The sequence below is a fragment of the Gouania willdenowi genome, chromosome 2 (genome assembly GCF_900634775.1).
Source record: "Gouania willdenowi chromosome 2, fGouWil2.1, whole genome shotgun sequence".
Lineage (NCBI taxonomy): Eukaryota > Metazoa > Chordata > Actinopteri > Blenniiformes > Gobiesocidae > Gouania > Gouania willdenowi.
Window position 1 is genome coordinate 5,571,718 of NC_041045.1, and position 127,881 is coordinate 5,699,598.

The 127,881-nt window shown below is 37.6% G+C and overlaps 9 protein-coding genes and 1 long non-coding RNA gene across 17 annotated transcripts; 7 read left to right on the forward strand and 3 right to left on the reverse strand.

Moving 5' to 3' along the window:
- The first annotated feature begins 9,683 nt into the window (after window positions 1-9,683).
- Window positions 9,684-32,403, forward strand: aox6 (aldehyde oxidase 6). 4 transcript variants are annotated; one of them, XM_028463968.1, is made up of 35 exons: window positions 9,704-10,111; window positions 10,888-10,945; window positions 11,356-11,452; window positions 13,057-13,165; window positions 14,398-14,524; window positions 15,737-15,798; window positions 15,880-15,957; window positions 16,158-16,238; window positions 16,491-16,635; window positions 17,559-17,651; window positions 17,718-17,869; window positions 18,414-18,507; window positions 18,574-18,686; window positions 19,082-19,266; window positions 20,529-20,691; window positions 20,768-20,845; window positions 21,510-21,679; window positions 22,315-22,441; window positions 23,183-23,305; window positions 23,390-23,486; window positions 23,565-23,689; window positions 23,769-23,902; window positions 24,780-24,867; window positions 24,953-25,039; window positions 25,546-25,737; window positions 25,845-26,072; window positions 27,279-27,374; window positions 27,442-27,570; window positions 27,641-27,715; window positions 28,572-28,624; window positions 28,701-28,815; window positions 29,610-29,675; window positions 29,750-29,938; window positions 30,089-30,256; window positions 31,581-32,403. In XM_028463968.1, exons 1-35 carry the CDS (start codon window positions 10,058-10,060, stop codon window positions 31,629-31,631), a joined length of 4,002 nt encoding a protein of 1,333 aa, XP_028319769.1. In that variant the 5' UTR covers window positions 9,704-10,057; the 3' UTR covers window positions 31,632-32,403. The 4 variants fall into 4 exon arrangements, 3 of the variants coding, with proteins under 3 accessions (XP_028319769.1, XP_028319779.1, XP_028319795.1); XM_028463978.1 differs by having other exon boundaries at window positions 9,705-10,111; window positions 18,577-18,686; XR_003675340.1 differs by lacking the exons at window positions 30,089-30,256; window positions 31,581-32,403 and having other exon boundaries at window positions 9,684-10,111; window positions 28,732-28,815; window positions 29,750-29,821.
- Window positions 32,404-32,950: 547 nt separating this feature from the next.
- bzw1a (basic leucine zipper and W2 domains 1a) lies at window positions 32,951-43,930 on the forward strand. Of its 2 annotated transcripts, XM_028464450.1 has the most exons (12): window positions 32,951-33,079; window positions 36,895-36,967; window positions 37,047-37,223; window positions 38,936-39,030; window positions 39,475-39,540; window positions 39,756-39,891; window positions 40,311-40,420; window positions 40,500-40,670; window positions 42,055-42,201; window positions 42,287-42,425; window positions 42,792-42,914; window positions 43,421-43,930. In XM_028464450.1, the coding sequence occupies exons 2-12, from the start codon at window positions 36,904-36,906 to the stop codon at window positions 43,450-43,452; spliced, it is 1,260 nt and encodes a 419-aa protein (XP_028320251.1). In that variant the 5' UTR covers window positions 32,951-33,079; window positions 36,895-36,903; the 3' UTR covers window positions 43,453-43,930. The 2 variants fall into 2 exon arrangements, with proteins under 2 accessions (XP_028320251.1, XP_028320260.1); XM_028464459.1 differs by lacking the exons at window positions 32,951-33,079; window positions 36,895-36,967 and having other exon boundaries at window positions 37,179-37,223; window positions 38,936-38,941.
- A 1,075-nt stretch (window positions 43,931-45,005) lies between these two features.
- LOC114474373 (transcription factor 15) lies at window positions 45,006-48,289 on the reverse strand. Its single transcript, XM_028464650.1, has 2 exons — window positions 47,739-48,289; window positions 45,006-46,700 (listed from the first exon to the last, which is right to left on the reverse strand). The coding sequence occupies exons 1-2, from the start codon at window positions 48,153-48,155 to the stop codon at window positions 46,665-46,667; spliced, it is 453 nt and encodes a 150-aa protein (XP_028320451.1). The 5' UTR covers window positions 48,156-48,289; the 3' UTR covers window positions 45,006-46,664.
- A 1,196-nt stretch (window positions 48,290-49,485) lies between these two features.
- On the reverse strand, window positions 49,486-76,837 carry si:ch211-246m6.5 (von Willebrand factor D and EGF domain-containing protein). The gene is made up of 33 exons (XM_028472539.1): window positions 76,657-76,837; window positions 72,398-72,582; window positions 71,830-72,058; window positions 71,324-71,389; window positions 70,348-70,580; window positions 67,459-67,548; window positions 67,248-67,389; window positions 66,326-66,543; window positions 65,773-65,846; window positions 65,428-65,704; window positions 64,479-64,681; window positions 62,973-63,790; window positions 62,694-62,830; window positions 62,460-62,618; window positions 61,639-61,743; window positions 60,805-60,919; window positions 58,036-58,313; window positions 57,635-57,854; window positions 57,402-57,539; window positions 57,036-57,314; window positions 56,473-56,625; window positions 55,688-55,878; window positions 54,525-54,831; window positions 53,694-53,789; window positions 53,032-53,127; window positions 52,412-52,507; window positions 52,233-52,328; window positions 52,060-52,155; window positions 51,884-51,979; window positions 51,692-51,787; window positions 50,763-50,858; window positions 49,940-50,037; window positions 49,486-49,654 (listed from the first exon to the last, which is right to left on the reverse strand). The coding sequence occupies exons 1-33, from the start codon at window positions 76,724-76,726 to the stop codon at window positions 49,634-49,636; spliced, it is 5,574 nt and encodes a 1,857-aa protein (XP_028328340.1). The 5' UTR covers window positions 76,727-76,837; the 3' UTR covers window positions 49,486-49,633.
- Window positions 76,838-81,328: 4,491 nt separating this feature from the next.
- Window positions 81,329-91,785, forward strand: kynu (kynureninase). Of its 3 annotated transcripts, none has more exons than XM_028464397.1 (15): window positions 81,329-81,476; window positions 82,783-82,962; window positions 83,053-83,173; window positions 83,396-83,478; window positions 84,082-84,143; window positions 84,230-84,301; window positions 84,754-84,828; window positions 85,512-85,658; window positions 87,973-88,071; window positions 88,137-88,210; window positions 88,398-88,450; window positions 89,045-89,130; window positions 89,218-89,448; window positions 90,549-90,693; window positions 91,005-91,196. In XM_028464397.1, exons 2-14 carry the CDS (start codon window positions 82,800-82,802, stop codon window positions 90,675-90,677), a joined length of 1,395 nt encoding a protein of 464 aa, XP_028320198.1. In that variant the 5' UTR covers window positions 81,329-81,476; window positions 82,783-82,799; the 3' UTR covers window positions 90,678-90,693; window positions 91,005-91,196. The 3 variants fall into 3 exon arrangements, with proteins under 3 accessions (XP_028320198.1, XP_028320189.1, XP_028320181.1); XM_028464388.1 differs by lacking the exon at window positions 91,005-91,196 and adding an exon at window positions 91,475-91,785 and having other exon boundaries at window positions 81,356-81,508; XM_028464380.1 differs by having other exon boundaries at window positions 81,372-81,508.
- A 6,332-nt stretch (window positions 91,786-98,117) lies between these two features.
- On the forward strand, window positions 98,118-102,158 carry LOC114474138 (zinc finger protein 729-like). 2 transcript variants are annotated; one of them, XM_028464198.1, is made up of 3 exons: window positions 98,118-98,516; window positions 99,381-99,447; window positions 100,119-102,158. In XM_028464198.1, the coding sequence occupies exons 2-3, from the start codon at window positions 99,409-99,411 to the stop codon at window positions 101,997-101,999; spliced, it is 1,920 nt and encodes a 639-aa protein (XP_028319999.1). In that variant the 5' UTR covers window positions 98,118-98,516; window positions 99,381-99,408; the 3' UTR covers window positions 102,000-102,158. The 2 variants fall into 2 exon arrangements, with proteins under 2 accessions (XP_028319999.1, XP_028320007.1); XM_028464206.1 differs by having other exon boundaries at window positions 98,118-98,508.
- A 2,857-nt stretch (window positions 102,159-105,015) lies between these two features.
- LOC114474425 (histone H2B 1/2) lies at window positions 105,016-105,514 on the forward strand. Its single transcript, XM_028464739.1, has one exon. The coding sequence runs from the start codon at window positions 105,034-105,036 to the stop codon at window positions 105,409-105,411; it is 378 nt and encodes a 125-aa protein (XP_028320540.1). The 5' UTR covers window positions 105,016-105,033; the 3' UTR covers window positions 105,412-105,514.
- A 469-nt stretch (window positions 105,515-105,983) lies between these two features.
- Window positions 105,984-106,862, forward strand: LOC114474388 (histone H2A). The gene has a single exon (XM_028464675.1). The coding sequence runs from the start codon at window positions 106,372-106,374 to the stop codon at window positions 106,756-106,758; it is 387 nt and encodes a 128-aa protein (XP_028320476.1). The 5' UTR covers window positions 105,984-106,371; the 3' UTR covers window positions 106,759-106,862.
- Window positions 106,863-110,602: 3,740 nt separating this feature from the next.
- Window positions 110,603-111,276, reverse strand: LOC114476471 (histone H1.01-like). Its single transcript, XM_028468027.1, has one exon. It carries the CDS (start codon window positions 111,217-111,219, stop codon window positions 110,620-110,622), a length of 600 nt encoding a protein of 199 aa, XP_028323828.1. The 5' UTR covers window positions 111,220-111,276; the 3' UTR covers window positions 110,603-110,619.
- Window positions 111,277-112,959: 1,683 nt separating this feature from the next.
- Window positions 112,960-117,379, forward strand: LOC114477706 (uncharacterized). The gene is made up of 6 exons (XR_003675750.1): window positions 112,960-113,061; window positions 115,800-115,908; window positions 115,993-116,408; window positions 116,483-116,636; window positions 116,717-116,800; window positions 116,933-117,379. It is a non-coding gene; the product is annotated as an uncharacterized LOC114477706 (long non-coding RNA).
- Window positions 117,380-127,881: the final 10,502 nt, after the last annotated feature.

Consider the following 127,881-nt stretch of genomic DNA (forward strand, 5'->3'; position numbering starts at 1 on the left):
TGAAAGTTTCTTCTGAAACTCCAAGAGAAAAACGTACAAAATACCAGGAGGAAGGTCCTAAATCTAGTTTTCAATTATTTTTTTGCCGTCGAACGGGTGGTTTAATCTCTAGCAGGAGTAGCTAAAGCAATAGTCAAATCTTGTGCTACATAATCGTGTGCAATTTCATACACATGCTTTTGGCATTTGTAACATAATGTAAAATTAATAACAATAGATAATTTATTTAACCACATTAAGCATGCCTGGCATGATTTCAGGAAGTTTATTAGCCAGTAATGACGTCTATTTAGGGAAAGCCAATGTAACGAAACAAAAAAAGGGGTGCAGCACTATCCGGAACATTCACAAAATAACATGATCACTAGCCAAACCAAAACAAAACATTTTTGCTACATTACATCTATTTATGCCACTTCTCCATCAAATTGCAATGCCTTTCCTGCACATTTTTTCTCACTTTCAAGACATTTTTGGCACTTTTCCCACTGAATGTTACATATGTTGACCCTATATTGTCACTTTTAATCTTTTTTCACCAGATTTCATGCTTATTTTTTTCCATTTTAACCACATTTATGATTGTTCATGCCCAATTTTTGCCATTTTAAACTAATTCTTCTTTCTTTTTTAAATTACATTACCCTAACCACCATTCCCCCCATAGTTAGATACTCAATTACCATTGTTAAAGTTTAATAGCCAGTAATAGCAACTCTGACACAGAGAAAGTGGTGCTTCTGTTAATATCTACAGATGGAGACTGTATAACTAGGTGGTTCGTCTCATACACCAATGCTAATTATCTGATTAAAACACAGGAACATACATAAAATAAATAATAAATGATTAACTCATCTAAGAACATCTATTTTGGTTCTCAGGAGAATGTAAATATGACAGAGAAAACAATAATCATTGTGTAAATGACCAAATCATTCAGGTGTAGATGTAGATTTCAGTGAATTTGATCCCAAAATCAAAAATTTTTTAAAGTGCGTATATTGAATGTGTTTTACTACTGTATCAGTTACACATAGAAGTGCAAACTAGGCCATAAAAATGTTGAAATGAATCTGTCACACACAGACGAAGCCCAAGCGTTGTGACATCATGTCTCAGCGCTGTAAAAAGAATGTGTTTCATTTTATTTCATATATAAATGTATTTATAGACGCTGGGCTGAGGATGGAGCTGCTGCTCCCGGGGGACCGTGTTTTCACAGGTTCCGGTGACAGGAGTGTGTGTGTGTGTGTGTGTGCGTTTATAGTCTGCGTCAGCTGTCGGCTGTATGTTTCTCTCTTTTCGTGACAGGGCAGAGTAAATGTTCTTCTATTTTAGCAGCTCTGAAAATAGTCCTGAGAAAAGAACAAACCTGCCGTGTGTTTCCAACACCGTGAGAACTTCACATTGTGTAAATTCTGAAGCAGAACAGAAAAAGCTCTTCACAATGAGTTCACCTTAGTCGACCCTTTACACCTGGGTAGTAGGAGGCCAAACTAGTTCAAACACACAATAAAAACAGATGTTAAGTTCCCAAGAGTCCAAAGATCAGTTAAAACTGTTTTGAATATATCCAAAAATGCAGTATAAAACTGGTTAAAAACCCTTTGGAGACCATTTCATAAAGCACTTTATATATACTGTATATTATACATGCATTCTGGGTAATTATTGCACACTTAGACTGGTTCTAAACCAGTCTAAAAGTTGTTCCAAACATGTTTCTAAATATCTCTCTTTTCTCATTGTCTTTTTGCCATCGAGACTTCCTAAAAGTCCTCCTCGCTCCTCTTAAGAGTTTTTCAATGACGTAGGATCTATCTTCAGGCCTTTGTAAATGACTTTTATCTTACCAAGAGAAAATTCTTTAAAAAATCTTAGAGATTTTTCTCAGAATTACGTCACTAAGAACTATTTTTAGCCTTAGAATGTTTTGTAAATATGAGCATAGTCTAAAAATAGCTCAGTTATCGGTTTGGAACAAGTTCTAAACCAGTCTAAATGTATAAAGTCTAAAACTGGTCTAAAACCAATCGACACTGGGTTTAGGAAACAGCTTTAAGAAGTCCAGAAGTTGTCTGTATATGCCATATGCAGTTTGGAACTGATTGTGGAATCAGTTTGGAACTGGTTCTAAACTAATTTTAAGTAGTCCAGAATCTGCATAAATACAAAATCTAGACCGAGTCTAAAACCAGTTTGAAACCAGTCTAAAAGTAATCCAAAATCTGTCTGATTATGGAGTCTGAAACTAGTCTATTACCAGTTCTTACCATGTTTCAGGGTTGGGTGAATATGAAGGCTAAAACTGGTGTAAAACCAGTTCTATACCTGTATAAAACTTACATCAATCCAGTCTAATAAAGTAAAAGAACCACCGAATAGCCAAACTGTTAGTTTGAAAATAATCTTCCAAAATGAAATAATGAAGTTTCTCTTTTCTTGTTTTGTCTTGTTGCATTTTATCGTATCTTAACATTGTATTTTGTCTTGTTTTGCCATATCTTGTCCTGTTGCGTATTAGCTCATCACTTGACTTGTTTTGCCTTGTCTTGTCTTGTATTATATTATCTTATGAAATCTTATTTTGTCTTGTCTAGTTTTTTTGACTTGTCGTTTCTTGTTCCATTGTGTCTTGTTGCGGATTGTCTTGTCTTGTTATCACATTGTTTTCTTTTTGACTCTCATCTTGTTGAATCTTATTCAATCTTACAATCCCATTAAACAGTCTTTCCTTGTTTTATTGTATCCTGGCTTATGTTATCATAATTTCCAATCTTCGATTTTATTTTGTCTTTTTGCCCATTATTTTGCCTCATCTAATCTGTTTGTGCCTTGTCTTATCCTGACTGATCAGATTTCAGCTTTATTCTTTTTTTTTTTTTTTGTTTAAAAGAGCACCACAAATGAATGAACATAAATATGCAAAGCTAACATTTCTTCTTGTCTTGTTTTATCTTCAATGAAAAACCATTGAAAAATTGGAAGCAGTACAAAAAGCATCTGAAAGTTTGGTTTAACTTCTATTTCTGACCTTTGTAGGAGTTTAAAGCTGGCGTTTCTCCCTCTGCACAAAGCTGGAGGTGTTGTTAAGTAATGAATTAAATTACAAGAAATCTGCTGCAGCTCTGCAGGGATTCCCTTTAATAACTCTGTTGTCTTCAACACTAGAATCAGCGTTTACTGAGAAGAAGTTACGCAAACAGCAGCAGAACTTTCTTATCCTGCTTTCAGCTTTTCTTTCTAGCCTCCAGACATGGAAACCAGGCTCTGTGAAGTTTTAGTCAGAGATATTCCTGCTTTTTCCCAGTGTCTCAGGCCCAACGTTGGAAAATAGGTCAGAATATTTTCTTCCAAAATTCTGCCTCAAAATCCAAATATTTAATTAGGCTCAACATTTTAAGTTTACTTAATCCGGTAACAATGGATTTTATTACTGAATATCTGTTTTATCCATTAAAAAGGTTAATTCTAGAAGTAGTAAGAATGTAAAGAAAGGTAGAAATGGAAGGACAAAATAGATATCGAAAACAATATTTATATAAGGGCTGCAAATAATAGAAAAAAGAATAATCCTAACAAATGAAAACAAATACAAAAAAGTAAATATACAATATTAAAACCAATTTAGAAAAATTAAAATTAAAAAGTAGGCCTACATGAGATTGTGAGAAAGAAAGAATTAGAAGATTTAGAAATGTTAGTTAAAAGAAAGACTAAAAGGGGAAAAGATTAAAAAAAAAAAAAAAAAAAAAGAATGGAATGGAAACAAAAGAGAAAAAAAAAAAACTCAAAATATTTTGAAATAAGAAATAATGGAAAGAAACATGGGGAAAGCCACCAGAAAATAAATAAAACAATGAACAGAGTGTGGACAATTACAAATTTAAATTATTTAGAAAAAAGATGGATTAAAAGAAAAAAAAGGAAATAATGTAAAAAAGAGAAAATAAAAAGAAAACCAGTCAAAACAAGTGCAAGACATAAAATAACAATTGTCAAATAGACAAAATTTTTGACAAAAAATTTCACCTTTTTTTAAGTTATCGGCTTAAAAAGTAGAGAAAAAAAAGATATATCAGTGATATAGGAAAAAATTAATTTCAAACCATCACAAGAACAAACCCACAGTACCTTACCTCTGTGAGAGACCATGAGGAAGCCCAGATCATTGCACTTAAATGCAATGTGTGTGTGTGTGTGTGTGTGTGTGTGTGTGTGTGTGTGTGTGTGTGTGTGTGTGGACCCTTCCAGTAAAGAAGCAGGTGAGTGCTGTCATTGTGTGTCTGCAGACAGATAATGTATCTGCAGCTCTAAGCGAGGAGCCGACAAATGCTCCCACAACCAGAAACCTTCCCCGTTTTTCATCTTATTCTATTATATCATATATCAGGATATAATATAACAGAATGATATCATATAACGATATTACAATATATCTTATTATTAGGTCAGTTATCCTTCTGTAACAAAGCATTGGATTATTACCCTGCCATTGAGTATTGACTAGTTGCTTAAACACCTATAAAGTTGTTGTCCAGTTATTTGAGTCTGACTGTCTTATACGACATGATTTACCAAGTTTTTCCTACTCAATTCATGGGAATACTGCATAGATTAGGAGATATTCTAAAACTCTAAGGCAGGAGGACACATGAGGACACACTTTGAGCTCATTATGGGGGAAAGATTTACATGTTTACCACCGAAAGCAGCAGGACTTCCATGATTTCTCACGCGGGCCTAAAATCAAAAGAGTTGCTGCTAATTGCATTTTTCATTAGGTCTGGTTGCTTAATTTCCTACCAAAGTGCCCTGAAGCACCACACTCAGAACCAGTTTCATCACTCCCTCTGGCTCTAACGTCTCTGCAAGTGCTTTTCTCTCTGTGTTGTCGCATTATAAAGAGTCTTTAACGCATGCCCAAAGTCTTTGTGTGACAAACCACACGCTAAAATCACAGGAAAAAATGAGAACAGTGAAGTTTCGTCCGTCTCCATGGAGATGAGACGTCGGGTGAGGTGTTGTTTCTTCCCGTTTTGATGTGTTGACCTTTTAAAAACTTGTCTTCTTTTAACACCTCCTCCCTATTTATAGTTCTGGGAGTCATTTCATTGGAACTACCGTAAAGATTCCATAGGGATACCATGAAGATACCAAAGATACCAAAAGATACAAAAATCATACCAAGTAGTTACCATAAAGACACCATGAAGACACCAAAATTTACCATAAAGATAACATAACAACACCATAAACATACCAAGAAGATACCATAAGTTACCATAAAGATATCAAAAGCTACCATAGAGATGTCATTAGGATGCCATAAGGATACCATGAAGATACCAAGAGATACAATCAACATGCCATAAACATTACCATGGAGATACCATAAAGATACCATTAATACACCTTGAGTGACCATAAATATACTAAATATACCATTAAGATATCATAAGGAAACATACCATTGATGGACATACCATAAACATACCATGAAGATACCATAAGTTTCCATAAACATACTATGAATTACCATAAAGATATTACGAAGATACCAAAAGACACCATAAGATATCATGTCGATACCATAAGTTACCATAAACATACCATGAAAATTCCAAAATATACCATAAAGATATCACAAAGACACCATTAATTACCATAAACTACCATAGGAATATCATGAAGGTACCAAAAGTTACCATAAAGGTACCTTAATATATCATAAAGATAAACATTTCCATGAGTAAATAGACTGTGTCTGAATAAGTGATATTAGATTTCCTACAGTGCAGTACAATCTTGGTCCTGGCATGAGCGCAAACATTGAAAGATGAAGATAATATATACAGTATGCCTTATTGTACATAAAGGTGGTTCATTTTCCTTGTGGGTGTGGCCTCTGACGTAGCTGCTGGCCATTGTCCTGAGCCGACTCGCTTTAGTATGAAGTTAAAAGCTGTACAGTTCACTTCCAGACCCACTGTCAATCAAACTCGATGGAATCTGGCAAACAAAGTCATCCTGAGGGTTGTCATAGAAACTATGGACCAGGCTAGGCCCGTAGACCTCAAGTTTGACAGCTCTCGTCTAAAGCATGCAAAACTGAAGCCCTCTTCAGAAGTGAGCAATGATGATGTTCTATTTCAGGAAGGTGTTTGTGTTTTTTTTCTTCCTCCTGCTGATTCTTCATGTTTGTACTTGTTTATTCCTTGACAGGTTTCGTATCTCAAGATTCAGATTCCAGTCAACTTCAATTCCTCCCCCGAGGGCAGGAACTCTACTTTAACCACCAATGGACCTCGGCCGGGTTATTCCACAAAGCCTGATAGACAGATTAATGGAGACACAGTGTTTGCCAAAGACGCGCTGACGCCCACTGGTGGGAAGCACTAAGGACGCGCTCACGGTCTCTATTTATACCTCTACTGTGATGTCATCTTCAAAGCCAAGTGTGTAACTCACATCTTTACGTGTACTCTCTACTCTGGAAAGGCACTTTTGCTAGTTTTCCATTCATTGAAAGATTGCTGCCCTGCAATTTAAAAATAAATTAAAAAATAAATGTAGCTTTTGCCGAATATTTATGTATGGAACCGGATTAGGGCCAATTTTGATAAAGAAAATAATTTTGGGCAAACCAAAAATAAAGTCGAAATGTTGAGATTAAAGTGGAATTTGCGAAAATAAACCAAAACTTCAAAGTACAGTTTAACGCAGCGATTCTCAACTGGTGGGTCGGGACCCAAAAGTGGGTCGCGGACCTGTACTGGGTGGGTCGTGGACAACTGGTCAAGAATAAATACTTAAAGTCTCTCATATTGGACTTGTCTTTTATTTTGAAAGAAACTTTTCTTTTGACATGTATGCCGTGAAATGCATGTTGTACAAGAAAATATGTTTGAAAAAGATTACATATGTGTGTTTCCAACAGCTATTTTTGAAAAACTAAATTTAGTTGGTTGAATTCTAAGGAAAAAAAAAAAAAAAAGAGGGTCGCAATTTAATTATAATGGCAAAATGTGGGTCCTAGGGTGAGACAGCATTTTGTAGGTGGCCACAATCTGCTGTTGGTTGTCATGTGGTGAATTGGCCCTTGTCAGCTTCCGTAGATTTGACTTCATTAGCAAACCTTCAACTTTTATCACGATATTATATTTTGAGTTCATTTTCGAAATTTTGACTTGAATCTCGTCTTTTAAATTTTAATCTCGACATTATATTTCAACTTTATTCTCGAAATCTCGACTTCATTCTTGATTTGCCTAAAATAATTTTCTCCATCAAAATTGTCCCTAATCTGCTTCCGTAGTTTATGAGCAGTGAGGGTAGGTACATTGATAGCTTTTTTTTTTTTTTTGACAGTCTGTCCATCAGATTTCATATTCCTTTTGAAAATGTTTACACTTTCGGGACGTTTAGTATGCCAGTAACTACATCAAATTAGGGAAAGATGATAAAACAGAAACAATAAGGAAATGCGCCGTAAACCTTTGGAACAACAAAATATACAAAGAGTTTATTTTGTAGCGTCTTTCCAAAAATGAAGTCTAGTTAAAGTACATTATTTGTCTTTTAAACTTCAGTAAATGTAGGATCATTTTGTAACATTTATTTCCTAACATTGTACATTAGAAAGACACGAAATAATCCAACTGTAGCGACTTATGTGAGATAAAGGAAGTATAGTTTGTTAAATAGTGACATCTTGCGGCCGATATAGGAAATGACGTAGACGAGCAGATTATGTCAAATTTGTAATTTTATTAAATCAAAAAACCTGTTTTTGTTGAATATTTCATGTTTTTGTTTCAAAAATATATATATATTATTAACGCTATTCATATTATTTCATTGTAGAGTATTAGGAAACGTTATTAGTAAAATTCTTCATATTTATTGTAATTAATATTGGCGATATTATCTTCCCTATTATGTTAAATATATTATTATTACTTTATATTACATTATTATTATTATTATTATTATTATTATTATTATTATTATTATTATTATTATTATATTTTTGTTGGAGTTGTTGTAAAAAGTGCAGTATACAAGCTGTAAGAAATATTTTTTTAGTTAATCTTATTTTTAGCAACACACCAAATAATTATGTTTTAACGAGGAGTGCTGTTAATAAAAAGGGAAACAGCATTATTTAATATTAAATTCTTGCTTTTTATATTTAAAAACACACTAAACCATTCTTAAAAACAATAAAATACAAAACAATAATACAATTTAAACACACACTAAGTGTAATACTTAATGACACTACATTTGCATTTACTTTTTTTTTTTTTTTTAACCAAAACATGTAAATTACATAGAAATTAAAAAAAAAAAAAAATTTCCAGGGGTAAAAAAAAAAATCAGGAATCAATATATACATTTTTCAGTAAAATATATGTACGTAGTTAATAGTATTCACAGCTTAGGGGTTCAATGAAGGCCAAATGGATTTTGTGTATTGTTCAAGAAACAAGTTCAATTTTGTTAAAGTTTTTTTGGAACCATATTTACATTTATGGATATGGAATTTGGCTAGGACGATCAACAAGTTAAATGAGTAATAATATTTCTTTTTGGAATTACAAGCATTGTATCATTGATGATGATAATAAGAAATTGCTACAGTAATAGCTCCATTTCTAGTCATGACTTTATTTGTTTCAATGATTGAAAAAAGGCTCCAATATCCTGCTTTGAACTCACATCAGTCAGTGAAATATTAACAATAAGTTACTGTAAGTAGAACAGATTATTCCGAGGACAAAGATAAGACACTTGTGTAACACCTTTATTGTTGTGCATGAAACGTACAAGCCTCTATTGCGGATTTTATATAGTTGAACATGAGACATATTTGGTGGTTTAAATACAGGGTAAAGCAGGTCAATGTTCAGGTTGCCAGGCTGTGACTTATTTACCCCGTTGATGATTGTTGTAGCTGTGTTGCCAGATATAGCTGATGATTTTGCAGAAAATTGGTTAAAAGTCCATCAAAATACCACTAAACTTTTTGATTTCAGAGAAAAAAGGTTGGGATCTCATCAACCTGGTGTAAGGAGTAAAAAGTGCAGATATCTGTGTAAAAATGTTGTCAGGATAATTAAAAAAAAAAAAAAAAATCTCAAGAAAAAATCTGTTATACTGAACTGTTTTAATGGAAGTTTCTGCTTGGGTTGCATGATTTCACTAACTTGTTCATTTGCACCTTTTTCCTTGTTTGTTTGGTGGTTTATGAACATTTGTGCAGTTTTGTAGTTAGTAGAAATGTTTTTTTAAGACTAATCTGCTGGGGGGAACTCTGTGTGAAAGCAGCAGGTCTGAATAACATGACTGAAGTTCAACTCTGTGCATGCATGTTTGTTAAATATTAAGGGTTGTTCAGGAAAATGGCTCCAGGGTGGTACACTTTGTGTGCAAAAACACGTATTCTACACCGGAAACGGGGAGTTTAGTTTTTATTTATTTATTTTTTTATTTATTTATTTATGTATTATTATTATTATTATTATTATTATTATTATTATTATTATTATTATTATTATTATTATTATTATTATTATTATCTATCCATCCATCCATCTTCATACCAGCTTATTCCCATTTATCAGGGTCGCGGGGGTTATAATCTCCTATGATATTTATGGAGTTTTAATTATTTCAATGTTTAAATAATTTTAGTTTTTGAATTCCTTTCTAAGTCTTGCTAGGATTAAACTCTTTACCTTTTTTAAAGTTAGTAGAAATTAAAATTTGTATTATGTCATTGTCAAGATCATAACAAAGTGTGCACAGCCCTACTACAATATTTGCAAAATAAGAGGTCACTCATAAAACAACATTTGTATATTTTGGTGGGTTTTAAACAGGTTTAAATGGGTTTTAATTTAAAAACAAACAAACAAACAAACATTTTTAATTGTATCATTAGTGGGTGTTTTATTTTGAAAGTCTGCACAGGAGGCAGTATGCAGCTCTTAAAGTGCGTTCTCCTCCTTGAGCGTCTCATCTTCGTGTCTGCTGTTGGAACTGAGCGATGTCTGCAGGAATGCCAGGGAACACTTTGTGCTTCTTTATCAACGGGAAAAAGGTAGGAATTAGTAAATAATCCAATTACACAAAATCCACTGTATTTGTCCGTTTTTACTGCCTCTCTTATGACGTAAAGACTTAAAAAAAATGTTGTATGACACAGAATTTTTTATCTCTAATCAAAGACATGTAACTACAAAATGATATCTGAATAGCTGACATGTTCAATTTAACCAAAAGCTGAAGAATTACACTTTTAAAAAATGTGGTTATCAACTTGTGGACGCAGTGCCAAAATTGGGTCGCGGACCTGCTTTCAATTGGGTCGGGCCTCTAAAAAATATCACACATTTCCACGTTATCTTTTCATGTTAAAACGATCAAAAATCTTCCAATATGTACTCTTAAGTGATTTCAGATTGATATTCTCGGCAGTTCCTTTCTATTAAACTGATACATATAAATACGCATTCTAAGTATGTATACGCAGGATTTTTTTCTAATAAAAATAATAAGAATTGTTGAACTGATGTGTAAGCAGAGGTGTAAAGCGTACCGCTACTTAAGTGAAATCGTACTCCAGCACAAGTACAAATAAAATACTCAATAGAAGTGAAAAGTAGCTGAATTAAACAGTACTCAAAGTAAAAGTTTACTTAAGATTACTTTTTTGTATTTTGCACTATATAAATGAAGATGACTTGAATTGATTGTAGTAACGTGAGTAATCTGTTACTGTAAAATACATGTCTACATTGAATTAATTTCACAATTATTTCACAATGAATTATTTAATTAGTGTTTGACTCGCTTTGCGTTTCTGTTCCTTTTTAGGTGACGGAGCATCATGTGGATCCCGAGACGATGCTGCTGTCGTACCTCAGGGAGCGTCGTATCCTTCAGGTGTGTTTCAGGGCAGTGTGAGCTACGGTGGCTGGGAAGTGTCAGGTGAATGCATTTACAGAAACGAACACAAATGCAAACAGGTCACAACGGAAGTGTTTCCGACGGACCCGTTTCTGGCGGATGTTTTTAACCCACCAGAACAGTTAAGAACAAGAAGAAGACATCGAAACGCGTATGAAAGTAAGTGAAAGTTGATTAGGATACTCTTATATTTTTCATATCAGGCCATCACGTCATAATACCCGTCCGACTGTAATACCGGTCCGGCCGGAAACACTTCCGTTGTGGCCGGTTTGCATTAGTGTTCATTTCTGTAAATGCATTCACCTGACACTTCCCAGCCACCGTAGGTGAGCTCCCCCCAGCGTCCGTCCCACCCTTAACTCTGACTTCCAGTCGCATTGACGGGGACAAAGTACGGCTGCGGCGGTGGAGGCTGCGGAGCGTGCACCGTCATGGTGTCGCGCTACCGACCCGAGACCAAATCCATCTTGTATCCTTTCAACCGAATAACATTTTTTCCACTAACAATTTAATTACAACCATTTTTTTATTCTGAGAAAGTCAATTACAATTACGCACTCACTACGTATTATTACGTATAATGTTAGCTTGTCCTTTCCAACGATAGGTGATGACAGATTCTGTTCACTGATTCTATGAGATAAGGTTAAGGTGTCAGAAAGTTAGGGTGCGACCTGAATGCTTGTGTAGAATCAATATTCAGGGAACGAGACATAGTAAATGTGTAAACCCACACACACACACACACACACACACACACACACACACACACACACACACATAGTATTTCATGAAGATAATGATTCTTGGAAACAGGAATCCGGCATCCATAGCAGCCTGCTGCAAAGGAAGCCGAGAACCTCGATTGTAGCTTTACATGTATCAGGTTATTGATTACAACATGTATCAGAGTTATTGATTATATTCAAAATCTATACTAAATCTAGTCATCTGTCTGAGGTGATGAAAGAAAGAAATTGACCGATGTCCAGAGGGGTTTTTCCATAAAGGAGGGTTCACAAACTCTGAGTCTATCCATAAACTCTGGCTATCTGATTCCATTACAGCTGGTATGAAGTGGGTCAATCAACCCTGAGTATGTCAACCTTGGGTTACTTGCGTGCACGCGCGCGATAAAAAGCCATCATCAATGGATCGAAGATGAGTCGAGCTGCCATGGCAACCACCCGGAAAATAGTGATTTATTCACCGTAATGGGTGAAATAAGCCGGTGTTTGAGGAATATGAGCCTGTTCTAAAGGTGCGTTCAGTCTTCAGTGACTATAGTGGCTTAAATCACCAGTAATTAGTCACACTTTTTGGTCACTTCATCACTTTATTGCTTCAGTGACGTGACGAGCGGTGAATAATATGAATAAAATGTGTCTGAGGAGACGTGGCAGCAGCATAGGATGTCTGCATAGAGAGCCCTCCTGTTACACTGGATATTAAAACAGTAAATGCCACGTGATATTGCATCATTTATATTGATTTTTAATGTAATATTGTTGCCAGAGTCATTCAACGTCCTAAAAAATGTCATAAAAAAACACTGAAGCGGGACGCGAACCCGCTACCCACCGCATCACAACTCACTGCGCCATCATATCATATCATATCTTCAAAGAGCCGTGATCTACAGATTTAACTGTATAACAATATAAAACAACAATCGAGCCTTAAAAGTGGATTTATTTAAATGATCATCTCCTCCTTTATATTATCCACAGGTTTGTATTCAGGGAACTTTACTACAGACGTCAGTAGATGTTTTAATGCAGATCAACCTCAACCTACATCCACAATGTTATAAAGAAAACTACCGTTTGAACACACACACACAAAAAAAAAAAACGTAAAGCAACACATTAGTGATGATGTGAGCACGTCTGTGGTGTGTGATGTTACTAATGTGTTTTAGAGAAGAGTTAAGGTTCATTGAAGTGTTGGTGTTCATTTGGTGTCATTTTGCACATTTTTGTTGTTTGTGTATTTTTCGAGATTTTTTTATTTTTTTATTTTTTTCGGAGTTTTAGGTTTTAGTCTATTTTCCTTCACTGCATTGCCTCTCAGCCATCACTCGGCTAACGCCTGCCTCCTGCCGCTCTGTCAGCTGCACGGCGCCGCCATCACCACGGTGGAAGGCATCGGCAGCACCAAAACCAGAATCCACCCGGTGCAGGTCTGTCACACAGCAGTAGATTTCATGCTCAGTGATTTATCATTTAGAATCAGGCGTAGGACGTCAGAGGAAATGCTCGAATGCCGCTTTGGTTGCATGTTTCCATGGTAACTTCAGCGAACCCAACTCCCATTTCCACCTTTGTGTTCTCCAGACACCATCTTTTGGTACAAAATGGTATTGCAAGATATTGTTGATGTGTAAATATCAAGGTTGCAATCATGTTGTTGTATGAAAATATTTATCTTTTCTTTTTTATTTTGTTGTTTTTTGTTTAGTTGCACATGTTAAAATGAAACAGCAACTTTTTGCAACATTTAGCAACAAACCATGCTTATGTTACTTTTGAGCATATTTACAGCAATATTTGAGAAATTTGTGATATTTACTTTTCTCGTAAGAAATATAATGTCATTGTTATATTTAAATATTAAATCTAAATCTGATTGTTATATCTAAATTTAAACGTTTAATATTAAATCTAAATCTAAATGTTAACTCTAAATTTAAATGTTAAATATTAAATCTAAACCTAAATGTTAAATCTAAATGAAATGTTAAACCTAAATGCTAAATGGTAAATCTAAATGCTAAATGTTAAATCTAAATGAAATGTTAAACCTAAATGCTAAATGTTAAATCTAAATGTGCTTTTATTTTGTTACTTCATGTGAATTTGCATATTAGCTAAATAATGAGTTTCACCCATGGACTGTAGATTTAACATTTAGAGTTAACATTTACATTTAGCATTTAGATATTAATATGTATATTTAAACATAACATTTAAATTTAACATTGAAATTATATTTTTACAAAAAAAGGAAATATCACAAATTTCACAGATATTGCTGTAAATCTGGTCAAAAGTAACATAAAAAATGCAAATGGTTTGTTGCTAAATGAGTTATTTTAGCATGCGCAGCTTTACAATTGGCGCCCCACACTGTCACTTTTAATTGAGCTTTATTTAACAGATAGATTAAAAACAGACTCTTAGTAAAGCTTTAAAATTTATAGAAATAGTTTGATATGAATGCATGTATCATAAACCCTATTTAACATAATCTATAAAGGCCTAACAATTACATTTTTTAAAAATCTTTTTAGCCAAAGGGACTGCCTTTGACCCAGTGAAAATAGATGTACGACCATCTTTTGGGTCTGGATCCAGGAGTTGAGAATCTCCGGTTGATGTGATGCTCTGCTGTTGTGTTTTCTCGGTGTTTCAGGAGAGAATCGCTAAAGCTCATGGCTCTCAGTGTGGTTTCTGCACCCCGGGGATGGTGATGTCCATCTATACTCTGCTGAGGAACAAACCACAGCCATCTATGGATGACATCACGCAGGCACTGGCTGGTCTGTTGGATGTTATGCTGGTTTTACTGGGGATTCTTTAATGAATGGGGCAATATCATGTTGCTATCTAATCTTTTAATATTAGCTTTAGATTGTCTGGAATAGTCCAGGAAGAAATAGTGCTCCAGAACTCATTAAAAAGCCTCCTTTTCCACCTTATCTGATCAGTAATCAGTGATCGGAAACACTTTTCATTCAGCAAATGTGTGGATAAAGTTGTTGTTTATCTGAAGTTACTGGAAAAAACTTTATGAGGCCGCTAGATCTATTAATCAGAGGAGTGAAGCCATGATTGGATCTTTTATTGCAGCAAAGGAACAAGGAGTCAGAGTTCTGGATTTTTGATAAGCGTTTATGGCCCTGTTGTGACCTGAGCTGTGTCTACAGGCTGGGGCCAGGATTGCTTTATATTTGTGTCACAATCCTGTGCAGGAATTTTAACCACTCAAAAGACTGGAATTACATTATCCTCCAATTGGTCTGTGGACCATTTATTTTTGGTTCACAAAATATAGAGTAAAGGTGTGAAAAATGTTTTGTATTTTATTTTTTATTTTCTGTTGACTCGACTTCATTTTTTAAAAAATTTTATTTCTACAAATTTGTTCTCGCTATTTTATTTCTTACATATTTGTTTTTTGCAAGTTTGTTATTTTCGAATACAATTTATGAAAATGAGGTTTTTGCAAATTTTCTTGTGCAAAAATTGGATTTGCTCGCGCAAAATTTGTTTTTCTCACACAAAATTTGGATTTACTAACACCAAATTAAAACTTGGATGTACTAACACCAAATTAAAACTTGGATTTACTAACACCAAATTAAAACTTGGATTTACTAACACCAAATTAAAATTTGGCGGTGCAACCTTTGTATTTCCTCATACAACATTTGGCTGCGGAAAATTTATTTTGCTTTCAAAAAATTTGGATGTGCTGGTGCAAAATTTGTCATTGCTGGTGCAAAATTTGTCATTGCTGGTGCAAAAGTTGTCATTGCTGGTGCAAAATTTGTCATTGCTGGTGCAAAATTTGTCATTGCTGGTGCAAAAGTTGTCATTGCAGGTGCAAAATGTGTATTTGCTGCCACAAAAACTATTTGCTCAAGCAAAATTAAGTTTTCCTGACACATAATTGGTATTTACTTGTCCAGAGTTTATTTTGCTATGCTTTGTAAAAATTAATTATTGTAATGCTGCCCCCTACTGTTCAGGTAACCTGTGTCGCTGCACCGGGTATCGGCCTATCCTGGATGGATTCAAGACTTTCTGTGAGGTAGCATAATTAGAAATATCAATAGAAACTCTGGAAAAGCTTTAACTCCAGGAACATTTTTAAACTCTGGGAATCTCTCAGGAATCACGCTGCTGTCAGACAAACGGCGACGCTAACTGTTGCCTCAATGGAGTGAAAAATGGCACAGAAACAGATGCTGTGAGTTGTTTTTCTAAAAAATTAAAAATGATACTAAATGATTAATGATACTTCCTACTACTTATTTACTGGACAAGCTTCATTGCATCCCTTTTTGTTATGCTTTTTTGTGACTGGAGTGTTTTTACTGCTATTTCTATTCATTTAACACTAGTCACTGTTAAACATCTGTGCATCAGCCTGTTCTCGCTGATCTGCAGGTAAAGCCACAGCTGTTCAACAAGGACGAGTTCCTGCCCTTGGATCCCACTCAGGAGCTCATTTTCCCTCCGGAGTTGATCGTAAGTCACGCTTCGATCGATCTGTAACCGGATGTGATGACCGATATATGTAAAAAGATTGTGCTGTGACTTTCCGTATTATCTCGGCTATGAAATGCCTCATATTTGCATTTATTGGTATTCAGGTTAGTTGAGAATCACTGCTGTATTATGGTGTATGGCTAAAATATGCCAAGCTCTGTTTATTACAATTGTTTTTGTGCAAAATTTGTACTAATGCGAGACATAAAAACCCTGATATTTTCATCACAGCTGATGGCCGAGTCCGAGCCGGCCAGGACGCTCTCCTTCGTCGGGGAGGGAACCAGCTGGGTTTGTCCATCCTCGTTGGAGGAGCTGCTCGGGTTAAAGGCCAGAAATCCAGACGCTCCGTTGGTGATTGGAAACACCAACGTTGGTGAGTTCGAGCTTCATCTGACGCCAAACGGACTCCCTAGGTTTACATCAGCAATAAATGAATGATTAGGCTGACTACACAAAAATGTCTGATCCAAGGGTCACATTATCAACACTCATGTGATGTCTGCGTTTAGAATAAGGTGCAATCTGAGCATTAATACAGGAAAGAACAAAGGGTTTGGTCACTTTTTAATATTTTTGTTATTGTAATTTTGTTTATTTGTGTTTTTTTGTTCTTGTTTTGTGCGTTATTGGAGTCATTGTACTTTTCACTTCTTTTTTTCACCTTGTTTTGCACATGCAAATACATTTAATTCATTGCTTAATTGTGACCTTCACCAGCCATTCCAATAAGGAATAGTAAGAAAAACTTATATAGGATATAAAAAGAGAGGGCAGCGTTACTCCTTGGTGAGGGAGAAAGGAACAGGAGAGAGGGAGTTAGGGTGGGACAATGGAAGGAGTGTAATGTGCTGATCACTTATTTTAGTCATGGTCTTGTGTGTTTTTTTGAGTAATTTCATGTATTTTTGTTGTCGTTTTCTCTTTTTTGTATATTTGTTCTGTAGTATATTTTTGCATGCCAATTTGCATATTTTTCAGTTATTTTTGGAGTGTATTTTTGTTTGTTTTCTTTTTTTTTTGCTGTTGATTTGTGTATTTTTTGTCACTTTGTGTGTTTGAAGTTGGGGACTGCACACATTTAGACTGAGGGCCATTTAAGACCCCTGGGCCACAGGTTACCTATGGAAACAGACAAAGCCAGTAATGACCAGCAGATGGCAGTGGAGCTGTCCAACCTATAACACATTTAAATTTGATATATTCAGTGTGTCATCATTTTACTTATTTAAACTGCTTCATATGAGATTGGGCTGTTTGTGGTTTGAAACTTCACAAAGTTAAATAACTGTGCTGAAGGTCCAAACATGAAGTTTAAAGGCGTCCGGCATCCGCTGATCATCTCGCCGACCAGAGTGACGGAGCTGTTCCAGTTTTCCCAAACTCCGAATGGTGAGGACGACTTCTCCTTTCAAGCAAATTCTTGGCTTCGCTATTTACCTTCAGATCTTCCTGCAGGCGTTTGGGTCGGCGCCGGCTGCAGCCTCTCCGAGCTTCGATCGGATTTGGAAAAGCTTTATCTTCAGCTTCCCGAGGAGAAGACAGAGGTGCTCCGAGTGCTTTGTCAGCAGCTGGGGATTGTGGGAAGTCAGCAGATCAGGAACGTTGCAGTGAGTGGAAACCGAGGAAGAAAAGTTGATGTTCATTCATCTCTGAGTATTTAGTAAAACAAATACGTCATTCCGAGTTATTAACACTATCACTTAAGATTGACGTTGCTTTAATAAACAGTATTTTAAATAGACTTTTAGACCAGAGCGACACATCTAATAACAATCCTTAAGCCAGCAGTGCCATCTAGTGAGTAAAAATGTATATTTAATGTCCCTGTAAATGCATATTGACTTCTCACTGGGCTGTGTTTGTGTTTGGCTTGACATGGAAAATAAGGTGAGGAGACGTGTGGAATGCATTTTTTAACAGAACCTATCAAAGTTATTGTCTCGGAAGCGCAGCGCTCTTTAGTGTTGTTTGTGTAAATAGTAATAAATGTTTAACTATTTGTCTGTGGTTCACGTATCCATATTGTTTTGCTATAGAAGAGTAGATAGTTTGACAACAATTCACACCCTGAAGGACAAGGCATTAATAACTAAAATGGGACACAAAATTACAAAAGTTCTTGCTTATATTTCTGACTATCGTTATTTTTAGTCCCTCGGAGGTCACATAATGAGCGCGTTCCCAAACTCCGACCTGAATACTGTCCTCGCAGCCGGAAACTGCCTACTCAGCGTCGTCTCTGAAGGTGAGACCCTTTTGTCCAGATTGAAAACAGGAGAAAAATGGAGAAATTGAGTTTGTTTTAATCCAGCAGGAGGACGACGAGAAATTCCCATCAATCAGGATTTCTTTGTTGGATTGGGCAAAACGGCTTTGAAGCCTGAAGAGATTATTCTCTCTCTTTTTATCCCTTTTTCCAGAAAGGTACGTGAAATATCTGAGAAATGTTTCCGTAAACATCACTCGTAACGTAACAAAGTGATTTTGTTTTTCAACCATTCAAATAAGTTTGAACTTTTATGCATTTATGTTTAGATTTGAGGAATTTTGGCAAGTTTTGTAGAATAAATTGAGGAAAATTTGCCAAATTTTGGTAAAATTTAGAGTTCTTTCAACAATTTGAGATGAAAAGTTATTGCCGTCATGTGATATAAGAACTGGAAGCTCTGCAAATATTTGTTTGTATTTGGAGGGTATACGTTGGTAATTTACAAAATGTTTCATGTTTTTTCAATCATTTCTACTTTAATTGTAATTAAAGTGAAATTATTCAGTTTTTTTTAAAAAACATTGCCTGTTATCCCTCGTTGCTCCCATAGGGGGAGTTTGTGCGCGCTTTCCGCCAGGCTCCGAGGAAGGAGAGCGCCTTTCCCACCCTCACGGCAGGAATGCGTGTGTTTTTCTGCGAAGGCTCTCGGCTGGTTCAGGACGTCAGCGTTTACTACGGAGGTATCGGCCCCACCATCGTTAGCGCCGGCCGAACCTGCGGCGTGATCGTTAACAGGTGGGACTGACTCAGCATTAAAATACTGAAGACAAGGGCTTAATTATTACTATTTGATTAATTGATTATTATGTAAGTGATTTCATTATTAAGTATCAAAACTGTCAACGCCGATATATTTAGGGCCCGAGCGCTGAAGGCATTGCGAAGTCCATATTGTTTCTGTACGGATTCTTCTTCTTCTTCTTCTTTTTCTTCTTCTTCTTCCACTTCTTCTTCTTCTTCTTCCTCTTCCACTTCCTCTTCTTTTTTCTTCTTCTTCTTTCTTCCTTCTTCTTCTCGTCTTCGCTTCCACTCTTTTCTTCTTCTCTTCTTCTTTTTTCCTCTTCCACTTCGTTTTTTTTTCTCTTCTTTCTTCCTCTTCCACTTCTTCTCTTTCTTCCACTTCCTCTTCTTCTTCTTCTTTTTCTTCTTCTTCTTCCACTTCTTCTTCTTCTTCTTCCTCTTCCACTTCCTCTTCTTCTTCTTCTTCTTCTTCCTCTTCCACTTCTTCTTCTTCTTCTTCTTCCTCTTCCACTTCTTCTTCTTCTTCTTCCACTTCTTCTTCTTCTTCCTCTTCCACTTCTTCTTCTTCTTCTTCTTCTTCTTCTTCTTCCACTTCCTCTTCCACTTCCACTTCTTCCTCTTCCACTTCCACTTCCACTTCTTCTTCTTCCTCTTCCTCTTCCACTTCTTCTTCCACTTCCACTTCTTCTTCCTTAAGGTGCGATGTCATGAAATTTGGAAGGAGGGCATATGTTGGTGAAAAATTAAATGTGAATTTTTTTGATGCAATTTCGGGTCTCGTTAGCGGCACCTAGAGTTTGTAACTTTCCACTGGTTTGAACGAGCTGGATGGCATTCGCTAGGTATATCATTTTCTGCAATAAAAGTTGCTCCTTTAGACCAAACTGACATCTTTAAGCCAGCAGTGCCATCTAGTGAGTAAAAAAATTGTACATTTAATGTGTGGTAATAATAAGGTAAGGAGAAGTGAGGTATGCATTTTAGATATAGAAAACAAGTTATTGTCTAGTGTTGTTTGTGTAAATACTAACTTGTTTGATTTATATATGTTTAAATGTAACTATTTGTCTGTGGTTCATGTATCCATGTTGTTTTGCTATAGAAGAGTAGATAGTTTGACAAGAATTCACAGCCTGAACGACAAGGCATTAATAAATCATAAAGTGATCTCGGACACCGAGCTGAATGGCATACAGTTGGTATATTGTATTATTACCATTATAGCTTCTGCGTTGGATAATTGTTGGGTTTTTCAGACGGTGGGATGAGGAGACGCTCAACCGAGCCTACGACGTCCTGCTGGAGGAGGCCGATCTCCCTCCATCTGCTCCGGGAGGGAAGGTGGAGTTTCGTCGCTCCCTGACTCTGAGCTTCCTCTTTAAGTTTCACCTGGAAGTGATGCACAAGCTGAGAGAAATGGTAACACCAGGCTGAACATCCTAAGTTATCTTGCTGATAACTAAAGTGCTTTTTTTTTAACATTTTTTTTATCCAGAATGTGATTCAGGATGAGCCTCAGGAAGAGTTACAGCCACTTCCCAAAAACATCCAGCCCAGTCTGCAGGAGTTTGAGGTACAGATTCACTGCTAATAGGCTAAGGCTGCAACATTATTATTATTCTATCCTATGGGTCATTCCATGTCATTTCAACAAATTTACATGACATCCCATGCACTTTGATCTAAAAAAAATTAAGATTTTTACCAATGTCCTTATTTTTCTTCCATTTTCATCTTCCAATATCTCAGGAACTACACCACATAGGAGATTGAAATTTGGTATAATAATACAGCTCCACCTACTCTCTCAGACTATACAGAAAGATCTGCTTTACATCCTATCTGGTGGACATGCCAGTCCCTCAAATTTGGAGAAAAGGTTTTTGGGCTCGAAAACCACTTTGCATATGCCTCAGCTCCCTGTCATTTGATCAGCTTTGAGCTATCTACCTATCTGATCGTCTCTTTTTTTCTATTTTGATTGTGGTTCCTGACAATGGAAGAAAAATAAGGACGCACAAAAATTGACATACCATCCTCACTAACGTGACCATATCTCAGAAAGTATTCCTACGACCAAGCTAAAAGTTTACAGTGTGCCTATTAAATAATCACAAAAAACAAGTGGTAAACATTTAATCTTATACTGTTATACCTATTTTGATTGAGTTGTTGATTACATTGTTTTCTAAAAATACAAGAAATGGTCAAAGAATAAGATATACTGTTTGTCTTAGGCAGTACCAAAGGGTCAGAGCCAGCAGGACCCGGTGGGTCGTCCCATCATGCACCGCTCTGCCCTCAGCCAGGCCACGGGTGAGGCCGTTTACTGTGACGACCTTCCTCACACACAAGGAGAGCTCTTCATGTCACTGGTCACCAGCTCCAGAGCATATGCTAAGATCACGTGAGTCCAAGGAAACATTTTCAAACCTGTAAATGTTATTTAGAAAATGTTATTATTTGCAGAGAAATGTTCAAACTCAGGATTCTATGACATTTTATAGCTTTTTATTAGATTTTTTTTTTTTGCCAACCCACAACTTTATAGCCTTTGCTTTGAAAACAATATATGTACGGATATATTAGAATGTTGACGAAATGTTTTTTCTTTAAAATTGATTTATTTGTTAAATAGAAAAAAGGTAATTATTATTTCGTTGTTAAATTTGACTTGGGCCGTTACTGTTAGACCTCAGTAGATTTTCTGTGATCAGTTTTTCTCCATTTTTGACTTTGTTACATTTTACGCAACTTTTTTTTTTTTTTTTTTTTAACATAAAATGTGACAAAATGAATTTGTTATAATCTATAAACAAGCAAAGTACATTTTATACTTTATGTCTATTTTCTTTAGAAAACTGTAAAGGAACTCCAACCAGTCCCACGTGTTTAGCTCGCTTAGCATATAGCGACACTGAGCATAAGCCACCTTATTAGTTCAAATGATCTAATTGGGTCTAAAAAATAAGACTTTGTTTTATATGACAAATATCATGAGATGGCTGTGATTTGTCGCCATAAATAAAGTTTGTTTCACAGCGGATTGGACGTCAGTGCCGCCATGCAACTTCCGGGCGTCGTTGACGTGATCACGGCCAAAGATATTCCTGGGAAAAAAGTGCGCACTTTAATGGGATACGACGAGGAACTACTGGCCGAGGATAAGGTGACTAAACCCTTGGTTTATCACGTGATTAAAGACTTGCAGGATACATCCGTGCTTTTATTTTGAAGGGATTACATTTCTGCTACAAGGTACAGTCCATCATGCCAAATGTGCTTAATATGGTTAATTGAGTTAACCATTTTTATTAAATCAATATTTCTATGATGTTGGAATGTGACGAAAGCACTCAAGGTCACGTTACGTAAGATCTGTTTTTGCAACATTGGCTAGACATTGTCCATATGTCCAAAAACCCATAGGTAATGGTTTAGTCTTTGTTGTTTAGCTATTATCATTTCAGGAGGTAAAGTATGTCAATATTGTAGCGAGATTTATTAGTTATTATTTATTATTCATATTGCAATTTCTGTTTAATTTTGTAATAAAAAAAAAACGCTTTTCATGAAGGGAATTCCATCATTTTTATCTGTTTTCTACGATCAGGGAAAATCAGAGTCCCTTGGTGTCCCTCAAGGTTCTGTCCTTGGCCTTCCTTCATTTTCTTTGGATCTGTTCATTTATAAATGTTAACTGTGATAGGATAACTCCTCCTGCAAATATGTAAAGGTTTTAACAAGTAGAGAATCCAGATTTTAGGAAAATCCGAGACCCTTGTTTCGGGGGTTCCTCTGGCCCATAACAACCAGGAGGACAGAAGGTGTGTCCCTGCTTTACCCACAATACTTTTGATGGTTGTGTGTCACTAAAATAAGCTTTTTCTTCCCCTGTGTGTGTCTGCAGGTCTTGTGCATCGGTCAGATGATCTGTGCTGTGGTTGCTGACTCGCGATCACATGCCAAACGAGGAGCCGCAGCGGTGAAGATTAGCTACGAGGACCTACCGGACCCAATCTTCACTATGGAGGTTTTTGAATCACAGCGGTACAAATACAGAAGTCTTCCTGTCTTTGCCGCACCTCATGGCGTCTCTGCTTTCTCTTCGTTTCAGGAAGCCATCGAGAAGTCGTCCTACTTCGAGCCACGCAGAGTTATCGAGCAAGGAGACGTTTCCTCGGCGTTCGCCAGTGTCGATCGGGTTTACGAAGGTGAAAAATGGGCTGTTTTTATCCAACGTCGGTGTTGTGTTTGTGTCTTGTCTCCGTGGTGACGAATGTTCTCCTCAGGTGAGATTCGACTTGGCGGTCAGGAGCATTTCTACATGGAGACTCAGAGCATGCTGGTCGTTCCTGTTGGAGAGGAGAAAGAGTTCAACGTCTACGTCTCCTCCCAGTGGCTGTCGTACACGCAGGTAACGTGCACAATGTCGCCCCTTGTGGTCACAGCATAGTACAGCAGACACTGATGGAGGTCTGTGGACGTTGTTTCAGGCGGCGGTTGCGGAGACGTTGGGAATCCCCTCCAACAGAATCAACTGTATCGTTAAAAGACTGGGCGGCGGCTTCGGAGGGAAAGTGACCAAACCGGCGATCTTGGCGTCTATCACCGCCGTGGCTGCCTGGAAGTAAGTGAACCAAAGTTCTCCTCCAGCAAACCTTTTTTTATTATCAACAGAGAACCTTTGCTTGTTTTTGTTATCTTTTTAATTAATCATAATTTTACTCATAATGTTACTCACTTCAAGATTTGGACTCAAGAGTTACAATTGATTTTTGTGATCTGAATCTACATCCACTCAATTTAAAATAATAACATAAGCAATTGTTTATATTTTTTATAAACTTTTAAAAACTTCTTGTATGATGTATTTATTGTGTTTACTTTTTTTAATGTTCTGTTTTGAACTGTTTACAGGTTTTTTAGATTTATGGTTACATTTTGAAATATCATTTTTAATTTCAATATTGAATGGTTGTATTTCGAAATGTTGTATTTTTTAATTTTCATTTTGAAAGGTCATGTTTTGAAATATTCAAAAGTTTTCTTTTGGAATGTTAGATTTTTAATTGTCATGTACATGTTTTCAAATTTATTGTTATCGTCTTTTATTTTCTATTTTCTATTATAAAAACTTATTTTTCATGTGTTTTATTTTTAAATGTCATGTTTTTAAAATTCGAAAAGGTTATTCTTTGAAATGTTATATTTTTAAGGATATCATTTTATTTTAAATTGTTATATTTTTTAATGTCATATTTTCATTTAGAATTACATTTTTTTTTACATTTGAAAGTTACATTTTAAAATGAAAAATAAAAACATATACATTCAAAAATGTTTATTTTGAATGTTCTATTTTGAAATATTTTTGTTTTCAAATGTTAAAGCTTTATTTTTGAAATATGTTTCCAAATTTGATGCTTTAATTTGAATTATTTTCAAATGCGTGCGATTAATGCAAAAAACAATTCAGATTCTTCTTACATTTTGTAAATCTTTAGGACAAACCGACCCGTCCGATGCATCCTGGAGCGAGGCGACGACATGCTAATAACAGGAGGACGACACCCGACATTGGGAAAATACAAAGTACAATAACCCTCACAGTAAAGAAAACAACCATTTTAAACCTTAAAGTCTGATGAGAGTGAGAGCTGGCCATTCTCTGTTACAGGTTGGCTTCATGAACGACGGGAGGATCGTCGCGGTGGACTTTCAGTTCTTCATCAACGCCGGATGCACCGTGGACGAGTCAGTTGTGGTGGGTCAAACCGCAGAGTTTTGGTTTTTTTTTTTAAGAGCGACTGGAGGCAGACATGTGCAAAAATGGTCCAAAAGTGGCAAGAAAAGAGTGTAAAGTGACTAAAACAGGCTAAAAGCAGTCAATAGTGCCCACATAATGGGCAAATAAAGAAGAACCAGGTGGTATCTAATGGCAAAGGGGTGCTTAAATGGGCAAAATGTGGCAATCAATAGTGAAAAAGGCAAAATGTGGACCAAAAAGAGGCAAAATGTAGGGAAAAAAGCAAACGAGTACTATTTATTGGGCAAAAGTTAGCTTTTTTGGAAGAAAAGTGGCCCAAAAAATGTAAGAAAGGACAAAAATTGGATAAATGTGTCAAAAAGAACTTTTTTTTAAAAAATGTTAGGGTTTTCTGAGAGAATGATAATTAAAATTAAGACATAAGATATGACTGTCATTTTTAACGATATTCATAGATAAAATTAAAAAAAAAAGATGGATCAATAGAATATGTGTGTGTCCAGGTTATAGAGAAGATGGTGCTCCACATGGACAATATCTACAACATTCCTAACCTTCGCGGCCGAGGCTCGGCCTGTAAGACCAACTTGCCCTCTAACACGTCCTTCAGAGGCTTCGGGGTCCCACAGTGTCTCCTTATTGTGGAGAATATGTTGACGGACGTAGCTGCTGTGCTGGGACACCCTGCACACCAGGTATCAGTGCAATATTATGACGTATAATTCAATAAATATATTAAAGATAATGGACCAACACGACTGCGATGGAAAGTACAAACCGCAGTGTAATCAACCTTTTTCAGGTGAGGGAGATCAACATGTACAAAGGTCCGTCCGTGACACACTACAAGTTGACCTTCAGCGCAGAGAACCTGCATCGATGCTGGGACGAGTGCAAGCTGCGCTGCGAGTACGAAACCCGCCGCAGAGCCGTCGAGGAGTTCAACCAGCAGCACCGTTGGAGGAAAAGGGGCATCGCCATCATTCCCGTCAAGTACGGGATGGCCTTCGCAGAGGGTTTCTGCAATGAGGTGTGTGTGGGTGTGTGTGTGTGTGTTTGTGTGTGTGTGTGTGTGTGTGTGTGTGTGTGTGTGTGTGTGTGTGTGTGTGTGTGTGTGTGTGTGTGTGAAAAACAAAAGAAAAATAGAAAAAAGTTAAATGATATAACTGAAAAAAAAGTTACATTTAAGTATTTTTTAGAACATTTTGCAATGACAAAAAAGAAACAAGTCGCAATGACTTAAAATGGAAGTACCTCTCTACCACTAAATGATAAAATAAAATAAAAATCACCACGACAAGTCATAATTATGAGTTAGTAAAGTCATAATTATGAGATACAAACTGAGCATTTGCTGCAGTCTCCCAACATTGTTTCCATTCTTATTGACACTTTGAATAATAATTCATTCAAAACACATATTTTGGCTGTTTATTCAGTTCTTAGAATTCAACACATGGAACATAGTGTAGAAATTAGTGGAAGTACATGAATACGTCTTTATTGCAAAATGATTCTGTTGCATTTTTGTGTTTCTTTGCAACTTTACATACAAAATAATTTTCTCATAATTATGACTTTACTAACTCATAATTATGACTTTCACTGAAACTAAACTAAAACCATACTTACTGTTTTTGTACTAAAGAAAAAAGTAAGAATGATGTATTTTGACCAATGAAATTACAGAAAAAGAAAAATCCTTAACGTGTTTAAGAAAGTGGGAAAAAAAGAAAAGAAAGGTAGAAAAACTTGACAATTACACATTTGTTTAATCTTGTTTTAAAAAATGACATTTTTTTAAAATAAAAAAATATTTTTTTAAATAAGAGAAAAAAGGAAGAAGGTTACATTAACATATTTTAAATTAGACAGTTACAATATGGTGTTTAAAGATATATGTTAAAGTTATAATGTTTTATTTAAAAAAAAGGAGGAAAAGAAAAAGCTACAATGATACATTTAGTTTTTTTTTTGTTTTTTTTAAAATAAAATAAATTAAGAATGAAAAAGGTAATATTTATTTATTTTACAATTACTGAGAAAGATACAGAAGAGAAAAAATTAACAAGTTGTTAATGACGTATCTAACAAAATGGAAAGAAAAAGGTACAATAAAAAAAAATTAAAAAAGGAAAAAACAAAGAAAAAGTTACAAAATCGTATTTTCAAAAAAAAAAAAAAAAAGTTAAAATGACTATTTAAAAAAATGTGTGTGTGTGTGTTTGTGTGTAAGGGTAAAGCTCTGGTTCACATCTACAAAGACGGGTCGGTCCTGGTTTCCCACGCTGGGACGGAGATGGGTCAGGGAATTCACACCAAGATTCAGCAGGTACAGAAACACACTGTCTGACTTTACCTTAATGTCTAGGAATAATCTCTTGATTCTCATTGTTGAGGTGGCGAGCCGTGAGCTCCAGGTTCCATCCTCTAAGATCTACATCAGTGAAACCAGCACCAGCAGCGTAGCCAACACCTGTCCCACGGCCGCCTCATTCGGCAGCGAAGCCAACGGCATGGCCGTCAAGGTGACGCCCTGATACCGTCTCACCCGTCTGTGGGTTTCTCTGCTGATGCTGCGACTTCTGTCTTCATCAGATCGCCTGTGAGATTCTGTACAAGAAGATGGAGCCACTCAGGAAGAAGTACCCCAAAGGATCATGGGAGAGCTGGGTATGTACTGGGATGAATTGAGCTTTTCTACCTGTGGCTCTCGAGCCACTCGTGGCTCTTTCGCTGCGTCTGCTGAGGCTTAATCACTGATGCAACACGGAGCAATTTCTCCAATCACAGCAGGTTTCTTATACTTTCATCCAATCCCTGTCTCCCTTTGAACATCAAATACGACAATGATGAAGACGTAGTAAATACTAGATAGACACTAAATAGATACTATATAAATGGATAAAAGACAAAGACTACATAGATACATAGTAGATAGATACTAGATTGATGGATAAAAGACAAATACTACATACATACTAGATAAATAGTAGATAGATACTACATATATATATATATATATATATATGTATATACTAACTAGATAAAGAGCAGATAGATAGATACTAGATGTTCTAGATGTACTAGATGTATAGATACTACTAGATAAATAAATACGAGAGAAATAGATACTAGATAAATACTACGTAGATACAATGTAGATACTAGATATAATCTAGACAGATAACTTATAGATACTAGATAGATACTGGATAGATAGATATGAGATAGATACTACATAGATGGATAAAAGTCAAATATATATATATATACTAAAAAAATACTAGAACAAATCTATATAGTAGATACAAGATAGATAAGGATACTAGATAGATAGATAGATAGATAGATAGATAGATAGATAGATAGATAGATAGATAGATAGATAGATAGATAGATAGATAGATAGATAGATAGATAGATAGATTTATGCTAAGTAGATAGATACATGCTACATGTTATAGACACTAAATAGGTTTGTGCTAAAAGAAGTTGGTAAAGAGTGACGGTGTTTGTTTGGTCATAGGCTAACGCAGCGTTCTACGAGAAGATCAGTCTGTCAGCGATGGGCCACTACAGGTCAGACACTCAAAGCCCACTAGTGGACTGGTGTTAGTGGTGCACGTGTGTTGAATGTGTTGGTGTGTGGCCGCAGGGGGCCTGACACCCACATGGACTGGGAGAAGATGGAGGGCATGCCTTACTCGTACTTCACCTTCGGCGCCTGCTGCAGCGAAGTGGAGCTAGACTGCCTGACGGGCGACTCCAGGGTCAGTGTGACAGCGTTTATCTCAACGGACAGGACTAATCGGAAAAAACAAATCAAAAGTTCATAACTGTCATTATTGTCTTTGAGTCCACTATTGATTATTCTAATTAAAAATAAACCAAACTCCTTTTTAAATAATGTGAGAAAAAGTCACCGAAATACTGTACGATGTACAGCATAAAGCAGACATAGGCATCTTTGTGCGGCCCCCAAAGCAAATCCCCAAAAATTGTAATTCAAGAAGTTGGAAGGAATATGAAGCCCAACATAATCCACAAAATAACTCTTAAAACACACAAATCGGCACCAAAATTCCCAAAATACACAAAATGACAACAAAGACAGACATAACAACCACCGAAACAAACAAAATGACAAAAAAAAAAACCTCACAAAATAACAACATATTACAGAATAGCTCCTAATACACACAAACTGTCAACAAAATTACACAAAATGACCGGAAAATACAGAAAGTGACCCCAAAAACGCAAAAATCAACAACAAAAATACAGAAAATGACAGAAAAATACACAAAATTAAAACAAAAACACATTTCCCTTCCCCGTGTTAATGCTCTGATTGGGCATTATTCTAAATGCTGACATGAATAATGATTATGTGGCCCTCAGATCAGATACAATCACATTTTTGTGGCCCTCGCTGTGATAGAGTTGCCCATCCCTGCAGCATAAAGTGTTTCCTAATAATATTCTTCCTTGTTAGTTTAATGTAAACAGTGCGGGTTGATTACTCTGACGTTGGGTTTGTGAGCGTGTGTTGTGGTTGTTGCAGACGGTGAGGACGGACCTCGTGGGGGACATTGGCAGGAGCATGAACCCATCGGTGGACATTGGACAGGTCTGAGGTTTGAAGCTGCAGCAGATGGAGTTTGACCTGCTGTGAGAAACGCCTTGGTTTGCTCTCTCCGTCAGATCGAGGGCGCCTTCATGCAGGGCATGGGTCTCTACACGCTGGAGGAGCTCAAGTTCTCGCCATCCGGGCTCCTCTACACTCGAGGTCCTTCCCAGTATAAGATCCCAGCGGTCTGCGACGTCCCACTGCAGTTCAATATTTACCAGCTGCAGGACTCGGACAATCCTCACGCCATCTATTCCTCAAAGGTCTATCTATCTATCTATCTATCTATCTATCTATCTATCTATCTATCTATCTATCTATCTATCTATCTATCTATCTATCTATCTATCTATCTATCTATCTATCTATACACAGCAGTGTCTTGAGAACAATGCTTTTGCTTTTCTCTGCAGGGACTCGGAGAGCCTTTCCTCTCCCTCGGGAGCTCCGTGTTCTTCGCCATTAAAGATGCCGTCGCCGCCGCTCGTTCAGAGTCCGGCTTGGTCGGCCCGTTTGTCCTCAACAGTCCTGCGACTCCAGACAAAATCTGCTTGGCCTGTTCGTGTCCTTTAACTCAGAAGGTAAAAGCTCACGGGGAAAAAAGCCTGCGATTTAACATATCGTAACTGTAGTTGGAGTGTTGGAGGACCCAAATGAAGAGAGCGAGGGAGGCAGAATGCTGGACGCTGGTAGATAATTCAGTACTGTTAATGCATGCATTTTTGAAATTACACAATATGAGTTAATTGGTGAATACTGTAAATGGACACTTTACCACAGCACAGAAGTGTTTCCTTTCACGTATCCACCTCGTTCATACAGCTCAGCCTACATCATAAGGTGGACAATAATTGTATTTTATACAGTCTGTATTATCTTTCAGGACTGAGGCTCATGGTTCCAAGACAAATGATTGGTCAGGAGGCGGGGCTTTTATCCCCGCTCAGTGTCAAGCTAGACCACGCGTCAAATTTAAGGCCTGGGTGCCAAATCCGGCCCTTTGGCATGTAATTCAATCCAAAACATGAATTATTGTGTAAATTGCCAAATGATTCATTTGTAGATATCTCAAATTAGACCTTGAGGAGAGACTGTTTTTTTTTTTTTTTTTGTTTTTTTTTGGTAGCACTGTGAATACATCTGTCTGTACTGGGAGTAATCTAATCTAACATGACTCAGCAAAGGAGCAACGTCTCAGTTCAAAAGTAGAACGCAGTCATCGTGTATAAACACATGAAAGATTGTACACATTAACACACATTTGATGATATGATGATTAATATAATAATTGCCATAACATTCATATCACATGACGGCAGTCGATTTTAATTGCAAGTTGTGGAAATAATTCAATATTTCCACAAATTTTGCAATTTTTCACTAACGTTTTTTACAAAATTCCTCTAAATTACACAAAAATTGGTAAAATCATTTTTTTTTTAAATGTGAATTGAACTGATATTGAAAACAAGGGCACAATAATGTTATAGTTGTTGTTTTTTTCCCACCTAAAACCTGCGGCTCACTTGAGGTCAAACTGGTCCATATTTGGCCCCTGAACTAAAATGAGTTTTATGGATTATGCAAACTAGCAATCCTATGCTTACCAATAAATAACAACTATGAGAACATGTTCCTTGTTTTCTTTTAAAACATAAATTCTTGATTTTTTGATTTGATTCTAAAACTTGAATTAAGAAAATCTAATAATTATTATTATTGTAAATATAATATTTTAAATAGTTTAAATAGATCAATAATAATAATAATAATAATAATAATAATAATAATAAAAATAATGAAATTATTCTTTCTTACCAAATATTATCAGACTAAGACCTTCTTTCTTGATATTGATTTCTCAATAAGAACTTTTTCTCTGTTCTGTGATTTCTCATCTTTCAGGTACCGACCGCCCAACCAGGATCCTTCAAACCGTGGGCTCTAAACATCTGACCCTATAGCTGACTTCGATCATCATTTTTACCCGTCAAGTTCAGCTAATCATGCCAATGTCTGTTATCGATGATTAAACTTACTAATAATAATTCACAAATTATACAAAAAGACAGCACTTAACACTCATTTACAAATAAATATGTTGTATCTTCAGTTAAATGGAATTAAAATGAAAATAGAACAGTAAAGTAGAGCGTTGGAAAGTAACTGAGGAAGTAAATAGAGTATGAAGTACAATGCACTTGAAAGTGAAGGCAGTGTGATGCTTTAGATCAAAGGTTCCCAACTCATGGGTCAGGACCCGAAGGTGGCCTTTTTCTGAGTAGTTCCTGGGCGTTTTCAGAAAAAAAGTGCTTTTATTTTTAAATGATTGTATGACAGTAATGCAGCATAGTGCCACCTAGTCACAGTCGTACAAATGTTTGAAATTTATTTAGCTATATAATTTAATTTACAAGTATTGCATTTATTAATAACGGCATATACAATGTATCCTTACAGTGAATATATATATAATTATAAAAAACAATGACAATCTGTAAGAACACATGCATTTTTGTGACAATGCATGGAGGTTCCTGACTGCTGGTCGATTTATATTCTAGTTCCCAATGTTGTCATGCTGGTTTCAATTTTTATTCAGGTACCCCCTATGACAATTTGTGTACCCATGGGGATACCCGTTCCCCATTTTGGGAATCTAGTATTTAGGCTAATCAGTGCAATTTAACTGTGTTTATGTGTACATGCTGTATTCCTCTCACCAAACTATGAAATAAACAAAAGAAAACACTAAACAAATTCTGTTTATATGTGGATTTTATTTTGTATTTTTTAATTATGACAGGTTGATGCCAGAACCAAGCAATTAGAAAAACACGCTGATGAGTTCTAATGAGTTTTAAAGAAGAATAGTCACAATCTTTACTTTTATAATAATGGTTAAAAAAATTTTTTTAATTATTATTTTTGTTGGAATGGGAAGAGGGGACAGAAAACAGTTTGAGTATCACTAATTTAGGGGCTCAATAGCTTTAAATGTAATGTGGACGATGAAAAACAGCGATGAATGGTTGTTATTTAAGCATTACTTTAACATAATCAGATAGCAACCCTCAACTTTAGGTTGGTTTTTTGTTTGTTTTTGGAAAAATAATTAAAGTTGTTGCTGTTCGACTGAATACTTAATTAACAAACATATTAAACACAGTTTGTATTTTTTTATTTATTCATTTCATTGTAATAAAACTTTTTCTTTAGTCAAAAATAATTATTATTATTATTATTTTTTTTTACGTGAAACGCAAGCCCCTCCACCTGAGGCCAAGTGCGCATGCGCAGTCTTACGCGCTGCTCTTTTTGTTTGAGCTTCTTCATTTTCAGTCGACGCTTTGCTTCTTCAGTTCGTTCTGGTTCACTGCCGTTTTTTATTTGCATTAATTTCGGTGAGTATCAGCTTTTTCACGTTCATTACTAAATGTCACGTCAAAAATGTATTTTCTTGGTCACTCTGTCTTCGTGTTTTCACGTGTTTAGACAGTGTTAAGCCTTTAAAAAAAATAAAAAATAGAAATGCCATCGCTGTTTGAGTTCCGGCCACATTAGCTTATCCCCGATGTCTAAACACCAGCGACACGGTAATGTTTTATGTATTCACTAACACTTAATGGCATCCCATTTATGTAAATAAACTTGATAGCTCGTTAATCTTTTACAAATAAATCAGATTCGACAGTTAGCAGGCGGAGCTAACAGACGCATGGTTAGGCCGGAGCTAATCCACCATTAGCATTAGCAGCTGTAGTTGAGACGATCCCGGTTTTCGACAGAGCTGACAGACAATGGAAGAAGATGTTGACACTATGTGTGCTGAAAATCTCTGGTAATATTTATGGTTAATATTATATCTATATATAAAACACAATAATTTAGTTTTCAGGCCTCTGGGTTATAATACGCTACAACCCTGACCTGCCTATGTACTGTAATAAATAAACCCCAAAATGTCAAATTTGTAATATACAAAGACAAATCACATTAAGCACTTGTGTTGCTAAATGTTTATTTTATTTATTTATTTCTTTTATTTTTTATTTTTTAATAATTATTAGGTCTTGAACTACTTTCTAAATCCTTGTTTTTCTAACTTTTAAGTACATTATTTATTTGTAGAAATGTGTGCTGTGATGTGGTTTTAGAGGAAATTTAGTTAAAATCCGACAAAGTTGCGATATTTGTTTTATATAGACTTTTTGGATCTTTAATACATTTTAGGCTGTTGCTATTGGTACGGATCCGGACCTCAAACAATCCAGACGATAGTTCCGGCACTTCTTGTGCGCATGCGCAATAAGTCGAATGCGGTAGTTCCGCCACTGCAGGACCCGTGTCTTTCTAGCTATTTTTTTAATAGCTTAAACCAATCGCTAACCCAGGGAATTCCCTAAAATGTTTCTTTTTTGTTTTTGTATATATATTTTTAAAGGTGAAATTTGCCGTGTTAAATATGTTCAAATGAAGAAAAATGTGTCAGATGTGGGATTCGAACCCCACATCAGCGGAAGGAAAAATCCTTGGGTCTAGCGCCTTACAGTACGTACACTGCGCATGCACACAGGAAGTGCCGGAACTGTAGTCAGGTTTGTCTGAGGTCAAGTCCGGAACTATAGACACTGAATGCACGGCCCAAAATAATAAAAGCTAGATTTATTTATCTTTACTGATAAGTTTTACGGTTCCAACAGCAAATTTTCATGGGGACTTAAGCTCAGGAATTTTGCCAATATTAAAAAATAAACTTTGTGAAGAAAATATATATTGAAATTTGAATTATCGGATGCGGATATTGCTAAAATATGTTTTCCCAACTTTATCATCATGGTTAAAGGCCAGACTGTCGGTGTTTCTTGTTACATTTAATTTTCCAACCCTAGACAGAATGTTGATTTTTTTTTTTTTTACTTGTATTATTCAGTTTCTCCCAATTTCTGGTTATTCCAAAAAAAATAATTCCTATAAAAGCTTTTATTTAAAAATATTTCTAAAATTCTGGAGCTGAATCTTAACAATGTAAAAAAAAAAAAATCCGTTAATTTATTTCCTTAGAATACAGAAAATAAAATTTAAAATATAAAAAACCACTGAAATGTCTGAAAAAGTAGAAAAACAATTTCAGAATTAACTGAAAAATAACCCAAACAATTATATATGAGCATTTATGTTTGTAGGAAACCGATTATCTCGGGTATAACGGTATGAACGTAGGGCATTTGCGTAGAGGAACTTTCCACGGGACCAACAACTGTCATGACTTGGAAATTCCTGGCCCAGCAGCATCTCTTTGGTTCAGAGGACTGGATTCAAGATGTGAGTAAAATGTCTGTAATAATTTTTGGGGAGTTAACAAAATGTCTAGAACATAATGTTCCAGCAAATTTGAATGTTCAACTGTGAATTCACTTACTGAGCTGACTAAAGGCTCACAGATTTTGTAGAAAAAAAATTACAGAACTGACTTTCATTTTCTTTTATAGAAGCGAATGTACCCTCGCATGCATGTTTTGAGACAAAATCACACTTGTAAGCAAAGGGACATAAAACATGGCTTTGAAAATCTCACAATATCGTGGATTTCGCCTCCTGAAATGGACGAAAAGCCTCACCTACATGTTCTGGGATAATATCGGTTATTTTAATGATATTTTTCACAGTACAACAGGTGGCCAAATGTGCAGCAAGCTTAGCAAAAACAGGCAGACATGTCATACTTATCCAACTTTCTGAAATTGTGATTAGATTGCATATGATTATGGAAAGCTGACGTAAGAAAGGTTAAAAAAAAAAAACAAAACTCTTAAACGGAATCAGGACAATTTGGAATTTCTACAATTATCTGCACCAAAATACATGAACTGAGCTTTATGTTTATATGTATTGGTAAATTAAATACTGCACTGGCACTTGATAGTTTGTCATAATTTTCTAAAGATTGGTTACTATTTAATTCTGAAGTATTTTTGTGATTTTTCAATTTCAGAATGTCACAAGCGAGGATTGAGTGTCGTTACTCCATGTAGGATCATCTAGAAGTTGTCCTGAATGGTGTGATGTAGAAATGGAGTTAAACGAAACTGATGAAGAAGTTTTTAAGCATGATCCGAGAGAAAATCAACCACCCACCGACTGCCCAGGAGTGATGTACATTCATCTACCCAATAATGTGATTTCTCCATGTACACGTGGGATACTTTAGTTTGCGACTACTTCATCTCAGATCGTCTGATGCAGGGGCGCCAAACACGTGGGAGTTGGTACAAATCAATCTCCTGGCACAGAATCACCCTCGCTGTGGTCACAGCGGGATCCTCGCTTTAAATAAGTGCTGTGAAATGTTGTGAGGAGGAGAATTTTGAGCTTTGTATAAAGTGTAAGTGGCTGCCTTACTCAGCAAAAGTTTGCTGTTTTTGTCATTGTCTTTGAATAAAAATCACGATTCATAAAAAGATGACTTGACTTCTAAGTACTTCTTAGTTTCATAGTGTTGAAATGTTTTCCCACCAATGAGTGTCTTTTATTCCTCATTGCTTTTTTATAATTCTATCTTTAAATCACAGGCGTTATGTAATAGTATCAAGTGTCTTCCTGGAATCAAGGTGTGGGTTTTTTTTGTTTTCCCAAACTCGCAATGCCGGTTTGACTTAAGTATTTGTCTAACGGCTGTGATTCATCGGTTTTTATTCTGTTCTATACTGTAACATTTAGGGCTGAAGCGATCAAATATTGTATCAATTACTATATTGATTTATTGGTTGGAATATGCTTTTGCTTAAATAAAGCTCAATTTTGCTCAATTTTCAACATAAAATGAGACTAATCTAATAATACCAACCAATTTGCTTAATTTTTAGGAGAAATGTACATTTGTATTACATGATTATGAAAAGAAAAAACATCCACTACGTGTGTACACCCTAGATTGGCAAAGAAAGCCACGCTGCAGAACTCACACACGTGCTGTCCTTAATAGGAGAAAAAGCCAAAATTAGCATGTCATTGTGCAGGTATTTTTAGCCCATTATCTTTTTGAAAAATTGCAATAAGGAATCAAAATTCAGATTTATATAGTGTAATGCCAATTTTGCTCAGTGTTGCCCATCCGCAGTGGTTCATTTTCCTGAATGAAATCTGCAAACTTAGTCATATTTGAAGGATGCTCTGTGTTCACTGTGTGCTTATGTGTCTTTTGTCTTGGTTCTTTCAGGTGTCTTTTATGAATAATCAAAAGCAGCAGAAGCCAACGCTTACTGGCCAGCGTTTCAAAACGAGGAAAAGAGGTGGGACTCTCCGAAGGCTGCTTTGTGTTTGTCTGTAGCCCTGATTGATTGATTTTAAATGCGTGTTTTCCTGCTGCAGATGAAAAGGAGAAATTTGACCCTACTCAGTTTCAAGAAAGTATCGTACAAGGCTTGAATCAAACTGGCACTGACTTGGAAGCCGTTGCGAAATTCCTTGATGCCTCTGGTGCCAAGCTCGACTATCGCCGGTATGCAGAGACACTCTTTGACATCCTGGTGGCTGGCGGTATGCTGGGTGAGTGAAGAAGTCCTTGTATTGCATTTTGCACGTAATTCATAAAAGCAAACATGATTAATGCCTGGGAGCAGAACACATGCTTCAAACTCCAATGGTGACCTCAGTGCAACATAATAGGTTTAAACAATGTTCTTTAACAAAGGAAATGCAAAGAAAAAGTTTATAATAATTAAACACAATAAACTGATAACGTTTGGCAGTAATAATTTCTGGCCCAGTAGGAATTTCCAACCGATGAATTGTGAGAGAATGAACAAAGTTTGACGAATTGTCAATTACTGATACAGTGAATTAATGTTCCATTGTAACACACGTTAAGTTTGAATCAATTTAATTTGGGTGTGGTCATTAGGGGTGGGACGACTAATCAATGCATTGCCAGTCGGACGGTAATCGATGATCGATTCCTACATTTCCAATAATTGTTTATTTACTTTATATGTTACAAGAAATACTGTATACGAATTTATTAATGGATTAACCAATATTTTAAAGACATTATTGTACTTAAGCTGCTTATGTAGTTTGTATATAATCTATCCTTTTGGACAGGCCTTATTATTTATTGTATATGTTACAGTAATGATGCTGCTACTTTGGCGCTTTTCCTACACAGTTCTAACTAAGAAGTTTACAGATGTTCCACCGCTCATTTAATAAAAGGTACATTTATCTCCTGTCTGAATGCACAGGGTGAAAGAAAAGAAAAAAGAATGTCGAATCACAATTCTTATAATCGTGATTTTCCTAAAGATTGCCACCCCTAGTGGTAATATGTTTACATTAATTATTATAAAGTGTTAATATTGATATTTTTAGGCTGCTTTCACATCATGATAGTGTAAAAGTGTAAAAAGCAGTCAGATGAAAACATCGACACACACCTGCCCCTACTCGCTGCTTCACGTCTGCACATGAGCTGTTTTTAATGTTTTATGGTGGTATTTTCACTGAATCAGCCCTCAAGTCAGAGTTGGTGTCAAGTTGCTTCAAGACCACAGTTTACGTCCCGCGTAGAATCCTCTGCTTTGATCCGCTCCAGAGCCGGTGTGTAGACACGCCCTTATAGACAATGAAATACCGGCTTATCAATTTATCAGGACTAGCAATGAAGAGTAGATTCTAAAAGATAAGTTGGATAGTTAACAATCTAGTAAAAAGCAAAAGGTCTTAAAATCCTGGAATAGGTTAACCATTATTGTATTACTTTTGGAACATGTCAAAATACTGATTTTTTTTTTTTTTTTTATATAGCCAGCAAACAAGCAGTAACAATAGTTAATTTGTTACATCAGTGCATCACAGACCCTTTCTGTAGTTGTTGGATCTAAAAAGATCACAAAAGAATTAACGATTGTCGGTTGTTGCACTGTCAGGTGTGACCAATAAACTCTGATTTGCTCAGTGGAGACAAAGGTTTAATTCTGTTTGACGGAACTAGTTTTCACATACAAGTGGAAAAGTAGACAAAGAGGGTGACACAATAGGGCTTCCCTTCCACTGTGATGGGAAGGTAACTTCAGGACAATACCCAACCCTTAATCCTGTTAGTGCTTTCTTCCATTAATGCTGTTGGTTCACCTCAGAGGCCGACATGCATTAAAATGAAACAAACTAGCCAGATTAAAGCAGGCTAACCAGGGTTGGTATTTATCATTCAGTTCTCTATCTTGTGTTAAGTTATTTTGTTTTATTTCCCCATCCTGCAGCCCCAGGCGGGACTTTATCTGATGACATGACCCGCACCGAGTTCTGCCTTTTCACGGCACAAGAGGACCTGGAGACAATGCAAGCATATGCTCAGGTAACCAGCACAACCAGAGGCAACCGTCTCATACAATGGTTATGAAGAGCACAGGGTTGTTTAACAAATTCCACCACATTGTGTTTCTTGTCAGAGTTAAAGAAAAAAAAAAACACAGCAGGAATTTTGTAAATGTTTTGATAGCGTCATTAATGTATAAACTGTTGGACTAATTGAACGTGGGACAATATACAGTATAAACTATAATTAAGGCAATCAAAGTGTTATTCCCACAATAACACTGAAATTATCCACATATGATCAATAAACATTTTAATCAATTCTACAATGTGCTTTGTAGAATTTAGCAAATGTTTAAATAATAATATACAACTGTCATATTTTACAAAATTAGCCTATTTTAATGCTGTGTGAAAAACTGTGCGACACGATGCTTTGTTGACACTGATCTGATTCTTTTCCTCCTCTCTCACACACAAACAGGTTTTTAACAAGCTGATCAGGCGCTACAAGTACCTGGAGAAAGGTTTCGAAGAGGAAATCAAGAAGGTGAGTTTTTAACAGATGCTGTGCTGCCGTTTCCAACGTGAAGTCACAGCCTGTTCTGTTTGTAGGAGCTTAGTGAGTGTCCAGCTGACTGTTAAACAGGATTATACTTTGCACAAAGCACACGTGATGCTACATTGTTTGTTTTGTTTTGTGTACACACACTGTATAAAAGTGTGAGGGCAACTCAAAGAGTGTGTGTGTGTGTGTGTCTGTAGTTGCTGCTGTTCCTCAAAGGGTTCACGGAGTCAGAGCGCAACAAACTCGCCATGCTCACCGGCATCCTGCTGGCCAACGGCAACATATCGGCGTCTATCCTGAACAGCCTCTTCAATGAGAACCTCGTCAAAGAGGGTGAGAGCAGCCACGTGTAGGGTGGACATTTACGGACATCCACAGATCTCAGAGTGAGGTATTAGGAAAAACATCTGTCATTTATCAAACCCAAAGAAAATATTGATTCATATCGTGCTTTGCCATTATGAGAAAAAATATAAAGATGAGTTTTGGTCCATATCGCCCAGCTCTAGTTTTATTTCCCGAGGCCGTGTCATTTGACGGAGGTTTTGCTGAGACATGGGTTCGTTTGGTCTGATAAATGACAGAGGTTTTTCTAATACCTTAGTCTGACACCTGAGGATGTCCGTAAATGTACATGTGAGGAAAATAAGTTGGGGCTTGAACGTGTTTTTTGGTCAACATCTGCAAAACAGTGTAAAAATTCAAGGCATGAGAAAAAACTGATGTTGTTAAAAGCTCCTTTTCTGTTCCAGGAGTTTCTGCTGCCTTCGCTGTCAAGCTGTTCAAGTCGTGGATAAACGAAAGGGACATTAACTCTGTTGCTGCCATGCTTCGTAAAGTCGGGATGGACAACAGGCTGATGGTAGGGCAACGAGCCGCGTCCCCTCCCTTGTGTGTCTGCACTGCTTGTGGGTTGATGGTTTCAATCTGTTGCTTTTCAGGAACTCTTCCCTGCCAACAAGCGGAGCTGTGAGCATTTTTCTAAGTACTTCACCGACGCTGGGCTGAAGGAGCTGTCTGACTTTGCCCGCAACCAGCAATCCATCGGCGCTCGCAAGGAGCTGCAGAAGGAGCTCCAGGAGCAAATGTCCCAGGGAGACCCTCAGAAGGAGGTGAGCTTCTTTTCATGTCCTAGAACTCATGGCCTGGGGGCCAAATCGGGCCCTTTGGAGCATCCAATTCGGCTCGCAGGAGAAAGTAAAAATCATTGTATAAATAAACCAACAATATTTGCAGGTGCTCACAGTTTTCCCACTGCGTATATCGCATGATTGCTGTTATTTTTAATACTAAACTTAAAAAAAAAAAAAAAACTAAAATAAATGGCCTCTCGCAAAACCTCGCCCACAAACAGTCATTGTCCAATCATACGTCTGAGCAACTGTTACTATGTAAGCAAGGTTCGACATGCTCAGAGCAGGCACAACGGTGAAGCGGTGTGCTCATGGCTTGTACAAGTTAAATACCGGGTACCCCAAGAGTTTGGCTAGGGGAGTCGTGTTATTTTTGTTCCCAAATTCGAAAAACACAACTAAAGCGATGTCTACAATGGACAATAATAAAAAAAAAAGACTGCGACGACTGGGGTATGCAGGTATTACTATAATTCAATCAGTATTCCAGTCGACATCCTCCTGAAGCATACAAGTCTCCCGATTTATATTAATCTATATTAACAGGCTTTGTTACTGCTTAGCAGCGTTACTAGCTGCTTTCTTATTAGCCTTGGGTCAGCTGTAGGTTCAGCTAGCTAGCTAATGTAATGGTGGTTTTTATTATGATTCCCATTAGCTGTGTTAACGCTCTTATACGAACAATATAACATAAAGAAAATGACCCAGCAGCGCAGACTGCGTACTAGTGAGCAGCACGACTGGTCCGGTATGTTTTCGCTCGGATAGTTGTAATGTCCTCTTCGTTGTTTATTTTAATATGTTGAATATATCGCTACTTCTCCCAGCTATTATAGACGAGACCATGACGGACATCCCAAAAGTAAATAAGGGGGGGGGGGGGGGGGGGCTTTTGCAGTCAATTGTCCAAAAGTTATTACACAATATTTCCCTTAATTAAAAAGAAATTGGTCACAAAATCTAGGACATTTTAAGTGAAGATCTTTTTGGGACTGAATTCTATCACTTATTGCTTAAATATTGCCAGTTTTTTTTAACTTTTGTATTTTATGTATATGTAGAAGTGCAAACCCTGCATAAAATCTGTGGCCTGCTTGAGATCAAACTGCTCCTTATTTGGCCCCTGAACTTAAATGTGTTTGACACCCCTGCTCTAGAAACTCTTTCCTGCAATATGCCATTAAGATTATAGACTAAAAGTAAATGTTTAAACAAGACACAAACATTTTTTTCTTCTCATTTTCATGCCTCTTATAATTTCAGATCATGTCTTGCTGCTGTAACCAAATTTCTTTCTGGAAATGGCTTGATTTGGAGCATCTGCCAGGAATTTAGACCTCTGCGTTTGCCTTGTGTGTTTCAGATTATTGCCTTTCTCAAGGAGGAGATGAAGAAGTCCAGCATCTCTGAGCAGACCATGATCGGCATCATTTGGACCAGCGTGATGAGCTCCGTGGAGTGGAACAAGAAGGAGGAGCTCGTTACCGAACAAGCCATCAAACACTTAAAGGTACGACTATATATTTTAATAATGGACCTTTGTTGCTTTGGATTAGTGCATGTAGTTGTTTAAGTGTCGTTATTGTCGTCTGCAGCAATATAGCCCTCTGCTGAAGGCCTTCACCTCCCAGGGTCAGTCTGAGCTCAGCCTGCTGCTGAAGATCCAGGAGTACTGCTACGACAACATCCACTTCATGAAGGCTTTCCAGAAGATCGTGGTGCTGCTTTACAAAGGTCGGCAGACGGCAGCATGTCCCACCCCCACCTATAGAAACTAACATGGCTCAGCTTAGGCTGCCATTTTACCAAGTCTTTAATGTTCAGACGTGAAACGGCACAATGGTTCATCTAATTCAGGGGTTCTCAACTTTGGGGTGGCCAGATGCTTTCAAGAAACTAAGAATATTTTCTTTAACGATTTGAGCCCATTTTTGTGCAACTACACCAAACTTAGCCTTATTTTATTTTGCCTTATTTTCACCATATATCATGCTCATTTTTGCCAATTTAGCTATATTCCTGATTAGCCATGCCCATTATTTGCCAGTTTATACTAATTGTTAGGACTAATTTGTTCCCTTTGATGTCTCCTCTGAACAGCTGATGTTCTGAGCGAGGAGGCCATACTGAAGTGGTTCACCGAAGCCCACGTTGCCAAGGGAAAAAGCGTTTTCCTCGAGCAAATGAAAAAGTTTGTCGAGTGGCTGAAAAACGCAGAGGAAGGTAAGACATTTTTTTCTTTCTTTTCCCTACCGTCTCAGAAACTGAATGTGTTTTACAGACACACGTGATGTCCGCTCAAACGGTTTTTTCATCCCGGGAAACTTATTTTAAGAGGAAATTATCTAGAAGTCAAAGGAAATCTGGATATTATTGTTACATTTGTTTTTACTCTTTCATCATCATTTGTTTGACTAGTTATGGATTAATATACATGAATGCATGTTAATATGTAGTGCATGAGGATGTGTGTATACTTGATGAAAGTAAAAATCATAAAAATGCACTACATTGAACAAGATACATTTTGTAATAAATAAATGTTTTTGATGTCCAGGAAAAAAGTAAAATATAATTTAAAAAAAAAAAACCAACAATATTTTTGTCCTGTGAAAATATTATATATTATAATTTTAATAATTTACATTTGGAATGATGAGAATAAAAAACCGTAATGACATGTTGAAAGTGTTTGAGCATTTGTCTGAGCCTCCTCTTCCTCTCTACAGAGTCTGAGTCTGACGAAGAGGAGGCAGACTGAGGAGGACGAGCTGTGTTTAGAATCAGGTAGCAGCGCGTTTGATAGAATGTGTTTCCCTCCCTTTTTTTCTACCTCCTGCTCTTTTTCTCCACCGCTCCCACACATCCACGCCTAACAAAGGGCTCGCTCCTTGAACGCACCGTGGAAATCTCCTTTTTCTTCCCCCTCTCGCTTTAACGCCACCTCCATTAATGTGGATTAAAAACATTCCACGGTGTCGCATTTGAAATCAGGATTTGGTCGCCTTTTGAGTTTCTGACGACGGCGTCTAAATGTCAAGACTCTCGCCAAAGTTTGCTTTACGGTTTCTCCCCGTTTGTCGTCGTCGTCTCACCGGCTCTTTAACTCCGCCTCCTCGGTGGATGGTTTTTGGTGGAAGCCGTCAGAAGATGCCTCGCCAGCTAATCGGTTATTTCTACTGTCTTTAATCTGACACGAACCAATTGAATTTTTTATGGAATAAAGAGTATTGAAATGATTCTGTGTTTGTTTTCTGCAGAAAAATCACAATTCACCCCTCAACCTGTATAAAACGGCATTTACAAGTACTCAAGTATAGGAAAAAAAACTCCCAGAATTCTATCTGAATATATTGACCTTTTTTCATAAATGTAGTAATTTGATATTTATTGTTAGTAATTCAGAACTATCTTTTGTTAGTACTTTTTTTTTAATTGTCTTTATTCATTTAACATTTTTTAATTAGTCCTCAGTTCTTCTTTTTTTTTCTTTATTATATTTAAAAGTAAAACAGTCTTGGCAACCAAACTTCCAAATCAACACATTTTAAATGAAAAGAAGCAAAAGAGAAGATTACTCTTATAGTATCTGCCTTTTATGTGTTTATATGTTTGGATCAGTCTATTAATATTCAACCTCCTAATATTTACAGATTTATTGATATTTTTAAGAATTTTATGTACCATATTTACAATATTCACAATATTTTTAAATTACAAGTTTAAAACATTGTTAAGTTTTTCCTGTTAAATTAAAAATAAAAATCCAGGTGTATTTGCCATATAAAACCCTCCAGATAAAATATTTTTTAAAATTTGCCTGTCTTGAAATCTTATGATAAATTATAAACAAAACCTTTACTTGTAAATCTAAGAGATTTGAAATGCTTTTTTCAAGCCTGTTTTTTTTAAATTGCATTACAAAAATATGTTAAATTTGTTACATTAATTTAAAAATTACAATCTATTAATCTCGTTTTGTAAAAATGTTTGTTCTCGGATTGTTTCTCTAATAGCTGATCAATTTCCATAAAAAAATTTGATAACAGCTTTTAAAAATCTGAATGTCCTGTACCTAGGTTTTTAAAACAAATCCTCATTGAATTGTAAGTGGAAGTGGGCATTTTTTCAAAAATAAAATGCTTTGAATAACATCCACACTTATTTAAAAACCAGCATAGTGCTGTTTATCTTAGATTGTATGTATAGTGTTTGTGTTTTTAAACATTGGATCACGGTTTATTACACCAACATATCAGATCACTTTAAAATTTTCTTTTAATTGTACAAAAATACACTTTTTTTTTTTTTTTTTTTCAAGCAGCTTCCAGCAGTGTTTGATGTGCAAAGGACACAGTTGTCGTGTATTCAAGTACTTTCCTCCACGCTCGTGTGTTTGGCTTTAGAGGTAGGCCTTCATGTTCCAAGCTCAGCTCTGAGGTAGTGTGCAGATAGTGTGCAATCCAGGGATCAGCTGGGTTTGTTTAAGGCAGGGGTCGGCAACCCTTTGACAACTACAGGGCCGTTTTAGCCCCGCCCACTAAACAGGAGGCCGGCCAACAGCTTTCATCCTATAAAGTAAACTGGGATAAATCATTCGGAGCCCCAATGCTACCATGTGAGCAACTGGGTAATAATTCCAGCGAGTTGTTTTTGTCTTTTTGAATAAGATATGGTTTAATTTATTCAGACAACTGTTTTTCAGGAAATTTACTACGATCTCCAGACATCTACTAATCACTTTGATGTGCCCTTGACATCTGCGTAAAAATTCCAGCAAGTTCTTTTTGGGTAATTTTCCTGAAACGAAGTTGTCTCAATAAGTAAAACCTTGATATAATATTCAAAAAGAAGACATACAACTTGCTGTAATTATTACGCACAAGTCAGGGACACAAAGTGATCAGCAGACGCCTCTAAAGAAGACTGGTAGTTGAAAGTCAAAACATGTCAGGAGATCAAAGTAAATTTCCTGAAAAACGGTCATCTGAATAAATAAACCATAACATATTATTCAAAAAGAACTTGCTGAAATTATTACTCTGAAGTCATGGTCTTCAAAGCGATCAGCAGACGCCTTTGATCTCTTGACGTGTTTGACTGTCAACTGCAAGTCTTCTTCAAAGTAAATTTCCTGAAAAACGGTTTGTCTGAATAAATTAAACCTTAACATAATATAGCAACTTGGGTTTAAAACATTGCTAAAGGGATAAGTTTTACTCCACCGTTACTTACAGAGACTGTGCATGGAAACGACCATAGGAAGTTTTTAGCAAACTAGTCAATGCTCATCCAAGCAAAAAGAATCCTGCTGGATTTACTATGCGGAAGTCAAGGAAACATCAAAGCAATCAGCAGATGCCTCTGACGAAGACTGGCAGTTGACAGTCCAAACATGTCAGACGATCAAAGTGGGTTTCCTAAGTTACAGTTGTCTGAATAAATGTAACCTTAACATACTAGTCAATACTCAATGGCACGAGTTGCTTGTCACTGAGGGGGCGGGGCTTCCTGTATTCATGTAAAATTTTACATGAAATGTTAATTAGTTTTGTGTTGAATCGAAATAATTAAACCTGATGACATACTTGATTGTCAGAGGGACACTTTGATTAGTCTCAGAGTCATGGGGAAGAGCTAAAGGGCCTCATGTGGCTCGGTAGCCACAGGTTGCCAACCCCTGGTTTCAGGGTCACAAATCAGTTCAAATGGTCACAGCTTCGTGGTTTCCTTCTAAAGTGATTCAGCGATCGTGCAACAGTGCAAAAGTAAACATACGGCCACGCTGGAAGTGCTTTCACTCGTCCTGACGGTACTTGGAGGGAGCATTGAAATGGGTGGGGGTGTTCAAATTGGTGGGACCAAAATAAAAACCTACGTCAAGTGCAACTTTACACATCGGCTCAGGTTACAGCTCCACCAAAACAGCATCAAACAGACAGTCCCACATGTAAACAGCAGCGAGGTGAGGCTTCACACACCGACAGAGTGTTTCCCTCCATCCCTGAGCTGTGGAGACAAAAGAACAGTCACAGAAACTATTTAGTTAAAGTGCTGATAACTCATCCCATGAGTTCAGCTTTAGATGATCGCTCCAAAGCTGAATAATAAAACTTTTCAGAAATGTTTTTCAGTCAATATCAACTTCTAGCCTCAAAAACATGTTAATATCCCTTTATATGTGGGCGTTACCATATGAGATTTCAGCCAATCACAATTCATATGTTGTCGTAACTCATCCCATTATTCGTATTATATTTTATTTACAATTGTTTTGCCATTTTTATGTTACTTTTGACCAGATTTACAGCAATATTTGTGATGTTTTTTTTCTCGTAAAAATATGTCAATGTTAAATTTAAATGTTACAATTAAATGTGAATGTTGAATGTAAATGCTAAATGTTAAATCTTAATGCAATGAGTGAAACTAAATAAATATTTAAATTCACTGTTTAGATTTAGCATTTAGATTTAAGATTTACTCGTCAAAATATGTCAATGTTAAATCTAAATGCTACAATCAAATCTCAATGTTATATCTAAATCTTATATCTAAATATCACAAATTAAACTAAATATTTGGCTAATATGCAAATTCACTGTTTAGATTTAGCATTTAACATTAAGATTTTACATTTACTCGTAAAAATATGTCAATGTTAAATCTAAATGTCACGAGTGAAACTAAATATTTAGATAATATGCAAATTAACTGTAGATTTAGCATTTACATTTAGATTTAACATTTAGATTAACATGAAGCATTTAGATCTAATTTTTATATTTAAATATGACATTTAGATTTAACATTTAGCATTTATATTTAACGTTTATATTTAAATGTAACATTTAAATTTAACATTGACATGTTTTTACGAGAGAGAAAAACCCATCACAAATATTGCTGTAAATCTGGTCAAAAGTAACATTAAAAAAATAAAAATAAAAATCACATACGTTTTGTAAACGTGGTTTGTTGTTAAAAGTTGCTGTTTGTTTTAACATGCACAACTTTACATAGTAAAGCTGTCAGTGAAGTATTCACCAGCTTCCTCTGGCTACTGAGGCAGAAGGTGCAGATGGGCCTCAGCGGGCCGATGCTCCGGTGCTGGAGGCAGGGCTGTCCGTCTCCGCTGTTCTCCCCGAGCAGCAGCACGTTGGCCAGGTGAGAGATGTAGCTCGAGGCCAGGCGTAGAGTCTCAATCTTGGACAGCTTCCGTTCTGCGGGCTCGGTGGGGATCAACGTACGCAGTGCCGTGAAGGCCGTGTTCACGCTGTGGGTCCGGTCCCGCTCCCGGGCGTTAGCCGCCTGACGCTGCTTGCTCACGCCGGGGAAATGTGCACCGCTGCTGCCCCTCCTCCGCCCCGGCCCCGGGGGTCTGCCCGGGCTGCAGCCGCCTGAGCTGTCGCTGTCCTCCCGCTCCTCGGGCTCAGAGGACGCGCTGCGGTCGGCGGACTTCATCCGTGCTGAGTGAGTGAGTGAGAGGGTGAAAATAGCCTCGAGCAGCTGCCGCAGGGCCGCATGCCTCTCTAATGAATGACGGCTGCTCGTGGGTCGCCAGCCCGGCACAGAGAAGTTAAGACAGGTGGAGGAAGAGGACCTGTGGTGGTTTAAATTAGACCAGGGGTGTCCAACACACGGTCTGAGGGCTAAACTGGGCCCACCTGTTCCTCAACCTGGCTCGTGGGTCATTAAACCAACCTTCATTTACCCAATTTTGATATCAAGAATGTCTGGTGACCCTAAAGACGTATTTTTAGAGTTAGTTTTTGATCAAGTTTGTTACTGTATTACAAATATAGAGATATTTTTATACTGCATTTTATTATTATTATTAACTAGATTTATATTTGACAAAAGTAAAAGAAGTTGATTTTTTGTGTTTGAATTTGTATAAGAACAGTTAAAAAAAATTCAAAAATAAAGATTTAATCAGTAATGTGATGTATTTTTTTTCTTATCGATTACTAGGCATTTCAGGTGACCCCACATGGGGTCCCAACCCCAAGGTTGAAAATGACTGATATAGACAGACAAAGGGATACTTCATTCACAGCAAAGCAAATGTTTATAAAACTTTAATAGCTTTAGTTGACATTCCACTTGCTTTTTTTTGTTTTGTTTTTGTGTTAGAAAATGTATCGTTTTGTGTTTTTACTTTTTTTTTTACTTGTCATTTTTTGTTTTTGTCTATAAAAGCTTCTCTGTTTCTTTTGTACATTTCTAAATTATCCTGTGCCTTTGTAAATGAAGTTTTTTTTCTTTTCTTTTTTTCAAACTTCAGTGTCTTTTGATCTTTTCTTTGCATCTTTTTTGATACTTTTTGTAAATTTTGTTGTCAAGTTTGACTTAAAAGTTGCTATAGAAACATAACATTTTATTCATTTTTTATTTCTTGGAACCATTTCTTTTTTTTCTTTTCACTGTTTCAGCTGTTTCTGACAAACACTTCAAATCAGTGTTTTTTCGTGTCTTTTTTTTTTATTGCTACGTTTGTCAACTTTATCGAGCCTCTATATTAACCTTTTCAGTTTTTTCCAGGAATTATTTATCCTTTTTTTGTCTTCCAAATGTGTTGTTCAACAGGATAAGCAGGTATTTGGAGTGACTGCAGTTTAATTTATATATTATGTGTTATTAAGTGTTATTTTTGATCTTCTAAATAACACAGATAAGAAAGATCATACAAAGGTTTTCCGCCGTAAACCTCTCTGTTCTCTAATCGTTCTTTATTTTCTTATAAAAACAAAAAAATGACATGAATGAGACTATCTGATTACAGTGACTGATTATATACAGCAGGGCAAACAGTGTGTACTGATAAGAAACAAATAAATAAACAAAGAGGTTTGAGGTCTGTGGTTGGTAAAATCTCAGGATGTCTTTTGGCACCTCTTTTGGATCCGCTAACGCTTTCCTTCGTCTCATCATCGTCGTCATCATCCTCTTGCAATCGGAAGCTATAGAAAGAAAGAGAAACAGTCTGTAGAATTAGCTACAGAAGGAAAGCACCAGAACACTGCAGTACAACTTCACTTTTAAACACCCAATCTGGCAACACAGCTTCTGCAGCAATGTTTAATGCTTATTAAATACAGGAAAAAGCTGTAAATAGCATTGTGTTTATCCCTTATTTTAATGCAGTTTTTTATTTTTTTTTTTAAAAAAAAAAGTTGTATCTAATTGCAAACACACTGTCACCCATTTGCAATGAATGCATAAATGATGTTGCAGGTTCTCCTTACCCTGCCGCTGCACACAGAGCCTGCGCTTCCTCTCCTGCAGGCGCAGACGTTTGGCCGTATGCAGCGACTGCCGCCCACACACTGCTGTTCACACTGAGCTGAGGAGTCACAGTAGCAGTTATTTTCTGTACTAACATGTTAAAAGTTCATCCAATATTAATGTTTCATTTATATAGAGCTTTTTAAAACAGTCAAAGACACTTTATAATTCAAAATGAAAACGGACAAGAAGATCAAATTAAAAAAAACATAACTGAAACAAGCTGTGACCAAAATCCTGGAAATCTTTTAATTTTTGACAAACTGTTAATGTAAACTGGTAATCACATATTGATTATATCCATTTTGTAGATTTGTGCTGAGAAAATGTATTCTTTTAAAATTCCACGTAGAGAAAACAAATATTAGTAGTTAGACACTAAAAAATTCTCTTAAGAAAACTAAATTCCCTTCAAAATAAAAGAATAAGATATTATTCACCTTTCAACCTTGCATATTCCTGCAACTCACTGAAAATAGGTCCGACCCACCCGAAAATCTTCATTTAGAAGTAAAGAAAGCCGTTTAATTAAAGTGACGAACATTATAGATCTTCATACACATACTTTATTCAAGCTTTATAAATCAACCACGATCCAACATTATCAGCTGTTAAATCAAAGTTAGAAGTACCGCAGAGCCTCATGGGAAATGTAGTGCAGTGAAAGTTTCTGATTTCATTAGCGAATTAGTAAAAGTGTAAACCAACCGAGAACATATTGGAACGGAGTGTTTTGCTATTTCCTATTACTGTTTACTGTCTAGGGGGGGCCTTTGTACTTACGGATCTGACACTGTGCTCCCTGCCATCCTGGAGAGCAGTGGCAGGTATTTGGACTGACACACTCGCCTCCGTTTAGACATTTCTGCAAACAGCTGGCTGAAAGACACAATTAGTTAACGCCTGTGAGAACGCACAGGAAGTGTCCACTATGCTCATTTTTGTCATTATTACTGGTATGATTCATAGGTCGTTTTGAACTTTTCTTTTTCCTGTTTGGTAATTTTGTGTGTTTTTTGGAGTCAATAAAGTGTAATTAAACCCCAAAACCTTTTTTTTTTTGCTGAATACAAATGTATTTGGGTATGACGTAGTGCTGTTGATTGATCCTGGACCAACTCTCAACATTTTAGTCAGTGTTTGAATTTGGCATATTTTTTTGTAAAATGACAGCCCTCTATGGGTTGAAACTCGGCTATTACAATTGATTTTTGCTATTGGCTGAGAACAAGATCATGTGACATTTTGGGACCGTTTGCTAGCCCCGCCAATTTCATAAAAACTTGCACCTGTGGGCTCTACAATCTGTGGTGAGTAGGTTGGATTAAGAGAAGACTGAATAGAGAGGTACATTGAGTAATGAGTAGCTAGTTAGCATCGCATAGATTGTTCATTGGAGATTTTATAGTATAGACTGGGCGTGTCTTTACTGCTTCAGGAGCCCTGCCCATAATCAAGAAATGTTTTGAATTTCCTTCTTAGTGGTAGGTCAGGAGAAAGCAGGGGTATAGTTACTCTTTAAGCCCTTTGCCTTTGAAGATGGCCTTTTGAAGATCTTCAAAGGACATGCTGAGAACCATTGGTCCTTTCATCATGCAGCAGTGCCACCTGCATTTTGTTATTGATAATTTTTGCCAAAATGATGCAGCGTGACTTCTTCTCTTCTGTTGTTCACACTTTTGCTCAAATTTTTCCACTTTTGTTGCACTCACGTTTCTCGCATCGGTCTCCTTGCCAACCGGACGGACAGTCGCAGACGTCTGGACCGACGCATCTTCCGTTGTTCAAACACACAAGCTTACACACGCCTGAACAGGACGAACAGATCAGCACAGGAATCAACATATCAACACATGTCGTAAATGTATAGGATCAGCTGGTACATATGAAGAGCATGCACTGACTTTTCTCACAGCGTCTCCCAGTGTAACCCTGCAGACACAAGCACACGTTGTTCCTCATGCACTGGCCGCCATTTTTACAGGGTGGGCCGCAAACGGCTGCAGGACCAAGAAACACCAAATTACTCTTAGTCAAAAGTCAAAGACTGATGTTTTGAAACGACACTGTGGAGGTTTACCGTTTTGACACTGAGCTCCGTAGAAGCCCTGGAGACACTCACAGATGTTGGGGCGGACACACAGAGCGCCATTTAGGCAGACAGGAGAGCAGAGAGCTGCGGTAAAGAAAAAACTGTTATTACATAGAAATGGGGGGGGGGGGGGGGGGAAATCAAGATTCACATCGACTCACCGTTCTCACAGGATGGCCCGGACCAGCCCGGAGGACACACACACTGGTCTGGAGAAACACACTGGCCTCCATTGTTACAATGATGGCTACACACCACTGGTATTCAACCAGAAAAACTCATTACAATTGCTCTTAAACATTGTTAAAATGCTATTTTATCACATAAATCCCAAACATACTGGTCTCACAGCGAGGACCGACAAAGCCGTATGGACAAGAACAGGTCTGCAATCCCACACAAGTGCCTCCATTTTCACACGGTGACCTGCAAAGAGCTGCACACACACATTCCACATCAACGTATGTGCAAAAGTCCACATTATCAACATTCTTGCCTCATATTTCATGACTTTTCTAATTTGATGGGTACAGTTGATTAAGCATAAAATTATCATGATAATAATTCCTCAACGTACTGAACACATATTGCACACATTGAAGGTCATATGATCAAGATTTGAGTTAAAACTATTCAATATAAATTAATTCTAATTTAAAGGTTTGGCCTGATGGTGGCACTAGAGAACAGGTTAAGGTTTCATTATCAAAGGTTTTTTTTTTTTTTTTTTTTAATCTATTCAAAAAATAAACAAAGTGCCTGACACACAAACTTGGTCAACAATTTTCTAAATTTTTTTCTAAAAAAGTGTTAGTAATAATTTAGGAAAATAGGAGGGTTAAAAAAAAAAAAAAAACCCTTTGTTTTTTCCTTCATTAATATTGGTCATTTGTTTCTACGCTGACATTAATATTGTGATTCTATCGATGGATAATGCGGTTGATGATAAAACTGTTTTACCTTGTTGACACGTCTCTCCATGGTAACCTCTGGGACACTGACAAACATCTGGAGCGATGCACAGTCCTCCGTTCACACAATCCGGATCACAGATCGCTAACAGAGAAAAAAAAAACCAATGCATTGTTTCATTAGTGCTTTCTTGATTTTTTTTTTTTTTTTTTTTTTTTTGGATCTAGTTGGTTTTCTTCTGGCCTGTCTTTGAGGGTTAAAATGTGTGTTTTTGAGTTGTTAATAAGTTGATTTTATTCAGGCACTATTTCTGCCTCCTTTCCTCCCCTTTGTATTTAGGTCCATCTCAAAACCTCTAGTCTACACAAACCTGACATCAATCACTGATTAGGGAATTTCCTCACTACTAAATATCCCAAAGTCAATGAAACAAAATGAATTCCCATCTGAGCCTGAAAATGTAGGAGTGTTGTGGTTTGATGGATTTCATAAAGGTATGTCTCAGACTCCAAGTGAGCCTTTTTTTCTAGATGTGATACAATTAAGATTTTGGACATTTTCATGCTCCCGTCATTGTGGAAACTGTTTTTTTTTTTTTTTCTTCTTTTGAACATTCCCTTACTAAAAACTGTAGATTTCTTCAAAGAAATGCTCAAATTCAATAATTTGTGTATTTCTCAAAGCTGTTGCGGTGTGTGTTTGTGTTGTACCTGAGTGACAGTTGGATCCAGTGTAGCCCGGTTTACAGCGGCATGTGTTTGGTGCTGCACACTCCATGTTTCTACCACACCTATGCCTGCAAACAGCTGTAAACACCATCAGGGGGCGCTATTGAGACATTTAATCTTCTAATTCAAATTAAAAATCCTTGAAATAATAATATTGACCCTTCAAGCACCAAAATCTCAATATTGCCACAAAACATGTGACTCTCCTTTTAAATTATTTAAACAGATTGTGATTGGTTATTGTATTTTATATATATATTTATATGATGAGGTGCAAATAGATCTCTGTATTTGTTGCTATATAAATATACAATGGAATAGATGAATAAAAACTTTCCAATACACCAATTGGTAACACTTTACGTGAAGTATTATTCACAAGGCTGAAATTACGCTGTCATTATTATGACATAACACCTGCCATTTGCATGAATAAGGTGTCATTAAGTGTTGTTCATTACCCTAACCCTTCGTACCCCTAACCCCACTAGATCCCTCCACCTAACCCAAGAAATGCCAACATAGCTCCAAAGGTGTCATAAATTAGCAAACGACACTTAATGACAGCCTTCGTGGCACCTTATTCATGCAAGTGACAGCGTAATGTGTAAAACTATGTATAAAACTTCAAGTAAAGTGTTACCCACCAATCTACAACAAATAATATCTGCCTAAGAAGTACGTATAAAAACACAAAAACCGCTTAAACTAAAAGATGGTGGGTAGTCAGTTCATCCTTACTTTACTCATTTCTGACTTTGTATTTTTACAAAAAGTTGGCGATTATCAACGAAGCATCCCTATGTTCTTTACCTCTGCAGGTTTGCCCGTCCCCAGTGTACCCCGGAGGACACTTCCCACAGTGGAAACCCTCATCCATAGCTGGCTCACATTGGACTCCGGGGAAACATGGCCGATCAGCACAGGTCCTCACATGTCCCCCTGCCGTCGTCCTGCTCTGAACCCACGACTTGGGCCTGTGAGCGTCTGCTTCAGCGTCTCCAGAGGACTCGAACAGTGAGTGGGAAAGGACGGATGGGAGCGGGAAGGTCCAGGGTTTGCTTTTTGTGAGTGTCTGTTTCAGTGGCGTCACTTTGTCTGACAAAACCTCTCCAAACTTCTGTGAAAAGATTCAGGACGAGAAACCGATTCTCAATCTCCGATCAATTATTTGTTTGAGACGATGTTTAAAAAAAAAAAAAAAAAGAATGATGTAAATTTGATGGCCAAGGTCATTTTCTGCTGTATTAGGAGATTAAATCGTGGATTGTTAATCTTAACAAGCAGCAGGTGAGCCATTCCTCTCTGCTTCAGCAGCCATTAATTAGCATACATGCTAATATTGAACTATAAAAATTGGGCACTTTTAGGAGAGCCATTAGCAACTATCCATATTGAGGAGTTGGCAACACTGTTTCCTTGTCATTCTACTATGTTTAAAAAAGAAAGCAGTGTCTGCTGCTATAGACCACAGCATTTCAAAAACCGTGACCATGTTAGCAGTGTTTATTGCTATGAGGACTAAAACGCTAGCGTTAGCCTTCAAACAGCTAACGCTAGCGGCTTCATTCTTATGCTCGGGTTTGTGTAATGTTGTTGGGGTATTTTTTAATCTGTGCAAAGTTTTAATAATGCAAAGTACTTTGAATCATATTTTATATACAAAAAGCTTCATTTAAATAAAGTTATTTTGATTTGCGTCTCAAACAGCAATAAGAGAGAAGCTCAATGGGAAACATTAACTGATGCGGTGACATTTCAAAATGCAAAACTCACTGTTCAAATATAGTCACAAGATGTTTTAAATCATTTATCTGCAATCAAAATTTTCTAGACCAAAAGTTTGAGGATTTTATTTTTGAGGAAAAATCAAGGCGCCTTGTATCAACATTATCGAGGGTCGAGTAAGTGATCACCATTGTTAGCTCACCTTGGAGGTCGTCACGTGAGGTTTTCTGGCGGTAACCGCCTCCCTACGTCCAGTACCGCCCCCCCCTAGATGTCACTGCAGCGAGACGATGTGCATGGTTTCCTCTGGTGACGGGTGACGACAGCAATTTGATCTCACGCCTGCTGGAAAGGTGAGGCAGGTGAAGCTGTGACGCTTTGTTTCCCTGCGTGGATCGGCCCAACTTCATCACCGTCTGCTGCTGGAGGTGAGCAGTTGCTATGGAAACACAAAGTCTCTCAGTACGCAACACCTCTACAGTAGCGATTTACTTTATCTAACCCATGATATGAACATGTACTTGCTCATGTTTAATTTTTAATGTGCTCGCGTAGAACTTTTATGCACTTGCGAAGAAGTATTGCGCTCTTGCGTTGTACTTTAACACACTTGTGTAGTAGTTATGCATAGTTGCGTAAAAACACTACACAATATTATATAAATAATACTTAAAAAATGCTTAAATGAATCAAAGTAGTAATAAAAGTAGGAACACTAAATCAAGAAGCCCAATTAAGTCAAGTTGTTGACTAATAATCTAAACATAAATTTTTTTTTACTGTATTAATAAAGAAAAAAATTGAAAAGTAGGTCTTCAGCAAGGGCCGTAGTGCTGAAAAGTTGCCTTGCAATAGGTTTTTGTAATAATCTTGGTGTTATTAAAAGGCCTGTGTCCGAGGAACTCAGGGTACGTGAGGGATGGTAGAAAAAGGGAGAATCAGAGAGGTAGGACGAAACACAACTAGCGAGACATTTAGAAATGACTTTAAAATCAATTCTCGTCAGAGTAAGAAAACAAAAACCTCCCTTTACCTTCCTTCATGTTCTTTACACAGAAGCGTCCATTGCCGTACAGTCCAGGCGGACATCGTCCACACACGTATCCAACGTATGGTGGCCTGCGGTTGATGCACTGAACGCCGGGGAAACAAGGCCTGCTGGCACACGTTGCCGACACGTTTATGCCTGAAGAACAGACAGACACAAACTTTTATTAGGTTCAGATAACTTGTTTGGATAAATGAACTCCAAAGATCATCTTCGGCAATGATGTCATATACTCCTGAGAAACCTGCTTACGTACAGTGGCCAAGTATTTGTAACAAAGCCAATTAAATGTTATCATTAAGAGGTGCACTAAAGGGCTGAGATTCTCAACTGGTGGGTGGGGTCCAAAAATGGGTTGCAATGGTCTTTGGCATTTAGATACAAAAAAAAGAGAGATTCTGTGCTTTTATTGTGAAGGCCAATTGACGTATTTTACCAAAGTTGGAGAGCGACACTTGTTGAAATATTATAATTAATACACTCGTGCCAACACACAACTTTCCCACTTAGGGATCAGTGATCAGTCCGGTTAACGACTGAAAACTCACCTGGAGCCACTCTTGTACGCTCTAGCTCAAGAGCTGCAGTTGTTCCAGTCATTGTTTTGGACTGGTTTCCAGTTTCTGAGGGCTTTCTGAGTGAAACATTGAACTGAGATCCTGGCCCTACATCCACAGCAACACTCGTGAGTTCCTGGGTCCATCTCCAAGCAGAAGCAGAGGCTTTGTGTCTCAGTTCCACTCTTGTCTTGTCACTTTTATTTGTTTTCTGTGGCTGTGGTTGAACATCTGGAGTAATACGAGTAGCAGGTGTGGACGGAACAGCAGCTGGTTTGAAGACACGCATTAGTTTTTTTTTGCTTATCTGGTCCGATCATGTGCATCCCCTCACATGGAAGTGATCAACCCACTTACCGGTGCAAGTCGTCCCATTTCCCAACATGCCTCTGGGACACGGGCCACAACTATAAGAACCAAAGCTGTTGATGCACCAGGAGCCTGGAAAACAGCCCCTATTTTCACATTCATTGATATCTTCCTGGCACGTTAAACCTGCCGTAGAGCAAATGAAGAAGAACAAGTCGCTGTGGGTAAAGTAGAAGCAAATCTACTTCAGAAGAGTTAAATAAGCTACTGTATCCTTTCACCTTTCAGCCCTGCAGGGCACCTGCACCTAAACCCACTGGCTGAGGTAACACACTCTCCAGCTGAGCACGGAGATGATAAACATCCATCTTCGTCCTCATCGCAGAGTTCACCCTTTGCACCCTCAGGACAGACACACAGGTACTTCCCACTGCCTGTGGAAAAGTTGACGTCGGTCACACATGTTCCGCCTCTTCGACATCCACACGGCAAAATGCTGACCTGTCGGATATTGACACAACTGTGAAAAAAGTCATGCATAATCTCAGTCACCCTCTGCATAAAACATCTTATTATTATTGTGGGAATTCTCTCAAGCCAAGACGTTCTCTACTGGAAACCTTGAGGAGTTCGGCTGGGACTCTAAACTGTAGCACAAGCCCAGTTGAATAACAATGTTTACCTCCACAGTAACGCTGCTATGGGCATTGCATTCATCGGACACTGTAAAGCGGAACGATTGGCTTTCGAGAAGTCTCTCCTCCTCTTCTTCAAGAACCAATGGGACTCTCCAAATGAGAAGACCGGCCGGAGAAAGGACAGCTCCCGCAGGTCCGTCCTCCAGTTGGAAGAGGAGCGCTGAACCTTCCACGTCCGAAGCGGCAAACTGGAAGACAAAGTTCTCCCCGCTGAATGTTTGTAACTCCCCCTGAGGGAGGTGGAAAGTCGGTGGCTCATTGACTGGAAACAGAAGAATTATACACAGATCTCAGAGAGAGAACATTTCTTTTTCTTGTACTACAAGGGACTAATTAATCTGTAGTTTCTGTACAAAAACCCTGTTGATATGTTGATAAATAACTTTTTTCCCATACAATAAAAACAGAATGTACTGTAAGCCTTGTTATGGTCATTTTTATATTCATCATATCCTCAAATGTATGTTCATGTGTACAATTTGTCATGTTTTAATACATGACGACTCCATTACTCGTTACACTTTTGAACACCTGAATCATGATTAAACAGTACAGAGCGTACTCAGTGCACAGAGCCAAGGCCAGAGTCTCTGCTCGCATGCAGCACACACTATCAAGGAGATAAGAGTGGCGACACATCTTCTTCATAACATATACGTCTTCATCATCCTCAAATCTTTCCACTATTGGGCATCTGACTCTCCCCTCCTCCTTACCCCAGAGTGGAACTTTGCTCTTATCTGTATAAAAAGCTTAAGCTTTGAAACTGTTAGGGGGCACGGCACTTCCTTCGGACGTCCGCCTGGACGGACGCTAATTTTGTTCCATCTTGTACCTTTTTTCTTAGTTTAGAATAAACTTTTTTTTATATAAAATCATCAATGTTTCTCCTGGACTCCATCATTCAACCAGAGCAATGAATCATGTCTCCAAATGAGGTCAACCGTAAATTCAGCCGTAACAGCCTTTAAAAGCCTGAATTGGCAATGAACATTATTTCCAAAAATTCAGGATAATACATTCATTGATTTAGCCGTAGTTACGAGTTAGGGTAAAAGTTAATCTGAAGATGGTAACATCGTGATAATCTCAATCATTGAAACAGTCCCGTTTCAATCTTGGCATTTTAGAGACCAATGGATTACCAAAATTTGTATAAGCTATAAATTGCACTGGTATATCGGTCGCTTTTCACAAAGTTTTCCACAAATACTCCTGGAATAATTCACTGGTTAAAGGTTTTGAAACAGTTTCTTTACTATAATCAAGTTTTGAGGAACTGTTCTTCTACAGTCTTCCTCTTTATCCAATCAAAGGAAAAACTGACAATAAACCCATTAGACACTTGCCTAACACTAAGGTCGGATGTCAAGAGAGGTGGAATAATAAGATTAGAGGAGGAAAAAGTCTGTGTTTAGATAATTCCAGCCTTAATAAACCCTGTTGACAAAGATAGCACATGCATGATAAGGGTTAAGATAATGTTTAAGATAAATCTATAGCAAACATCCGTTTTCCAACAAAACCAAAGACTAATGGACTTGTTAAATTCACTGTATTTGGTTCCTAATCCGCCCCTGTGATGTGACTAAACTCATTTCCTCCTCTGAGTGGTTAAGCGGCAGGTCAGGGCATGCTGGGAAACCTAAACCTCTGCTCTTTGATCTGCTAATGGAGACAAACAGGACCACAGTTGGGCGGCTAAAGGAAGCTAAATGTGGTTTCCTCTCATCTTTAAGAGCTACAACCACGTAAAAAAAAGAACAAGCTTTTATTTAACAGCCCAGCAGCAGATAATTAGCTCCATGCAACATCTTCTGCATGTTTGACTGAATAGTCAGCACAACATGTTTAATGTAGCTCCAAAATAAATAACTGATGTTTCTTGCGAAGCCTCAATTAACGAATGGTAGTTCACATATCCTTGCAGCTTGAAACGCAGTGATTCAACTGGGTATTTAAACTTGAACAGGTAATGTAGTTTTTAAATCCTTAAGTATTTTTTTTGTTTAAACCTGTGAATGGGATCCTCCAGCACAAGCAAATTGTATGTTGTTAATCAGGCAAGACGTTTCCTGGCATTCTGTAAATCTGTGCAGTCGACCAAAAAGTTTCATTCCCTTGTACGTACACATCAATCCCAGTGGTCACCTGCAGTCCTGTGTGAAGTACTGTTAAGCCATACTCAAGTAAAAGTATTTCTCTGAAGATGACTTTGGTACAAGTAAAAGTCACAGATGAGTATATTACTACAGCAGGAGTCCTAAAGTATCTCTTATTTTCTGTAATTTAATATCATATGTGGAAGTACAAGTAACGAGTTCAAGTTATTCTAGTTATCTTTTTTGTTTACCATTAAATCTCCATCACAGTAACAGAATGATTGAGTGACGCTTTAATTAAAGGGAACCTTAAACATCTCCAATCATAATGTGTTGATGTCAACATGTTGGTCCAATATTTTGTGGTCCCAGAAGAAAATGCACAAAACAAAAAGTTGGCCAACTCGCCATAAACACAACCAGATTAAAGGATTCAGATCAATGGAATCTCTGATGGAATCCCAGAGAGAACCAGCGGAAACTCTCTGGACTCAAATAAACAGGTTAAAGTACCCGGGTAGTGGACTCCCCTGAAATCATCCAACTGAACCAGTTCAATTTAATAAGCATTTCAGATCCATTTAATTAATCAGATTTACCAGTACTACCACAGAAATGAACCAGCTATGATTCATTCACTGCGTGGCCTACCTTGGTTCACAGACCAGCTGAATCGGGACAAGTTGGGGTCACAGAGCAGGCAAGGGCTGCTGGGGTTGGAGTCTCCGGCTGCAAAGCACATGCTGTCAATGTTGCACGTCTGTTCCTGGAGACCAAAGAACATGAGAAAGCAGAAGAAGATGCACATGCTTTCTGGTTTTAATGGGCTTGTTTTGATTGTAGTCATGTTCTAGGAATGAAGAGCAAACATTCAGCTGAAGATTGTTGATTTCTCTGCAGCTGTCGGACAGAAACACATCTGCTGTGACTCCAGTTAATTCAGTACACTAGAGTTTTGGAAAAATGTCGATGAAACTGATGAGATTAGACCCTGTGACTGTTTAGAAGCTCTTTATTTATACTTTATGTCTGCCTCAGTTATTTGGAGAGTTATGAGCTGTTTGTAGATCGTAAAGTCAGAGTAGATTAAACACTTCAATGCCGGCTTTTCCTCTAATCAGACCATAAACAAATAAGTTCAAGTTTCCCCTACAAGTAGCTCTTTAATGCTTCCTGGAGCCAATAGATGTGTACCTTTAGGTGTTAAAGTTCATCATTTGAACTTTCATCAATGTTACTGGATGAGGGAGGCACACAGAAATGTGAGGGGGCATCATGCATATTTATATTTCATCAAATTATTTTAACAATTTATCATTTTTTTTTCATTTATTGCAATAAGGTGCTATCTAAAAACCTGCCTAGGGCGCCAAATTGCTTAGGGCCAACACTGGTCGGGTTGCTTCTTGGCTCATTAGCATACTATGCTAGCACATATCACGCTCCTACATGGAGATGATAGACAACCCTTTCTGTAGGAGTTACCTTTAACTTACAAAGTCCTGAGCGTGAAGCATCACAGACCTGACAAACCCCGTCGTAAATGGTCAGCACTTTGGCCTGGCTGTACCGGAGGCCGTCATTGGTCACCTGTGAGGAAGAAGTTAGATTTAAATAAAGCATGGATTATGCCTGACTGAAAGATAACATGAACAGTCATGTAATTTATCCCCCGTCACTTCATTTTTCTATGTTTTTGTTTCGTGTTCATTTATTTTTTCAGATTGGGCGATCAATCGCTTTAGGTTCAAAGGCGAATGTCTAAAACATCAGACTGAAAAGCTATTTCACTAAAAAGACTCTATGGGGGTGGAAATTCGAAGAGTTAGCATGATGTGATGAAAACATATGATATGTAAATGCTGATTGGCTGAAATCTGCAAAATGACGGGGATATTACATGTGTTTTTGGCTAAAAGTTAATATTAGTTTAATTAACAATGTTTTATTATTCAACTTTAGACCAATCATCTGAATTATCAATTTCGATGTTTCTATCCTAATTTTTTTCTCTATAAAAAGACTTCTTATAACATAGCTATGATTTGTTAGACTATTAGATGCTTTATTACCGTGCTTATAGCTTTTGTTTGTCAGAACTTTGACTTACTGCCAAGATATTTCTACTTCCTCAGTTGCTGAAACAGGCTTTTGAAAGTGTTTATTAGTGGTGCGCTACAGGGCACTATCGTACTGGACCAAGATCTGGGTACTGACACTGGTCGATGGCCCAGTGGTTGGGGACTAGGGATGTAGAGGCTAGGTTAGAAATCAAATTGTACCATCTGCTCTGAAAGTGGACTTGCCTTGACCTCCCAGCGAGCGTATGGTTTGTCGTCCATCGTGAATTCCTCTTTAACAGCGGCGTTACTCAGAGACGGAATGGTGCAATCCAAAGCCTTGGAGCTCAGGAAGGTGGCAGTGGTTCTCTGTTGCTCTCCTGGTTGCCAAACTTTGTTTATGTACTGAAACAAAAGAAGAGCTTACCACATGTCTATGTTCTTGTCCTGAAAGCTTCTATCTCTTGCAATCTGTCCTACCTTCAGTCTTGTGGCGTGACAGCTGAGATCAGGAGACTCGATGAAACCGAGACCGAAGACTCGAACGCTACGACAATCAAAGCTCCGGATGTCACAGAGTCCGCTATTCTCCAAATCAGTTATCTCCACTGGCTGGCCTTCATATAATACATGAGTATGAGATGTGACAAATCCATTTAGATCAGGATAATTGGTTTTAGAAACAGGGGTCAGTCAGATGTTTATGTGGATAAGACACTAATAATAAAAATAAAAGAAAAGCTCCGCTCAGATACTCACTGATGGCAATGCTGCAGTCATGGAAGCTGTAGTTTGGAAAACACTCACAGCCCCAATCCGTGCACTCTCCCTTTCCACTGCAGAAGTTTGGGCATCGGAGCGCCGTCACCACCTCCCCGGATGCTCTGGGCCAACCAACCATCTCTGAATCCCTACGGGAACGGTTCTCTAGCAGCCACCGCTCGCAGTCGTTCTCTAGGAACGGCAGTAGAGCTTCGTCCCAGCTGAGGTCGTCTTTCAGTTGCAGGTCAAGAATGCAGAGATCCACGGCCTCATTTAGGCGTCGTCCCAGTAGGTTCCCACACACTGTCCCCACCGTGGAGTTAACCAGAGACATCTGACACACCTCCAGGGCTTTGGTTAAGGTCAGGCCGCTTGGAGTGGGCCAGGAGAGTTGCACCTCTGGCCGAGCTTCAGCTAGATGATCCTCTGGAAAGAAGTAGTTGAAGCCCTCCAGATCAGCTTGGTTGAGACTCATAAAAACAGGCTGGAACTCAAAGTGTTGTCTCTTCGGCCTGTCGGAAGAAAGCAGGTCATCCTTTGGACGTCCTTTGAAGACTGACATATTCAAAAAGCGTTCATCTATTTCTACACTCTTAATGTACTCCAGCGTGGTATCCATGGAGGGAAACACAGAGGTAACATCTACATTATCGTATGACACGCATACGTCTGAGTGAGTTGAGGGATTGTTCCTTGTGTCTCCAACAAAATCTTGAGTAGATCTGTATCCGGCCTGACAGCGACAGAAAGGCCTCCGAACTACTTCTTCTGTGCCTGGAGGTGTGCGGTCAAATAGACTTTCCCCAGGAGAGATCCTTATGCGTTCCAAAGAAAAACACACGGAATATACATTATTTTCAAGTATTTCAACCAGAAGTTCAGAAGTTCTGGTTGTTAGGAAAAAAATAGAGAAAAGGAAGGTTTTTTAGTCAATAATAATTTTTTATCTCCTAAATGTGATGTTTTTATCTCATACACAACGTTTTAACTCATATACATTTTCTCTCATAAATATGTTTTTATCTTATAATTGACATTTTGTCTCACAAATAATACATTTTATCTCGTAAAAAATAAGTTTTTATCTCATATTGATATTTTCATCTCATGACATTTTATCTTTACCTTTGTTACTTTTTATCTCATACTTTATTTAATAATGAAGATATTTTATCTCATAATTTTGTTTCATCCTGTAATTACGTTTAATCTTTCACCTCATGCTTTCACCCTATTGTGACTTCATCTCATAATTGAGGTTTTGTGTCTCCTTTCAAAATTATTGTTTTTTTCGTAAATCTGATATTTGATTAAAATAACTATTATTTCTCAACTTCCAAATCGCATAACTCAGATTTTTTTTAATTGTCAGTTGTGACTTTTTAAATCTCATATTTATAATGTTTCTCAAATATATATATATATATATACACAATATATATATATTACATATTCTATTTCGGATATGCACTAATTATCTTTGACTGAAACACGCTTTCATACCTCCAGTCCTCGATAAATTGATGCACGTGATCAAAGCTGTAGGAAAATCCTGCTGGACTGTAGAAATCATTGTTGCTGTTGCGGTCAAAGGTTCCACAGAGACCTCGAGTGTTGCTGAAGTCAATGCTTGGTGCCCTGATAGATAGGCTCATCCCCCAATCAGCAACATCCGCTCTGACGAAGGCCCCAGAGGGAAACATCAACTACAGGAGTGCAAGAGTTATCAATCAATCAATCCGCCTTCTTGTCAAAAAGGGCAATTTTCATGTAACAATCTTGTCATGACAGTCTTTTTTTTAGGTATTAGTCTTAGGAAGTTTTTGTCATTGTGACATTTGTTGTAGTAACGGACATTTTTGTTGTTGTAACGGGCAATTCTCACGCATTTGACGTGTTTGTCATTTATTTTACTTTTTTGCAACAAACATTTTTGTCGTGAGGTGCAGTTTTCAAGTCACAAACTTTTTTGTAAACAATCTAAATTCGGACTTTTCATTCTAAAGGATGTTTTTGTTCTCAGGACATGGGACATTTTAGTGATTGTTGTAAAGAATGTTTTGTGGTAATGGATGATTTTGTCAGAACAAACATTTCTATTGTAATGGCAGATTTCATGTGTTGAGTGTTTTTGGTGTAAACTTATTTGTCTTTCGGCCTTTATTTCCGCAACAGACCTTTTTTTTTATTGCAGTTTTTGTTGTTGTCAAAACAGACGTTCTTGTCATAAACCTTTTTGTTGTAAGGAACTTTTTTGTCCAGCAATATTGGTACATAGGCTAAATGTGGATCACACCATAAAAACTCATCCAATGTTGAATAAATTGCTCTGTTTAGTTCCTATATTGGTAAATCTGATTATTAAAGTCTGTTTATGATTAACAGTCCCTGCCTGAAAAACCAGAAAAAATAGTCTAACAAGTGATCAGAGTGAAAGTCTTCTGATACCTACGGTGACTTTCTTCCCCTGCTGGGACTCCAGCACACGGACTCGACTCCCCTCGTGGTCTCCAAGATTTTTCAGAGTGAGCTTGGGCCTGGTTTCCTGCGGTCGGCCGCTGCACATGTCAAAGATGGCCACTTCGTTCCCCTCTCTGGCTGCAAAGCCGCAGTTGCAGGCGACGGAATAATGTCGGCTGCTGCAGTCCCACTGACGGGTGTGGACCTCAAACTCTCTGCCCAGGCTTTGGTAGAGGACGAAGGTTCCAGTTTGGTGATTCTCATAACGCCTGGATGAACCAAACAAACATGATACAGATAAAGAACATTTCACTGAAATCCCAAGCTGTAGAGGTACCTTCCATCCAGTGTGATGATGTGTGGGTCAGTCAGAGAGTAGCAGATGGAGGTGGGAACATCCTGAACCATGACCTGAGGGCAGATGTCAGGAGAACAAGGATTGGTAAGACAACACCTTGTCACCTCAAACCTACTGCTTTGATGTTTCCGAAAAGCATTGATGGGAAAACACGCCTGCGGGCCATCCTTCAGAGACACAACGTCTAGAAAGTACTCATCACTGTGGGGACTAATCACAATGTAACAGCTGGTTCTGTAAACGTCCCATTAGAACATCAAACAGCCTTTCTTTGAGTTTCATTAAAGTCTGTATGACTGTGTACATGTCAACAATTTGAAACAAGCCTGTAATTTAAGCTAGCCTATTAGAACTGAAAGATCAGTGTCTTTCTGGAGAACATGTTTATCATCCAGGATAAAGATATCATTGTTTTCAAAAGTTTACAGATGACTAAATGGTTCATTTTGATGGACCACTATGAAACGTCGTCTAGAATCTCCACATGGAAAGTTGTTTGATCCCAGTTTGATAGAAATTCCCTGAGACTCACTTTTAGAGGTGTTGGCTTGTAGTTCCTCCACAGTCGAGGTGCAGTAGATCCAGGAACGGCTCCGATGAGGCTCGGGCGGTTCCCGTCACGTGTGAAATCGCTCACGGCGGTGACACGAAACCTGGTCTCTCCGCAGCTGCCGCTGTTGCAGGCGTTTGGCTTTACCTCCACCTGACAGACGGACAGGACCACATTTGAGGCTTCGTGGCCGAGACTGTCTGTGGACGTCAACACAGCGATGGTTAGTGCAGCCTGCGTCTGTAATCTGGGACTTTGATGATGTATGGGAGAGGCCAACAAGAAAGAGGAGGAAAGCTCTACCCTTTGATTATCTCCAACATGCCAATAAGCGGATTGTTTTGGGTTCTTTGTGTCACCTTTACTCCCTCCAAAGCAATGCACTTTTTCTCTTAATCCATAAACTGCTAACATAGTTTTAATCTTAGATGTTCCTTAAGTCACTTTAATCACTTCTGATATTGTCACAAGAAGCTGTCCAACACAAACATCAGGCAATATGACAAGCCTCTTCTTCCCTGCCACAATGCCGTGTGAGATACATCATCTTCAATGCTTTCTATGTTTTGTCCAAGCCAACCGCAGCTGAGATCATAGTGCCTTCTAGTTGCTGTCAACTTCGAACCTTGGTGCATTTTCAATCAAAGTAGAATTCCCTTCCCTGGGGCCTAATTTATAAAGCAATGCCTATGATCCATATTAAAATTCAGCACACCTGCAAGCATTTTTCCTTTTATAAACCTAATTCCACCCTAAATTTTCTTCACACCTCATCAATGGTTTGATGCTCCTTCAACCACATAGAAACCAAGGGAGGAGTAGCACCAGCCCAATTTACAAGTGCAAGGACAAGGTTTCAACAAGGATACAACTTGATCTCACAGTCTCCAAAAACACGTATGACCTGGATCGTTGGTGCTTAAACCCAGAGAGACACCGCAGGGCTGCCCGAGGTCGGAGCTGAAGCAGGGGATCGGCACCGAGCTGTGGACGATCACTTCATGCTCCTCGCCGTTCTCTGCTATGTGGAGCGACTCTGGAGAAAACTGTGAAGGAGGAAGATGACTTGGAACACATCTGCACACTTTTCTGTCAAACCGAACAAATTTCTTTACCTTCAGGCCAGCGTAGAAACTCTCGCTTTCCTTTGGGGCTGATTTCCCGTGGCTGGAGTTGACAGTGAAAGTCGACACGCTGCAGGAAAACTGAGGCAAGACAGACCATTTAATGCCTTCGTTGCAACATGAGCAACCTAATTTTGTGTGGCCTCAAAGCAAAAGCCTTCCAGATCCACACAAAAATGACAGATGAATACACAGAATGACAAAAGTCCATACAATTACTCCAAAAATACACAAAATCACTCTTAGTTGTGGTGGAATAATATACGAAGTATACGATACACGATATTGGATTTTATTTTATTAACCTTTATTAAAATGTTTTTGACACTGAGCTCATACAGACAATAAAGTAAAACTTTTCTTTTTGAAGTGTCTGACTGACAATTCATGCCAGTCTGAAAATAGAACCACGCAAATGAACTAAAAAAACCACAATCTACACACCATAGACTGTTTATGACCAACACACATCGTTAGCTGACCTGTTGAGTAACAGCAACAAAGAGGAGAGAGAGTCAGCATGTTCTTTTCTGTATTAATGCTCAGATTGGCTATTATTCTAAACAACAAGTGGAATGCTCTGATCGAGATGGGCCAGTCACAATCAGGAACTGATTGAGCCTGTGTTTGTACTTCATCAAAACATTTCTGCCCAGATCTTCAACCTTTAAACAAATCCAGCTGTTACATCTACATGCGAGCCAACAAGACACTTTCCAGACCCAACAAACACACCCGGAGTCTGAAGATGAACAGCAAGGGCGTTGTCGCCTCAGTTTTAAGAAGAGGGGATCTGAGGAAATCCACAAACTTTACATTCCAACTCTCTGGACATAAAGACTGTTTCCATCCTTCAAAGTTGACAAAAGCTCCAAGCAGAGATGATGAATATAACTATAAATCAACTCTGATGCATTAAAGCTTGGCACCCAGCAGTCTTCTAAATGTATGCGGTGGCATCTGCATTAATACCTTTAATTCCTGGAAGCTGTGATATATTTCCTCTACCACTTCATCTTCAGTGAACTTACAGAAAAATGGCCAGAAGTTCCTCAAAAGCAACACTTTACAGCTCAGTCCACACTTGGGGGCGAATTCACTAAGATCTGAAATAAAGGGTGGTAAACCAGGTGCGTCCCGAAATCCTTCACCTCACCTGCTGTGGGGAATTCACTAACATTGCACCACAAATAAGTGAGTGCATAAATGCAGGTGAGACTGCCCTATTTAAATGAACATTTTGCTCATTCAATGTGGAGAGTTCAGTGTACAGAAGCTCAAAATGACATTTGAAAAAGTGAAATTAAAGGCAGAGGGACTTCTGTCTGCTGCACAAAAATTCAGAAAACAAAATTAAAAGAAAAATGAAAAAACCCAAAAAACAGTCCATGTAAACAGGCAGATTGGTACAGAAACTGTCCTGTTGATCTGTTGATTCCATTCATCTGAGTTAATGCAGCAACAGAGTCTGTCAGTCAGTGGATCAGCACCATTTGAAGTTGATCTACTGAAAATCATCCAGCAGGTCTGAGCTCCAGAGTAGCGCTGTCACACACACTCTCATATGCGTAAGTTGCGCAGCTGCTCAGCTTGATTCTGGCCAGATGCTCCTGCCATCAACGCAACACGAGAGTTTTACGGTCAAAACGTGGAGAGAAAGACACAGGAGCTCACTGGAGCGTCCGCATAAATCTCCACGCACAGCATCGTCTCTGCACCGCAGCGTCACCAGACCACGCGCGCTGCCTCGGGTGTACATCTTTTTTCCACCCTCACACATACTTTACTCTGCAATTTTGTATTCAGTGGCTGTTAATATTGACTATTGTTTTATTTAGATTATTTTCTTACACTGGAAAGATTAACTGGAGCATTTTTCGCATCTCCGCTGTGTTTTGTGTCAACATTTACTGCAGGGATGATCTCTGTGTGAGTTTGCACCTGAATGTGGGTTGTACTGTTTTCGGCGCATAAAACTGTCACGGAAAACAGTTCCTAGTTTGATGAGTTGCATTGCGCCCACTGCATTGATTTATTTGCATTTCCTCCTCCCATTTTTTAGCGTTCCTTGTGAGATCTGCCTACTTTACATAATCATCAGAGGGACACGCAGAACACGTGCAGTCCTGATTCCCTGGGGTTTGTACCCCTTATTAGCGTGTGGAGTAATACCCCTAAACCTTTAGTGAATCCGCCCCTCAGTGTTAAAAAGTGTCAATTTTATGTGTTGAAACATGAAAATAATGAAATTAGCACATAGAACCTGAAGTTTCAATATTTGAACATGAATTGTTTTTTTTCCTAATTAACTTCCGAAAACAAACACAAACAAAGACACCCTTAGTTCTTTGCTGTAATATTTCTCACATTGGTCATTAATGCTGACATGAATGTTGATAATGTGGCCCTTGAAACAGACAATCACATTTGTGTGTCCCTGCTGTGATAGAAATTGACCATCTCCGACGTGGGCAATAGTGCCACATGCAGCGACGTTCAGTGTGTGACGATACAATCCTCTGTACCTTTAAGGTGAGGTCAGTGTTTGCCACCAATATTTGAGAAACATCAAACTCCATGCTAATGTCCTAATCATTATTTTTTTTGTTAGAGGTCTGGAGAAAAGCCATCCTCCTTCCTCTGCGAAATAAAAGGCCGCCAAAATGAGAACCAGCGTTTGACTTTCCTCGTCCTCACTGTGAGGATCCAAATGTAGATTTAGAGTTTTAAATCCGACCCGTGTGGAGTGAAAAGCTTCCCCATCCTGGAACTGATTTATTTCCACCACCTAACTCAATCCACCTGACAATGTTGTGATGTCAGGCAAAAACCAGAGCAGCAAGATGCTTGCACATGTGAAACCAGTCTGGGAGGAATTACCTTTTCCCCGAGTCTGAAGTGAACACCGTCCATTTCTACCAGGGAGAATGGCTTCAGCGTGGATTCCTGCCTGATCTCAGCTTTCATGCTGTGTCCGATGTGTCGGGCCCAAACCACTTGAAAGCCCAGCGTTTGGCTCCACGGCGGCGGGACAAAGGAGCACTTCAGGTGGACACTGTGGCCGATCAACTCAGGGGTGATGACCGGGCGGGAGGCGAGGGACGGGAGGGCAGCTGAGGAGCAGTCAGAACAACATGGATCATGTTTCAAACTTCTGTCTTTCCTTAAAGTGTCTCACATCTTCCCTCAACCGTTTACATTGAAATAAACATGTGAACTATCAATGACCAAGACACTTTGACCCAATGACATAGCTCTGCCTCTCCACCCTTTGTGCCTTTTGAGTCAGTGCCACTACATGCTAAGCTAAAGCTAAACAGACAGGCCGTTGTGTTTTTTGCGCATTTTTCACACAGTAAATATGTTCTCGGTGGCATTGAAGTCTAATAAAATGGTCAAGTATAGGAGATGTGAGCGCAAAAGGGAAAGTAACAATTTTTGAAAACAAAACAACCATTTTTTTCTTCTTTCTGCCCCGATACTAATTGGTCCACAGATGGGTACAGGTCCCCGTCCCGGTGGTTGGGGAGTGGTTTATTGCCTGGGTGGACGATTTGGTTGCATGAGTATACGTCGGTAATGCGTTAGAAAACCTGATACCGGCATCGATATACAGTATGTGCATCACTATCATAATGTATATTTAAGTTGGTTTCAAGAAACCATTTGTTATACAAGGACAATTTGAAGTGATAGATAAATCTGATAAAACATTCTATTCATTGAGTTCAGTCAAAATAAACTGGTATTTTTTAAATTGGTATTTGGCCGTAGGGGTTGAAAATTATATGGTATTGGCTCAGTTGACAAAAGATCTTCATATCAGTGCATCGACAGAAAAATAATCTAGAAGTACCTTTGCATCGACCGCTGACTTCCACTTCTCCTGGAGGGCAGGGTCTGGCTCCCAAATCTGTGACAACTGCAAGGAAAAGATGACGAAATGATCACTTTCTGCATGGATAACACATGTAAAAGCCTGTGTAATCTCTACAGAGGAGGAGGCACATGTTTATATAGTCTTTTAGAGCCTTCATTTGAACACAGGAATTCACCTTTATCCTTGAGGGATTGTAGGAAAGTACCCAACAAAACAGAACATAATAATATTAGTAACAAACTATACTTAAAAAATGTAAATAAAGTTACACGTTAAGGAGTAAATGCAACAGTGTTTGTATAGATTGTGGTTGTTAAAACATTGTTAAACCTCAAATGGTTAAATGGTTAAACCCTCAATCCAAATGACAAAGACTGCTCAAATGATAGACTATTTTTTGTAATCTTTGCTAGTTTGACATGTTTGATAAAGAGTGATGTAGAAATTACTCAAGAACTCAAACTTTGTCTACGACCGTTCACCTTGGGCACAGTACCCCATGCATCCCTGTGTCGGCTGCAGGTAGTAGACCAGGAAGTTGCCGCAGTTGCGCACGGTAATAGGGATGCGGAAAAGGCAACAGTCCTTCGTACTGCCGTGGTAAAACTGCCACGTGGCGCAGGCAGAAAGCTGACGAACCTCGCCGGTTCTGGGCAAGGACGTGTCCTTCAGCGACAGCCACACAGGAGCCTGGGTTCCACAACGGTTCATCTGCAGATCAACAAAACCATCAAAACAGGCTATTTTTCAGAGGGAATTTGAACTTTGATCAGAGATAGAAACTTTGTCCAGAACATCAATCGCACCCCGGACTGATTTTTAACCACAAGAGACTGTGAAGGGGCAGTCCAAAATTATTAGGTTGGCTTAGCATTTAGTGGCGCTGGCATAGCAGCGTCAAAGAATAAAAGGATGAGGCTATGTTGTAAAAATTGTCTTTTCGGTTTGGTAGAAAAACAAACAATATGGCCATTATCAGCTGATATTTTATTAGACGGATACTTATGGTGGTTCTCTAAGTTTAGATGTTTGTACGGGAAAGTTCCTTACCTCCACACAGGAAGTGGGCATCTCTGCCAGTTTGTTGTTGATCCTGAATCTGTACCAACCCGGCAGCAGGGAGTGGTCACAGATTAGATCCTGGATGGCCGTGTTCTGGATCTCAGTGGAGTCAAAATCCACGCTGCGATAGGAGTTACGTAGAGTACGGTGTCCTGCTGGGAAGCACTCTGGAGCTATGGATGTCCACACAAAGGAATCACACCCAGTTTAAGCTTTTTTTTCTTTCCTTTTTTAATGTTCTTTTTGTTGAAATATACATAACAACTTTTATTTAGAATAGATTCACATTTACCAAAGTGACTCACAAAAAGTCTAAATAAGTCAGATAAGGACTTCTTAGGAAACCATTATGACCAACACCAAAATACTATCCAAAAGAGACCAAAAAAGGCTTTAAAATAACCTTACATACATTAATAAGATTCGTAATGAGGATAAAGTCACAATGGACGAATGAATGATAACAGAAAGGTGTTAAAGGACCACAAAATGTACAACAAAATATCAAATAGATGCCCAAAAAAGACCACAAATTAACCCTAAATAATAAAAGTGACACCAACAGCTTCTGTTTATCATTATAAAATCCACTTTTGGACTGCTGAAATCATTTGGGAGCTTCTCTCTGCTGTAAAATCAAACTGTAATCCATTTCCCATCACTCTGTCCAGGAGAGGAAAGCAGAGTAATCCCAGGAGGTGATGAGATCACTTTATCTCTGACCTTTTCCTGCTGTCATTGCAAATCATCGTTTCATCTGTTAAAAGGGATACTCAACCCAATTTACGAAGACAGCTATTATATGTAACCTTTCCTAGTAGGAGTGAGAGGCCAATTACAAGCTGGGAACTGAATGACACTTAACCAAGCACTAAAACCTCCATAGACTTCTTATGGGAGCGGAAATCACCAAATTGGCAAAGCCCAAATATGCAAGGCAAGGCTATTACAGTACGTCTGTGTGTGAAGATAAAAGTTGATAAAACTGACTGTATTATTATCCTCTAAAGTTCATTCTAGTGATGGGTTGATATTTCTTTACAAGTTTGCACCCTTCTTTACTTGCAGTTAACAAGTCTAAAAAAAAGTCTCCTCCCCACCTTTTAAGACTGTTTTGATAGTCTGTGCTGCGGCTGTTTCATATTACTTCCAAATGCTGTAATTTTTATGGTGTTTGGCAAAGGCAATGGGACATTTTACCAGGATATTTCTCATAGGACAATCATCGTAATAGATGGGTATCTTTAAACTAGCTTGACTTCTTCAACCTTCGCTACTTGCCAATTAAAACCCATCAATCGCATTAGTTAAAGCCTCACAAATAGTAAACAGTTGTTTCTGGCTACAGGTGGACTATGAGATTGCATAGGATCCAGCCAAACAGCTCAGCCAATCAACAAGCTTGTTTTTGAATTATTGGTATGCATCAAGAATGAGCAGTTTGTTGTGCCTGACGGGTATTGCTGTTAGTATGAATGCACACTGAGACTAAATCAAGCTGTCTGTGCCCATTCAATTGAGTCAAGGACAAGTGTGTGGATGGATTTCCTCAAAGGGACTGAATGAAGCACAGTTCCCCCCCTTTGCACTTTATCTAAATGACTAAGAATAACAGACATTCCTGTGAGGGAAGAACCCTTAGACCAGTGGCCCATGACAGGCCTCCTGCTGCTGGATGTGTGATCAAGGCAGCTACATATCTGCGCTTGTCCACACCTTTGACTAAAACTGTTGAAAGTCACACAGAGGAGAACAAACACGATGTCGTAAAAACAGACAGCAGACAGTCACTGCCAGCGATCGGAACCCTAAACACGCACTTCCAGACGGCCTGTTGAAAACAAATGGCTTTGTTTACACTGTGTCTACGCCTCGGCTGAGTGCAGAGAAGGTCGAAGGTCGCCCAAACAACCTGGAGGACGAACGTCAGGTCTCGGGCTGCCACTGAAAGTCATTGGATTAATGAGTTTACAGAGTAGGTGGGGAGGAGCTAATGAGGAGATCACACTGAGAGGGAGGCCTCAAGTCCAGATGTGCAGGAAATACTGAGGTTTCCCAGGAAAGGAGATTAATGAATGCTGCCAACAATGAGATAGGCTGATAGTTTAACACCTTGTCAAACAGCTGCATTGTATATCAATCATAGTTTCTCAGCATATACACAACCAGTCAAAAGTTTTAGAACACCACACTTATTCCTTTTTTTTTTTTACTGGAAATTATTCTGTTTATTGTGTCATTGCACTCTGAAATGAAAGCATAGAACAAATAAGCAATTTGAGTTGAAAAATAAATCATATCATCATAATCAATGTTTGTATTCTAAACTTTTGACTCATCAAAAGTACAATGTTCCATCACTGCTTTTATGCAGACAGAGGGGGTTGTAAGTAGCCACAAAAAGTTGGAACACCTGTAGAAATTAGTAGCACCAGCTTTCAAGGCTGATTCAACCTTCATTGCTGCAGAACAGCTTTAAATTTTGAACCCACTCCTTATTTGTATAATTCTGAAATGGACATTATTTTTCAGTTTTTTTCAGAAAAGCCGGCATAAAAGTTGTGCAGTTTTGTAAGTCACACACAAAAACCTGCGACTTATGCACTAAAAAATATTTAGCAAGACCTTGTTTTAAAATGTGAAGGTTTTTATTTTTTATTTTTTGGAATTCAATAATCCTATCCAATTTTAAGTCTTCTCCTATAGCCTAAAGCGTTAATTGGTACATTTACACATAAATACAAAATATGAATTTTATATATAACACATCTTTAAGCACAATCTAATATTGATAATTATGCATTCATCTAAATGTAGTTATAAATGCTTTTTTGAAGCGTGTATTTGTTTTACATTACATACAAAATACAAAAATACTACTTCACGCACACAAATGTGAGGTTTTGGTTTTAAAACAAGTGAGGATTACAGCTGAACTTTATTATTTATGTGCAAGAGTTAATTTCAAAGTTTGCTTGCAAAACAATTACGTTATGTTTTTTTTCTTTTTTTTCAAAAATATACTTATAAGGAAACAGGCTGCAACATTTGTCTTTAGTTCGATTTTTCTGCAAATGTGATGTTTGTGAAGTCTGACAGCTAAATAAAAGCCACCTTTTTGTCAAGCTGTAGTTTTCCTTTGAAATCCTATAGACCTCCAATTTTTCTTCTTTTCTTAAAAAATGAAAAAGTCGATAGACAGATAAACAGGGCTTTCCTACTTTTAGACGCTCAAATCCTGCATCCTTATGTTGCCTTAGATAAAATGCTGTAAGCCTAATTTACCAAAAATAAAAAATAAGTCCACAGCACTGCTGTTTTAGGGTTTTAAAGGTTTTCATTAAACAGGGTTAAAACCAGTGCTTCTATGCTTTTACTTTGAAGGGGAGTTGTTTTAAACGCAGTTCTGACCATGCAGAATTAGAAGTAAGTGCTAATTGCTTTTCCAAAGCTAAACTGTTATTCACAATGATTGACTATTTCCCTAATTATGACAATCAATGAAATTTTCCCTTGATTTGATCACATCTTGTAACTAAAGGAAAGTTTTTGGGGGTTTGAGAACCACTGCTTTATGGTTTCCTTATCTCAGAAGTTCTCAACTTGTGGATCTGGGCACAGAAGTCGGTCGCGGACCTGCTCTTCAAGGGTCGCGAGCATTTGGTAAAAAAGTAATAAGGTCTGTTTTTTGTTTTGTTTCTATCTTAACATTTTGTACTTAATTCATTGTTTTTGTTTGTGGCAAGTGTTTTTAAAATGAAAACGTGTAAAAGTGAAATGTTTTAAATGTTTTTTAATGCATTACTGTCCACATAATAATAATAATAATAATAAGTTATCAATCCTTTTGTAGAAAATGCACACCCCTCATATCTGTAAAAGTTTAAATGAATTCTTATTTTACCTGTTAAATTCAATTTATTCAACATTATTTGTTGTGTTCAAACATTTAGTATCTTTTTTTTTTTTTTTTTTTAAAAGCTGCAGAGAACCAAAGTTATGCATTTGAAAATTAATGAAGCTATAAAACACATTTTTTTTCCACAGATGTGTAGAATTTGAACATTTCCTTCTTTTATTTGGGTTCAAGTAATGATAATGATGATGATGATGATGATGGGTCCTGACTCTGGTCCAGCTGAGAACCAAAGCCATTATTGAGGCTTTCACTGGTATTTTTCTTCAAAGCTGCAGTTTTCACAGGTTAATTAACTCGCCTTTTTCAAACCATTTGCAGACCAACTCACCTTGATGCGTAAACGCTCCAATACGCGCGACGCACAGCAGCAAAATGCGTAAAATTCCCAGACAGAACATGACTGTGGCTTCCTCAGACCCGGACCTGCTCAGGATCCTGATCCCATTGGAGGAGGCTTTGGAAAAGTTAAGGAAAGCGGCGCAGAATGAGGAGTTTGAAAGTCTTGGGGCTTTCCAGTGTGCAGGATGAGAGGAGGAGGAGCACAGCCAGATCCTGGAGGAGGGTCTTTTCTGATCCTCAAAACCAGTGATTCACAAGCAGGGGCACGTGTACCCCTCGGAGTATGTAGAAACATTTATCTAATAATAATAATACAAAGGGTATTGCTGTTGTTTTGTGGTTTTTTAGTCTTCTTTTGTATATTTCTGTTGTCATTTTTTGTGTGTATATTTTTCTGTATTTTCTGAATCTTGTGTGTTTTGGGAGTGTTGTGTATTTTTCTGTAAATATGTATTTTTTTGGTCTTATTTGTGTAATTTTGTTGTTTTTTCTTTTTGTATTTTTCTGTCATTTGGTGTGTTTACTCTCGGGGCTGCAGGAATATAGACTGGGGACCACATATATGGCCCCCAGCCTGATAGTTGCCCATGTTTCTTACAGAATATACTATATATACTAAAGACACAACCACTAATTTCTGATTTCTTTCTTGCCACTTTTTTTCTCTGTTTTTTTTATTTTTTATTATGCTGTTTTATTTTACTTATTTGCTGCTGAAACTGTGCACATTTCCCCTTTGTGGGACTAATAAGGATTATCTTTATCTTTATTTTCAAAGCCAACCTAATTTACATCAAAGGACAAGATGATGTTACATATTGCCATGGCAACGCATACAAGCCTTGGTTTGAATATTTCAGCGCTAAGCTTTATCACTTAAACTTTTTAATGTGAAATGCAGTTTTCTCCTCCAAAAGACACACAAGTCTATAGTTGAATGTTATAAAATATACATAATAAAGCAAACAACAACAATTGAGACTAAACCAGAAAAATACTAGATAAGATAAAATGGCAGAATTTCTAAAAAAATAAAAAAAATCAAATCCACTAATTTTAAGACACAAAAAGGATACAGAAATGCACGTTTCAGGAAGACTGAAGTTATTTGCAACCCTTGTCTTTTAGTCCTTGATCCCTGTGTGACCGAAGCATTTCTCTTAACGATACTTTTTACCAAAATAAGAGAGGAGAGACCAGCAGCAGGTCGTTTCTTTTTCTTCCACCTTCTCATCAGGAATCATCTCCAACTGTGGGAAAGTCACACACTTCAGTGGTTTCCAGGTGGACCTCAGATTCTCCTTTGTTTCTTGTCACGTGGTAAAGGTTACAGCACACCTTTAGAATTCAAATATTCTTCATTCATTTTTATGTAGAATTTTAGCCAAAATGTTAAATTAGGATTGACATGCATCAATAAACTTTTTTGAAATATAAATAACCAATAAACTAATTTACTTACAAATAATGTTGTTCAGGAATAAGAACAACAGATAAAAAAGTTAAAAAAAGAAGATCATATATATATATATATATATGTATATATATATATATATATATATATTTTTTTTTTTTACCACTTTATCATTTAGATTTATTTAAATAAATGTATATGAATTATATTGATATCGAACTATTCAATGTACATTTATTGTTTTAAGTAAATGAAATACATTTCTAATAGACATCAAAGTGGAAATATATGTATATATATTTAAAGATTAAACATTTCTTTATTCTTTTTTTTTCCAGGTTCATAGAAGAAGAAGCTTGAAATCATCCTGTTCAGGTAAAAAAAAAACAGTCAAAAATAAAATAAAAATTAAATATATAAGGCAATAAAAAAAAAAAATGTTTAGTTATTAGGTTAATTTGAAAAAATAAATAAATAAATGACACAAATACACCAAATGACTCCAGAAATACAGATAAATGACTCAAAAATGACTATATATGCCTACATAATAACAACAAACATGAATCCAAAGCCAGACAAAATAACTCTAATAATGTGCAAAAATAACAATAACACACACAATTACCCTTTTTATGAAATAATTGTGTAATCATATTTAATGACACCAACAATACAAAGCATGTTGCTGGACAACCTGCAGCGTTTCCTCTCAAAACGCCGCCAGGACAGAAACTATTAGCACCGTTTGATGTCCGCTGCTTTCATCTGTTTCCAGATGTTTCCAGATGTTGCAGCGTGAGAACCACTAAACAGGAGTAGCAGCGGGCATGAGACATATTGTAAACAGCCGCAGCAACTTTTCGTTGTGTATAGAAGATTTGATGCAGAAATTAATCTTAAAAGATTAAAACCAAATGTAACAACATCAGGAGGAATATAATGTGGTTTATGGGTCACTAGTGAGTTTAATACGCTTTCTGCGTGAAATCGTCTGCTATATCTGGCAACGCAGAGTATAGGTAACTTTCTGTGTTGGAAGAGTGTGTCCTAACCTGGCTCACATACTGATTTAATCCAGATTTGATCGTATTATTAGTATTAATAAGATAAGACAAACTGTAATTTGTTGTTACAGCAGCAATGAATATATAGACATAAAAGAATAACACAAAACAGCAATAACAAAAAAAAAAAAAAACAGAAAATGAGAGAGAAATGTAAAAATTGACAACAAAAATATGCAAAAAAAACTACACAAAACAACAAACAGAAAAGAATGACAACAAAAATACACAAAATGACTTAAAAAACAGAATACAGAGAGAGAGATGTTGACATTTGTTGATGAAACGTGTTTTGGAGTGTTTTTCTCTCCAGATGAGATTTATGTGCTTTTTTTTTTTTTTTTTTAAATCTATTTCAGCCTTTATGTTGGTTATTTATTACCCCCCGCCACAAATTGTGGAAGGGGGATATATTTATGGAGCTATTATTGTAACAAAACTATTTGTGTGCAGGTTTGTGCTCTGTCCGTCCGTCCGAGTTACAGGAGACAGCTTTTCTCAGAAATCGTTTAAGATAGGATAACCAAATTCGGTGTGTGGCTTCAGGGTATCAATACCTTGATGGAGTTCGAAAATGAGAAGCGCGCAATTAATTTTTCTGGAATTAATGCCCTTGTTCGTCTTTTTGGACTCTGTTCAAGGAATCTTCAAAGGGGACAGCTGTTCTTACAAACCGTTTAAGATAGGATAACCAAATTCTGTGTGTGGCTTCAGGGTATCGATAACTTGATGGAGTTCGAAAATGAGAGGCGCGCAATATTTTTTCACGGAGTTATTGCCCTTGTTCCGTTTTTTTAACTCTGTTTGAGCTATCTTCAAAGGGCACAGCTTTTCTTAGAAACCGTTTAAGATAGTTAGTAATTTTATATTCTGATGTGATAATATTTTCTTATGTATACATCTAAGTTCTGAGATTTAGGACATTTAGGAAAATGTTGTGAGTTATAATGACAACCAATTTGGGATGGGGTTAGACTATAGTCATCTTCTTTATTCTGCTACTCTGCTGCTCTCTAGTGGACAAATGAGGAAATGCTTGTGTGTGTTTTTTCCACTTGCCCAACTGATATAAACACTTCTGAGGGTCTACTACTGAGACTCTTCTTGTTAGTTTGAGATCACTTTGATTATGCAGTGTATTTTTTGTGGTTTTAAGGAGTACAGTATATATTTCCAATGTATTTATTTATCTGCAACTACACATGAGGAGGTGCAGGTTAGTGTGTTTGTGTCTGTTTAATTTTGAGAAGAATTAAGTTTTATTGTGTGAAAGTTATTAATTTAGAGACACAATCAGGTTGTTATTTTTAGATTATTCCCCCCCCCCCCCCCACTTTAGATTATATTTCTTTGTGTTTTTTAGGTAATATTTGGCGTATCTCCTGGATTTGAAAGGGGAAGTTACGTGTGTAAAATAGTAGAACACATTTTGTTACGTTAAAAAACTAGTAGTTTTATTTTGTCGCCTCTTTTTTTGTTAATTTCCTTTTTATTTATAGTAACGGTGGATTATCTGATGTGACATTTACGTCATAAACTTGCATCATTACCTCTGAGGGCAGTTTTTAACCCCTTGTGCCCTAAATGTTTAGAAATTATACAAAGTGGGCTGGTCAACACTTGTCAGTCATAAGGTCCCGCCCACACCCCGCCCTCCACGGTAGTCTGTGTCTTCATCAGTGGCAAAAGTTGATATACAGCATGCTGGTATCTACGTCTGTTAAACTGTTACCACTCTTTTGAGTTCATCAGTTTGGTACGATCGCACTATGTCTTGCTCTTCCCCTCTCCTCACTCACTGAGCTGCAGCGAATGGTGTGGGCGGGGCCTCGCGATTGACAGGCGCTGACCTGCCCTCTTTGCATAGTTACTAAACATTTTCCTTTACACTTGGTGACCATTTTAACATTTAGATGTAAATTTAAAATTTTGATTTACATTCAACATTTACATTTAGAATTAACATTTAGATTTAAATTTAACATTTACATTTAGATTTATTTTTCATGTGTGCACATTTTTAACATCGATATAGAACATGGTGTTTCACACAAATTTTTCTCTCAAATGAAAAAAAATAAAAAATGAGCTAAATGTGAGGAAAATGTGCCAAATGTTCAAAATAAGTTGGCTATGAAAAAGTGAGTCATCTCTTGCAGCTACATTCTCTTTCATTACAGGAAATGAAAGCAAACACCGACAAAAGAGGAACGTTTACGTTGTCTGACACATGACAGCAATGATTAACCTGTGAGGGCTGCTGAGGGGTTAAAGAGCGCTCTCTCACTTCAGGATCTGCTTCAACAAAGACGATCATCTGAAATCACAGTGAGCAACTGGTTTATATCACCACTGCACTGGTTAGTTTGGCTGGTATTTTCTTCTTCTCCTTCTCCTTCTCCTTCTCCTTCTTCAAATCTGCAGAAAATCTGTTATGCTATCATATTATATGGTTTATAAATGTGTAGTGTTGGATTTAATAGAAGCCAAACAACTGTTAATTGGTAATCTTTATATGGCTTTTTATGTTAACATGGGTTAAGTCGATTTATTTATATTATTATACCATTAAGTTTGTATTATTTTACAATACTTATATGTTAAAATACTTATATGTTGGAGCGACTTGTATGTTGAAATGACTTATATGTTGGAGCGACTTATATGTTAAAATGACATATGTTAGAGCGACTTATATGTTAAAATGACTTATTTGTTGGAGCGACTTATATGTTAAAATACTTATATGTTAAAATGACTTATATGTTAAAATACTTATATGTTGGAGCGACTTATATGTTAAAATGACTTATATGTTAAAATGACTTATATGTTAAAATGACTTATATGTTGGAGCAACTTATATGTTAAAATGACTTATATGTTAAAATGACTTATATGTTGGAGCAACTTATATGTTAAAATGACTTATATGTTAAAATGACTTATATGTTAAAATATTTATATGTTGCAGCGACTTATATGTTAAAATGACTTATATATTAAAATGACTTATATGTTCAAATACTTATATGTTGGAGCGACTTATATGTTAAAATGACTTATATGTTAAAATACTTATATGTTGGAGTGACTTATATGTTAAAATGACTTATATGTTGGAGCGACTTATATGTTAAAATGACTTATACATTAGAGCGACTTATATGTTAAAATGACTTATATGTTGGAGCGACTTATCAGTGGATTTATCAGCTATTCGGCAGCACTATCTTGTAGTAAAACATTTTGAAATTGCAGTCATTTTGAATTATGTTTTCACTTTCACACACTGTGCTCTAAAGCAGATTTAAAAAAAAAAACCAATTAACAGATAGTTAGCGTAGCATGCTAGCAGCAGGCTGACTACAGTAAAAAGTAACCCCAAAAAGCTGTAAAAGGACTGATATGCAGATATTGAGCAGGAAGGAGTAGAGGGCACACCCCACATAGGGTGTCCAAACTCGAAAGTATAAAAACACAGAGTTGTAGAGCCTATTAAATCCATCCACTTATGGAGAAAGAAAAAGTGTATTCTCCAGATATCTCATAGTATTAGTATAATGAAAGCAGTTGTAGTAGAAGTAGTTCCTGTGATGCAAAAGGAGTTTTATTCTGTCTAATTTTATTCCAGGCCAGTTTGCTCTCCTCATGGACCAGTTTTTAAATCCCAGTGAGGCCGTGCAGAGGGTCTCGGCTCTCCTGGGCTGCACTCCCACCTCTGCACGTGTTGCAGATTATTTGGACCGAAAAGATGAGCTGCGGTTCCTCAGAGAAGAGTTCCTGCTGCCCAAAATCAAAGATCTGCCTCCCTGTGAGTCTGAAAGGATCTAAAAAATCACAATCTCTCATTTTACATTGAAGAAAAACTTTCAGAAATAAATGAAATCCTCTTTGTTTGCAGCCGATATGTCATTGGTTGACGGTGATAAGGACTGTATTTATTTGGTGGGAAACTCATTGGGGCTTCAGCCAAAGAAAGTTAGAAAATACGTGGAGGAAGAGCTGGAAAAATGGTCGAAAATGTAGGTTTTGCTGACATCCCACAACATTTGCAGGCTCTGCACATTCAAATCTGTTTTAACTTTATTTATCAGCGTTGTTACAGTTATTGAACAATCTGAGGATAAATGAGTTAGACAAACCAGCACTGTGTGACATTCAAGGGAAGCAGCAGTGTGGGAGAAAACAGTTGTGCTCGATTTCCATCTGCTGGTTGATGAGTGACGTGTGTTGTTGGTGTGCAGGGGCGTTCATGGTCACACCGAGGGGTCTCGACCCTGGGCCTGGGCCGAGAACAACATAGAGGAGCTCATGGCCAGCGTAGTAGGTGAGAAGGTCCATATGGATCCCATTCATGTACGACATGGGTGTCAAACACATTTTAGTTCAAGGGCCAAATACGGACCAGTTGGATCACAAGTGGGTTTGAGGGAGGGGGGAAACTAACAATATCAACATTAAAGTGCTCAAGTTTGCACTTCCAGTTATAAATTAGACATAAAGTATGGTGAAAACTATAACATCTAAGCAATAAGTGACAGATATTTATGTGTCCTTTGATTTATTTATATATATTTTGGAATATGTTCTTTCAACAACAATTTACAACTGAATTAGTTGGTCATTTACACAATAATTCATGCCTTCTGTCATTTTCACCTTCTCCTGCGGGCCGGATTTGGTCCCTGGGCCTTGGGTTTGACACATTTGATGTAAGGAAACATTGAAAATTAAAGATACAAAATTAATGGGTGCTCAGTTTTAATAATAATAATAATAATAATAATAATAATAATAATAATAATAATAATAATAATATAAACCCTCATTAAATAAAATAAAATTAAAAATAATTTTATATAATAAAAATAATAAAAACTATAGAACATAAACACTTGGATTAACATGTTCTGGCTTTGTCATGTCACAGGAGCGAAAGCTGAAGAAGTGGCGGTGATGAACGGTTTAACAGTTAATCTTCATCTTCTCATGGTAAGAAAGCTGCAGTTTGAGGGCCTTTATTTCAAAGCCTCTTCCTGTCCTCTAACGTTAGCCTGTGATACATGTGAATGATGCAGCTTTCCTTCTACAAACCCACGGAAGCTCGACACAAAATCCTTCTTGAGGACAAAGCTTTCCCTTCGGATCATGTGAGTATACAGTTTAAAGTCCAACCAGGGGGTTTTCTATAGGAGCCTGCGCTGGATCAATAAATACAATCTGGTTAAACTTTGACTGATTCAATAGAGCCTGGAGCTTTTTAATGCTTTAAGGGCCCTGCTATTAATGTCGTTTCATAATTACAGCCAAGAAAACACAGTTTTGATGCATTTAATCTAATTCTTGTGGTCATTTACACATACAGTATGTATTTTGTGGACATTTTCAGGTCTTTGGTGTCACATTCTGTGTTATTTCATACCTCCTGTTGCGTCTTCATTCACTGTTTTATACTTTTGTAATTCATTTTTATTTAGGGTTTATGCAGATTAATCTTCAAAGCCAATCTGCTCACCTCAAAGGGCATAACTGTCACCATGACAACAGGCAAATAAAAAAGGAAAGCCTTTTAAAGGCAACGAGTGGTCTCTTGTGTTTTCAGTACGCTGCTCAGTCTCAAGTCCGCCTGCGAGGGTTCGTCCCAGAGGAAAGCCTCATCCTGCTGAAGCCCAGACCGGTACGCCACTTTTATCTAATCACCACGACTTTCTGCATCTCTTTCATCATTGATTTTTTTTTTGTCATATGCTCATTTGTAATAACATTTAGTGAGAAATAGACTAAAAGAGGAGATGATCCTTTGACCTAAAGATGGAAGAATCTCATCTTAAACTAATACAGGATTTTTGGGATCACAGGGTGATCAGAACCAGACTTCTACAGTTTATTAAGAATAATGACCAATCTAAAAATTATTACAGGAAAGCACAAAGGGTTTGGCCAGTTTATACTTTTATACTATTTTTAATCATCAAACTAGGTATTTATGTTGTTGTTTTGAATATTTTGCAGACTTTTAATGGTCATTTGGGGTATTTTTGTTGTCATTTTTGTGTTTTTGTTGTCATTTTGTATATTTTGGTTGTTGCTTTGTGTGTGTTTTTGGTCATTTTGTATATTTTTGGAGTTATTTTGTTTATTTGTGTTTTTATTTTGTGAATTTTGTTGTTCATTTATGAGTTTTTCTGTCATTTTGTTTTTGCCAGCATTATTTATTTATCTATTTTCCGATTTTTTTTGTTTGTTAAAAAAATTATAACATTTATAATAAGATAAAAATTAAATTAAATTAAATTAAATTAAAAAATGTTGAAGCTGATTTCTGTGTTTCCTGATGAATTATAATCACTGTCCTCTCAGGGCGAGGAAACCTTGAGGACGGAGGACATCCTGCAGGTCATCGAGAACGAGGGCGATTCCATCGCCGTGGTGATGTTTAGCGGCGTTCAGTATTACACTGGGCAGCTGTTTGACATGGCCACCATCACTGAGGCTGGACACAAGAAGGTAGCACTCTTTACTGTACCAGTTGGTGTTACAGTTCGACTAGCAATCATGTTATCTTGTGTGTGTAAATGATGCACCGCTGTCATCTGAAATGTAATGTGAGTGACCAAAAGGGGTTTCATTATATTGTAAAACGTGTCACGAGTTTTAACGAACTGGTACAGTTGGTGTTGCAGTGTTTTTGGTCGTCTTGATAAGCTGGCCCCACGACATATTATCTTTGCCAGCAACACATCCTCCCCGCCCATCGCTGACATTGCCAGTTCCACCAGCAGACCGGGCAGATTTGTGGACTTAATTTTTTTCAACCCGGTTCCTATGATGAAGCTGGTGGAGGTTATTGCCACCCCAGCCACGAGTCAGGAGACGTTTGTTTCCCTCCTCAACTTCAGCAAAGTTCTTGGAAAAACCCCAATGTCACTCCAGGATTCATTGTGAACAGACTACTTGTTCATTACATACTTCAGGCCGTCCTGTTGTATGAGAGAGGTCATGGATCCAAAGAGGACATCGACGTTGCAATGAAGCCCTTTGAGCTGTCCGACTACGTGGGTTTAGACCAGGGGTCTGCAACCTGCGGCTCTGGAGCCTCATGTGGCTCTTTGACTCTTATGCAATGGCTTCCTATAGCTTTAAAAAAAGCTATTGGTGTAAATAATTATTTTTTTTACAGAGGCTATTAATGATTAATGACAAATGACATAATGATATAACAATTTATTAACCTAAAATAAATCACATTGTGCAATGACTCAGCACCTTCAGACCTTCAACTTTCCTGCATTTGTGGCTAACCTCAAATTTTAAATCCCTGGTGAGATAACTAAACCAACAAAAACACTATTCTGGAAGAAAATAGAGATTTTAATTGTGTGGGAACAGATTCATTTAATCACCATTGTGCCGGTTAAATATGCATGTTTTATGTGTGGCAAGAAATTAGCAATTAGCATGTGTTGACCACATATCAAATCCAAGTTACTTTTTGTAGCCTTTCAAATACATTAACTAATAAAAATATATATTTTTTATATAACATTGTGTTCATGTAAACTGAGATGTGTAAGAATTTGAAGATGATACTGTTTTATTTCTTGATGTCAATTTGTTTTATTTTAATTTAATCTGTTTTTAAGTTTCCACTTACATGATCAATAAAAATCTAATCATATTAAATCAAACATTATTTTATATAATTTTAACTGTATAGAATTGAATTCACTGCACATGTATTGTGTTCATTGAGAAGGTATTTTTTTGGTTCCAGGAGGACTTTAATCAGGTGAGATGAGGTTAAATGGCTCCTTGTAGACTAAAGGTTGCAGAGCCTTGTCAAATGAAATGCTGAACAAGTTGGGGTCTGGCCAACTGGGCAGAAAGTCAGGAGAAGGCTGTAACAAGTACAAGTATTAATCTTCCTGTACATTTTTTACACAGCCTGGGGGACAACAACAAGCTAATCATTAAGCCCGACTGGAGCCACCGTGCCTTTGATGAAGACATGTCACATCACTGTTTTCTATCTCCCATTCCCTTCCAAAGTCTAAGAATGTGATCAATAAAAAAATTAACTAGGGCAGTGGTGACCTAGTGGTTAAGGACACGGGCTTGTAATTGGAGGGTCACTAGTTTGAATCTCACCCGGGCCATCACTGTGGGATGTTGAGCAAGTCCTTTGACCTTAAGTGCTCCCTGGGCGCTACACTGTGGCTGCTCGTAGCTCCTCATGAATGAATGATGGGTCAAACGCAGGGAACAAATTTCGTGTATGTACCTGTACATATATGACAAAAAGACTTAATTGTGCTGAATGTGGTCAAACTTAACCATTTCTTTGATTTAAAGGTTACAGGAGAAGGACTAGAGGACACTTTTGATCTATTTCAGGATGTTTTAGTTGTTTTGATGACTGATCTAGATTTTGAAATAAAAACAAAAAAACAAGCTTAACCCATGCCTTAAAACAGTGTCGGACCTATAAGCAAATTAACACCCAAGGCAAGATTTTAGGTGTCAGCCATTTGCATTACGGTAAGTTCCACTGCCAATTTAAATATTGTCACACAAGAATGAACACAAAAATGAGGAAAATGGTACAATATAACTTACAATCCGAGAGTGAGTGACGCTCCCTGGAAAAAGGCACCCTGAGCATTAGCCTTTACTGCTTATGTCACCTTAAATAGTGGTATTGTAAGCAAGTTGACAAGTTGTGATGAGTTGAAGACAAAACAGTTATAGATGCAAATCTAACCAGAAGTCCCTTTGGGTTAACAAACACTAAACACCAAAATGATCTTCTTTTTTATCTCAGGGCTGTTACGTCGGCTTCGACTGCGCTCACGCTGCAGGAAACGCGGTTCTGCAGCTGCACGACTGGGACGTGGACTTCGCCTGCTGGTGTTCCTACAAGGTCAGAAAGAGAGGAAACTCATCGTCTCCAGGTGTGTTTTTACATGTCGATCTGTGTCTTTACAGTATATAAACTCAGGGGCTGGGGGCCTCGCTGGAGCGTTCGTTCATGAGAAGCACAAACATACCATCAAACCAGCGTAAGAATGACTACGTTTGAATTTTCTGACCATCGCCGCCTTTGAAAAACCTCATTTAGACTTAAATCATATAGAGGGAAATCAGCGCTGATCTGAACCATCTAACCCAATCACAACATCCATATTATATGCTACTGTATATACTGGTTATTCTCGTAGATAAAAGTCATTTATCGTTGCCCCTTAGGCTGATGGGATGGTGGGGACACGACCTGAAAACTCGCTTTGAAATGAATAATGGTGAGTCCGACTGATGCTATGTCTTTGTTCCCATTTTTCCATCTCTGCTATTCGAACCGCGCTCTCCTGGTGGTTACTGTGTGTCTTTGTGTTGGTGATTTACTGTAGCTGCAACTCAAAACCAGAAAAATAGCTAACTTCTAGTTTATTTCATAAAAAAAAAGCATCATTTCAACCCGAAGCAATAAAGGTTTAGTTTTTGAATGAGCTACTTTTGCATTTCAGCCAAACACGTGCTTCTGTGCAGCCCAGCAACAAAAAAATAAATGCAATTTAAGAAACTGAATGTCTAAAAACAATATAGGATTTTGATTTCTCCATTAACAATTTACAAAGAAGTTGCCCCTTTAGACAAAATATTTTGGATTTTTTTGCCCAGGCAAATGCTCCTGACATGTCCGCGACCCACTTTTTGGGTCCTGAGCCAGACTTGATAAAAACAGTACCAACACAAACAAACACTATGGTTTGACTACAAACAGTCATACCATTAAAGGGAGAAACTAAGGAAAAAGGGGATTAAATATTTTTGTGTTATATTGTAATCCAGTGCAAATATTCAACATAAACTCCATTTCTGTGGTTGTTTCTCAGTGATGGAGCTCCAGCCTGGAGTGAGTGGTTTCAGGCTCTCAAACCAGTCCTTCCTGCTGGTCTGCCCCCTACAGGCCAGTTTGGAGGTGTGCAGTCGCACTCTACCGCTATCTTTTTTTGTCCAGCTATGAGAAAAACCTCAGCGTAATGTCTTTGTGTGCTGATGCGTTCAGGTGTTCAACATGACCAGCATGGAGGCGCTGCGCAGGAAGTCCCTGCTGCTGACGGGTTACCTGGAGTTCCTGATCCAGCATTTCTACACGCGGGACGCAAGGCGGCCGCACAAGCCTTACGTTCACATCGTGACGCCATCGGACCCCCAACAGAGAGGCTGTCAGCTGTCTCTGTCCTTCTCCGTCCCCGTCAAGAGGCTTTTCCAGGAGCTGGAGAAGAGGGGGGTCGTGGTGAGGAATGCACTGTAAATATATATATATACATATATATATATATATATATATATATATATATATATATACATATAATTATATCAGGGATTGCGTTAATCGGTATTATTTATCGGTAAAAAAAAAGGCCATTCATCATTTTGAAGGATTGCAATTCTCACCCATGACCACTTGGTGGCGAGTGACAATATTAAATGCAACAACGCACCCTAAATAGTGAACGAACAAAATAAGTATTTCACATTAATTCATCCATCTTATCGTTGGATTTGATATTTTATTCTTGTTGCCCTTATGTCTTTGGGAGAACGACCATATTTGGGTTGTGACGCACAAAAAGGCTTTTGCATATGGGTCCTGTACCTTCTGCTGAAAGGTCACTATGGAGTTAAATAGAATCATCACTGTTATCATAGTATATGAAGAACGTACTGTCAAAATACTGTGCAGCAGCTAACTGTAGGAAAGACTTATGCGAACGGAGTTCCATTATTTACACAGAGCCAGCGCTTTGTGTGGTACAGAATTCATCATACCACCTAGTTATGAAATAAGTCGTATACAGGTGTGACGAATTATGTTAGAACAACCGACAAAATGATGGAGTTGGGATTTCAGCAAAATTTAAACTGGGTGCTGGGCGAAAGTGAAAATTACAATGTTTGATTAAAGATTGCGGACAAACTGAGCATCTTTTGCCACTTTTATTACCATATAGCGACATGATTATTTGCCCATAGAATAAGATGAGGTTAAAAACATACGATGTTAAAAATGGTGACATATGGACTTTAATTAGCTATACTTTCTCGCGCTAAAGCGAGTGTTTACGGGTCAAGCAAATCTCTCATTTTGAGTCTTGCAGAATTTTTATCACTTCACGTGGAGGCAAAGTCTGAGGCAAAAGTCTAACACCTTATGTCAATAGGCTTTGAGACATTTGATTACACACATGGATTCTCTGTTCAGCTTGTTCGGACTGAATATTGAATAAAAATGAATAAAAATGTAAATGGTTTTCACTACACCATAACTCAGAATAAATTGTTGGTTAAATATTACAGAGCTGATCAAACTTGTCCTGTTTTCTTGCTGCTCAGTGTGACATGAGGGAGCCCAGTGTGCTGCGAGTCGCTCCGGTGCCGCTTTACAACACCTTCACTGACGTTCACCGCTTCATCCAAATGCTCGGAGAAGCACTGAAGGCAGCCAATCACAGCAGCACCTGAGGGGCGTTTCCTGCAGGTATTACCATCCTGTCCACAAATTCAATTAATATCCACAATATTTTCAGATCTCAGTTTTCCCGTTCTTATGTCACATTACCGCAGTCATTTTTAATCTCAAATTGTTGAAAGGACTCAATTTTTACAAAAACCTGGCAAATTGTTCTCGAATTATTTCACGAAATTTCTCCAAATTCTCAAAATCAGAGAAATTTTTGTGAAGATTCTGCAGGGATTGATATACTCACATACTTGATGATTTATGTATCATTAATGTGTGAAAATGCAAACCATCGCACATTAATGTTGAATTTTCTTTTTTATGGACAGACTGGTCCATATTTGGGCCCTGAACTAAAATGACTTTGACACCCTTGGACTACGTGGCAGCCATCTGGAACAGGCCCACACGCTACAACGCATCATGTCTAGAGGAATAACAAGTTTACATTATTAAAGTGTTGATGAATCACTTAATTGTCAACAAATTTAAAAAATAAAAAAATAAGAGCCGACATATAACAGGTGTACAGTATTCAATTAGATTAAGGTGTAGGCTAACTCTTTCTTCATACATAATCATGCTACCACCACCGAGCCCTGTACCAACATGGCGGCACTTTAGGCACATCAATCCACAGCCAATGCGTTGTCTATAAAAAATAAATAGCCTACATATAAAAAAATATATATCTATGCTGTAAATGTGGAACAGTTTTCCTGAAACTTTAGTCGCTTTTTATTAAATCTAATGTATTTTTGTGTTTTATTGCTGATCAATGACTTCTTCTGCACTGCAGATCCTCTGTGTGTCCCCTGAAAGTTGCACCAACAAAGAAGCACTCATACCTCACTGACTGATAGAACATACAATGCATTGTAGTAATAAAAATGAAAATGATCATCTTAGTCTCGGCCTCGTCTTTTTAAATGAGGTGAGGGGAAGACCATGTCTCGTCACTTCATAAGGGCCGATACAAGCGCTCGAGACATTTCGTCACTGTACATAAGCTTCAAAAGTTCATTGATGTATGGTACAGGAGCAAAGATTGAAATTGACAGTATGGTGAATTGATGTATTTGGTGTAAATAAAGAAGTTAAATTACGGTGTTTGATGTTTGTTGTGTTTTGAAAAATAAAAAAGATATTCACATGAACAAATCAAAACACACGACATAACATTGATGATCAAAAAACAAACAGAAAAAAAAGCTATAACTAGAATAATACTGAGGTAACTCAAAACAAAAAATGTCCTATGATTTGGGAAATCTTGGCAAGCAGGTTTAGAATGCACCAACCTAATACTAAAATATATATGTATTTTTGATTAGTAAAAAAAAATAAATATATATATATATATTTTTACTAATCAAAAAAATATATTTTTTTACTAATTAAAAAAATGTGTCAAACATGGTTTCGTTTCTTAATATCTGCATTTATGAATAAAAAATGCCATAATTAAAATGGGGTTGTACAAAAACAATCTTTAACTGTATCCTTACGTTTTAAACCAAACTAAAGTGATGGGGAAAAAAATTCTCAAATTAATCGAATTTGTTGTCATTTGTTGACTGCCTTAAAATAGGCCGACCGGATGTAGACGCTTTTCGCGCATGCGTTGAACGCCGTCAAAACACAGAAGAAGAAGAAGCAGCTCCGCGCGGTGGCGGTAATGCACCAAATGTCGCTTGCCAACCGCCATAATATCCCACCAAAGAAGAAGAAGAAGCTCCTGCGGTATCTGTCACCTCTACTGATTGAGCGTTATTTCACGTTTAAATCACACCGTTCGTCTGGACTAAAGGTACGAACCCAACGATCACAGGTTTTCAAAGCGCATTGAAACTGATAGTGTTGCAGTTATTGCTCATGTTTCTATAAGTTGTCATGCGCAGGCATAAATTCTAATCTTATTATCCAGGTACATACATTGGTTAGGAACAGTTAGCCTGCTAGCTCGGTGTCTAAACTGTCCCATTTTTTCTTGTGGCCTCTCTCTTGTTTTAGTATCTGTAGGACAGGAGCTCAAACCACCTGTATACTGTGGAAATACACACGAGAATGGAGGCTAAAGTGTATACAGCAAGCAGCTTCTATCCATTGAAATACGGCAGTGGGTGTCAATACGTATCCACATACCGGCATTCTATCCGTAGGGAACGCCCCTCATTGGCCAGTGTAGGTCACGCGATAGGTACAACACGTGACCTAAACTGGCCAATGAGACGCTACGTACTTATACTTCCGCTTGTATTAATACCTCAACTACGTTACGGACTAACGAACCCTAACTTAACACTAGCATGACCAGAGTGGTGTCATTTGACACCTATACCTTTAATGTCCAAGCTGGTGTCAGATGGCGGGTGTGAACAACTCAGCTTGTGACCATTGTTATGTTACTGAGGCCACTACTCCCCCCTCAGCTAGGGTGGGGGGGTGGCTAGGTAGGTTCCAGGACACAAAGACCTTTTGTATTCTCCTTTGTGTTTCCCATACAGCAGCTACATAGAGGTTGCAACTTATATTTCAACTTTTGCAACAGAAAGTAGTAAGTAGTAATAGTGAGACGGCAACAGTTTGTTTGCATTCTTGGTGAAATTTATTTAATAGAGATTTTGTGAACATTTCTGGCACTGCCACACCTCCTTTATGCATTTGCCACATGCAAACTTGTCACAATACATACAACGCTTGGTGGCGCGGTTTTTCCTGCAGCAACACTTCACCTGGCACAATGCCCTTTTCCTCACATCAGGTGTGGGTGGTTGTTGCTGAAGGTTTTGCTCATTCACCTCCTTGGCTGCCATATGAGACTGGGCAAGCTCATTTGCAAGCTCCAGCAAGAAGTCCACCCTCCTCTCCTTGACCCCAGTGCATGCCTGATAAAGCACATGTGCGTTCAGCGCTGCAATGTCAATCATGTTGTAAAACACAGCGACTGGCCAACGCCGTGTTCCTGAACGCACAGTGTACTTTCGAACCATCTGGTCCATGACGTCCACACCGCATTTCATGCTGTTGTAGTCGGTGACTGTGTTCGGCTTTTTTTTCCGAGTAGCCTCAGTCTCCACCACGCTGTGCACGCTACTGAGGAGGCAGACAGTCTTCTTTCGTTTGGGCACATAAACAGTCAGTGTGGCACCAGAGGTTGAAAACACTTGTGTGCTGAATTCCTCACGGGCCAAATTCTTTTTAGCTGAATCTGGAAGCTCCCGGCGAATCTTATTGACTGTGCCAAGGAGGGTGCTCTTCCGGCTGTGCAGTCGACGTGCTAGTGACAATGAAGTGAAAAAATTGTCGATTGTAACAATTCTTCCTTTGTCCATAAACGGTTCCATAAGCTTCATCACCACATTTTCAGACAATCTCTCCCCAGGTGGACGACTGGGGTCTTTGCCAAGATATGGGATGATTTTGCACACATACTTGGATTTAAGGTCACATGCCACACAGAACTTGATACCAAACTTGTCCGGCTTCGTTGCAATGTATTGCAAGAAACAGCAGCGAGTCTTAGTTGGAAAAAGTTGCTCATCTATGGTGATGTGCCTGCCTGGGTTGTACGAAGTGATGCAGTTGGCAACAAAAGACTCCCAAACGTCAGAGATTGCAGCAAACCGGTCAGTCGCAACTCGTTCACCACGTGTGTCCTTGTCGTCAAAGCGTAGATGCTGAATGATGTCCTTGAAACGGTTTCGAGCCATAATCCTGTTGATCAGGGGCGGTCCCAGTTTTGCTGACCATGCGTCATGCAGCGATGGAAGGCGGACAGTCCCCCACAGAAGCAGGATGGCAATGAACGCCATTAGTTCAGGTATGGCCATGAACCAGTTCTCATGTTGTGTCTGGAGTGCATGCTGGACAGTCCACTCCTGAATGGTCCGAAGCATTTCCAGAGTTATGAAGCAGAAGAAACTCTGTAAGCGACTCGTCACCTTTCTTCTGGCCAAAGCAGTTGGCTCTCCATCTGTGACGTGACCTTCAATTGGGCTGTGATGGAGAGGCCTTCCGACCTGTTCTTCACGCCACATTGTGCCGTCTTTTGCCGTCTCTGTCAGCCACTCGTGTGTCTCCAGGCGACCTCTCTTTTCTGAAGGTGGCGAATCCTCCTCATGTATAGGGTGATCATATTTTTGAGATGTGATTAATGAAACATTAAAAACACAACTGCCATAATCAGCAAACAAAAAAAAGGATGTTTAGAAAATCTTACCGGAAGAAATTTCAGAGTCAGAACTCAGCTGAAGGGATATTTCTTCTCCATCGGAGTCACAGGGGTTGGCGTCATTTAGGATCATCTCCAAAGCCTGCTGAGAGCTGTAAACTTTTGACATCCTTGCTTCTCAGTCGCCAGAGTCAGTGAAATATCTGCCCTGAGTTGGCTATTTTTTCACCTTGAGGTGATAAGCCTTTTCAAACTTTCACTATGGTTCAGTACTTCCGCATTGGGTCAAAGGTCAAGAGGGATAATGTCAGCATAACTGATGGTGTAAACAGAGATTGAGATTGTTTTTCCCTGTTGAAGCATTGATTCTTTGTGCATCTTGTGCACTTTCTTCAAATTTGTAAAATAATAGCTTAATAAAATAATTCATGGACCTGGTTAGTGAATGGTGGACCTCGTGAATTTACCTTTTTAAAGTGAGAACTCAAACAGTCCTTTTCACACTCGGAAATCTTGCTTTACCATAAATAGCAACAATACATTTGATTTATAAGCACAAAAACAATAAAGGTAAATAGTGAAAATACAGGAGTAGGAAACAGGAGCTTGGTTGCTTTATTACTGTTTTTATTTTTCTAATTTTATTTATTGTGGTTTATTAATTGATCACAACACACATGGCTCATATTAATTTGGCCATTCTTATCCAATAATTCCATATAATGTTATTTGGATTAACAAACATCTACCTGGGAGAAACTGGTTTCTCAACACTGGCCATCATTTACACCAACCCCCAAAGTTTGTCACTGCCCAGCTGCACATTCCGATCGAAAGGCTTTATTTACATAAGAGAGGTGGCCCACTGAGTTGCAAATGAGTGTCATTTGGCGGCCTCTGGGCAGGGCAGCAGGAGTAAGAAAACCTTGGGCATGCTAGTGTTAAGTTACAGACTAACTAGCCCTCTAACCGCACCGAATGGTCACGTGACTTCCGGTTCAAATCAATTTTCCCATTATGACTTTTCGAAAAATCTCCCTAAATAAATAATCAATTTTTGATTCCATATTGATTAATCGTGCAGCCTTACGATCAGTTAACTCAAACAATGGAAAAATATAGAATTAATGAAACTTTAGATTTACTTAACAAAATTTGGCCTTCAGAATGCAGGAAATAGTGTTTCAGAGGGCTATACATTTAGAAAATTTCAAGGACGTTCCCCCGGAACCAAGCGATTTCCCCTACGCTGTGAAAAATTCCTCGCGAGAACCCTGTATGCTGTGTAATAAGATACAATTACATTAGATTTTAAAACACATTCAACACGCTTGTTTTTGTGTCTCACTCATTCGCTCCTTCACACACCTCAGACATCACTTCCTAAATTAGCTAAATTATGGTCTCCATAGCTAAATCTGTTATTACATTGTTCCCAAACATCGACAACATAGTAACTTTGTCGCCTTTTCTCGGATTCGACCCAGTTAAAGTATCGTATGAAAGTTTTGTCATGCACAATTTGCATAAAACTTTCTCCACTCACTGTTGGCACAGTTTCTCTCTTCTCCATCTTCCAGGCTGATGCTTCCAGTAAATGGAGCATTGAAAGCCAAACTGGACTCCTCAGAAAAGGTGAGAAAAGTCTTTGAAGTCTTTCAGGCAACGGGGAACGTGTCCTTTTGAGTATACACCAGTGACGTGCCGTGACCACTAGGGTTGGGTAGGCACGTTGCAATTTCTGTTGGTAAGTGTTAATTCAATTCAAATCAATTTTATTTGTATAAAGCAATTTCCAACAAAGTCATCTCAATGCGCTTATCAAAAATTGGTAAAACTTTGTTTCTTGAAGGCATATGGCGACCCCCTATTTGTCTTGCGATTCTAAATAGGGTCCTGACACCAAGGTTGAGAACTCCTGCTCTAAACAACTGAGTAAAATTTGAAATCCCAAAAATAGTGTAAAATAAACCTAAAGTACAATACCACTCCTTTATACATACATACTATGCAGTGAGGTTATATTGTACTATTAGGTAAATGGTTCATTTTTAACAGAAGTATTATGATTCTGTTTAAGGTTAATTTATTCATGTTGCATTAAAGTTCCCTTTTTCTGCCTTTGTTCAGATACTGTGACATTAAGTGGGAATAATGCAGGATTGTGATCATCGGCATCCCTTCACAGCGTGAAAACAGCGACAATTGTCCAGAAGCTTGAAAATAGTTTTGGGGGCCATGAAGAAGCTCCGTTGAGAAATCTGTCTTTAACCAATGCAGAAGAGAAACTATTTTTGTTTGTTTGATCCATTTTCTATTATTTTGCTACATTGGAATTTAGATTAGATTTTTTTTTTTACATTGTGAAGATATACCTTGGATTCAATCAATAAAGCTGTGTCCCATCATTCCAAGTTGAAATACATGAGTATGATAAAAGTTAAAATAAATGTTAATCATAAATATGAATAATCCCTTCTTTCTTAATTCCTAAAACTTTGCATTTTACATCTTTTGTAGTTTTATGCCAGTTCCATAAATGATGTTGGATTACTTTAGCCTCTAGATACAATAATTAAGCATAATACTGATTGTTAACAACCCAAGTAAAGTAAAGATGCTCCCAAAAACTACTGGAGTACAGAAAAAAAAGATATATATATATACACAGCTATGATTGGGGCCAGGCATTTCTACGTAAATGACAAAAATACACAAATTGCCTGGAGACAGCATGGCAATGTTGGTAATTTGCATAAATTAAAAACTGACATTTAAAATGCAATTTTTGGATTGTCTTCAATTGTTTGCGCAAAATTCAAAATGCTGTAAAAAAAAAAAACTCTTGTTTTTGAAATAAAATTCTGATATTCTCCAAATTTATTTAACAAGCATTTTCAAGTATATGTTTACAATTTACAGACAAACATTTTGATGCACTGCAGGCTTAAATTTTGATCAAACAATCTGGACATTTTTTGTCAGATAGTAGTTTTTGCCAAAAAAAAAAAAAAAATTTGCAATAGGTTTAAATGTTTTGGCAGTAATACATTTTCACTATAATCTTATAAAAAAAGACTTGATGCTTGTCTATTATTTATTAATGTAATCTAAGTTTTGCATGCTGTTAAATGTGACAGCATTTTTTTTTTTTAAACGTGATGATTTCATGATAGCCGTCCTGATTATTTACAATGGTTGTTCATTTCAGTAACAAATAATAAATAGAAGCATTTTACAGAGAGATGAAAAAAAAAAAAAATGCCAGGGGAATAAATACACTACACTGCAACGGACTGTCTGTACGTTGTCCGTGACGTCATCCCGTCAAGCACCGTTGCCAGTTTGACATTTCTCCTGCTATTTGAGTAATTTATTAGGTTTATTAACACATTTATAAGCAATATCTACTTTACATATGTAAAAAGTTACATTTATATAATTTTAACAATGAACAGACTGTTTTATGAGTATTTCCACGGTTCTTGGACATCTTTAATGCGGGGATTTGACGGTTGCATCTGGCAACCATCCTTCGGAAACAGCAGTAAAATGGTGGACGCTCACCATCTTCTTTCCCTTCGTCGTCGTAGCTGTGTCCAACATTTATAAGACAGGATATGAAGCCGTCAGCAGAGGAAGGACAGCACGGTGACCGAGTACGTGGGTCAGTATTTGGTCCTTGGTCCGGCTCGGTCTCAGGCCTGTTGTTGAAGCCTCAAACTGGGACCAGTCGATGCGGCTCCCTGGACGTTAGCATCACTGCTGGGAAACCCGTTATTAACCAGTTATTTTTAATTTAACAATACAAACAAAATGTAATAGTGTATGTAGTAGCAGTGTTTCAAAGTGTGTTTTAATGCAGTGGTTCTCAACATTTGGGTCACGGCCCGGTTTTTAATGGTTCTCACACAGCAAAGTTATTTTATTTTGAAGGGGATTTATATCCTTAGTGTTGACCATTGCATTCTTTAAAGTTTGGCTTCATCTCTACAAAGTAGCTTTTTTTTTTAATTTATTTTTTATTGATAACGCTTTGGATAAAATCACCGTATTATTGTTGTTATTAATATTTTTTTTTTAATTTTTTGTCCCCCAACTAGTTTTAGTGAATAAAAACTGTTCACCATGTGTTTCCATTTATCATTGTTATTTTTTTGGGTTTTTGGTGTCATTTTATGTATTTTGTGGGTTTTAGGACATTTACTCTATTTATTTTATTATTATTATTGTTCATATTATTAATAATAATATTGTGTCATTTTTGTATGATTTTTTTGGTGTGTTTTTAGAGTCCATTATGTTAATTTAGTCATATTTTGTGTGTATTTAATGTGTTTTCGAAGTCAATATATGTATTTTTGTGTCTTTGCACATTCCCAGGAAGTGATGTTTATTTTGTGATACTCTTTTAGAGTAAAGATGTAAGAACAAAGATGTTTTACCATTTATATACATCTTATTGTTTTGGAAAGGATAACTGCATAGGATGGATTGGATTCATATTCATACTTTATTGTCTTCCTTTCAGGTGGAGGCTGATTTAATGCTGCAGGTGAATGGAGGCAGTGATGGCAAACATGGACCCCTCAGAAAAGGTGAGAGAAAAAGCTGATTGAAGAACACCTTTAAAGATAAACATCAACCGGACTGAACTAAATAAAACAAACAGGAAGCACAACAACAGATCAGCCATAATATTATGAACCCGAATAAGAAATCTCAGCTTTTACAGATATTCTTTAATAATACAGTGTGTGAATAAGAACATCCTACAAAAATACAAATGTTGTTAGAAAAAAAACACAGTAGGGTGAAGTTTGGCCGCAGACTGAAAGCAATTAAAACTGAAAAGCTTTTGTGCTTATTGTGACTTTTCAATTCAAAACTCTTAACAAGCAAAAGTTAAGTTTATTTAACTTTATACTATATTGTTTTGTTCTCTATTTTCTCTTGAAATAAATTAGTTTTTGTCAATCCACTTGGACTTTAAATACCTTTCTTCGTTGACAATAAAGATCATTAACAATTAACAAAATGCCTACATACAAAGAAATTAATAATGGATTTAGCATGATATGTCCCCTTTAAGGTAAGCTTTGGTTCTTGGTGCCATGCAGACATTCCATTGAAGCTTAGCTCTTACTGTAGCCTAATGCTATGTCTGATCTGTCTTTAACAGCCACTTTTCTTTATAGGAAACACATTTAGAAACACATGTTTATTAGGATATTATTCCTTCTCTGTTTAATCTCTAACTGTTGTACAGGACTCTGGAAGCCAGAACATTGTGAGTCCTCAACACTCTCAGGAGGCGGAAGCTGGCCGAATACAAAAAAACAAATCTATGAGAAAAAGAGGTGACCAATATGGAAAAGGCTTCACCTGTAAATCACAACTTACTGTACATCATCTAATTCATTCGGCAAGAAAACCACACTGCTGTGATAAGTGTGGGAAGACATTTCTGAGCTCTGTCCATTTCAAAAAGCATACGAGACTTCATACTGGAATGAAGAAATTCAAATGTGGAGAATGTGGAGAAATGTTTGTCCGCAAGAAGTTCTTTACAAAGCATCAGCTTCTTCACAGTGTAGATGATTCACACCAATGTGATGACTTTGCCTTTCTGAAAAAGGGAATTTTATTAGATAATAAACGTATCTACAGAGGACTGAAGCCGTACAGATGCTACAAATGTGGGAAGACCTTTCGGCATTCTGGATCCTTCAAAGAACATGTATTCATACATCGTGGAATCAAACCGTTCACATGTGAAAAGTGTGGAATGGAATTCATCACCACTCGGAATTTAAAAAGACATCAACTAACCCACACTGAGGTGACTTTTTCCTGTGGCCTTTGTAACAAAATGTACAAAAAGCAACGCAGCCTACTGAAACACAAAAAACTCCACACTGAGAAAGACCAGTACTGCTGCAAAGAGTGTGGGAAAAGATTTGCAGCTCTTCGAGAATTTAAATTACACACATTGATCCACACTGGAGAAAAACCACACCAATGTGACCAATGTGAAAAGTCATTCCGGGAAAAATCTAAACTAAAAGTACACCAACGGACGCACACCGGTGTGAGACCGTTCTCCTGTGATTATTGTGGGAAGGCTTTTTATCGTAAAGAACAGTTAAAATTCCATCACCAAATTCACACGGGAGAGAAGCCGTTCAGCTGTCAACAGTGTGGGAAGGCTTTTCGCAAATTGTACAACTTAAAAAGTCACCAAATGATCCACACTGGAGAGAAACCATACGTCTGCAGTCATTGCGGTAAGGCTTTCAGACAAGCATCAAATTTAACAGTGCACGTGATGAGACACTCAATAGAGGGCTCGTGCCGCTGCCACTTCTGTGGAAAAACGTACGACGATGAGCAAACACTTAGTGAACACCTGAAATTGCACACTGAAGAGAATATTAACCGCTGTCACCAATGTGACAAAGTTTTTACAAGCATACATGCCTTAAAACGTCACCTTATCAGCCACTCTTCAGAAAGGCCTCACACATGTGACATGTGTGGCAAATCTTACAAGTACAAATCTCACCTCGTTCACCACCAAAATAAACACGAGCAGAAACCTTTGAGCATCGTGAAGTGTGAGGAGGATTTCAACCCAACGTCAATTTCATCACTGCATACCCCGCAACACTTAAGAAGAGAGTTCTACCGATGTGACCACTGTGGAAATACATATAATCAAAAACAAAAATTCACTCAACACCTGGAATTGCATCGTGCACTCAATGTTTATCGCTGTGACCAGTGTAACAAAGTTTTTTCGACTCTCTACAGTTTCAAACGCCATGAGATCAGCCACTCCTCAGAAAGGCCTCACAAATGTGACACGTGTGGCAAAACTTTCAAGCACAAACCTCACCTTTATTACCACCAACGAGAACATGGGAGGAAAGCTTTCAAATGTGACCACTGTGGGAAGGATTTCTTCAGTTCTGGGAACCTGGAAGCACATGAATGTACCCCCAGCATCAGAGTGGGAATAGTACGTCAGCTGCCTTCCACGCACATCGTTGTGCTGACTCAGACATGGAGCGCCCAAGATCAGACTTCGCAACATGTTCCAGGGAGGGCAGTCAGCATATCAGTGAAAGAAGAAAAGAAGAGTGAGTGAATAAAGTTCAAGAGTTGAAAGAAAAGATGAATACAGTTAAAGGGAACAGAAAGAAGGAATATACTACTTGCATATATCATGAATTGACAATATATTTATCCTGTTGTTTTGTATAGTAAATAATTACTCATCCTGTCTATTAAAAATGACGTTCATGGAGTCCAGGAAGCATTTTGTGTTATTTAGAGATTTTAAAACTGTGGATTCTAAGCTTTCCAATGGTGTCGCACACACACACAAATCAAATAACATTTAAACAATGAAGCCCTTCTGCTGCAATACAAGCCATTTTCAGAGACAGTTTCCCATTTTAAAATCTTCTATATGGTTGTTTATAGCATGGAGTGCTTTCTTTATAACTTCAACTAGCATATTTAGCAAAATACAGTTTTTATTACAACATTTCTCTCATGCTGACTTGTTCCTGGTTTTGCCATGATGATCCACATGTAACAATCAGATTCTAACTTATAATATACTTGCTGCATTTTTTAAATGGGTTTTATATGTGTCTCTGAGCCGTCTAATGTTTTCTAATGAAATATCATAAATGCAGTTTGTTGGAAAAAAATAAAGTGATGTATGAGGTCATGTCTTTTTAATGGTCAGAAGAGGTAGACACCCTGTTCAAGACATTATAAATCAATGCTTTTACAGAATATGTGCTTATAGGACTAATATTCTCATTTAAACACACTAGAAAACCTTAATCAAAGATGCGTGGAACAATCCCAATTTTCTTTTTTTCGTATCACACAGATAGACATAATGTAGGCTTCATAGATCATTAAATCAAAGCTGTTTCTGCCAGAAACTGGATAATTTAGTCAATTTAGTCAAACAAATGTTGAGATAGACATTTTTGTTGAGTTTGTTTATTGTTGTTCAGAGTGTTAGCCTCGCCCCTCATATATAACTACCACCTGTGGACTTTACAATCTAGGTTGGATTGAGATATTTGTAAATAGACGTGATGAGTATTGAGTGGGCAGTTGGCATAACACAGGTTGTTGTTTTGAGATTATCTAAATAGAGAATATCTACACTTGGAGTGGAAATTACTGCTATGCAAAGGACTCCCACGAGAAATTGCTTATGGTCAGCACTGCTTTAAAGAAAAACCAACCTAAAAAACAAACTCAGCTTCCCTCAAAGACGATTGTAAGTAAACTTTACTACAAGTAGGAATGAGAGGTGATTTGTAATAAAAATATGCAATAAAAAGCACTTGAAACGCACACTTGTGGTTATTACCATGTTTAAGGGCATGTATGGCTCATGAATGAATGAGCTTAAATTATTAATGTTTAGAGATCAAGTGGTGACGCGGTGTGTAGTTTCTGCTGTTAGTCTGTAGGTGGCAGCAAAGAGCTGAAGGATCCGCCTCTGTCTTCTAACACGTCCTCAGAGTGCAGATTAAATTCCCTGCAGCGCTATGAGAATCACTTTTGGTCAAATCTGACTGTCATAGCAACAATGAGCGGTCGTGGTAAAGGAGGAAAAGGACTCGGTAAAGGAGGCGCTAAGCGTCACCGTAAAGTTCTCCGTGACAACATCCAGGGAATCACCAAACCTGCGATCCGTCGTCTGGCGCGTCGCGGTGGAGTGAAGCGTATCTCCGGTCTGATCTACGAGGAGACCCGCGGTGTGTTGAAGGTCTTCCTGGAGAACGTGATCCGTGATGCTGTGACCTACACTGAACACGCAAAGAGGAAGACTGTGACCGCCATGGATGTGGTTTATGCTCTGAAGAGACAGGGACGCACTCTGTACGGATTTGGAGGTTAAACTTGTAGTCTCACCATCAATAACCAACGGCCCTTTTAAGGGCCACCCACATCTACATAAGAGCTTTAATCCTAAATATGAATTTATACCCATGTTTCACAAAAATTATCACGTCTTAATATATGAATTAAACTGAAGAAATATGTACACACAATGTCATTAATAGACCATTGCCACTAGAATTAAAATGTGATATTTCGGATTATTATGAACAACAAATAACAGTCTTTGTAAGGGCCACCCACACCCACTTAGAGCTTTAATCTTAAACATGAGTAACACAATCCATGAGTTCCGGTTATATTTAAATGCATCTAAAAGTGAAAAAGTCTACATACAAAAAGTAAACACCTCGTGCTTGTGAAACTCGACATTACCTACTCTATCTCAAAATCATAATTGATTTTAATAGTTACTGGTGTTAATTGTATGTATTTAAAAAGTCTTCTATGTCCTGAATGAACATCGATGGAATTCTAATTACACGTGGTTTTGTCTCACTTGCAAAGTTAAAGTTCGTGATTTATTTTTTGTTGATTATATCTAAATCTGGTAGATCTACCACAGATATCCTGTGAAAAGTGATTCTGAAAAGACTGAAATTAGGATCACAAGTTCAATTACTTGTTTTATTCCTGATTCTCTTCTTTTTTTGGTTCTTTGTTCATGCTTGGAGCACGCGCTAGTCTGCGCGCCATTTTGAACTAATACAGGCTTCAGCTGAAGGAAGGAGACACACACACACACACACACGAAATAAATCACACCAGATATGACAGAAAATAGATTTATAGTCACATGTTCTACTTTCACTCTCTCTCGCTCAAGTACCCCCTGTAGTGCCACCCGCGTACCCCTATTTGAGAAACACTGATCTAAGCAACACATGGCCTATTACTGTTAAACATGTTTGGAAAAGTTTCTATTTTATTACATTTATGCAGTTTTGTTTTTGTATAAAATAATACAAGCAGACTTGCACAAAGAATTAAAAAAGAAGAATAGCATCAAATTATGAGCAGAATAAAATACTGTAAATTTATTATTTTTAAAAAAAAATAAAAATAAAAAAAAGGGGGGGGGGGGGTAGGAGGGGTTGATTCGCTAACCGTCACACCCCCGTATCTGAGCCAGCCAATCACAGACAGACATCAGCATAACATGATCTGCATAGAGTTTGTATAAAAGCAGTAGATGTGTTAGTGTATCTCCACATTCGACTGTTGGGAACAACCTAGGATCAAACATGCCTGAACCCGCCAAGTCAGCGCCCAAGAAGGGCTCCAAGAAAGCAGTGAGTAAGACCGCCGCCGGTAAGGGAGGAAAGAAGAGGAGAAAGACCAGGAAGGAGAGTTACGCCATCTACGTGTACAAAGTACTGAAACAGGTCCACCCTGATACTGGTATCTCCTCCAAGGCCATGAGCATCATGAACTCCTTTGTCAACGACATCTTTGAACGCATCGGAGGTGAAGCTTCTCGTCTGGCTCACTACAACAAACGCTCCACCATCACCTCCAGGGAGATCCAGACTGCTGTGCGTCTGCTGCTGCCTGGAGAGCTGGCCAAGCACGCTGTGTCTGAGGGCACCAAGGCTGTGACCAAGTACACCAGCTCCAAGTAAACCTGGAACATCTCTAAACAACAACACAACGGCTCTTTTAAGAGCCACCCACTACAACTACAGAGCGTTACTACCTGAATTACTTTTCTACCTATATTATCAATCTACATAATTCATAGTTGTGCAGCTATAAATGTTATGAGTCCTACACACAGATTTATTATCTGATTTATTTTTATTTTATTTTTATTATTTTTTTACGAGAGTATGACTCTGAGTGTGTGAGTTTAACTGGAATTACTACATTCTAAAAAATATATTAGTAGACCTTTGTGGTTTATTACTTCATGGCTGTAATTATGTAAAGCCAATACAGATTAAGTCAAAGTAAGACTTACTGCAGATTCCCACTATCTACAAAAAATGTAGAGAAATTTTCATTAATGATCTCTGCCTGAAACATTTAAAAACATGACAATGTAAAATATATTAATTATAAGGACAGATCAATACCACAAAAATTACATTTTGTATGGGGATTGTGTAGATAGGACAGTGAGAATCAGAATTCATTTATTAATTGCTTATGTTACAGCCACAAAAAAAAAAAAATCACAAATAAAGAATAAAAATGTTAAGATGAAAGAATAAACAAGTGTATACTAAATGTAGGATATATAACTAATATTTACAAAAAAAATAATACAAATATGATTTAGATATTTACAGCCCTATATATATATATGAATAGACAAAGTAAAATTTCTACAACCTGAGTGTCCTCAACACAATTGTTTATTTTCAGAATACTAATGTATTATAAGAATGAGTCAACACAAACAAATCTGTTTTAAGAAAACAGTCACTGCTCAGCCTCTAATAGCCACACCCTCTGTTTGTGGGTCTCTGCTTCCGATTGGTGCGTCACATTTCCTCCCGCTTTTTCTGTGTTTATAAACAGCAGCCCCTGGATGGGGGGCACAGTTTCTTCCTGAAGTCTAGAAGAGATTTTTATTCACAATGAGCGGCAGAGGAAAGACTGGAGGTAAGGCCAGAGCAAAGGCAAAGACCCGTTCATCCAGGGCTGGTCTTCAGTTCCCAGTGGGTCGTGTCCACAGACTGCTCCGTAAAGGCAACTATGCTCAGCGTGTCGGTGCCGGTGCTCCCGTCTACCTGGCGGCCGTGCTGGAGTATCTGACCGCTGAGATCCTGGAGCTGGCTGGAAACGCTGCCCGCGACAACAAGAAGACCCGCATCATCCCCCGTCACCTGCAGCTGGCTGTCCGCAACGACGAGGAGCTCAACAAGCTGCTGGGTGGAGTGACCATCGCTCAGGGTGGTGTGCTGCCCAACATCCAGGCTGTGCTGCTGCCCAAGAAGACGGAGAAAGCTGCCAAGGCCAAGTAAAGACCCACCATTGAATTATACAACACAACGGCTCTTTTAAGAGCCACCCACAAACCCTGAAAGAGCACAACTTTCACATTACACGTAAAACTTGGTTGTATCAATGCCATACCTTTAACTAAAAACAATATGTTTGATTTTAGGTTCATTAATAAACTAATATTAGCCTTTAAAACACATTTGGTAAAACCGTTGTCTGCAGTAGTATTAACAAATCATAAACATGACTCTTTAAAGCAGTATTTATTGGTTTTTCCCTTTTAATTGTATATTTAACAATAAAATGTTCACAATCTCTCGGCTGGCCTGGGAACGTCTCGGGGTCCCCCCGGAGGAGCTGGAGGAAGTGGCTGTGGAGAGGGAAGTCTGGGCCTCCCCCCTGAGGATGCTGCCCCCGCGACCCGGAAACGGCTAAGTGGGATAAGATGGATGGATGTTCACAATAACAAACATGAAACCATAACCCATTCATTATTTTTCTAAATATTTAATGGTGAATATTAAGTGAATGCCTTAAGCATGTCAGGCATTTAAACACATTAGCCAATTGCAACAATAATGAATTCCTATCTTGACACCTCATGTGCCAACACAACCATCTACAGCCTATGGGGTTATAATCATAACCACACGTGTTAAATGACACTTCACTTTAATCTTAGCATTATGAATAATCGTGTGTATAATAAAAATGTGTTATGTAAAAATTCCAACAGGAATTGAAACCTCTCCCCCCCAGTCTACTTCCAGCCCCGTTTTTTCACCACCCGGCCATTGTTGATTTTCTCACTTTAGGAAGACGCAAAATACAAAAGTTTCACTTTATGCGATTTTCTTTTTTTTTTTTGTATGTTTTTGTTTTTTCACAATTTATGTCTGACCTACAACTCTACATTATTAATTTCCCCTCTGGGGAGCAAAAAAAGAATTATATTCTTCTATTTTGTCTAATATATATAATTTTAGTAGCAAGCTTATAGTGACATTACTTTATTACCAAATTATTTAAAAACATTACTTTGAAAAAATAAATACATGGTATATTGTGCGCTCAAAGGTTTTATTTATATATATGTAACATTAAGGAATTTGTATTGGGCCTTGTAAAGAAAAAAAACCTAAAATGATAATCTAAGCATTTGGTGATAAATGATTGGGAAAAGCCTTAAATCGTGGCGTAGTTGATGTGATCAATAGTGAAAGAATGCAGTCAGAAAACCTTTGTTTGGTTTCGCGCTCAGAGAAAAAGTTTGAACAGACTTCTGTCCAATCAGCTGCGCACACTATGGACCAATCAGCTACGCACACTAAGGACCAATCAGCAGCGGGAACGTCACAACCACGCGCCGCTTCACACCCTGTCCCACAGTTTAAAATCAGCTTCGGCGCCACAAAACGCATTCATTTCTCTTTCCGAGTAGAAACACTGAGCCATGGCAAGAACTAAGCAGACCGCCCGTAAATCCACCGGAGGTAAAGCTCCCAGGAAGCAGCTGGCCACTAAGGCTGCCCGTAAAAGCGCCCCGGCCACCGGCGGAGTGAAGAAGCCTCACCGCTACAGGCCCGGTACCGTGGCTCTGAGAGAGATCCGTCGCTACCAGAAGTCCACGGAGCTGCTGATCCGCAAACTGCCCTTCCAGCGCCTCGTCCGCGAGATCGCTCAGGACTTCAAGACCGACCTGCGCTTCCAGAGCTCCGCCGTCATGGCTCTGCAGGAGGCCAGCGAGGCTTACCTGGTGGGTCTGTTCGAGGACACCAACCTGTGCGCCATCCACGCTAAGAGGGTCACCATCATGCCCAAAGACATCCAGCTGGCCCGCCGCATCCGTGGAGAGAGAGCTTAAACATTAAATAGCAATACTCAACAACAACGGCTCTTTTAAGAGCCACACACACCACACTAAAGAGCACTATTGTTCTGCACGTTATCACTAACTTAACTAGTTATGCTATTTTTTTTTTTCACAACTAATTGATTTAAAAGCTGTAGATATATCTTGTTATGATGTTAATTCAAAATGTTCACTATTTCATTAAAATACTGCCAGGTATTTTGTAAGTAAATATGTATAAATATATAATTTTTTTTATAATTTAATATACTATGTTTATAATGCAGGTTGCTGCCATGTCTAGCTGTATGAATATTTTATTCATTTCTGTATAATAGTAACTAATCCGCAATAAGCTTAATTCTTCAATATCATAGCGTAGTTAAAAAGTTAGTTACGTAAAGTAATACTAATGTATACGCAAAGAAATTAAGTTCCTGTTAAAATATATTTATGTTTCTGTATGTACATCCAAGGAGTGGTGTGGTGTGCTGCCATTGGTCAGCATCTGGTAAACGATGGTTTCTTATTGGATGACTGTGTTTAAAAAGTGCGCGCACTTTGAGCGGGAAGCCTGCATCACAGATGGAAACAAAGGATGTTCCGGAAAAGAATCAACGTATGTCACTGTCACTCTGAAATTATTTTTAGTTTTTTTTTAGGAGATTAACAACAAATTCAATGTACATTTATATACTCAAGACACGAGAACATGCAAACTCTGCACACAAAGGTTAAGGGTGACCAAAACTTCATACTCCTCTGTGAACTGATATTAATGAACAATATTATTGTTTTTAAATTGATTTGTTTTTTTACCCCTAGAGGGATGCGTACCCCTGGTTGTGAATCACTGAGTTACACTGTTGTAGTAATAATGCTTTTATTGTTTTTATACACAAAGTACAGCAAACTTAAGAATTGACCTTCATATTATTATTACTAAGATGTTCTTAAGCTAATAATGAAAAGCAATCCATTAAATGGTTTTAAATATGTCTGCATTTATTTATGTATTTATTGACAATACATAAAACACTAATATTCTTTCATTAATATCTGCATTTTCTGTTTTTATTGGTTGTGTTTGGGGCAATTTTTTCTTATATGCATTTAATCTTAGGAGAAAAGATTAAACATGAACAGCAGTGATATTTTAAGCATTCAGAAATAGTCGACTTTGTGATAATGTAAACTACAGTTTAAAAATTTTAGTTTTCATATTCGTGACAGAATAAAGTGAAGCTTGTGTGTGGTCATATTTATCTTTGCATACTTTTAGGATTGTACTGCATTACACAACAGATTTGCTCTGAAATAATAGGTTTTTGCATCATCTTTGTACCTTAATGTTAATATTAGAAAGCTGGTGTCACTTTTGTGATATTTATACTACAATTTAAAAATATTAGTTTTCATATTAGCTACAGAACAAAGAAGTGAAGCTTGTGTGATCATGTTATAAAATTATTTTTTTTAATATAATCTTTTCATGGTTTTAAGGTTATACTACATTTACTTTTTAAGCAAACATATTTCACCAGATTTACTCTGAAACAATACATTTATTAGAACAGAATTATTTATTAGAATATATGTTGCTTTACATAAGACAAACAAATAACAATGGAAATAAAAGAAAGGTTAAGAAAAAGTTTGTTTTGTAGTAAACAATATGTTTTTTTTTTTTTTTTTAATTTTAGTCTTTACCTTAATAATAATATTACTAAGCTGGTGTTCAGAAATAGTAAGTAACTTCATCATACATCATCTGTTGATACATTTATGGTTATACTACATTTAACTTTTAAGCACATATTTTCACAGATCTACTCTGAAACTGTAGATTTATTTGAGCAGATATTCCTACATTTTTTTCATTATAAAATGTATGAATATGTTCTTATATTGTGATGTAATATATTCAAATGAATGACATGTATCTCATGCTGAGGAAACAGAAGCTCTTTACAGACAAAGTGGTGGCTCTTAAAAGAGCCTTTGGTGGATGATGAACAATCAGAGATGTTCACTTCTTCTTGGCTGCTGCCTTCTTAGCTTTGGGCTTGGCTACCCTCTTAGCAGGAGCTTTCCTCGCTGCAGGAGCTTTTCTAGCTGCAGGCTTCTTAGCTGCCTTCTTGGGGCTCTTCTTGGGACTCTTGGCGGCCGCTTTCTTGGCCGCTGCTGCAGGTTTCTTCGCCTTCTTGACGGATGTCTTCTTCGCTGCTGCTGCTTTAGGCTTTTTAGCAGCTGCAGGTTTCTTCACCTTGGTTGCGGCTTTCTTTGCAGGTGATTTCTTCACAGCAGGTTTCTTAGCTTTGGCCTCGGTGCTCTTGGCCAGTTTAAAGGTTCCAGCGGCTCCGGTTCCTTTGGTCCGCAGCAGTTTGCCGTTCTCCACCAGCCTTCTGACGGCCGCGTTAACGCGGCTGTTGTTTCTCACCACATCGTAGCCTTTGGCAGCGAGTTCCTTCTTCAGGGCAGAGAGAGAAAGTCCTCTCCGCTCCTTGGAAGCAGCCACAGCCTCCAGGATGAGCTCGCTCACTGACGGGCCGCTGCTCTTCTTCTTCTGCGCCGTCTTCGGTTTGCTCGCTTTCTTCTTCGCCTCTTTTGGCGGCGCGACTTCAGCCATTGTTGGAGTTCTATGTGAGTCTATTAGGAGAACTAATGACAGGTGAGTGTAGATTGTGACAGCTCCGAGCAGGAGGCTGGACTTTAAACGCACCATGAGAACCGTAGAGACTCAACGCAGGCAGCCGTGTGCGGCGACAGCGGCTTCACTTGTGTTTCTTCCGCAGCAGAAAAAGAGCTGAAAAAGCGACTTAAAGCAAAGTTACAAACTGAAAAAGAAGGAACTTATAGCAGAGACTTTTATCTTTATATTCACTTCATCTCCAGCTTTTATTCTCTCTGTTTGTTTCACTGGGACCTCCAGGTCTGCGCTTCACCGCCGTCATCTGACACTTTTTACCCGTTTCTGCTTCTAAAACACTGCTACACGCAACAAAACTTCTTAAAAAAAAAGCTTTCCAACTCAACAGGATATTAGTGTAGTGTTTATTAGTGATACAATGTTTGTATGTACCATGTTTGTGGTATAAAGTAGCGGTTTGTTTGGAGCAGCAAACACAGATGCAGGTGTAAGAGTCACTGACTTTAAACTATAAGGAGTGGCTTCATCCTGTAATACAACAGTAGAGTGGAATTAACTGGAGTTTGCATTCGTACTTTCTAAAAGTTTTCTTTATTTTTGTTTTAATTTGTATTTTCCAAAGTGAGAACCACGACACTGAAGACAAAAAGCTAAAATGAACTGTACTGAGGAAATATTTTGTTATTTGTTATTCTCATTAACACTTGTTTATACATATAAGGGAATTAAAAATAAGACCAAAAGTATATAATGATCATTGAAAAGATATGCGTAATATACGAATCTACTGTTTAAAAGTGTACGAATAGTTAGTTTATATATAGCGGTGTAAAAGGTAAAGTAATAATGTAAAAACTATTTAAAGACTTTCAAACCATGCTCCATATTATTTCCTCACAATGTACATCTTTAATGTAGTATATTAAAGGGAAAATATACAGAATATCATGGTAAATGTTTGCCTTAGATTTTGAATCAATACAAATCTTCATTGTCTTAATACTTGCATATGTGTTGAAATTTTTTTTTTTTGTTTTTTTTTTTTACAGGTTACCTTATGCAAAAACCCATAATTGGTATTTTAATTTAATGTGCAGTGCTGAGTTCCAAGAAGCTATTCATCAAAACACTCACAAGCCTAATACATTTAATATTATCTTATTGTGACCTACTGCATTTTTTTTTCCTTTAAAAGTTCTCTGTTGTTCTGTAAGTTTAATTTTATTGGTGACATTAAATGTTTAAATATAGTTGAAATAATGTCAGTTTATGTAAAAAAAAAAAAAAAAAAAAAACATTAATTCAACGCTGAACACCAAATGGTTGAAGTGGTGTTATTAACTCACGATGGATTCAACATTGTAATATCAACCATTTTTTAGTAGAATGTCAAATAACATTATTTTTAAAACCATGACTTCTAAACATTTTGTTTAAATATATCAATAGAAAAATAATGTTGAAAGATCAACTCTGAATGAAACGTTAGTTGAGTCGTGATAAAAGCGCTTTCTACATCAACAGGCGTAGTTTGAGAGCAACTCCACTCTGATTGGTCATTTTGGAACATCGTTCAATACAAGGTCTTGATTGGAGGAGGGCGGTTGTCCATCACACAAAGGCCGTGACGAACTGATCGTATTGGCTCTGACTGTCCCGACAACACCCGCTTGCGCATGCGCGAAGTGGGTGTCGTCATTGTCAGGCTCATTGCGCATACGCAACTTAAACGGAAGTACGCAATCCAAATCCAACAGGAACCGGAAGTTACCTGCGTGCTCAACACTGACATCTCTGCTAATGGAGGACTGTTTGGATGCGGTAAGGACTACTTTTCTTTATGATTTGAAGACAGTCCGACTGATAAAGTATGACCACCACATTAGTAGTTTACAGAGCCGTGTTGGGCCATACACATCGCTGTCTACATTTCAATTTTGGAACGCAGCAGCAGTTAGTGCAGTTATTTTGTTCGGTTTTGTTCATCCAGGTAATTAATCAATCTATATCTCATCATCCTCTGTTTTTAATATTCGATGGACTTTTTAGTGGGCGAATCATTGCTCTCGCACACCGCTGTAACGCTGGTTTAAAGTGAGATGCACACATTACAGCAGGACCCTCTTATGGAATCACAGGAGTGCCAAAATTAAAAGGAAATGCATGTGGAAATATGAAGCGAATCAATAATACAACTTTGTAAATAAAAACAGAATCGATAATAAAAAAAGTGGAAATATAAAGAGGATAAATAATGAAAAAATATACAAATGTAGTATATTCTTTTTCCGTTTTGTTTTTGTTTTTTTGTCAGTGCTTTTTCTGTTTTGTCTTTTCCATTTGCGTTTTGACATTGCTTTTACTTCATGACTCAAGCAATACCTTCATTGCACTTTGTGTTTTTATTAGACAACATATTTAATGTGACTCTATTCCAATAACCGTTTTCATATTTTTAATTGATTTACTATTTTAAGCATTAATATTAATGTATGCAATTGAAATGTTTTAATTTGAGTGATTAGTACAAATTCAGAGCCAGAAATGCAATGGGGGATTAATAATTTGCATAAAAATGTATTTTGATGTTCCAGTTTCACCCAAAAAAAAATCATTTGGGTGCATCCCTAATTGAAAAATCCTGCATCATGTATCATTTAAATCCCCCACTCATACATTAAATAATGTTGTACAGGCCTATAACTGACTGAGCAGTTGGGAGAGAGTCACATTAAATATGTTGTCTAATTAAAACACAAAGTGCGTTGAAGTTATTGATGAAAATCAGCTTCTTGGTTTTATTTATTATCCAAACAACTAACGCACACACAGCTCTGTGTACATATCTTTTGCGCGCTGGTTTAATTTTAATCCAATCAAGAGGTAATCTTTATAACGGGGACCATTTACAGTCGTGATGAAGTTCAGACGTACACTGACAGCAGAGTTATAGTACAAATATAACGTCATACGTGCCGTGTTTCAGATTGTTGTGTAGGTGTCCCACGGTACTGGTGAAGACGTGACAGAAACAGAAAACACACGTACTGCTCAATCAACTCTGCTCATCTGTCATCACAACATTGTTACAGCTTGTTTTACGTGTTCTTTTGTTGTGGTGAACTGCCGTGAAGTCTCTAAATGCGTGTGCACGCACTGTGTGTTGATGCACTGATGCATATTCTGCTTGCTTTTAAAATGTAATCCCCCGAAATAATCCCAGTTTTTACAAAAACTAAAAGCCAATCTGATTACTCGTTTTTTAATCTACTGTCACAGATTACAGTTGCATGTTTTTTGTATCCTGATTCCGTTACACTGTTACTTCTAATCCGTTACTCCCCGAGCCTGCTAATACATAGCGACTGCAAGCAGGAATCGTGTGAACAGGTATCAACTAGTCAGCCTGGACAGAATGACCTGCCCACAGCCCTTGTTGTGGGTGGGAGGGTCATTGATTTGACATTGCTTTTACTTCACGACTCAAACGGTAGGTAAAAGCAATGTCAAAATGCAAATGGAAAAGACAAAACAGAAAAAGCAATGACAAAATGGAAAAAGAATATACCAAATTTGTATATTTTTTCATTATTGATTCTCTTTATATTCCACATTTTTATTATTGATTCTCTTACAAATTAGTATTACTGATTCGCTTTATATTTCCACATGCATTTCCTTTTAATTTTGGCACTCCTGTGAATCCATTCCCTCTAGTCAACTACGTATATTTGAATTATTTAGCTGCAAATGGGAAGTTCAGTTTGTAAACCTCTTATTCAGTTGCGGTAACAACTTATTTAGAAATGATGCGAGTGCACACAGTGATATCGATCATTATTTAGATATACGTGCTCTCAATTTTAATAAATTAATGTAACAATGTAATGCAGTGTTTGGAAATTTCAGGGGACCCCAAGGTTGACAAATAATTGTTAATAATAAAAAAAATACTGATTAAAATCACATTTTTAAAATGTTTTAAACAAATCATCAAACAATCTTAACTGTATCCTACACTTTCACGTTCTTGAATATAAATCTAGTTAAAATAAAATGGTGTACAAAAACATCTGAGCTGGCTCATCATGTCACTTTGTGCACTAATGTCATAAAGAACAAACATTATCAAAAGCTACTTCTAGATGGAAAAAAAACAGTCTCTGGAGATGCCAGAAATTTGTGATGATAAAATGGGGTCATGGCCCAAAAAAGTTGGGAACCACTGATATGTCACATACAATTTAGTGAAATTTGTCTCTGAATTGTACCTGTCATGTCGAAGAACAATATATGATTAATAAAAAAGAATAATAATCTGTAACCACGGTTAGTCTTACATCGGCTAATGTGTAATTTGTGGCAATGCATTGAGACTCCTGACTGCTGGTCAATTTATATTCCTTTTTTGTACCTCACTTTGGGAACCTAGGCTCTATCTGAATGTTTTATTTTGTTTTTTTAATTAACAGAGCTAATGTACACTAATACAATTGAGTGGAATATTTTGGTTTAGCTTTAATAACTACCATATGTATTAAATTTTCTGTTTTTATTAGCTGCTCGTGTGAAGATGGCCATGTTGCCCAGCTTCACTAAGGAGGATTTCCTCGGCCAGAACACTTTTTAAGAAGACACATTAGGCCACTTATTCATGGGGATATTGAGGTGAGTTGTATTTATTGTTTTAGTAAATATGATGCTCATAACTGTCAGAACTGAGGCCAAATATCTGTTGTGTTTATGTTACAGATTGAGAAATCAGATCGCCCAGCCCTTGACACTTCTGCGATAGACAGCCCTTTGGTTTTCCTCATCTTCCTCTGACAGAATCATCTGCTCTCCAACACCCTTCGATTCTCCAAAACCTAGACACAAACATTGTTCTGGGACCACTACAAATGTTTGGTTCATTAGTCCAGAGTATGTTATATACACTGAACTAGAACTAGCAAGAAGTGCTTACTTTGAAAAGGAGCATGTTGGACAAGGAGAAGATTAGGCCGTGCTAATAGACTTGTGCTGTAGACTCACTAGGAATACAATAACAGGCATCAGAGAAGGATTTTTGGTACCCAGACCCCCGTGAACTGACTGCCATGGCTGAGCGTCTAATATAATACTACCCAATGCTGCTAGACAGGTCTACGCCCAGTACACCTGAATGGGTAAGTCTCATTTTGTAGAAGAATGATTTTGTCATTTTAATCAGTTACCAATAGTAATAGTTTGTTGTTTTTAGGAAATGGTGAAGAAGCAGTTGTAAAAAGTTCAGAATGTGACAACTCCAAAAAAGAAGCACGATGCAACCCCATCAAGAAGAAGACCTGGAAGCCTGAAAAAAGGGGTGTTTAAAAAAAAAAAAAAAAAGACAGGACCACCGTTGCAGGACCAAGGTAAGGATGATTTATTCACTGTTACTGATGTTCCCACATACTCAAAGGCCTAAAACAATTATAATTTCTTGTTTAAACAGTAAAGAATGCACTTGGTTTCCTGGGAGCACTGCCTCAGATGTTGCCTTCGCAAGTAGCTCTGCTGAAAAAGTTACGACACCCACGTGAGATTAATTGTTTTTTTTTTCATGTAGTTCCATCTTTGTGTTTGTCCCAGGTGTTAAGGAATTTTTAATTAAGATGTACTTTGTTCAAACATATATTTGGGTGAAGATTTAATTAATTGTTTATTTTAGTCAACAGAGGATCCCAATACTTGTCTTCAATCAAGACCCTTTGTCAGCCCTGTGGTGATTGTCTGAGACAAACTACATCCTGACTTTCGGAACTGTTTCTCTGCTTACTTTGACCAAAGAAGACCTCAGTGAAAGTGTGATATATGTCCTTGGCTGTTGTTACACCTTTCACCTCACGTCTGTGCTACAAACAGAGGGTTTGTTAGATGCCATCCATGAGAAAGACATGACGACTTCATACAAAAAGCTATGGCTGAATGGAGAAAGTGTAATGATTAAGTCAGTTCAAACATAATTTTTAGTTTAAGTAGTGGTTCATGTTCCATGATGTTGATTAAACAAATGTCGTATATGAAAGATTGGCTATCGGTTCCTTCTTGCACTCTGATTGGTCTTGATATTTTTTAGACTTTGTGTGCTTTTGCACAATAAAAGTGTTGAAAGATATCTTTTTTTGTAAACTCTTATTTTAAGGTAATTCATCTTACATAACATTCTGATTTTAAGCATATTTTTCTTATTTAAAACAAATAAACGAATGCCATGTGCCCATCAGTGACCACGGACCCTTGTCATGTCGTAGGCATGCCCCCCGCACTTTCCGAAAATGTATAGTTCATGGTACTCAAAAAAAGGGGGAAACATTGTTATTGGGTTGGATTCTTATTCTTTCTTTCTGTGTTGCAACCAACTCACCTACTTTTCACCCACTGAATCATTATGTAGATTATCAAAAATTAAATTGTGCGCCTCTCTAATTTCTGGCTATTTCTGAATTTAAACATGCAAAAAATAGATGCGCCAGACAGCGCCCCCAAGTACTCCATGAAATGCATTACTAGACAGGAATTGCCAAAAAATTTAATTCATCGTAGAATCATGAAAATTGACACAGAAGTAGACCATGACATGACAAGTAAAAAATATTAAGACCACGCCAAAAAATACACAGGAAGTCCAGAATCTTGAATTGGGGAAAATTCAATTGCAAAATTGCTATTTTCGCTCACGTAATTTGATGCATTTCTCCAAGGGTGTTTTACTGACTGGGTTCTCAATTGATGGAGATCATCAAGAGAAGTGGGACACTGAAAGAGTTCCATGGAGTTTTCATAACTTTTACGGTGTTTGCAGGGCGGGGCTGTGAAATTTGGGCACAAATGACAAAATATTACATTTTTGGAAAATGTTACCATTTGCATAGACGAACTCCGATTTGCGTCAAATGTGAATCAGTTGTTAAACCCCTGGCCATTATGCGCCTTTATCTTTTTGCCATTTTTTCTACTTTACTTCAGTACAACCTCAATAAACTGCCGTGGTCTTTTTTGCACTTGTATTCCAAAGTCTTAGATCCAAAAAAAAAATTATTCAACATATTTTCACTTTTTTGCCCTACAGCGCCATATATATGTTTTGCGCTTTTTATATTTGAGATTTTTCTACTTTACTTCAGTCTAACCCTGATTAACTGCCATGGTTATTTTTGCACTTGTATTTTGGGTCCTTCCAAAGCCAACCAGCGGCGTGCGTCCAGCCATGGATCAGCATACCATTATTCACAGCTCAATAGCTGCGTTTTGCCCCATAACGTGGGACCAGATGACCTGCAGTGTGTGTCCTCACACGGATAAACAGGTGCCGTTTTTTTTTATTTTCAGGCCAATTACCTGCTGCCTTTAATACCTCCCCCGGCTCCTCTTTCATTGGACACAGAGCCCCCTGCTCCATTTTTGCATTAACAACACAAATGCGGTGTAACACATCTCATTTACCATAGTGCTACACTTAGATCAAGAAAAAAAAAATCTAATTTTTTTCACTTTTTGGCCTCATATCTTTTTTGCGCTTTTTATATTTGTCATTTTCTCTACTTAAGTCTAACCCTGATTAACTGCGTGGTTATTTTTGCACTAGTATTTAGGGTCTTCCATAGTCTTAAAATCCAGAAAAAAAAACAACTTTTTTTTTCACTTTTTGGCCATACCGTGCCTCACCTCACATTTTTGGTGCTGTTCAGATTTTTGTCAATATCTGTGCTTACTTCAGTTTAACCCCGTTTAATTGCCATGGTCATTTTGCACTGTATTTAGGGTACCTCCATTTTGAGGCATTTTTTTTTTAACCAAATTTATGCCTTACTATAGCCTTACCTCCGTTATGAGGTGTTTAAAATTTTTTGGGCAAAATTTATGCCTTACTATAGCTTTACCTTTGTTATGAGGTGTTTGAAATTTTTTGGCCAAAATGTATGCCTTACAATAGCCTTACCTTTATTATGAGGTGTTTGAATTTTTTTCAATCGATTTTATGCCTTGCTATAGCCATACCTCTGTTATGAAGTGTTTGAATATTTTTTTTTGCTCGATTTAATGCCTGACCTTTATTATGAGGTGTTTGAAATTTTTTGGGCAAAATTTATGCCTTACTATATCCTTATTTCTGTTATGAGGTGTTTGAAATTTTTTCACTCTATTTTATGCCTTACTATAGCCTTACCTCCTTTATGAGGTGTTTGAAATTTTTTCACAAAATTTTATGCCTTACTATAGCCTTACTTCCAATGTAAAGTGTTTGAATTTTTTTTTTTGAAATTTTTTTAACTAAATTTTATGCCTTACCTACCTCCAATATGAGGCGTTTGAAATTTTTTCATTAAATTTTCTGCCTTACTATAGCCTTACTTCCAATGTAAGGTGTTTGAATTTTTTTCATTAAATTTTATGCCTTACTATAGCCTTACTTCCACTGTAAAGTGTTTGAATTTATTTTGGGTGATTTTTGTTTTTTGTCCTTTTTTGTGCCTTATAGCCTTTTTAGCCCAGTTTAAGTATGTGCATTATATTTGCAGTAGTTTTTAGGGTCTAATGATGGTCCTAACTCAATTTTTTTTAATGGAATTTTTTTTAAAAAAATGCCTTACTATAGCCTTACCTCCTTTATGAGGTGTTTGAATTTTTTTTAACTAAATTTTATGCCTTACTATAGCCTTACCTCCAATATGAGGTGTTTGAAATTTTTTCACAAAATGTTATGCCTTACTATAGCCTTACTTCCACTGTAAAGTGTTTGAATTTATTTTGGGTGATTTTTGTTTTTTGACATTTTTTTGTGCCTTATAGCCTTTTTAGCCCAGTTTTAAGTAGTGTGCATTATATTTGCAGTAGTTTTTAAGGGTCTAATAATGGTCCTAACTCAATTTTAATGGAATTTTTAAAAAAAAAAATGCCTTACTATAGCCTTACCTCCTTTATGAGGTGTTTGAAATGTATGCATTACTATACAGCCACTTAAAATGTCATAAATAAAAGAATAAATGTGAAACAAAGACAAAAGAAAGAACAAACTTCAAATATACAAATATGACACAGATATTACCAACAATCAAGCAGCGAAGTTACAGTGATGCATTATACAGTCTGATCGCCACAGGCGAGGTGTTTGAAATGTTTTCTCCATTATGTAATTAAATGTTTCTGTTTTTTTTCCCAGGTCGATGTCAGACAAACTTCAGGTTACATCATCATTAAAGCTGTTGTTCATGTTTCCAGCTTCTTCTTTTCTAATAAGTCTTTTAAAACTTTCCTTACAAAATAAAAACTTTAAAACTGTTCTTTTAAAAAAAAACTCTTTAGTTATTTTGATTGTTCTTCTGCAGAAATATTGCTCTCTAATGTTGAACGTGTTAGACACTAAAGCTCAACCATCATCATCGAAGGTCGACCATCAGCCCCAGTCCACATCCACATTTTTAGGTTTTTCAGGTATTTCTTTCTGAGAGTTGGTGGGCGTGGCTTTAGAACTTACTCAATTGTGGGCGGGGGTGTGTCATGACGTCGGAGGGGCGGGGCTTCATCTATATGAGCAATTTAATTGTATGAGATGATAGCTCATGCAGTCAAACATTGGTCCTCCTGCTGAGGTCTGGGGTCCAAATCCGAGGGAAGAAGATTGACTGTTTTTTTTAAGTCTTTTTCACTCTAACCCCCCCCTATCTCTCACTCCTCCCTCTTCACCCTTCTTCTTTCCCACTTTCTGGTGTTTCATTTGGTTGTTCACCTCACTCTGGATTTGAACCCAGAGTCTCTCACACATTAGACAGTCTATTAACCATCTGAGCTATTTGCTAACACCAAAATCTGTTTTGGAACTTTTACTGCTCACCAATTTAGCAGAAAGACGCCCAAAAAAAAAAAAAAAAAAAAAGAAAAAAAAAACTAAAGTTCCGCCCATAGAATATTCACGAGAAGAGGAGCCCCGCCCCCTGTCAGTGCATGTGTTGGAGATCAGACTGGATCTGTTTGCTCTCCTTAGTGGATCCTTCACTCTTTTACACTTTTATGAAAACTTTTCCAGAACAAACAACAAAGCTGCTCCTGTTTACAGTGCAAAACATGTTAAAAAATACAAACATTACCATTAGTGGGAAAAAAAGTGCAAGTTAATTAACAATATTGGAATAAAAAAAATAAATATTTAATAATATGAAGAAGATAAAACTTATTGCACAGAAGTGTTGGGTTTACATGTGAGAGTACTTCCAGATTGTTCTACCTGAGGACTCTTTACAATAGCTGTGTATATTCAAAATTCGGACCCAAATAGTAATAATGTGGCTCGTAGATTTATGATTAAAGTTGCCCATCTCTGTGTTTTCTTTAACAATATGTGAGCATATTTTCAGTTGAAATATGCAGAATTGTGTGGCTGAATTTGAATTGTGTATTTGTTTTATGATATTTGGAATAAAATCTGTTTACAAACAGCTTTAATACACAATAAATTAAACATTTACTTTGGGTCAAACAGCTTATTTCCACAAATCTGTAAATGCATGCTTGCATTGCACCTTAGGAAACGTATATGAATTGTTTAGAAACAACATAATAATTTAATATTAATCTTAAAGAATATATAATGAGATCAAATCCCCTTTGTGACCAACATTTCTTTTAAAAACCAATGATAACTCTTAAACCTTAAAGCCTAAAGTTAAAATTTAAATTAACCACACGCAGTTCTGTGTAAGGAGTTTCCCATGGGTCTGTGGGAGAGTCTGTAGTATGCACCTTTAGAGGCTACAGTCTGACATGGGTTCAAATCCCACAGTAACTTAATATTTGATGTTTTAAAGTGAAAACCCCAAACCTAAAACTCAAATACGCCACGAACACCATCCTTGTGTTGTGTGCCCCATGGGTCAGTGGGAAAGTCTGCTGGACTCACTGCAGTGGTTGTAGACTAGCAAGGGTTTGAATCCCAGTTTGCACCCTTATTATCTTAATGTGCAATTGTTTTAAAGTGACAAGCCCAAAACTAAAACTCAAATACGCCACAAGTCTTTCTATCTGTTGTGGACTCCGTGGGTCAGTGGGAAAGTCTGTAGTACATGCTGCAGGTGGTTTGTGGTTCAAATCCCTGTCAGTACATAAGTTAATATTCAATGTTTTAAAACTCAAAGCCAAAAACTAAAACTCAAATACGCTACAAGCCTTTCTATCTTTTGTAAACTCCATGGGTGAGTGGAAGAGTCTGCAGTACACGGTTCAGTGGCTGTAGGGAATTGGGGGTTCAAGTCCCGCTCTGTGGCATCCAATCCTCAAAAATAATAATCCAATATTTTGAAGCTTAAAGCCCAAAACTAAAACTCAAATACGCCACAAAAACTTTCCTTGTATCGGGTACTCCACGGATGAGTGGAAGCGTCTGCAGTACACGGTTCAGTGGCTGTAGGGCGTTGGGGGTTCAAGTCCCGCTCTGTGGCATCCAGTCCTCAAAAAAGAAAAATCAAGTATTTTGAAGCTTAAAGCTCAAAACTAAAACTCAAATACGCCACGAAAACATTCCTTGTATCGGGTACTCCATGGGTGAGTGGAAGAGTTTGCAGTACATGGTTCCGTGGCTGTAGGGTGTTGGTGGTTCAAGTCCAACTCTGTGGCATCCAATCCTCCAAAAAAAAAATCAAGTATTTTGAAGCTTAAAGCTCAAAACTAAAACTCAAATACGCCACGAAAACTTTCCTTGTATCGGGTACTCCACGGGCGAGTGGAAGCGTCTGCAGTACAAGGTTCAGTGGCTGTAGGGCGTTGGGGGTTCAAGTCCCGCTCTGTGGCATCCAGTCCTCAAAAAAAAAATCAAGTATTTTGAAGCTTAAAGCTCAAAACTAAAACTCAAATACGCCACGAAAACATTCCTTGCATCGGGTACTCCACGGGTGAGTGGAAGAGTCTGCAGTACACGGTTCCGTGGCTGTAGGGTGTTGGGGGTTCAAGTCCAGCTCTGTGGCATCCAATCCTCCAAAAAACAAAATCATATATTTTGAAGCTTAAAGCCCAAAACTAAAACTCAAATACGCCACGAAAACATTCCTTGCATCGGGTACTCCACGGGTGAGTGGAAGAGTCTGCAGTACACGGTTCCGTGGCTGTAGGGTGTTGGGGGTTCAAGTCCAGCTCTGTGGCATCCAATCCTCCAAAAAAAAAATCATATATTTTGAAGCTTAAAGCCCAAAAACTAAAACTCAAATACGCCACGAAAACATTTCTTGTATCGGGTACTCCACGGGTGAGTGGAAGAGTCTGCAGTACACGGTTCAGTGGCTGTGGGTTTGCGGGGGTTCGATCCCAGTCAGTACCTGGAAAAATCAAAAGTGACGAAGGCTAAAATGAGGATGTGATCAGGAAGAAAATACCTGAAAAGGTCTGATCACAAAGGACTGGGGCACCAGTAAAAGAAGTGTGTTGACGGAACAGGTGGAGATAAGTACAAGAAAAGTACCACAGATTAAAAAAAAAAAAAGAAATTTGTGCTGAGAAGTGGTTCTGGTATGAAAGGTTCTTGTGGCATGATGGTGTGTCTGTCGCACATAGGCTGTGTGTTGAGAAGGTGCAGGTTTGAATCCTCCCCATGCAAGATCACGAAAATGATGAGAGAGTCAGAAGCTAAGAATACAAGGCAGGTTGAAAGGGGGCAGCACAAAGAAGTCTTTACTTGTGCTACCTCTGTCACCCTGCCTTGTATTCTCAGCTTCTGACTCTCTCATCATTTTCGTGATCTTTCCAGGTCTTGGCATGGGGAGGATTCGAACCTGCAACCTTCTCAACACACAGCTTATGTGCGACAGACACACCATCATGCCACCAAGAACCTTTCATACCAGAACCACTTCTCGGCACAAATTTATTTATTTTTTTTTTTTTTTTTTATCTGTGGTACTTTTCTTGTACTCATCTCCACCTGTTCCGTCAACACACTTCTTTTACTGGTGCCCCAGTCCTTTGTGATCAGACCTTTTCAGGTATTTTCTTCCTGATCACATCCTCATTTAGCCTTCGTCACTTTTGATTTTTTCCAGGTACTGACTGGGATTCGAACCCCCGCAAGCCCACAGCCACTGAACCGTGTACTGCAGACTCTTCCACTCACCCGTGGAGTACCCGATACAAGAAATGTTTTCGTGGCGTATTTGAGTTTAGTTTTGGGCTTTAAGCTTCAAAAGATTGCCATTTTTTTGTTTTGAGGATTGGATGCCACAGAGTGGGACTTGAACCCCCAACTCCCTACAGCACTGAACCGTGTACTGCAGACTCTTCCACTCACCCGTGGAGTACCCGATACAAGGAATGTTTTCGTGGCGTATTTGAGTTTTAGATTTGGGCTTTAAGCTTCAAAATATTGGAATTTTTTTTTTGGAGGATTGGATGCCACAGAGTGGGACTTGAACCCCCAACTCCCTACAGCCACTGAACCGTGTACTGCAGACTCTTCCACTCACCCATGGAGTACCCGATACAAGGAACGTTTTCGTGGCGTATTTGAGTTTTAGTTTTGGGCTTTAACCTTCAAAAGATTGGCATTTTTTTTTTTTGAGGATTGGATGCCACAGAGTGGGACTTGAACCCCCAACTCCCAACAGCCACTGAACCGTGTACTGCAGACGCTTCTACTCACCCGTGGAGTTCCAGATACAAGGAATGTTTTTGTGGCGTATTTGAGTTTTAGTTTTGGGCTTTAAGCTTCAAAATATTGGATTTTTATTATTGAGGATTGGAAGCCAGAGAGCGGGACTTGAACCCCCAACAGCCACTGAACCATGTACTGTAGACTCTTCCACTCACCCGTGGAGTACCCGATACAAGGAATGTTTCGTGGCGTATTTGAGTTTTAGTGTTGGGCTTTAAGCTTAACATTTTTTTTTTTGAGGATGATGCCACAGAGAGGGACTTGAACCCCCTGCTCATCTGCAGCCACAGAACTGTGTACTACAGACTTTCCCACTGACCCATGGAGTTCACGACAGATGGAAAGGCTCGTAGCGTATTTGAGTTTTAGTTTTTGGCTTTAAGTTTTAAAACATTGAACATTAACTATTTACTAACAGGATTTGAACCATCAACCACCTGCAGCATGTATCTACAGACTTTCCACTGACCCATGGAGTCCACAACAGATGGAAAGACTTGTGGCGTATTTGAGTTTTAGTTTTGGGCTTGTCACTTTAAAACAATTGCACATTAAGATAGTAATAAGGGTGCAAACTGGGATTCAAACCCTTGCTAGTCTACAGCCACTGCAGTGAGTCCAGCAGACTTTCCCACTGACCCATGGGGCACACAATCACAGGATGGTGTTCGTGGCGTATTTGAGTTTTAGGTTTGAGGTTTTCACTTTAAAACATCAAATAATAAGATACTGTGGGATTTGAACCCATGTCAGACTGCAGCCTCTAAAGGTGCATACTACAGACTCTCCCACAGACCCATGGAAAACTCCTTACAAAGAACTGCGTGTGGTTAATTTAAATTTTAACTTTAGGCTTTAAGGTTTAAGAGTTATCATTGGTTTTTAAAAGAAATGTTGGTCACAAAGGGGATTTGATCTCATTATATATTCTTTTAGATTAATATTAAATTATTATGTTGTTTCTAAACAATTCATATATGTTTCCTAAGGTGCAATGCAAGCATGCATTTACAGATTTGTGGAAATAAGCTGTTTGACCCAAAGTAATGTTTGATTTATTGTGTTTTAAAGCTGTTTGTAAACAGATTTTATTCCAAATATTATAAAACAAATACACAATTCAAATTCAGCCACACAATTCTGCATATTCAACTGAAAATATGCTCACATATTGTTAAAGAAAACACAGAGATGGCAACTTTAATCATAAATCTACGAGCCACATTATTACTATTTGGGTCCGAATTTTGAATATTAGCATTAATACAGGAAAGAACAAAGTTTTTTGTGTCTTTTTGTGTTGCTTTGTGTGTTTTCTGGAGTCATTTTGTGTATTTCAGAATTATCGAATGTATTTGTGTCATTTTGTGTGTTTTGGAGTAATTTGTGTGTTGGTGTTTTGTGCGTGTGATTTTGAGTATTTTTCCATTTTTGTGAAATTATTATGTGCTTTTTTTTGAAATTTTTGTGATTTTTTTTGTCGTCATATTGGTGTGTTTTTAGAGTTTTTGTTATTGGTGCATTTCTTGAATTATTTTTTGTATTTTATTTTGTACAAAAAACAACCGAAATCACACCAAAAAAACTATAACAATGAAACAAAATATACAATAACTCCAAAAACACTAAACAAAAAAAAATTATAAAAATAACAAAAAATACACAAAATGACAATAAGTCATGCAAAATATCAGAACACACAAAAAATAAGTCTAAAAACCACAAAAATGATGATAAATATACTCAAACCACACTTATAAGTCACCCAAAATGAAACAAACACCCAAAATAAAAACCAATACTATATAATATTACTATAAGAAAAATACACCAAAGTCCAGAAAAAACACAAAATTACTCTAAAAACTAAAAAATTACAACAAATACCGATATACACAAATATCTATCTAGCAAATTTTCATTCTCAACATTAGAATTTACATTTACATTAACTTTTAGATCAACATTTAGATTTACATTATATTTTAACATACATCTAACATTTAGATTTACATTCACATTTAGATTTACATTTAACATTTAGATTTACATTTAACATTTGATTTAGATTTAACATTTACATTTAGCATTAAATTTACATTTAGCATTTAGATTCGCATTTAACATTCAGATTTACACTTAACATTTAGATTAAAAGGTAATAATTAGAGTCACTTTACATTTAACATATTGCATTTAATTTACATTTATATTTAACATTTACATTTGGATGTTTTTAATGTTCACACATTTTTAACAATGATATAGAACAGCGATTCTCAACTGGTGGGTTGGGTCACGGACCTGTACTGGGTGGATCGCGGACAGCTGGTCAAAAATAAATAAGTACTTAATGTCTTTCAAGTTGGACTTGTCTTTAATTTTGAAAGAAACTTTTTTTTGACAGACATGCTGTGTAATGCATGTTGTACATGAAATTATATAGATTTATGTTTTTAAAAAGATTATGTGTGTGGTTTTCAACAGCTATTTTGAAAAACTAAATATCTAATCTGAACGCACTACATACTCATTTAGACGTCAGATTTAGTATCAGTAGTATGTTAGTATGTGATTTCAAACACAGCCTCAGTTTGGACATTTTAAGGACTTAAGTGAAGTTAGATGAAGTTTCTTGGAGGAAAAAGTAGGAGTAAAATAGTTTATTGTATCAGTTAAAATGAACAGAAGGCACACATACAGTATCTGAGGGTAGAAGTCACACCAGTGTCAGTACAACTATGTGATCGTGTAGCAAAATATACCAGTCTGCAGGCGTATACTCAGGGCGCTGATGCAATACATTAGCGAGCAAATGCAGCCGTTTGCAAAAATATATTCATATATAATTTTACATGTTTTTTTTTCTCTTTTTCTCTAACACATTGAAGCAAAAAAACAATCTACTATACAAACTGCAGAACAAAAACAAAACTATCTGGGTACAAGAAAGTGTCGAGTCACACGTAAAAGGAAGTCCATGCTTC

What these genes read in the sequence shown, in the direction of transcription:
- aox6 (XM_028463968.1), top strand. Translation starts at nt 10,058, where the DNA reads ATGTCTGCAGGAATGCCAGGGAACACTTTGTGCTTCTTTATCAACGGG. An exon ending in AGTGGCTGTCGTACACGCAG is followed by an intron (nt 23,690 to 23,768) that starts GTAACGTGCACA and finishes ACGTTGTTTCAG; the next exon opens with GCGGCGGTTGCGGAGACGTT. An exon ending in CGACATTGGGAAAATACAAA is followed by an intron (nt 24,868 to 24,952) that starts GTACAATAACCC and finishes TCTCTGTTACAG; the next exon opens with GTTGGCTTCATGAACGACGG.
- bzw1a (XM_028464450.1), top strand. Translation starts at nt 36,904, where the DNA reads ATGAATAATCAAAAGCAGCAGAAGCCAACGCTTACTGGCCAGCGTTTC. An exon ending in GGTGGCTGGCGGTATGCTGG is followed by an intron (nt 37,224 to 38,935) that starts GTGAGTGAAGAA and finishes CCCATCCTGCAG; the next exon opens with CCCCAGGCGGGACTTTATCT. An exon ending in CGTGGTGCTGCTTTACAAAG is followed by an intron (nt 42,426 to 42,791) that starts GTCGGCAGACGG and finishes TCCTCTGAACAG; the next exon opens with CTGATGTTCTGAGCGAGGAG.
- LOC114474373 (XM_028464650.1), bottom strand. Translation starts at nt 48,155, where the DNA reads ATGAAGTCCGCCGACCGCAGCGCGTCCTCTGAGCCCGAGGAGCGGGAG. An exon ending in TCAGTAGCCAGAGGAAGCTG is followed by an intron (nt 46,701 to 47,738) that starts GTGAATACTTCA and finishes TTGTCTCCACAG; the next exon opens with CTCAGGGATGGAGGGAAACA.
- si:ch211-246m6.5 (XM_028472539.1), bottom strand. Translation starts at nt 76,726, where the DNA reads ATGTTCTGTCTGGGAATTTTACGCATTTTGCTGCTGTGCGTCGCGCGT. An exon ending in CATGGGGTACTGTGCCCAAG is followed by an intron (nt 71,390 to 71,829) that starts GTGAACGGTCGT and finishes TTTTCCTTGCAG; the next exon opens with TTGTCACAGATTTGGGAGCC. An exon ending in CGGTCCTCGCTGTGAGACCA is followed by an intron (nt 52,329 to 52,411) that starts GTATGTTTGGGA and finishes GTTGAATACCAG; the next exon opens with TGGTGTGTAGCCATCATTGT.
- kynu (XM_028464397.1), top strand. Translation starts at nt 82,800, where the DNA reads ATGGACCAGTTTTTAAATCCCAGTGAGGCCGTGCAGAGGGTCTCGGCT. An exon ending in CCTGCTGGTGTTCCTACAAG is followed by an intron (nt 88,072 to 88,136) that starts GTCAGAAAGAGA and finishes GTGTCTTTACAG; the next exon opens with TATATAAACTCAGGGGCTGG. An exon ending in AAACATACCATCAAACCAGC is followed by an intron (nt 88,211 to 88,397) that starts GTAAGAATGACT and finishes GTTGCCCCTTAG; the next exon opens with GCTGATGGGATGGTGGGGAC.
- LOC114474138 (XM_028464198.1), top strand. Translation starts at nt 99,409, where the DNA reads ATGGAGGCAGTGATGGCAAACATGGACCCCTCAGAAAAG. An exon ending in ACATGGACCCCTCAGAAAAG is followed by an intron (nt 99,448 to 100,118) that starts GTGAGAGAAAAA and finishes ACTGTTGTACAG; the next exon opens with GACTCTGGAAGCCAGAACAT.
- LOC114474425 (XM_028464739.1), top strand. Translation starts at nt 105,034, where the DNA reads ATGCCTGAACCCGCCAAGTCAGCGCCCAAGAAGGGCTCCAAGAAAGCA.
- LOC114474388 (XM_028464675.1), top strand. Translation starts at nt 106,372, where the DNA reads ATGAGCGGCAGAGGAAAGACTGGAGGTAAGGCCAGAGCAAAGGCAAAG.
- LOC114476471 (XM_028468027.1), bottom strand. Translation starts at nt 111,219, where the DNA reads ATGGCTGAAGTCGCGCCGCCAAAAGAGGCGAAGAAGAAAGCGAGCAAA.